This window comes from Schistocerca gregaria, chromosome 7 (assembly GCF_023897955.1).
Source record: "Schistocerca gregaria isolate iqSchGreg1 chromosome 7, iqSchGreg1.2, whole genome shotgun sequence".
NCBI classification, from domain to species: Eukaryota; Metazoa; Arthropoda; class Insecta; order Orthoptera; family Acrididae; genus Schistocerca; species Schistocerca gregaria.
In genome coordinates this window covers 103,922,638-104,066,816 of record NC_064926.1, presented here as the reverse complement: position 1 = coordinate 104,066,816, position 144,179 = coordinate 103,922,638, and the positions used below count along the sequence as shown (strand labels likewise).

Here is a 144,179-nt window from a genome sequence, read left to right as displayed (position 1 = left end):
AAGCATTCCTGGGAGTGCAGATTCATACTTTCGATGGAGATAAATTCGTTCACTTCAATCTTCACACCTTCACGATAACGTTGCAACAATGAAATTGCGTCGCCATTGAACACTACAGGCTCCACGCCGAATTCTGTCATAGAGACTAATGAGCCTGCGGCCCCCATATAGAAGCACTTTTGGGAGTGCAGTTTCATACTTCTGATGCAGAGAAATGCGATCACTTTAATTCTCACACCTTCATAATATCGTTGCAACAAAGAAATTGCGCCGCGATTGAACACTATAGGCTCCAGGCCGAATTCTCTCAGAGACACTAGAGAGCCTGCGGCCCCCAAATAGAAGCGGACCTGGGAGTGCAGTTTCATACTTTCGATGGTGATAAATCCGTTCACTTTAATCCTCACACCCTGACGATATCGTTGCAAAAAAGCAATTGCGTCGCGATTGAACACTACAGGCTCCACGCTGAATTCTCTCAGAGACACTAGTGAGCCTGCGGCCCCAAATAGAAGCAGTCCTGGGAGTGCAGTTTCATACTTTCGACGGAGATAAATCTGTTCACTTTAATCCTCACACCCTCACGATATCGTCGCAACAAAGCAATTCCGTCGCGAGTGAACACTACAGGCTACACGCCGAATTCTGTCAGAGAGACTAATGAGCCTGCGGCCCCCATATAGAAGTACTTTTGGGAGTGGAGTTTCATACTCCTGATGCAGAGGAATCCGATCACTTTAATTCCCACACCTTCATAATATCCTTGCAACTAAGAAAATGCGTCGCGATTGAGTACTACAGGCTCCAGGCCGAAATCTCTAGGGGACACTAGAGAGCCTACGGCCCCCAAAAAGAAGCAGTCCTGGGAGTGCAGTTTCATACTTTCGATGGACATATATCCGTTCACGTTAATCCTCAAACCCTTACGATAACGTTGCAACAAAGCAATTGCGTCGCTATTGAACAATACAGACTCCAGGCCGAATTCTCTCAGAGACACTAGTGAGCCTGCGGCCCCCAAAAAGAAGCAGTCCTGGGAGTGCAGTTTCATACTTTCGATGGAGATAAATCCGTTCACTTTAATCCTCACACCCTCAATATAACGTTGGAACAAAGAAAATACGTCGCCTTTTAACACTACAGGCTCCACGCCGAATTCTGTCAGAGAGACTAATGAGCCTGCGGCCCCCAAATAGAAGCAGTCCTGCGAGTGCAGTTTCATACTTTCGATGGAGATAAATCCGTTGACTTTAATCCTCACACCCTGACGATATCGTTGCAAAAAATGCAATTGCGTCGCGATTGAACACTACAGGCTCCACGCCGAATTCAGTCAGAGAGACTAATGAGCCTGCAGCCCCCATATAGAATCACTTTTGGGAGTGCAGTATCATACTTCTGATTCTGAGAAATGCGATCACTTTAATTCTCACACCTTCATAATATCGTTGCAACAAAGGAATTGGGTCGACATCGAACACAACAGGCTCCACGCGGAATTCTGTCAGAGAGACTATTGAGCCTGCGGCCCCCAAATAGAAGCAGTCTTGGGTGTACAGTTTAATACTTTCGATGGAGATAAATTCGTTCACTTTAATCCTCACACCCTCACGATAATGTTGCAACAAAGATATTGCGTCGCCATTGAACACTACAGTCTCCACGCCGAATTCTGTTAGAGAGACTAATGAGCCTGTGGCCTTCATATAGAACCAATGTAGAGAAATCCGATCACTTTAATTCTCACACCTTTATAATATCGTTGCAACAAGAAATTGCATCGCCATTGAACATTACAGGCTCCACGCGGAATTCTGTCAGAAAGACTAATGAGACTGCTGCCCCCATATAGAGGCAGCCTCACGATTGCAGTTTAATACTTTTGACGGAGATAAATCCGTTCACTTTAATCCTCACACCCTGACGATATCGATGCAAAATAGCAATTGCGTCACGATTGAACACTACAGGCTCCACGCCGAATTCTGTTAGAAAGACTAATGAACCTGCGGCCCCCATATAGAAGCACTTTTAGGAGTGCAGTTTCATACTTCTGATTCAGTGAAATGCAATCACTTTAATTCTCACACCTTCATAATATCGTTGCACCAAGGAAATTGTGTCGCGATTGAACACTACATGCTCCAGGCCGAATTCTCTCAGAGACACTAGTGAGCCTGTGGCCCCATATAGAAGAAGTCATGAAAGTGTAGTTTTATACCTCCAATACTGATAAATCCGTTCACTTTAAACTAATGAACCTGCGGCCCCCATATAGAAGCACTTTTAGGAGTGCAGTTTCATACTTCTGATTCAGTGAAATGCAATCACTTTAATTCTCACACCTTCATAATATCGTTGCAACAAGGAAATTGTGTCGCGATTGAACACTACATGCTCCAGGCCGAATTCTCTCAGAGACACTAGTGAGCCTGTGGCCCCATATAGAAGAATTCATGAAAGTGTAGTTTTATACCTCCAATACTGATAAATCCGTTCACTTTAAACCTCACACCCTCACAATAACGTTGCAACAAAGAAATTGCGCCGCCATTGAACAATACAGGCTCCACGCGGAATTCTGTCATAGAGACTATTGAGCCTGCGGCCTCCAAATAGAAGCAGTCCTCGGAGTGCAGTTTCATACTTTCAATGGAGATAAATTCGTTAACTTTAATCCTCACACCTTCACGATAACGTTGCAACAAAGAAATTGCTTCGCCATTGAACACTACATGCTCCACGCCGAATTCTGTCAGAGAGACTAATGAGCCTGCTGCCTTCATATTTGAAGCACTTATGGGAATGCAGTTTTATACTCCCGATGCAGAGAATTCCGATCACAATAATTCCCACACCTTCATAATATCGTTGCAACAAAGAAATTGCGTCGCGATTGAACACTACAGGCTCCAGGCCGAATTCTCTCAGAGACACTAGAGAGCCTGCGGCTCCCAAATAGAAGCAGTCCTGGGAGTGCAGTTTCATACTTTCGATGGAGAAAAATCCGTTCACTTTAATCCTCACACCCTGACGATCTCGTTGCAAAAAAGCAATTGCGTCGCGATTGAACACTACAGGCTCCACACCGAATTCTGTCAGAGAGACTAATGAGCCTGCGGCCCCCATATAGAAGCACTTTGGGAGTACATTTTCATACTTCTGATGCAGAGAAATGCGATCACTTTAATTTTCACACCTTCATAATATCGTTGCAACAAAGAAATTGCGTCGCGATTGAACACTACAGGCTACAGGCCGAATTCTCTCAGAGACACTAGTGAGCCTGCGGCCCCCAAATAGAAGCAGTCCTGGGAGTGCAGTTTCATACTTTCGATGGTGATAAATCCGTTCACTTTAATCCTCACACCCTGACGATCTCGTTGCAAAAAAGCAATTGCGTCGCGATTGAACACTACAGGTTCCACTCTGAATTCTCTCAGAGACACTAGTGAGATTGCGGCCCCAAATATAAGCAGTCCTGGGAGTGCAGTTTCATACTTTCGACGGAGATAAATCCGTTCACTTTAATCCTCACACCCTCACGATATCGTCGCAACAAAGCAATTCCGTCGGGAGTGAACACTACAGGTTCCACGCCGAATTCTGTCAGAGAGACTAATGTGCCTGCGGCCCCCATATACAAGCACTTTTGGGAGTGCAGTTTTATACTACCGATGCAGAGAAATCCGATCACTTTCATTCTTACACCTTTATAATATCGTTGCAACAAAGAAATTGCGTCGCGACTGAACACTACAGGCTCCATGCCGAATTCTCTCAGAGACACTAGTGAGCCTGCGGCCCCCAAATAGAAGCAGACCTGGGAGTGCAGTTTCATACTTTCGATGGTGATAAATCCGTTCACTTTAATCCTCACACCCTGACGATATCGTTGCAAAAAAGCAATTGCGTCGCGATTGAACACTACAGGCTCCACGCCGAATTCTGTCAGAGAGGCTAATGAGCCTGCGGCTTTCATATAGAAGTACTTTTGGGAGTGCAGTTTCATACTCCTGATGCAGAGGAATCCGATCACTTTAATTCTCACACATTCATAATATCGTTGCAACAAAGAAATTGCGTCATGATTGTACACTACATGCTACAGTCCGAATTCTCTCAGAGACACTAGTGAGCCTGCGGCTCCCAAATAGAAGCAGTCCTGGGAGTGCAGTTTCATACTTTCGATGGAGAAAAATCCGTTCACTTTAATCCTCACACCCTGACGATCTCGTTGCAAAAAAGCAATTGCGTCGCGATTAAACACTACAGGCTCCACGCCGAATTCTGTCAGAGAGACTAATGAGCCTGCGGCTCCAATATAGAAGCACTTTGGGAGTACAGTTTCATACTTCTGATGCAGAGAAATGCGATCACTTTAATTTTCACACCTTCATAATATCGTTGCAACAAAGAAATTGCGTCATGATTGTACACTACATGCTACAGTCCGAATTCTCTCAGAGACACTAGTGAGCCTGCGGCTCCCAAATAGAAGCAGTCCTGGGAGTGCAGTTTCATACTTTCGATGGACATATATCCGTTCACGTTAATCCTCAAACCCTTACGATAACGTTGCAACAAAGCAATTGCGTCGCTATTGAACAATACAGACTCCAGGCCGAATTCTCTCAGAGACACTAGTGAGCCTGCGGCCCCCAAATAGAAGCAGTCCTGAGAGTGCAGTTTCATACTTTCGATGGTGATAAATCCGTTCACTTTAATCCTCACACCCTGACGATATCGTTGCAAAAAAGCAATTGCGTCGCGATTGAACACTACAGGCTCCACGCTGAATTCTCTCAGAGACACAAGTGAGCCTGCGGCCCCAAATAGAAGCAGTCCTGGGAGTGCAGTTTCATACTTTCGACGGAGATAAATCCGTTCACTTTAATCCTCACACCCTCACGATATCGTCGCAACAAAGCAATTCCGTCGGGAGTGAACACTACAGGTTCCACGCCGAATTCTGTCAGAGAGACTAATGAGCCTGCGGCCCCCATATACAAGCACTTTTGGGAGTGCAGTTTTATACTACCGATGCAGAGAAATCCGATCACTTTCATTCTCACACCTTTATAATATCGTTGCAACAAAGAAATTGCGTCGCGATTGAACACTACAGCCTCCAGGCCGAATTCTCTCAGAGACACTAGTGAGCCTGCGGCCCCCAAATAGAAGCGGTCCTGGGAGTGCAGTTTCATACTTACGATGGAGAAAAATCCGTTCACTTTAATCCTCACACCCTGACGATCTCGTTGCAAAAAAGCAATTGCGTCGCGATTGAACACTACAGGCTCCACGCCGAATTCTGTCAGAGAGACTAATGAGCCTGCGGCCCCATATAGAAGCACTTTGGGAGTACAGTTTCATACTTCTGATGCAGAGAAATGCGATCACTTTAATTTTCACACGTTCATAATATCGTTGCAACAAAGAAATTGCGTCATGGTTGTACACTACATGCTACAGTCCGAATTCTCTCAGAGACACTAGTGAGCCTGCGGCTCCCAAATAGAAGCAGTCCTGGGAGTGCAGTTTCATACTTTCGATGGAGATAAATCCGTTCACTTTAATCCTCACACCCTCAATATAACGTTGCAACAAAGAAAATACGTCGCCATTGAACACTACAGGCTACATGTCGAATTCTGTCAGAGAGACTAATGAGCCTGCGGCCCCCATATATAAGCACTTTTGGGAGTGAGGTTTCATACTACCGATGCAGAGAAATGCGATCACTTTAATTCTCACACCTTCCTAATATCGTTGCAACAAAGGAATTGGGTCGCCATTGAACACTACAGGCTCCACGCGGAATTCTGTCAGAGAGACTATTGAGCCTGCGGCCCCCAAATAGAAGCAGTCCAGGGAGTGCAGTTCCATACTTTCGATGGAGATAATCCGTTCACTTTAATCCTCAAACCCTCACAATAACGTTGCAACAATGAAATTGCATCGCGATTGAACACTACGAGATCCAGGCCGAATACTCTCAGAGAGCCAAATGAGCCTGCGGCCCCCATTTAGAAGCACTTTTGGGAGTGCAGTTTCACACTCCCGATGCAGAGAAATCCGATCACTTTAATTCTCACACCTTTATAATTTCGTTGCAACAAAGAAATTGCGTCTCGATTGAACACTACAGGTTCCAGGCCGAATTCTCTCAGAAACACTAGTGAGCCTGCGGCCTCCAAATAGAAGCAGTCCTTGGAGTGCAGTTTCATACTTTCGAAGGAGATAAATCAGTTCACTTTAATCCTCACACCCTCAGTATAACGTTGCAACAAAGAAAATACGTCGCCTTTGAACACTACAGGCTCCACGCCGAATTCTGTCAGAGAGACTAATGAGCCTGCGGCCCCCAAATAGAAGCAGTCCTGCGAGTGCAGTTTTATACTTTCGATGGAGATAAATCCGTTCACTTTAATCCTCACACCCTCACGATAACGTTGCAACAAAGAAATTTCGTCGGCATTGAAAACTACATGCTCCACGCCGAATTCTGTCAGAGAGACTAATGAGCCTTCAGCCCCCATATAGAAGCACTTTTGGGAGTGCAGTTTCATACTCCCGATGCAGAGAAATCCGATCATTTTAATTCTCACACCTTTATAATATCGTTGCAACAAAGAAATTGCGTCGCGATTGAACACTACAGGCTCCAGGCCGAATTCTCTCAGAGACACTAGTGAGCCTGTGGCCCCATATAGAAGAAGTCATGAAAGTGTAGTTTTATACCTCCAATACTGATAAATCCGTTCACTTTAATCCTCACACCCTCATGATAACGTTGCAACTTAGAAATTGCGCCACCATTGAACACTACAGGCTCCACCCGGAATTCTGTCAGAGACACTAATGAGCCTGCGGCCCCCATATATAAGAACTTTTGGGAGTGCAGTTTCATACTCCCGATGCAGAGAAATCCGATCACTTTAATTCTCACACCTTTATAATTCGTTGCAACAAAGAAATTTCGTCGCGATTGAACACTACAGGCTCCAGGCCGAATTATCTCAGAGACACTAGTGAGCCTGCGCCCCCAAATAGAAGATGTCCTGGGAGTGCAGTTTCATACTTTCGATGGAGATAAATCCGTACACTTTAATCCTCACACCCTCACAATAACGTTGCAACAAAGAAATTGCATCGTGGCTGAACACGTCGTGCTCCACGCCGAATTCTCTCAGAGAGCCAAATGAGCCGATAACTTTAATTCTCACACCTTCATAATATCGTTGTAACAAAGATATTGCGTCGCGATTGAACACGACGAGCTCCACGCCGAACTCTCAGAGAGCCAAATGAGCCTGCGGCCCCATATAGAAGAAGTCCTGGAAGTGTAGTTTCATACCTCCAATGCAGATAAATCCGTTCACTTTCATCCTCACACCCTCACGTTAACATTGCTACAAAGAAATTGCGTCGCCATTGAACACTACCGGATCCACGCCGAATTCTGTCAGGGAGACTAATGAGCCTGCGGCCCCCCAAATAGGGGCACTTTGTGGAGTGCAGTTCATACTTCCGATGCAGAGAAATGCGATCACTTTAATTCGCACACCTTTATAATATCGTTGCAACAAAGAAATTGCGTCGCGATTGAACACTACAGGCTCCAGGCCGAATTCTCTCAGAGACAATAGTGAGCCTGCGGACCCCAAATAGAAGATGTCCTCGGAGTGCAGTTTCATACTTTCGATGGAGATAAAACCGTACACTTTAATCCTCACACCCTCACAATAACGCTGCAACAAAGAAATTGCATCGTGGCTGAACACGACGAGCTCCACTCCGAATTCTCTCAGAGAGCCAAATGAGCCGATTACTTTAATTCTCACACCTTCATAATATCGTTGTAACAAAGATATTGCGTCGCGATTGAACACGACGAGCTCCACGCCGAACTCTCAGAGAGCCAAATGAGCCTGCGGCCCCATATAGAAGAAGTCCTGGAAGTGTAGTTTCATACCTCCAATGCAGATAAATCCGTTCACTTTCATCCTCACACCCTCACGTTAACATTGCTACAAAGAAATTGCGTCGCCATTGAACACTACAGGATCCACGCCGAATTCTGTCAGGGAGACTAATGAGCCTGCGGCCCCCCAAATAGGGGCACTTTGTGGGGTGCAGTTCATACTTCCGATGCAGAGATATGCGATCACTTTAATTCGCACACCTTTAAAATATCGTTGCAACAAAGAAATTGCGTCGCGATTGAACACTACAGGTTCCAGGCCGAATTCTCTCAGAGACAATAGTGAGCCTGCGGCCCCCAAATAGAAGATGTCCTCGGAGTGAAGTTTCATACTTTCGATGGAGATAAATCCGTTCACTTTAATCCTCACACCCTCACGATAACGTTGCAACATAGAAATTGCGCCGCCATTGAACAATACAGGCTCCACGCGGAATTCTGTCAGAGAGACTATTGAGCCTGCGGCCTCCAAATAGAAGCAGTCCTCGGAGTGCAGTTTCATACTTTCAATGGAGATAAATTCGTTAACTTTAATCCTCACACCTTCACGATAACGTTGCAACAAAGAAATTGCTTCGCCATTGAACACTACATGCTCCACGCCGAATTCTGTCAGAGAGACTAATGAGCCTGCTGCCTTCATATTGAAGCACTTATGGGAATGCAGTTTTATACTCCCGATGCAGAGAATTCCGATCACAATAATTCCCACACCTTCATAATATCGTTGCAACAAAGAAATTGCGTCGCGATTGAACACTACAGGCTCCAGGCCGAATTCTCTCAGAGACACTAGAGAGCCTGCGGCTCCCAAATAGAAGCAGTCCTGGGAGTGCAGTTTCATACTTTCGATGGAGAAAAATCCGTTCACTTTAATCCTCACACCCTGACGATCTCGTTGCAAAAAAGCAATTGCGTCGCGATTGAACACTACAGGCTCCACACCGAATTCTGTCAGAGAGACTAATGAGCCTGCGGCCCCCATATAGAAGCACTTTGGGAGTACATTTTCATACTTCTGATGCAGAGAAATGCGATCACTTTAATTTTCACACCTTCATAATATCGTTGCAACAAAGAAATTGCGTCGCGATTGAACACTACAGGCTACAGGCCGAATTCTCTCAGAGACACTAGTGAGCCTGCGGCCCCCAAATAGAAGCAGTCCTGGGAGTGCAGTTTCATACTTTCGATGGTGATAAATCCGTTCACTTTAATCCTCACACCCTGACGATCTCGTTGCAAAAAAGCAATTGCGTCGCGATTGAACACTACAGGTTCCACTCTGAATTCTCTCAGAGACACTAGTGAGATTGCGGCCCCAAATATAAGCAGTCCTGGGAGTGCAGTTTCATACTTTCGACGGAGATAAATCCGTTCACTTTAATCCTCACACCCTCACGATATCATCGCAACAAAGCAATTCCGTCGGGAGTGAACACTACAGGTTCCACGCCGAATTCTGTCAGAGAGACTAATGTGCCTGCGGCCCCCATATACAAGCACTTTTGGGAGTGCAGTTTTATACTACCGATGCAGAGAAATCCGATCACTTTCATTCTTACACCTTTATAATATCGTTGCAACAAAGAAATTGCGTCGCGACTGAACACTACAGGCTCCATGCCGAATTCTCTCAGAGACACTAGTGAGCCTGCGGCCCCCAAATAGAAGCAGACCTGGGAGTGCAGTTTCATACTTTCGATGGTGATAAATCCGTTCACTTTAATCCTCACACCCTGACGATATCGTTGCAAAAAAGCAATTGCGTCGCGATTGAACACTACAGGCTCCACGCCGAATTCTGTCAGAGAGGCTAATGAGCCTGCGGCTTTCATATAGAAGTACTTTTGGGAGTGCAGTTTCATACTCCTGATGCAGAGGAATCCGATCACTTTAATTCTCACACATTCATAATATCGTTGCAACAAAGAAATTGCGTCATGATTGTACACTACATGCTACAGTCCGAATTCTCTCAGAGACACTAGTGAGCCTGCGGCTCCCAAATAGAAGCAGTCCTGGGAGTGCAGTTTCATACTTTCGATGGAGAAAAATCCGTTCACTTTAATCCTCACACCCTGACGATCTCGTTGCAAAAAAGCAATTGCGTCGCGATTAAACACTACAGGCTCCACGCCGAATTCTGTCAGAGAGACTAATGAGCCTGCGGCTCCAATATAGAAGCACTTTGGGAGTACAGTTTCATACTTCTGATGCAGAGAAATGCGATCACTTTAATTTTCACACCTTCATAATATCGTTGCAACAAAGAAATTGCGTCATGATTGTACACTACATGCTACAGTCCGAATTCTCTCAGAGACACTAGTGAGCCTGCGGCTCCCAAATAGAAGCAGTCCTGGGAGTGCAGTTTCATACTTTCGATGGACATATATCCGTTCACGTTAATCCTCAAACCCTTACGATAACGTTGCAACAAAGCAATTGCGTCGCTATTGAACAATACAGACTCCAGGCCGAATTCTCTCAGAGACACTAGTGAGCCTGCGGCCCCCAAATAGAAGCAGTCCTGAGAGTGCAGTTTCATACTTTCGATGGTGATAAATCCGTTCACTTTAATCCTCACACCCTGACGATATCGTTGCAAAAAAGCAATTGCGTCGCGATTGAACACTACAGGCTCCACGCTGAATTCTCTCAGAGACACAAGTGAGCCTGCGGCCCCAAATAGAAGCAGTCCTGGGAGTGCAGTTTCATACTTTCGACGGAGATAAATCCGTTCACTTTAATCCTCACACCCTCACGATATCGTCGCAACAAAGCAATTCCGTCGGGAGTGAACACTACAGGTTCCACGCCGAATTCTGTCAGAGAGACTAATGAGCCTGCGGCCCCCATATACAAGCACTTTTGGGAGTGCAGTTTTATACTACCGATGCAGAGAAATCCGATCACTTTCATTCTCACACCTTTATAATATCGTTGCAACAAAGAAATTGCGTCGCGATTGAACACTACAGCCTCCAGGCCGAATTCTCTCAGAGACACTAGTGAGCCTGCGGCCCCCAAATAGAAGCGGTCCTGGGAGTGCAGTTTCATACTTACGATGGAGAAAAATCCGTTCACTTTAATCCTCACACCCTGACGATCTCGTTGCAAAAAAGCAATTGCGTCGCGATTGAACACTACAGGCTCCACGCCGAATTCTGTCAGAGAGACTAATGAGCCTGCGGCCCCATATAGAAGCACTTTGGGAGTACAGTTTCATACTTCTGATGCAGAGAAATGCGATCACTTTAATTTTCACACGTTCATAATATCGTTGCAACAAAGAAATTGCGTCATGGTTGTACACTACATGCTACAGTCCGAATTCTCTCAGAGACACTAGTGAGCCTGCGGCTCCCAAATAGAAGCAGTCCTGGGAGTGCAGTTTCATACTTTCGATGGAGATAAATCCGTTCACTTTAATCCTCACACCCTCAATATAACGTTGCAACAAAGAAAATACGTCGCCATTGAACACTACAGGCTACATGTCGAATTCTGTCAGAGAGACTAATGAGCCTGCGGCCCCCATATATAAGCACTTTTGGGAGTGAGGTTTCATACTACCGATGCAGAGAAATGCGATCACTTTAATTCTCACACCTTCCTAATATCGTTGCAACAAAGGAATTGGGTCGCCATTGAACACTACAGGCTCCACGCGGAATTCTGTCAGAGAGACTATTGAGCCTGCGGCCCCCAAATAGAAGCAGTCCAGGGAGTGCAGTTCCATACTTTCGATGGAGATAATCCGTTCACTTTAATCCTCAAACCCTCACAATAACGTTGCAACAATGAAATTGCATCGCGATTGAACACTACGAGATCCAGGCCGAATACTCTCAGAGAGCCAAATGAGCCTGCGGCCCCCATTTAGAAGCACTTTTGGGAGTGCAGTTTCATACTCCCGATGCAGAGAAATCCGATCACTTTAATTCTCACACCTTTATAATTCGTTGCAACAAAGAAATTTCGTCGCGATTGAACACTACAGGCTCCAGGCCGAATTATCTCAGAGACACTAGTGAGCCTGCGGCCCCCAAATAGAAGATGTCCTGGGAGTGCAGTTTCATACTTTCGATGGAGATAAATCCGTACACTTTAATCCTCACACCCTCACAATAACATTGCAACAAAGAAATTGCATCGTGGCTGAACACGTCGTGCTCCACGCCGAATTCTCTCAGAGAGCCAAATGAGCCGATAACTTTAATTCTCACACCTTCATAATATCGTTGTAACAAAGATATTGCGTCGCGATTGAACACGACGAGCTCCACGCCGAACTCTCAGAGAGCCAAATGAGCCTGCGGCCCCATATAGAAGAAGTCCTGGAAGTGTAGTTTCATACCTCCAATGCAGATAAATCCGTTCACTTTCATCCTCACACCCTCACGTTAACATTGCTACAAAGAAATTGCGTCGCCATTGAACACTACAGGATCCACGCCGAATTCTGTCAGGGAGACTAATGAGCCTGCGGCCCCCCAAATAGGGGCACTTTGTGGAGTGCAGTTCATACTTCCGATGCAGAGAAATGCGATCACTTTAATTCGCACACCTTTATAATATCGTTGCAACAAAGAAATTGCGTCGCGATTGAACACTACAGGTTCCAGGCCGAATTCTCTCAGAGACAATAGTGAGCCTGCGGACCCCAAGTAGAAGATGTCCTCGGAGTGCAGTTTCATACTTTCGATGGAGATAAAACCGTACACTTTAATCCTCACACCCTCACAATAACGCTGCAACAAAGAAATTGCATCGTGGCTGAACACGACGAGCTCCACTCCGAATTCTCTCAGAGAGCCAAATGAGCCGATTACTTTAATTCTCACACCTTCATAATATCGTTGTAACAAAGATATTGCGTCGCGATTGAACACGACGAGCTCCACGCCGAACTCTCAGAGAGCCAAATGAGCCTGCGGCCCCATATAGAAGAAGTCCTGGAAGTGTAGTTTCATACCTCCAATGCAGATAAATCCGTTCACTTTCATCCTCACACCCTCACGTTAACATTGCTACAAAGAAATTGCGTCGCCATTGAACACTACAGGATCCACGCCGAATTCTGTCAGGGAGACTAATGAGCCTGCGGCCCCCCAAATAGGGGCACTTTGTGGGGTGCAGTTCATACTTCCGATGCAGAGATATGCGATCACTTTAATTCGCACACCTTTATAATATCGTTGCAACAAAGAAATTGCGTCGCGATTGAACACTACAGGTTCCAGGCCGAATTCTCTCAGAGACAATAGTGAGCCTGCGGCCCCCAAATAGAAGATGTCCTCGGAGTGAAGTTTCATACTTTCGATGGAGATAAATCCGTTCACTTTAATCCTCACACCCTCACGATAACGTTGCAACATAGAAATTGCGTCGGCATTGAAAACTACCTGCTCCACGCCGAATTCTGTCAGAGAGACTAATGAGCCTTCAGCCCCCATATAGAAGCACTTTTGGGAGTGCAGTTTCATACTCCCGATGCAGAGAAATCCGATCATTTTAATTCTCACACCTTTATAATATCGTTGCAACAAAGAAATTGCGTCGCGATTGAACACTACAGGCTCCAGGCCGAATTCTCTCAGAGACACTAGTGAGCCTGCGGCCCCCAAATAGAAGCTGACCTGGGAGTGCAGTTTCATACTTTCGATGGAGATAAATCCGTACACTTTAATCCTCACACCCTCACAATAACGCTGCAACAAAGAAATTGCATCGTGGATGAACACGACGAGCACCACGCCGAATTCTCTCAGAGAGCCAAATGAGCCGATAACTTTAATTCTCACACCTTCATAATATTGTTGTAACAAAGATATTGCGTCGCGATTGAACACGACGAGCTCCACGCCGAACTCTCAGAGAGCCAAATGAGCCTGCGGCCCCATATAGAAGAAGTCCTGGAAGTGTAGTTTCATACCTCCAATGCAGATAAATCCGTTCACTTTCATCCTCACACCCTCACGTTAACATTGCTACAAAGAAATTGCGTCGCCATTGAACACTACAGGATCCACGCCGAATTCTGTCAGGGAGACTAATGAGCCTGCGGCCCCCCAAATAGGGGCACTTTGTGGAGTGCAGTTCATACTTCCGATGCAGAGATATGCGATCACTTTAATTCGCACACCTTTATAATATCGTTGCAACAAAGAAATTGCGTCGCGATTGAACACTACAGGCTCCAGGCCGAATTCTCTCAGAGACACTAGTGAGCCTGCGGCCTCCAAATAGAAGCAGTCCTGGGAGTGCAGTTTCATACTTTCGATGCAGATAAATTCGTGCATTTTAATCTTCACACCCTCACGATAACGTTGCAACAAAGAAATTGCGTCGCCATTGAACACTACAGGCTCCACGCCGAATTCTGTCAGAGAGACTAACGAGCCTGCGGCCCCCATATACAAGCACTTTTGGCAGTGCAGTTTCATACTACCGATGCAAAGAAATCCGATCACTTTAATTCTCACACCTTTATAATATCCTTGCAACAAAGAAATTGCGTCGCGATTGAACACTACAGGTTCCAGGCCGAATTCTCTCAGAGACAATAGTGAGCCTGCGGCCCCCAAATAGAAGATGTCCTGGGAGTGCAGTTTCACACTTTCGATGGAGATAAATCCGTTTACTTTAATCCTCACACCCTCACGATATCGTTGTAACAAAGAAAGTGTGTCGCGATTGAACACTACAAGCTCCAAGCCGAATTCTGTCAAAGAGACTAATGAGCCTGCGGCCCCCATTTAGAAACACTTTTGCGAATGCAGTTTCATACTCCCGATGCAGAGAAATCCGGTCACTTTAATTCGCACACCTTTATAAAATCGTTGCAAGAAAGAAATTGCATCGCGATTGCACACTACATGCTCCAGGCCGAATTCTCTCAGAGAGCCTAATAAGCCTGCGGCCCCATATAGAAGAAGTCCTGGAAGTGTGGTTTCATACCTCCAATGCAGATAAATCAGTTCACTTTAATCCTCACACCCTCACGATAACGTTGCAACAAAGAAATTGGGTCGCCATTGAACACTACAGGCTCCACGCCGAATTCTGTCAGAGAGACAATTGAGCCTGCGGCCCCCATATAGGGGCACTTTGGGGAGTACAGTTTCATACTTCCGATGCAGAGATATCCGATCACTTTAATTCTCACACCTTCATAATATCGTTGCAGCAAATAAATTGCGTTGCTATTGAACAATACAGGCTCCATGCCGAATTCTCTCAGAGACACTAGTGAGCCTGCGGCCTCCAAATAGAAGCAGTCCTGGGAGTGCAGTTTCATACTTTCGATGCAGATAAATTCGTGCATTTTAATCCTCACACCCTCACGATAACGTTGCAACAAAGAAATTGCGTCGCCATTGAACACTACAAGCTCCACGCCGAATTCTGTCAGAGAGACTAATGAGCCTGCGGCCCCCATATAGAAGCACTTTTGGGAGTGCAGTTTCATACTCCCGATGCAGAGATATCCGATCACTTTAATTCTCACACCTTCATAATACCGTTGCAGCAAATAAATTGCGTCGCGATTGAACACTACAGGCTCCAGGCCGAATTCTCTTCTAAAGACTAACGTCCCTGCGACCCTCCTACGTAAAATCTCCTGGGAGTGCAGTTCCATGTTTTCGATGGAGATAAAAAATATCGCTTACTTTAACTCTCGAGCTCTTACATAGACGATGCAACACAGAAATTGTGTCGTGATTGAACACTACGGCTCCATGCCGAATTCTCTTCTAAAGAGTAACGTCCCTGCGGACCTCTTACGGAAAACCTCCTGGGAGTGCAATTTAATTTTTCCGATGCAGATAAATCCGTTTACTTTAATCCTGGCTCCCTCCCATAGACGATGCTACACAGAAATTGTGTCGCAATTAAACATTACAGGCTGCATGCCGATTTCTCTTCGAGATACTAACTTCCCTGTGGCCCCCGTACGGAAAATCTCCTGGGAGTGCAGTTTCATGTTTCCGATGGAGATCAAAAATATCGCTTACTTTAACTCTCGCGCCCTTACAAAGACGATGCAACACAGAAATTGTGTCGCGAGTGAACACTACGGTTCCATGCCGAATTCTCTTCAAAAAACTAACGTCCCTTCGGCCCTCTTACGGAACATCTCCTGGGAGTACAGTTTCATTTTTCCGATGCAGATAAATCCGTTTACTTTAGTCTTCGCTCCCTCCTATTGACGATGCAACACAGACATTGTGTCGCGATTGAACACTACAGGTTCCGTGCCGAATTCTCTCCGAGAGACTAACGTTGCAGCGGTCACCGAATGGAAGCTACCTGGGAGTCCAGTACTTTGTTTCCAATGTACTACAACGTAGTTTTTGTAACCCATGTACTCTCACACTGACGATGCTACACAGAAATTTCTTCGCGATTGAACACTACAGGCTCCATGCCGAATACTATCCGAGAGACTAACGTGTCTGCATTCTCATCTACATCGAAATCTACATTTATACCTCGCAAGCCACCCAATGGCGTGTTCCGGAGGGCACGTTTCGTTCCACTGTCTACCTCCCATTCCTGTTCCAATCGCGTATGGTTAGCGTGAAAAACGACTGCCGGATTGCCTCCGTGCGCGCTCGAATCTCTCTTATTTTACATTCGTGATCTCCTCGGAATAAGTAGGGGGAAGCAATATATTCGATATCTCATCTAGAAACGTATCCTCTCGAAACCTTTGCAGCAAGCTACGCCGCGATTCAGAATACCTCCCTTGTAGAGTCTGCCACTTGAGTTTGCTAATCATCTCCGTAACGCTATCACGCTTTCGAAATTACCCTGTGACGAAACGCGCCACTTTTCTTCGGATCTTCTCTGTCTCCTTTGCCAACCCGACCTGGTACGGATCCCACACTGATAAACAACACTCAAGTATTGGCCGAACGAGTGTTTTGCAAGCCACCTCCTTTGTTGATGGACTACATTTTCTAAGGACTCTCCCAATCAATCTCAACCCGGCACCCACCTGACCAACAATTAATTTTATATGATCATTCCACTTCGAAACGTTCCGTACGTACACTCCCAGATATTTTACCGAAGTAACTGCTACCATTGTTTGTTCCGCTGTCATATAATGATACAGTAATGGATCCTTCTATGTATTCGCAGTACATTACATTTGTCTACGTTAAGGGTCAGTTGCCACTCCCTACATCAAGTGCCTATCGGCTGAAGATCTTCCTGCATTTCGCTGCAATTTTCTAATACTGCAACTTCACTGTATACTACAGCATCATCCGCGAAAAGCCGCATGGAATTTCTGACAGTATCTACTAAATCATTTATATATACTGTGAGAAGCAATGGTCCCATAACGCTCCCCTATCGCACGTCAGAGGTTACTTTAACGTCTGTAGACGTCTCTCCATTGAGAACAACACGTTGCGTTCTGTTTGCTAAAAACTCTTCAATCCTGCCACACACCTGGTCTCATATTCCGTAGGCTCTTACTTTCTTTATCACGCGACAGTGCGGAACTGTATCGAACGTCTTCCGGGAGTCAAGGAAAATGGCATCTACCTGGGAGCCTGTGTCTAATATTTTCTGGGTCTCATGAACAAATAAAGTGAGTTGGGTCTCAGACGATCACTGTTTCCGGAATCCATGTCGATTCCTACAGAGTAGATTCTGGGTTTTAGAGATGACATTATACGCGAGCAAAAAGCATGTTCTAAAATTCTACAACAGATCGATGTCAGAGATATCGGCCTATAGTTTTGCACATCTGCTCGACGACCCTTCTTGAAAACTGGTACTACCTGTGCTCTTTTCCAATAATTTGGAACCTTCCGTTCCTCTAGAGACTTGCGGTACACGGCTGTTAGAAAGGGGGGGGGGGGGGGCAAGTTCTTTCGCGTACTCTGTGTAGAATCGAGCTGGTATCCCGTCAGGACCAGTGGACTTTCCTCTGTTGAGTGATTTCAGTTTCTTTTCTATTCGTTGGACACTTATTTCGGTGTCAGCTATTTTTTGTTTCGTGCGAGGATTTAGAGAAGGAACTGCAGTGCGGTCTTCCTCTGTGAAACAGCTTTGGAAAAACGTGTTTAGTATTTCAGCTTTACTCGTGTCATCATCTGTTTCAATGCCATCATCATCTCAGAGTGTATGGATACGCTGTTTCGATCCACTTACTGATTTAATGTAAGACCAGAACTCCCTAGGATTTTCTGTCAAGTCGGTACATAGAATTTTACTTTCGAATTCACTGAACGCTCAACGCATAGCCCTCCTTACACTAACTTTGACATCGTTTAGCTTCTGTTTGTCTGAGAGGATTTGGCTGCGTTTAAACTTGCAGTGAAGCTCTCTTTGCTTTCGCAGTAGTTTCCTAACTTTGTTGTTGAACCACGGTAGGTTTTTCCAGTCCCTCACAAAAAATTTTCAACCGTGTGTGAAATCTTATGGGACTTAACTGCTAAGGTCATTAGTCCCTAAGCTTACACACTACTTAACCTAAATTATCCTAAGGACAAATACACACACACTCCCATGCCCGAGGGAGGACTCGAACCTCCGCCGGGACCAGCCCCACAGTCCATGACTTGTCCCTCACAGTTTGACTCGGCACGTACCTCCATAAGCAACCTCTCCTGGAAGAGCATTTTCTTTTTGCCAATGGAGGTAAATCCGTTAACTTTAACCCTCGCACCCTCACAATGACGATGCAACACAGAAGTACCGGTACGATTGAACACTACAGGCTCCATGGCCTCTTCTCTCCAAGAGACTACCATGTATGCAGTCTCCATACGCAACCTCTTCTGGGAGTTCAGTTTCTTTTTTCCGCCGCAGATATATCCGTTTACTTTAACCCTCGCACCCCCACATTGACGATGCAAAACACAAGTTGCGTAGCGACTGAACACAAGAGGCTCCACGCCGACTTCTTTCCGATAGTCTATCATTGCTGCGGTCAGCTAATGGAACCTCTTCTGGGAGCCTAATAGTTTCATTCCGATTTACCACAACTCACATCCTGTGACACTCGACCGGTCACATTGACGATGCAACACAGAAATTGAGTTTTGATTGGACACTAATGGCACAATGACGACTTCTCTCCGAGAGAGTGACGTGTCTGCGGTCTCCATACGCAACCTCCCCTGGGAGTGCAGTTTACTATTTTTTCTGATTCACATAAATTCGTTTACTTTAACTCTTGCGCCCTCACATTGACGATGGAACACAGAAATTGCGTCGCGATTGAACACTACATGCTCCATGCCGAATTCTCTCCGAGAGATTAACGTGTCTTCGGTCTCCGTACGCAAACTCTCCTGGGAGTTCAGTATCTTCTTTCCGATTACAGATAAATCCGTTTACTTTATCCCTCGCACTCTCACATTGACGATACAACACTGAAATTGCGTCGCTACACTACAGGCACCATGCCGACTTCTCTCCGAGGGACTAACGTGTCTGCGTTGTCCGTACTCAACCTCTCCTGGGTGTGCAGGTTCTTATATTTCAACGCAGATAAATCCGTTTTCTGTAACCCTCGCTCCCTCGCATTGACGATGCAACACACAAATTACGTCGCGATTGAATACTATAGGCTCAATCCCGACTTCTCACCAAGCGACAAATGCGTCTATTGTCTCCATATGGAAATTCTCCTGCGAGTCATGGAGATTGTTTCCGGTGCACCACAGCCCGTTCACTGTAACACTCGCACCTTCACATTGACGATTGGACACATAATTTACGTCATTATTAAATACTAGTTTCCCATTCCGGATTCTCTCCAAGCGACTAACAAGGTTAGAGTCACCCTATCGAACGGCTCCAGGGGGACAAGTATCTAGTTTCTGAAGCACCAGTGCCAGTTTGATGTAACCCTCACATGACGATGCAACACACAAAATTCCATTGCGATTGAATACTACAGGCTCCATGGCGACTTCTCACGAAGCTACAAAGACGGGTAAGGCTATGATACGGAACCTCTAAGAGGTATCTAGTAACTTGTTTCCGATGCACCAAAACCAGTTTATTGTAACACTCGTATCCACACATTGACGATGGAACACATAATTTACGTCGTTATGTAATACTACGGCCTCCATGCCGACTTTTCTTCAAGCGAATAACGCAGTTATAGTCACCGTATGGAATGTCTCCTGGCGCTCAAGTATCTTGTTTCTGATGCACCAATGGCAGTTTGATGTCACCCTCGCACCCTCACATGACGATGCAACACACTATATTGCGTCGTGATTGAATTCTAAAGACTCCATGCCTACATCTGTCGAAGCTACAAACACGGATACGACAGAGGTACGGAACGTCTCACAGGAATCAAGTAGCTTGTTTCCGATGAACCACAACTAGTTTACTGAAACCCTCATATCAACACATTGACAATGGGACACATAATTAACGCCGAAATTAAATACTTCTGCCTCCATGGTGACTTTTCTCAAAGCGACTAACGCGGTTACAGTCACCTTATGGAACGTCACCTGGCAGTCAAGTATCTTGTTTCTGTTGCACAAAAGCCAGTTTGATATAATCCTCATACCCTCACATGATGAGGCAACACACAAAATTGCCTCGTGATTGAATTCTGCCGACTCCATTCCGAATTCCCTCTGAGCTATTACCACGGTTACCAATGTGGTATGGGACGTCTCACAGGAATCAAGTACCTTGTTTCCAATGCACCACAGCCAGTTTGCTGTAACACTCGCACCCTCACATGACGATGCAACACACCAAATTACGTCGTGATTGAATTCTGCAGACTACCTTGCGACATCTCTCAAAGCTACAAACAGAAGTACGGCTGTCATATCGAACTTCTCAGAGAATTCCAATAGTTTCTTTCCGATGCACCACAGCCAGTTTACTGTAATCTTCAAACCCTCACATTGACGATGGGACACATACTTTACGTCGCTATTAAAAACTGCTGGATCCATGCCGACATTTCTCCAAGCGACTAACGCGCTTTCAAACACAGTATGTAACGTCTTTGGGAGTCAAGTATCTAGTTTTTGATGCACCTATGTCAGTTTGATGTAACCCCTGCACCATCACATGGCGATGAAATACAGAAAATTGCGTCACGATTGAATAATAAATGCTCCATGATGGCTTCTCTCGAAGCTACAAACACGGGCACGGCCATGGAATGGAACGACTCAGAGGAATCAAGTATCTTGTTTACAATGCACCACAGCCAGTTTACTGTATCACTCGCACCCTCACACTGACGATGGGACTCATAATTTACGTTGTTATTAAATACTACTGGCTCCATCCTACTTTTCTCCAAGCGACTAACGCGGATACAGTCACCATATCCTGGGAGTCAAGTATCTTGTTTCTGATGCACTAATGCTAGTTTGATGAAACCCAAGGGTTAGAGTAAACTATCTGTGGTGCATCGAAAATAAGCTACCTGATTCCTCTGATACGTTCCATACCAGGGCTGTATCCCTGTTTGTAGCTTCGAGAGACGTCGGCATGGATCCTGTGGTATTCAATCACAACGGAATTTTGTGTGTTACATCGTCGTTTGAGGGTTACATAAACCTGGCATTGGTACCCTGATGAAGCAACAGACAGATTGCTTCGCCATTGAATATTACGAGGTGCATTCAAGTTCTAAGGCCTCCGATTTTTTTCTCCGGATTGGAAAGAGGTAGAAACATGCGCATTGTTTTAAAGTGAGGCCGCGTTCATTGTCAATACGTCCCAGAGATGGCAGCACCGTACGGCAGATGGAATTTTACCGCCAGCGGCGAGAATGAGAACTGTTTTAAATACTTAAAATGGCGGCGTTTTCCTTACTTGAACAGCGTGCAATCATTCGTTTTCTGAATTTGCGTGGTGTGAAACCAATTGAAATTCATCGACAGTTGAAGGAGACATGTGGTGATGAAGTTATGGATGTGTCGAAAGTGCGTTCTTGGGTGCGACAGTTTAATGAAGGCAGAAGATCGTGTGACAACAAACCGAAACAACCTCGGGCTCGCACAAGCCAGTCTGACGACATGATCGAGAAAGTGGTGAGATTTGTTTTGGGGGATCGCCGAATGACTGTTGAACAGATCGCCTCCAGAGTTGGCATTTCTGTGGATTCTCTGCACACAATCCTGCATGACGACCTGAAAATGGGAAAAGTGTCATCCAGGTGGGTGCCACGAATGCTGACGGACGACCACATGGCGGCCCATGTGGCATGTTGCCAAGCAATGTTGATGCGCAACGACAGCATGAATGGAACGATCTTTTCGTCAGTTGTGACCATGGATAAGACGTGGATGCCATTTTCCAATCCAGAAACAAAGCGCCAGTCAGCTCAATGGAAGCACACAGATTCACCGCCACCAAAAAAATTTTGGGTAACCGCCAGTGCTGAAAAAATGATGGTGTCCATGTTCTGGGACAGCGAGGGCGTAATCCATACCCATTGCGTTCCAAAGGGCACTTCGGTAACAGGTGCATCCTACGAAAATGTTTTGAAGAACAAATTCCTTCCTGCACTGCAACAAAAACGTCCGGGAAGGGTTGCGCGTGTGCTGTTTCACCAAGACAACGTACCCGCACATCGAGCTAACGTTACACAACAGTTTCTTCGTGAAGACAACTCTGAAGTAATTCCTCATGCTCCCCACTCACCTGACCTGGTTCCTAGTGACTTTTTCCAACAATGAAAGACACTCTCCGTGGCCGCACATTCACCAGCCGTGCTGCTATTGCCTCAGCGATTTTCCAGTGATCAAAACAGACTCCTAAAGAAGCCTTCGCCGCTGCCATGGAATCATGGCGTCAGCGTTGTGAAAAATGTGTACGTCTGCAGGGCGATTACGTCGAGAAGTAACGCCAGTTTCATCGATTTCGGGTGAGTAGTTAATTAGAAAAAAAAAATCGGAGGCCTTAGAACTTGAATGCGCCTCGTACAGGCAAGATACCGATTTCGCTCGATGCGATTAAGGCTGCTTCAGTCACCCTCACATAACGATGCAACACACAAAATTGACTTGACTCCCAGGAGACGTTTTCTTACGGTGACTGTAAATGCGGAATTCACTTGGAGGCTGTAGTAGTTCATCGAGACGATATTTGTGTATTGTATGGAGTATGTGGGTGTGCGTGGGTTAGAGTTAACTGGCAGTGGTGCATCGGATACAAACTACTTCACTCCCAGGTGACAATAGCCGCGATGTTCGCGACCCAATTTATGCGTTGCACCATCAATGTAAGGGTGCGAGGTTTACAGTAAACTGGCAGTGGTGAATCGGAAACAAGTTACTTGACGCCCAGGAGACGTTCCATAGAGTGATCGTAGTCAATTGGAGAGAAGTCGTCAAGAAGCGTGTAGTCTATAACCGAATCGAAATTTTTGTGTTGCATCGTCAATGTGAGGGTGCGAGGGCTAGAGTAAACGGGCATTGGTGCAACGTTAACAAGCTATTTGACTTCCAGGAGACGTTCCATACTGTGTCCGTAGCAGACTACAGTAAACGGGCATTGGTGCAATGGTAACAAGCTATTTGACTTCCAGGAGACGTTCCATACTGTGTCCGTAGCAACGTTTGTCACTTGGAAAACAAATTGGCATACAGCCTCTAACAGTCAATCGAGTGGTAATTTGTGTCTTTTATCGTGTATATGAGAGTGCGAGGGCAACATTTAAGTGGCAGTGGTGTATCAGAAACAAGCTACTTGACTCCCACTAGACGTTCCATACGGTGTCCATAAATGCATTAGACACTTGTTGAGAAGTCGGCAAGCAGTCACTAGTATTTAATAACGACATTAATTATGTGTCCCATCGTGAATGTGATGGTCCGTGACTAACGCTTCTTCGGTCACCATATGCGGTAAAGTAGCTTGATGTGATGCAACAACTCCAGTGTACTGTAACACTCGCACCCTCACATTATGCAACACACAAATTGCGTCGTGATTGTATACTACGGACTACATGTGGACTTCTCTCCATGCCACCAACGCATCTCTGTAGAACTTCTCGTGGATGTCAAGTACCTTTTTTAGACGCACGATTGCATTTATCTGTAACTCCCGCACCCTCACATTCACGATGCAATACAGAAATTGCGCCTCGATTGACTCCTACAAGCTCCATGCCGACTTTTCTCCAAGCGACTAACGTGGCTACTGCCTTCGTATCGAACTTCTCCTTTGAAGCAAATAGCTTGTTATCGATGCACCACTGCCAGTAACTGTACTCCTCTCACCTCACATTGACGATGCGACACATAAATTACGTCGTTATTAAATACTACTGCATAACCCTCGCACCCACATTCACGATACAACACATAAACTGCGTCCCGACTGTCTGCTACAATCTCCACGCTAGCTTATCTCCAAGTCAATTACGCGGCTATGTCACCATATGGAACTTATCCTGGGAGTAAGTACATTGTTTCCGATGCACCACTTCTCTCCAAGCGACTAACGCTGTTACGGATACCATGTGCTACGTCCCGTGGGAGTCAAGTAGCCTGTTTCCGTTTCATCACTGCCAGTTTACTGTAAACCTTGTATCCTCAAATTGACGATGCACCACACAATCCGCGTCGACATTCAATACTACATTCTCCATGAGCAGTTTTCTCCAAGTGAATATCGCGGCTACTGTCACCATATGGAAATTTCCTTCGAGCCAGGTAGATTGTTCCCGATGCAGCACTGCCTCTTTATTGTAACACCCGCAATCTCATATTCACGATGCGACACACAAATTGCGTCTCGATTGAGTGCTACAGGCTCCATGCCAATTTTCCTACTAGTGACTAATGCAGCTATGGTCACACAATGGAACGTTTCCTGGAAGTGAAAAAGCGTGCTTCCGATGTACAAATGCCAGTGTAGTGTACCCCCTCGCACACTCACATTGACGATGCAACATATAAATAGTGTCCCGATTGAAGACTACAGGCTCTATGCCAACTTCTCGCCAAGCGAATATCGCGACTACTGTCACCGTTTGGAACAACACCTGCAAGTTAAGTACCTTTTTCCCCTGCCAAACTGCCACTTTACTGTAACCCTGAATCACTCACTTGATGAAGCAGCACACAAATTTCGTCGCCATTGAATATGCAGGCACTATGCCAACGTCCCTCCAACCGAGTAAAGCAACTTTGGTCACCATATGGAACTTCTCCTGGGAGTCATGTAGCTTTTTTTTGTCTAATAATTTCAGTTTGTTCTAAATCTCACACTCTCACATTCATGATGCAACACACAAACTACTTCTCGATTGAATACTTCAGGCACCATACCGACTTCTCTCCAAGCGACTATGCGACTATGGTCACCTAATGGAACGTCTCTTGGGAGTCAAGTCCCTTGTTTCCTATGCAACCTGTCAGTTTACTGTAACCTTCGCACCCTCACATTCACGATGTAACACACAAATTGCGTACCGGTTGAAGACTACGGGCTCAGTGCCGAATTTTCTCCAAGTGACTAACGACTCTACGATCACTGTTTGGTACTTTTCCTGAGAGCATGTAGCTTGTTTCCGATGCACCACTGCCAGTTAACTGTAACCCTCCACCCACACATTGACGATGCAACACACAGATTGTGGTGCAATTCAATACTACATTCTCCATGCCAAGTTCTCTCCAAGCGAGTATCGCGGCTTCTGTCACTGTATAGAACTTCTCTGGGAGTCAAGCATCTTGTTTCTGATGCACCAATGCAAGTTTCATGTAACCCTTGCACCCTCACATGACGATGCAACACACAAAATTGCGTCGTGATTGAATAAAACAGACTCCATGTCGACTTCTCTCGAAGCTACATCCACAGGTACGGCCAAAGCATGGAACGTCTCTTAGCAGTTTCGATGCACCACTGTAACTTTACTGTAAACCTCCCACCCTCACATTGACGATGCAACACACAAATTGTGTACTGGTTGAAGACAACAGGCTCCATGCCGTCTTCTCACCTAGCGACTAATGCGGCTAGGGTCGTTACATTGAACTTCTCCTGGGAGTGAAGTACCTTGTTTCCCATGTACCACTGCCACTTTACTGCAAACCTAGCACACTCACATTGATGAATCAACTCACTAATTACATCGCGATTGAATACTTCAGGCACCATGCCGACTTCCCTCTAGCAACTGACGGGGCTTCAGTCGCCATATGGAACTTATCCTGGGAATCAAGTACAGAACTCCCTGTTTATTGTAACACGTGCGCCCTCACGTTGACGATGCGACACACAAATTGCGTAGCGATTGAATACAGCAGGCTCCATGCCGACTTCTCCAGAAATGATTTACACGTCTACGTCACTGTATGGAATGTCTCCTCGGAGTCAAGTAGGTTGTTTCCGACGCACCGCTGCTAGTTTACTGTAAACCTCGTAGCCTCAAATTGACGTAGCAGCCTACAAATTGCGTCGCGATTGAAAACTACAGACTCCATGCCGACTTCTCTCCAAGCGACTAACGCAATTACGATCACCGTGTGGAACTCCTCCTGGGAGACAAGTAGCTTGTTTCCGATGCGCCACTGCCAGTCTACTGTGACCCTCCCGACCTCACATTGACGATGCAACACACAAATTACGTCGCGATTTAATACTAGAGGTTATATGCTATCTTCTTTCCAAATGACTAATGTGGCTACAGTCACCGTATCGAACTTCTCCCTGGAGTCAACAAGCTTGCTTGCAATGTATCACTGCCAGTTTATGTCAACTTCCACATCCTCACACTAACAATCCAACACACAAATTGCGTCGCGAATGAATACTACTGGCTCCATGTCGACTTCTCTCCAAGAGACTAACGCGCCTACAGTCACCGTATGGAACTTCTCCAGGGAGTCAAGTAACTTGTTTCTGATGTACCACTGTCTGTTTGCTGTAACCCTCGTAGCCTCAGATGGACGATGCAACACACATATTGCGTCGTGACTGAATACTTCAGGCGTCATGCTGACATCTCTCCAAGCCACTAAAGCGGGTATGGTCAACGTATGGAACTTTTCCAAATTTTCTCCAAGTGAATAACCCAGCTACGGTCACTGTATGGAACGTCTCCAGAGAGTCAAGCAGCTTGTTTCCGATACACCACTTCCAGTTTCCTGTAACCCTCGCATCCTCACATTGACAATGCGACACACAAATTGCGTCGAGACTGAATACTACTGGCTCTATGCCGACTTCTCTCTAAACGACTAACGTGGCTACGATCTCTGTATGGAACGTCTCCTGGGAGTCAAGTACCTTGTTTCTGATGCACCACTGCCAGTTTGTCGTAACCCTCGTACCCTCAGATTGACGATGCAACCCACACGTAACTTCTCCTGGGACTCAACTATCTTGTTTCTGATTCACCGATGCCAGTTTACTGTAACCCTCACATTCACGATGCAACACACAAACTGCATCTCGATTGTCTAATACAGGCTCCATACCAACAATTCTCCAAGCGACTAATGCGGCTACCGCCTTCTTTATCGGACTTCTGCTGGGGTCTGATGTCTTCTTTCCGATGCACCACTGCCGGTTTACTGTAACCCTTGCACTCTCACATTGTTGATGCAACACACACATAGCGTCTCGAATGACACTACAGTTTCCATGCCGACTCTTCTCCAACGCGGCTACGGTCTTCGTACCGAACTCCTCCTGGGAGTTATATAGCCTGTTTCTGATACACCACTGCCAGTTACTGAAATCCTCGCACCCTCACATTGACGGTGCAACACACAAATTGCGTCCCTCTTCAAGACTACAGGCAACATGTCAACTTCTCTCCAATTGCGTCACGATTGAATACTACTGGCTCCATGCTGACTTCTCTCCAAGAGACTAACGCACCTACTGTCACCGTATGGAACTCCTCCTGGGAGACAAGTAGCTTGTTTCCGATGCACCACAGCCAGTTTACTGTAACCCTCGCACCCTCACATTTAGGATGCAACACAGAGATTATGTCGCGAATGAATACTACAGGCTTCATGGCGACGTCTCTCCAAGAGACTAACGCACCTACAGTCACCATATGGAATTCTCCAGGGAGTCAAGTAGCTTGACACTTATGCAATACTGCCAGTTTACTGGAACTCGCGTACCCTCACATTGACATTTCAACACACAAATTGCGTCGCAATTGAATACTAGAGGCTACATCCCGTCTTCTCCGTAACAGATAATGTGGCTACAATCGCCTTATCGAAGTTCTCCTGGGAGTAAAGTAGCTTGTTTCCGATGTACAACTTCCAGTTTAATGTAACCCTCGGACCCTCCCTTGACAATGCGATTCACAAATTGTGTCGCGACTGAATACTACTGGCTCCATGCCAACTTCTCTCCAGGAGACTATCTTGCCTACCGTCACCGTATGGAGCTTCCCCTGGGAGACAAGTAGCTTGGCCGGCCGGAATGGCCGTGCGGTTCTAGGCGCTACAGTCTGGAACCGCGTGCCCGCTACGGTCGCAGGTTCGAATCCTGCCTCGGGCATGGATGTGTGTGATGTCCTTAGGTCAGTTAGGTTTAATTAGTTCTAAGTTCTAGGCGACTGGTGACCTCAGAAGTCGCATAATGCTCAGAGCCATTTGAACCATTTGAACAAGTAGCTTGTTTCCGATGCACCACAGTCAGTTTACTGTAACCCTCGCACCAAAACATTTAGGATGCAACACACAAATTGCGTCGCAATTGAATACTACAGGTTCCATGGCGACTTCTCTCCAAGCGACTGATGCGACTACAGTCACCGTATGGAACTTCTCCTGGGATTCAAAAAGCTTGTTTCCGATCCACCACTGCCAGGTTACGGTAGTCCTCGCATCCTCCCATTGACGATGTGACACACAAATTGCGTCGTGGTTGAATAAACACACTCCAAGTTGACTTCCCTCCAAGCGACAGACACGGTCTGGTCACCGTATGGAACTTCTCCTGGAAGTCAACTAGCTTGTTTCTTATACACCATTGCCAGTTCACTATAACCCTCGCACCCTGATATTGACGATGCAACAAAATAATGACGTTGCAATTGATTACTACAGGCTCCATGCCAACTTCTCTGCAAGCGATTAATGGACGCGGGACTACAGTTGCATCCCGTCTTTTCGGAGCGTGTGCTTTAACGTCCTGTGCAGTCCAGTGGACAGGGCATGGCGGGCAGTGTGTGCTCATGTTGTTTGCGTGCCTCTTGCATTATTTTGCGAGAAGGTATGTGAGATGTGCTATGCGTTATTTGGACAGTTTACGAGTAGTCAGGGTGCCTGCTGAGCGTTTTACATGCGTTATTTTGATAATTTAGGAGTTATTTTTGTGTCTGAACTTGAGTGTACTGCATTATTTCGATGATCTACGAGTAGTTTACATGTCCGTATGCTGTGTGCATTATTATTTCGGTAATTTACGAGTTGTTTGCTTGTCTGTACATCAGTGTACTGTAATATTTACGAGTAGTTAACAGGTCTGCAGACTATGTATTGTGAACCCAAGCACGTCAGAGCGAGGGTTTTGTATCAGCGTAATAAATGAACTACTTGAAGTCCGTCCATAAATAAATTGTTCAAAAATAAATAAAGTATAGTCGTTCCTCTCTCCAGCAGCTTAGCTCTGGCTGAGTCTTTTTCTCGCCATTTTCCCCTCGTGATCACCTTGTTGGATTACGTCACAGGAGGGACGGCAGCACCCTCTGGTGGCATACTGTGTACTAGGTGAGTTGGGATCCAGACCCCATGGTAAACACAGTGGATGGAGGCACTCCCTTATAATTGTTTAAATAAAGATTGCCTGCAAAATAAAGACTTACGTCCATCCTATCCAGGAAAAGCCGAGTCCATTTCCCCTCCAGTTCCTAAGAAGAGGTGGCAGTCAGGTGACTTAAGTTAGTGGAGGTAGCCCAAGTGACCTACATTCAAGCCATTTTCTTAGGTTAGTAGAGGAAGATGTGGTGTGTTGCATTATCCTGATGGAATTTGAACTTCCCGCCATTTTCTGTGGTAGGGAAAGGGGGGGTTAGGTTAGTAGAGGTAGCCTTTGTGTGTTGCATTGTCCTGATGGAATTTGAACTTCCTGCCATTTTCTGGGGGAAGAGGGTTACGTTAGTGGGGGGTGCCAAATAACCTACCTTCCCGCCAAAATCAGATATCTTGGATGACAGTACTTGTGTCATCAGTTGACGTCATGGCCGCTATCTTGGATGCCGTCATCGCCACCGTCTTGGATACATCTGGCAAAAATGGAGAGTGAGCCACACCCCTGCAGCTCCTCTATTCCCAGGCTATTTATATTTTTATACAGACTGTTCGATATTTGTTACTGTGGTCTTCAGTCCTGAGACTGGTTTGATGCAGCTCTCCATTCTACTCTATCCTGTGCAAGCTTCTTCATCTCCCAGTACTCACTGCAACCTACATCCTTCTGAATCTGCTTAGTGTATTCATCTCTTGATCTCCCTCTACAATTTTTACCCTCCACGCTGAACCTCCAATGCTAAATTGGTGATCCCTCGATGCCTCAGAACATGTCTACTAACCAGTCCCTTCATCTTGTCAAGTTGAGCCACAAACTCCTCTTCTCCCCAATTCTATGCAATACCTCCTCATTAGTTATGTAATCTACCTATCTAATCTTCAGCATTCCTCTGTAGCACCACATTTCGAAATCTTCTATTCTCTTCTTGTCCAAACTATTTATCGTCCGTGTTTAACTTCCATACATGGCTACACTCCACACAAATACTATCAGAAATGACTTCCTGACACTTAAATCTATACTCGATGTTAACAAATTTCTCTTCTTCACAAATGCATTCCTTGCCATTGCCAGTCTACATTTTATATCCTCTCTAATTCGACCATCATCAGTAATTTTGCTTCCCAAATAGCAAAACTCCTTTACTACTTTGAGTGTCTCATTTCCTAATCTAATTCCCTCAGCATCGCCCGACTTAATTCGACTACATTCCATTACCCTCGTTTTGCTTTTGTTGATGTTCATCTTATATCCTCCTTTCAAGATACTGTCCATTCCGTTCAACTGCTCTTCCAAGTCCTTTGCTGTCTCTGATAGGATTACAATGTCATCGGCGAACCTCAAAGTTTTTATGTCTTCTCCATGGATTTTAATACCTACTCCAAATGTTTCTTTTGTTTCCTTTACTGCTTGCTCAATATACAGATTGAATAACATTGGGGAGAGGCTACAACCCTGTCTCACTCCCTTCCCAACCACTGCTTCACTTTCATGCCCCTCGACTCTTATAACTGCCATCTAGTTTCTGTACAAATTGTAAATAGCTTTACGCTCCCTGTGTTTTACCCCTGCCACGTTCAGAATTTGAAAGAGAGTATTCCAGTCAACACTGTCAAAAGCTTTCTCCAAGTTTACAAATGCTAGAAACGTAGGTTTACCTTTCCTTAATCTTACTTCTAAGATGCGACGTAAGGTCAGTATTGCCTCAAGTGTCCCAACATTTATACGGAATCCAAACTGATGTTCCCCGAGGTCGGCTTCTACCAGTTTTTCCATTCGTCTGTAAAGAATTCGCGTTAGTATTTTGCAGCTGAGACTTATTAAACTGATAGTTCGGTAATTTTCACATGTGTCAACACCTGCTTTTTTTGGGATTGGAATTATAATATTCTTCTTGAAGTCTGAGGGTATTTCGCCTGTCTCATACATCTTTCTAGCCAGATGGTAGAGTTTTGTCAGGACTGGCTCTCCCAAGGCCGTCAGTAGTTCTAATGTAATGTTTCCTACTCCCGAGGCCTTTTTTTCGACTCAGGTCTTTCAGTGCTCTGTGAAACTCTTCACGTAGTATCGTATCTCCGATTTAATCTTCATCTACATCCTCTTCCATTTCCATAATATTGTCCTCAAGTACATCGCCATTGTATAGACCCTCTATATACTCCTTCCACCTTTCTGCTTTCCCTTCTTTGGTTAGAACTGGGTTTCCACCTCAGCTCTTGATATTCATGTAAGTGGTTCTCTTTTCTCCAAAGGTCTCTTTAATTTTCCTGTAGGCAGTATCTATCTTACCCCTCGTGAGATAAGTCTCTACATCCTTACATTTGCCCTCTAGCCATACCTGCTTAGCCATTTTGCACTTCCTGTCGATCTCATTTTTGAGACGTTTGTATTCCTTTTTGCCTGCTTCACTTACTGTATTTTTGTATTTTTTCCTTTCATCAATTAAATTCAATATTTCTTCTGCTACCCAAGGATTTCTATTAGCCCTCGTCTATTTACCTACTTGATACTCTGCTGCCTTCACTACTTCATCCCTCACAGCTACCCATTCTTCTTCTACTGTATTTCTTTCCCCCACTCTTGTCAATTGTTCCCTTATGCTCTCCCTGAAACTCTGTACAACATCTGGTTTAGCCAGTTTATCCAGGTCCCATCTCCTTAAATTTCCACCTTTTTGTAGTTTCTTCAGTTTTAATCTACAGTTCATAACCAATAGATTGTGGTCAGAGTCCACATCTGCCCGTGGAAATGTCTTACAATTTAAAAACTGGTTCCTAAATCTCTGTCTTACCATTATATAATATATCTGATACCTTCTAGTATCTCCAGGATTCTTCCATGTATACAACCTTCTTTCATGATTCTTGAACCAAGTGTTAACTATGATTAAGTTATGCTCTGTGCAAAATTCTACCATGTGGCTTCCTCTTTCATTTCTTACCCCCAATCCATATTCACCTATTATGTTTCCTTCTCTCCCTTTTCCTACTCTCGAATTCCAGTCACCCATGACTATTAAATTTTCGTCTCCCTTTACACCTGAATAATTTCTTTTATCTCATCATACATTTCATCAATTTCTTCATCATCTGCAGAGCTAGTTGGCATATAAACTTGTACTACTGTAGTAGGCATGGGCTTCGTGTTTATCTTGGCCACAATAATGTGTTCACTATGCAGTTTGTAGTACCTTACCCGCACTCCTATTTTTTTATTCGTTATTCCCCCCAATCCTGCATTACCCCTATTTAATTTTGTATTTATAACCCTGTATGCACCTGACCAAAAGTCTTGTTCCTCCTGACACCGAACTTCACTAATTCCCACTATATCTAACTTTAAACTATCCATTTCCCTTTTTAAATTTTCTAACCTGCCTGCCCGATTAAGGGATCTGACATTCCGCATTCCGATCCGTAGAACGCCAGTTTTCTTTCTCCTGATAACGACGTCCTCTTGAGTAGTCCCCGCCCGGAGATCCGAATGGGGTACTATTTTACCTCCGGAATATTTTACCCAAGAGGACGCCATCATCATTTAACCATTCAGTAAAGCTGCATGCCCTCGGGAAAAATTACGGCTGTAGTTTCCCCTTGCTTTCAGCCGCTCGCAGTACCACAACAGCAATCCGTTTTGGTTAGCGTTACAGGGCCAGATCAATCATCCAGACTGTTGCCCCTGCAACTACTGGAAAGGCTGCTGTCCCTTTCCAGTTCAGATACCCCTCCGTTGAGGTTGCACCTACGGTACGGCCATCTGTATCGCTGAGGCACGCAAGCCGCCCCACCAACGGCAAGGTCCATGGTTCATGGTTCGATATAAACATCTTGAATTCCTTGAAACGATCAAAAAGTTCTATTTAATTCTCAAAAAATAAACATGAGGAAAAGCAAGTGCGTTGCCTACTCCTGAGGATTGATCGAGGGACGGAATACTTGAACAAGAATATGAAGAGCTATCTTATCAAACGTGGGATAGCACTCGAGAGAATGGCATCGTATACTCCTCAAGCGTATGGGTAGGCAGAACGCGGAAACAGAAACATTGTCGAGTCCGTGGGGTGTATGCTCATTGCGGCAAATTTTTCGCAAATTCAGTGGGCAGAAGCAGTCAACACCGCTGTTTACACACTGACTGGTATTAGGGAAGAAACGCAACGCCATACAGATTATGGACATGTAGAAAACCCCACATTTTACACATGAGAACTATCGTAACAGAAGTATTTGTCCATGTTCCTAAACTGCTCCGCAAAAATATAGAATCGAAGTCCATGAAAATGATCATGGCAGGATATCAGGGAGATTCTTGAAATTACAAGACTTTGTGGCGGTGCACCACATGATGTGATAAAAATGATATTGAATAACCTCGCAAATATACCAAAACTGACTTTGTAACAAACCATAAATATTACCTCAGAAAAATAACAAAGACACTGTATTCAATTTATATCATCTGCGAATGTAATTGCAAACTTTTTTTTTTTTTCAAAAAGAGCACTCGCTCTTCCCTTTTGTTTCTTCAAAGTGTAAGAAGCCATTTTGTGATGAGCCACAGAAATGTGTAAGTTTCATGTAATTTTTAGCCTAAATATAATAAAATATTGCTTAAAAGTATTGTAAAATTTTATATGTACCAGCTCCTATATTCATGACACGGAAAAATTAATGTCTTTATGCAAATTTTATAGGGGAACATTGGTGCAGAGGCCAGCGCCAATATTCTAAATGATCGTAATAAATATCTTATTATTCGTTAATTTTGACAAATAAAAATAAATGTTAATGCACGAGATTTCTCTTGATTAGCAGTTCATCCTCTGAAACAACAAAAGTAATCAATATTTATAATGTTGAATCAAACTTAAGTAAACTGATTTCAATATATATTTTCCCTCCTCAAGGAATTGAATCTCCTCAGCCAAGCATTTTCATGAAAGTAATAATTATTCACAGAAACATCAATTTGAGCAACCATTACTATTCTATACTGGTAATTTGTTTGCTGATGGTGTCTTTAAATATAAAAACACTACGTCAGGCAAACCAACTAAGAGAAGTACCATAACTGAGTCACTGACGTAAATAATTTTCCAGTTGTGAAGCAGGCACAATAACTAACTCTAACGTTTCTTAATATATAAAAACTTATAAATATAGAACCACCACGAAGGCGCCCAAACGTAAGGCACGAACCACCGATTTACATAAATATTCCAGTTGTAGAGGCACATAAAACACCACCACTATTGGAGCCTAAAGTGTGCAGCTCGAACCGCTTACATTTATATATATCGGAAGACATGTGCAAACAGATATATAGCTGTATTTAGTTTTTGGTTAAACTCAGAATCTTAAACTAAAACTTAGATGTAAATGAATATTTTGTGTATGTAGGAATTCCAGGTGGTACATATTTTACCGTTGTAAAAATAAACTGTTTCATGTGACACTTCTATCAATAATAATAATAATGGCGTGTGACTAAGGCCTTCCGTCGGGTACACCACTCGCCTGGTGCAAGTCTTTTGATTTGACGCCACTTCGGCGACTTACGCGTCGATGGGGATGAAATGATGATGATTAGGACAACACAACACCCAGTCCCTGAGCGGAAGACATCTCCGACCCAGCCGGTGACCAAACCCGAGCCCTTAGGATTGACAGTCCGTGGCGCTGACCACTCAGCTACCGGAGGTGGACGCCACTTCTATCAAAATCCTCCAAGCAACCAATCGATTTGTGTGAGAAGTGGCTGCAAGAACTGATCCTTGGGCTGCAGCTTTGGGGAAAATACAAAAATCAGAACAATAAACCAGAAAGTACAAAAGGTAAGAGTGCAGATACAAGTGACACTGGCTGGTGGATGATAAGACATAAATGAGCAGGGGACCAAACATTCTGCAACGAGAAAATTTTTAAATTGTCTACATATTTTAAGGAATTTACATTTCCATAATTTTGCAGTGAAGTCAAAACGATTCATTTATTAAAAGCAGCGAATGATAGTGTTCAATTTGAGCGCCTGACATAGATAGTTTAGTGCAGTTCGTATTTGATACGAATTTTTAGTGCTAGATTTAGTGTAAAGTAATTTAAAGTGTTTAGAAATGTAACTTCAGAGCATGATCACAAGATAATTTTGCAGTGTTTTGATAATTAACAGTTCAGTATAGGTAAGTTGCACTCGCAGAAACTTCTGTATAGGTGTACTAGCTGCATAGGTGTACTAGCTCAATTCCTGTACAGAGTCAAGTTTTGAGTCAATTTGAAGGAATTTTAGTTCATGATAGGCTTACATAACTAAAAGAAAGTTAATTTAAGTGGAATTTTCTAATTTTTGTGTGTGTTTTTCTTTCTAGTATATAGTTACAATTTCATTTAAGGAGTGTGTTATATTTCTCGCGTTTTTGTGTGTGTGTCTTGTGCATATTGTCATTGAATAATGAATAGGCAGGGGTAGGCCACACAGAGAGAAACGTACCGCGAGTGAGGCTATTTATGAGACGGAAATAGACGATAATGTCCACGAGCTCCAAATAACTGAGCCATTGGAGAAGACGTTCTCGCAGATTCCTCAAAACGCACCAGAACTGGGACCAACATTTCACGATCTTACTGAAAATACTGAGCAACCTCAAGTGAGCACAAATGTTCATGAGATAAGCCAGAAACGAAGACTGATGTCACAGCATCAGCTGAAGCAGTTCGTAGTCCAGTTTTCCTTGCGGTGTTGTTAGCACATTTAGGTATCCGGGACACAGAATGTGAGGAAAAAGACAGACAAGAGCGCATACAACGTGAACAACCACTTTTACTTTAGGTAAAAGACGTGTTACGGTCAGAACGTAACGAACGTGAGAAAAGAAAGAAAGAGCGTGATGTCCTTCTTGTTCAGAAATTAAACGACGTTTTAGAAGAATGCAGAAATTAGACGACGTTTGAGAAGAATGAGATAAGGCTATCATCTCACATCTTTTGCAAGAGATGGATGTGATAAAACAACAAGTTTCGGAAGCAGTAGAACAAAGTGAGGACTTTTCGGAAAACAATCACTGAACTTAACGATATAGTAAATATGCTACACAATACCCGTGCCGTGCTCGAAGGTCAAGTGAAAGTTATCAGCCGGATGGTTGATACACTCTCGCTTACTTCAGACCAACACATTCTATCTATCTATATCCGAATCCCGCTCAAGCTACTGCCGGGTCTGGGTGCTGACGAGTCCTCTCCATTTGGCTCGGTCCTCCCACCACTTTTCTTCCTCCACTTGCTGCCAGGTCACACCTCTCCTTTCAACAGATATTCTCACTCCCATTTTCCACCGTCTTCTTGGGCGCCCTCTGGGTCTTTTCCCATCCATCTTTAGTTCTTCCATAATTTTGGGGAGTCTCTGCCCATGCATCATCTTAACATGCCCATACCATCTTAATCTCTTTCTTTCAATTTCTTCTCTCATACTTTCTTGTTTGAGGTCCTTTCCAATCTCTACATTCCTTACTCTGTCCATTCTTGTTTTTCCCTTAACTGCTCTATTAAATTTCATTTCCCCTGCTTGCAGTCTGCTCCAACACATTAACGAGCGTAATTCTGAGGCGGAGAGACTCACTGACCAAAATACCTTGCAAGGAGGGGGGCGCAGAAAGCTATGTGTTTTCTCAGTTGTGCGCATGACGTCACGGTGGAAGCAGCTGTGCCAAACAGTACACAGTTCGAATTTTGTGTGATTGTTTTTCTTGTGTTGTTTTGTGTTTGAAGGAGTATTTTGATTGAGTTCTTTCTTCTGAGGTACTCAGTCAACAGCGGAAACATTCGTAATTCTGGAGTGTTAACGGTTTTTGCTGTAATTGATATTTGATTCGGAACTGAAATAGTTAGCGATAGTGGACAGCGGGATCAACTTTGTGTCCGACAGCTCTATAGTTTATGGTTCGTCCTGTGAAATTCTTATTGGAGAATCTATAAGTGTGTGAGAAAATTAATTTTTACAATGCCAGGCTGTGCTGTTACGGGCTGTTTTTCGCACAACCGGAGCACAAAGGGAACTGACGTAATGTATCACAGTTTCCCGCGTAATGAAACATTACAAAAACTATGGTTGTCGAAATGTTGTAGGAAAGACAGTGTAAATGTTGCGCACATTACTTAAGGGATTTACAGTTTGAATTGTTTAATTTGCCCCGAAAAAGAATGCTCAAGCCAGATGCAGTTCCTTCGTGTAATTTGCCGTGCAGTAGTGCGACTGTCAATGTGTCACCCGCAACAGAAGACAGAAACAAACGGTATAAGAAACGAGATCTACATAAGAGACCTCTGGAAAAGCTGTCACCAAATAAGAAACATCATAATAAGAGCACATGTACAAATGACAGTTTTTTTCAGACACAGACAAACTTACTTTGATGAATACTATAGCGGCTTTAGAAAGAAGGAATGCTGTTCTTACAAACAAGCGTCTGCAACTTCGAGCTCTTAAGTAAACTCATTTTAATGCGATTAAATGAATAGGTTCTGATTTATTTCAGCCGAGGTTTCGAATTTCAAGTGTGTGTCCGTGTGGTTGTGATCTGGTATTTTACCGATGTGTAAGGCATAAGCTGCGAAAGAATATAACTCTTCAGTTTTAACTGTAATATTTTAGCAGCAGAAAAGCAGTTTAGACATTTCAACTCTGGTATAAACAAACTTTGCAATTAATATACGCCGTCACAATAAATTTGTCTGCGAGAGTCAGCCGTGCCACACATTACGGGCATTGTTGGTGCCGCGTATTCAGGCGTATTACCAGCCCTTGCCCAAGTAAAACTTGGAATCGTTGATAAAACATAGACAGTTTCAGATATACAATGACGAGAAAAAGGTTGTCCATCCTGTCATCTTTATAAAAAGGTTTAAAATCGTTTTGCCTCTCTCATGGACAGAGAGAAAAAGATTCAGTTTGTCGCATGCTTTATAAGAGGAGATGCAACGCTGTGGCCACGAGAAACGGTCGATGATTGCGCGTCCTTTTCTGATTTTGAAACCAAATTTCTTGCAAGGTTCTGGTCTCGATCGGTAAAAGAAAGTTTAAGGAAACACGTCTCCAACCCCGAACTGTCCAACACCGCCAGGGTAATTTATGAAAGTATTTTTAGAAATATCTTAATAAGACGCTCTATTGGGATGAACCGATGTTGGCAAGAGATGTTTTGAGAATTCTTAAAGGAAATCTACCCACTGCCATTCAAGAAAAACTCGTGCATGTCCCAGACATGGACTTGGAACAATCTATGCCAACACTAGATTCTTCGGATTTAATCCAAGAAGATGCATGTCAAAACGAATATGGCAACGCGGGGAGCAATCGGAGCAACAATAAACCACGACACTCGAATAACAGCAGCCCAGGAAAGATCGAGTTCGCAAAGAATAATGACTTTTCAAATGGTGAAGCGTACAATAAACGCCAGGTGGGGCATAATCAGCAACCGAGTAACAGTAATTGGCATCCTAGCCATGTGGAAGGAAACCAATATTCACGATCTGCTTACTCACCGAATAAAAATGGCAGTGAACAATACAACCATAAAATGAGATTGTACACAGGCTCAGTCTTGCACTCAAAACGAGAGCGTGAATATTGTGCATAACACAGATGAGTCACGTAGAGTGGGAGACAGGCCGTCAAAACACCGGTCAACTGCTGTAGGCCCCTTCCAGTCCGTCGCCAGTGGGAGAGTGGTGGTGGGGGTTGCGGAATCTAAACGCGTGTATGCTGAGGTACAACGATGGCCAGCATTTAAAGGACGAACTGATAACTAAACCGCGTCACCGAAGTACGGAAGATGTGGAATTAATTCAGGCTGCCTTTCAGGCTAAAATTAACGATATTTTAATGAAAGTGATTCTGGACACTGGTGCCAGCATATCCGTGTTCCATTGTGTGGACAAGATCAGGAGGCTGTCGACTTTACCAGTAGTACACTGTAGCGTAGTAGGAGCCCTACGAGGAAAGGGGCAGTTAATGGTGCAGGTAGAGCTAACACTGGAAAAAGAAGCATCTACAAGCTCATTCCTGGTGGTTAGAAATCTCGCCGTACCCTGTATCCTGGGTTTAGATGCTCTCCATAGAATGAAGTCGACAATTGGCCTGACACAGGACCTCTGCATCTTAATATACCGTGATAAGAAGATCGAATGGTGTTAATCAGGACGCCTGATGCGTACACGCACTACTGGTGGTACGTTAGGCTAGGCGCAAATTGAGAAGAGTATAGCACGTGTGACGTGACACGACACTACAGCGCGACACGCACTTGCCGCACGAGTCGCACGGGTGCAGCTCATATTGCGACGCGCACACCGTACTTCGCAGGCGCCGACTGACGACGCTCTGCGCTGACAGAACCGAAGCGCGAGCAACCTGTTATCTTTCGCAAACGATTTTACAGAAACTATTGACTGAAAATATGTTATTTTTGCCTTACTTGTAGCGTTATATGTCATCTTCGTGGCGAAGTGCCCATCACCTCGCTAATGACCATTCTTATTGTGATGTACACATTTTAGTAAGACACTACGCAAAACTCAAAAAGTTTGCAACGAAAATTATGGGTTGCTATGATTTTGCGTTTGGTGCGTATTACACCATATGTTGCTGCGTATGAAAGTTAGCTAACATTCTGAATATTTGTTTAGACTTGGGAGGAGGTCTCTATCTGCCTCCGATCCCGAGAAAATGGATCCCATGTAGCGCGCTCACTTTCGATCTCACGTCCGCGAGAATGAAATACTCGCAACATCTCTCGTATCTCCTAAACCGCTCGAGACATCAAAACGAAAGTCTGGCGAATGATAGCACACAAGGAGGAGAGTGTTTTGTCAACTCTTAAACACACGGAACTTTCTTATCTATGGTGATGTATCAGTACTTATACTTCCCTTTCTATTTATTTCACTCCAGTGACTAATTTTTTAAGAGTTATCGACAGCTAGATAAACAAGAGCTTCCTAGTATGAAAATAAATATGACATTTCTTCTTTTATGTTACTGCAAACCGACACTATGATGTTTCTTGTAAGCTATTGAACTCTGTGATTGCCAATTACTTGTTTAATGAGGCTCCCATTTCGGAATTCTGTCTCAGTAACTGCTGTGAGATGAGTTTGGCAAATTACACTGTGACAAAGGAAGTACAATTAAACCAGTCACCAAGAGAAATGTGGCCGTTACTCACAAACGGTGATGCTTCTTCGAATGAGAAAAGGTTAACAACTCTCACAAAAATAGATTGCCAATTCTGTTGGAATTTTGATGGAATCCCCGTAACCCATTGTATTTTTAACACTGAGCGACTGGAAAAGAAACTTACCAAAGGATTTTATTCCTTCTTTTGAGCTGAGCAGTATTAAAATAATGACGAGCGTTCCTTTAGGCGGAATGATAGGCACATGCCAGATACTGGTTACTCACCTACGGCTTGCCAAGCTGATAATGTGTGATCGCGAATAAAATATTTGTTATTGATAAAAATAAACAATTGATCTGTCGCACAACACAATGGTCAGTGTATTGTCAGCAGCGGAGGATAATACGCGCGACAGGAATGCACAAACTAGCCATGTGTGCCTTGTGAGCCGGCCGGAGTGGCAGAGAGGTTCTAGGCGCTACAGTCTGAAAACGCGCGACCGCTACGGTCGCAGGCTAGAATCCTGCCTCGGGCATGGGTGTGTGTGATGTCCTTAGGTTAGATAGGTTTAAGTAGTTCTAAGTTCTAGGGGACTGATGAGCTAAGCGGTTAAGTCCCACAGTGGTCAGAGCCATTTGAACCATTTGTGCCTTGTGAGCAGGTGTTAGAAAAACATTATCATGAAAGTAGATCTGCCTTTGTCAGCAGTACGTTTCAACAAATTAAATATAACTGATCATAACATTCTTTTGGGATATTCCTACTTTCGTAATAATACCGACCATTTTCTTCATTTGTGTAGCCTGCTGTATAATTAGTTTATTAATGCTGATAATGTGCATACAACAATTGAAATGCTTTCTCTCATCACAGCGAACCAATTAAAACATTGTTATTTGTGACTGCTTTTCCGCTGTTTCCAGCTTGCAGTGGAAATGCGATGATCCCGGCGGAGGTTAGAGTCCTCCCTTAGGCATGGGTGTGTGTGTTTGCCCTTAGGATAATTTAGATTAGGTAGGGTGTAAGCTTAGGGACCGATGACCTTGGCAGTTAAGTCCCATAAGATTTCACACACATTTGAACATTATTTTGGAAATGTGATGTTCAAATGCATGTAGTACAGTGTGTCATATTACATTATTACATCCATATCAGAGTAATCACAGTGAGACTTCTATACTTCAGATCTTGGACGTTTTTTACCAGGAGCACAAAGGGATCACACCTGTGAAGATACCCCTTTCTATATTTCTGTAACAGACCGTATAGATACCTCAGCATACTAGGCAGTGAGAAGATAACCTTGTTTCACTTTCCTGCCTTGATTCTTAATCACATGATTTTATAATATTCCTTGCTTCCTTATTCACTACACTCTGTCCCTTATTGAGATCTGAAAACATCGCGGAGGCATATGATACAATTCCAGCGGCTCATTAGTCACTGAAGTACGCATTTTCCTTGACAGAAGAAAAACAAAACAAAACTATACAGATATAAATAACAGAAAAGTATAACGTAATAACGAAAAGTGAGGCAAAATTTATCGTATGGGCAATACTACCACTGCTCATAAGCACCGTTCCGATGTGAGCATGTGGCCGGGCGCGAGAAACTGTGCCTCAACCACAACGCTGCGCGACCTGGCGCAGGCGCTTGTCGCGTCCCAGTCGCGTCGCGTTGCAATTTGCGCGGTCCCATTTGAACCTGCGATATTGCAAAAATGCGCGCTGTGCTGCGTCGCGCCACACGCGCTATACGCGTCTCAATTTACGCCTAGCCTTATTGTAGTGCTCCCTGACAGTCCCACACTAATGGAGGTGAACAATCACTCAGTAGAGAGTGAAAATGATACGGAAGATGCCTGGGTGCTGGAGTCACTGAACATTAAGCAAAATATTGTCGAAAAGGCAGCCGAATCCTCATATTTCAATGACCAGCAACAAAGTGAACTGACGCTGTTGCTTAACCAATTTGCCTATGTATTTACCGAAAGACCCGGTATAACCACACAGTATGAGTACAATGTGCAAGTCTGAGCGCACAATACATTTTGCTGTGAGACATTTTCTATCCTCTGGTAGAAAAAATAGGCGGTAGGGAGGGAAATACTACCAATGACATTCCTGAAAACTGAGAACAAATCACTTAGCGGAAATTGTAAATATATTCGTACTTGAAAAGCAAGCATACTTCCAACAAATTTAGGTTATTTTCAATACGTATTTTTGTGATTTATGTATACTTTGTTCATTTTGGGGGGTACATTTTCTTGTCTTGTTTTGTGAGTAAGTATGTGTGTTCTTGCATGAGTTGAATTGAACGTGCACATCATGTATGTAGGCCTACATGAACTAACATATTATCAAATGCATCGGACGTACTTGTTCATAAAAGACCTACTAACACTGAGCACTGCCCGTGTGCCCGAAAATTTGCCCCATTAAAATTTTGATAATGCCCGTTCTCTGGACGCGATCGTTCGTACTTCTCATTTCAACGACAGTACAGCTTGATAGATTTGGCGCTAATAGCAGCTAGAAATACTTGTAGATGCACTTTCACATGCAAGGCAGCTGCAAGCACGCAATCTACATTAAGCGAATGGTGCTGTGGTGAACGATAATATTATGTACAAAATTTCCTGGACTGCGAATATCAGAGTGGCCAAATGGCCGACACTCCATACGTGAGAAGATTTGGCAAAGAACATGATAATTTTGTAATAGATAAAGCATATTACTAATCAAATTACTTGTCAGTAAAGCTGTCCAAAAATGTAATATCGATTGTATGTGTATTTTTGTACATACTTTTAACGAAAAGGATCAAAATGTGCTCAATGTGTCTTTAATGTGAAGTACTTTTCCAGACAGTCAGGTAGTGACGAGAGGAAAGAAGCTGCTCACACGGTACAAACTTTAAACAAAGTAAGAGTAAAACAGACTCTACGTGTTGTAGCTAGTCAAACATTGATAAACTTTACCAAAGTGCAGCAGTAATAAAGTAAACGTAAACACATAGCACAACTGTAATAAGTAAAGTGACAAATCATTGTTATAGTTTCACTGAACAGTGCTTAGCAAGAAACAGTGGTGTTTATTGCAAGACTATGAACCCATACACCCTGGTTAACACTGTGTGATTAAGACACAGCCAACCGCGAACCAAAATCACAAGTGAACTCTTTCAGGTGCACAAGTGTTAGCGGAACAGTGCGAAAGTGTCACGAGGGTAAACCTTGTATGAACGCCCACCTGAGTGACGTACAGGAAAATCATAGTGAACATGTGTGTTACGAATCACTAATTACATTAAAGTAAAAGAGTGATCTGAAAAAGCGAAAATCCCAAGTGAAGCACTGTTATTGTCTGTTCTCCACCAACATAGTACAGACACTTACAAATTAATACGCATGTGATTGTGGAGCGTATGGTTTCTCTTACACCCAGTGTATTTTGTAGTACTATTGGTTAGAAATCTGATTTGCGGTGGGTTAATTTTTCTTGTTGCATGAGTGGCGAGTGGGCGTGTAGCAGTTCTGGACCGCTCAGCTGACTGGTGTCAGGTAACTCTCATTTGTTCGCTGCCCCCGCTGACGTCATGCACTGGTCATCGAACCTGCTTTCTGTGAGCTGTATTCCCACTTCTGCCACTGCCCTGCGCTGAATACTCGCCAACACACTCGTCAACTACCGTCGGGACGATCGACGAATTTTCTTCAACTGTTGTTGTTGTTGTTGTTGTTGTGGTCTTCAGTCCTGAGACTGGTTTGATGCAGCTCTCCATGCTACTCTATCCTGTGCAAGCTTCTTTATCTCCCAGTACCTACTGCAGCCTACATCCTTCTGAATCTGCTTAGTGTATTCATCTCTTGGTCTCCCTCTTCGATTTTTACTCTCCACGCTGCCCCCCAATACTAAATTGGTGATCCCTCGATGTCTCAGAACATGTTCTACCAACCGATCCCTTCTTCTAGTCAAGTTGTGCCACAAGCTCCTCTTCTCCCCAATCCTATTCAGTACCTCCTCATTAGTTATGTGATCTACCCATCTAATCATCAGAATTCTTCTGAAGCACCACATTTCGAAAGCTTCTTCTTGTCTAAGCTATTTATCGTCCACATTTCACTTCCATTCATGGCTACACTCCACAGAAATACTTTCAGAAACGACTTCCTGACATTTAAATCTATACTCAATGTTATCAAATATTTCTTCTTCAGAAACGTTTTCCTTGCCATTGCCAGTCTACATTTTATATCCTCTCTACTTCGACCTTGGGAAAAATGGAAAAAAGAAAAAAAACATGCAACAGTAATGTGATGCTAACATTATTTTCTTGATACCGAACTACATGAACACTTTATGAAAGTAATTGAGAAAACATGGAACATTTTAATCATGAATGTAAAGTCAAATGAACTTCATTTGCTAAAACATCATAAATGCCATCTTTTTGAAAGAACAAAAATAGAATTAATGTAAATATATATTAGTGTTAGTAACCTATTTTCATTCAATTTTGTAATTATATTTCATTTTGTAAAAGAAAGACTCACTGTTTGCTGTAACTCTGATTAATTGTATAAATTATCAGTTTTGAGCTAAATTATTTCGTATAATATGGACAAGATACTTTTAAAAACTCACCAGCTAAAGAGAAAGTCTGTAAATAAACGTTTAATGCACACTTCTGGAACTGTCTATGGAGAAATTCTATATTATGATCGCAAAAATACGAAAACTTGTGAAAACTGTTTCATAACCTAATTTCGAAAGACGATTTGTATCAAGAAATATTGCTAAAAAGATTTATTTACGTTTTGAAACACGATTTAAATCATTTTACATATAAATAGTTGTTCTAAATCACTCAAGAAATATCCAGAATCAAATGTCAAGATATTTCTGGAAACATCGGTACAAATCTGGTGAAGGTTATCCAGAAGCTGGTAGAAAAATGTTATAAAATCTATTTGGAAATTATGCTTGTAAGAATTTATATGTACTGATCCTTTGACTTACTTTAATCTGTACTAAAATTCTGTAATGTCTAATTTAGTTTTAAGTCATGAATTGCTATCGTATTGTAAACAAAACATTGTTAAAGACTCTCATTGTTTGGAAAGATATTAATACACCTAGGAGTTGTCAGTTGCCAGTTCGGATATGCAGTGCGGTTAGCTCGGAGAGTCAGTTGTTGAGTCTGTGAAGTCTGTCAGTTCTGTTTGAAAATAAACGTCTGTAATGAAGAATTACTTGTTGTCGTCAATACGAACTCAAGACCTATGCACGAAGCAGACACCTCCTAATGCAACGTTTTAATTTGGTTGAGGAAGCTGGGATCGCTATAAGTGCAAACAAATTGAAGTGGAACGTTTTAATTTGGTGTTGAGGAGCTGAAATGTTATAATTTGGTGGAGGAGCTGGGATGTTATAATTTGGTGGAGGAAGCAGAGGATTTGACGACCACCCAGTGATTCTTCAAAATAAAATACGTCTCTTCTGGGATCACAAGAAGAAAATACGTCTGTTTTGGGACCACAAGAAGAGGATATACGACGGACCAGTCATTCTTCAGAAGTAAATACGTTGATTCTGGGGTCACAAGAAGAGGAGTGAATCAACCGAGCGAAACCATCCTGGAATTGAAGAAATTTCGCAAAACACGGACACCAACGACCGCCGACGGACACTAAGATAAGTACCTGCTTCCTAAAATAATGGAAAAAGACGCAGATTTCAGTATTGACAGCGGTGTAGCGAGTACACCTATTAGGGAAAGTGCTTCTGACAGTGTAGGAATGTTGGAAATGTTAAAACAAATGTTTGCAGAGTTATACTCGAAGTTGGATAACATAAACTCGAAGATGGATGATTCTCATGCCGAATTACGTCAACAAATTGAACAGACACAACAACAGATGGACAGGTCGATTTCGAAGGCTGTGTGTGATTTAAAATCAGAAATAGATTCAAATACAGAACAGATTGCTCACACTAAGCAGGTTCTCGAAGAATGGCGAATTACTTTTGAGTCAAACTAAAAAGAACTTAGTTGTCGTGTGGACACGGTTGAGAGCAAAATTTCTGTCCTTGAAACTGATTTAAGTAACGCAATTTCAAATAACCAGTCAAAACTTAAAAAAGTTGTTGATTTTGTAAATGAGGAAAATTCTCAATTGAGAAATGAATTTGACCAGACAAAACGATTTTTTGAAAGCGAAATTGAATCTTTCAAATCTGATTCTGACAAAAAGGTCACAGAAATTTGTAGTAGAGTAGGTAATGTCGAAAAAACTGTAGACAGAAAATTTGTGGAAATACAAGAAATTATGTTGCAAAAAGGTTTTAGTAATAGTTGTAATGGGGTATGGGGAAATTTTCCCATTAAAACTTATCCCGGTGACAAGAATATACACCCAAAAGACTTCATGCAATTCTGCAAGGAGCAGTTCACGTCCATAATTACAGATAGTGTTAAGATAAAATTTGTAAAGGAATTACTTGATGGTGAGGAGCTTTCGTGGGCCAATCAGAATTGTTCTGCGGAAATGTCCTTTGAAGATTTCGAAAAATGTTTTCTAACCAAATTTTGGTCTGAAACTGAGCAAGCTCGAATCAAAAGTGAATTCTTGAATGGTCCTAGTTACAGAGAATCTGATGGGTCAATGAAAGCCCATTGTGAGAAACAGTTGCAAAAATTAGTGCATCTGGATAAGCCATTTGATGAGCTAACTCAAATTGATGCACTAAAACGGAGACTTCCGAAAAGAGTACAATGGGGTTTAGTATATGGTCCAGACGAATCCATAGAACAATTCTTGAAATATGTGGACAAACTTGATAGAGCCTTTGAACAAAACAACAGATTTAACGACTTGTAGGTTCATCACACAGAGGGTGGGAACCAAACCGTGAAAATAATAACAATAATAGTGACCGAAGAAACTTTAACAACAACAGGGATAATTATAATAGCAATGACAGAAGAAATTTTGGTAGGAATGATCAGCACTTTAATTCAAACAGAGAATGGGAAAATCGAAACAGGTCCTGGGGTAATGACATGAGAGAAGGTAACCTGAGGCAGGGAAACGACAGACATAGGCCTTTAAACGAATAAATGCTCCACTGGGAGTATGTCAGTTTGGGGCAAGGAATTTTCAAAATCAGGCTAATTTCACCCGGAGCAGACAGCACTATAATCAGAGACCTAACCAGTATAGACAGTATGCTTATGATCGATCTGTAGATAGAGGTAATGAAAAAATTAAATTTGACAGGAAATTTTGGAATGTCATCAGAGAAAATACTAGAAACAACTGTAATAGGAACCAGGCTGCCTTTGATGAAGTAGGCTTAGAAGATGATATAATTGCAAATTTATATAATCAAGAAGAAGCACCTAATGCTGAAATAAAAGGTAAGGATAACTTTGATAATTTTGGATTGTACAAACTTATGTGTGGTGATGTTTTAGATGTAAGTTGTCATAATGATGTTCGTACTGAAGTTTCTGGAAAGTCTGATATTCATGTGGATGTGGTTGGTGAAGATGGTGTTGTGAGTAATGTTGGTGATACTAGTAGTGTTTGTAGTGTAAGCTCAGGCAATGATGATGATAATGTTGATGTTAAGGCTAATGGTGATTATGTACTAGAAGATTTTGATGGTGAATTGGATGGAATAGTTTATGTTGAAGTTAAGGAGGATGTTATAAGCAATAGTGTTGAGAATGGTTGTGCCAGGAACTCTAACTACATTCCACATGAGAATCAGATTGTGCCAGTTCAGCTTAGTAATACATCAGGAGACAGGGGGGTTGATTGTGCTGATGCATCTGAGATTATTTTGAAATCTGTTTGCGACAAATTTAAAGATTACAGTGATGACAATGATGTTAAGATCAAATTAAGGGAAATTTGTGAACCAGTTTCTGCTTTTAAGCTTAATGAAATCATCAAACGGGGTACTAGTCAGGATGTGTGTGAGGTAAATAGTAATCCAGACATTCCAGTAAATTCCAATAGACCTAGAAGTTGAAGAAAGTATTGCCTAATAAAGAAAACCTAAATATCGAACAGAGGTATGATGAGATAGCAGAAGATCTTTTGTATGAAGAACAGGAAGAAAGGGAAAACACCACTATTGGTAGTCCATACATAAAAATTAAAGCTGCAGGTTGGGAAGGGTATTGTTTGATTGACACAGGGAGTCCAATTAGTGCCATTTCAAGCAAATTAAGAGATATAATTAAGCATGATCCTGACTTTGTTGAATTACCAGTTGTTGGAATAAAAATTAGAGGCATTACCGGCAAACTGAGCAAAATTGTTAATAGACAGGTGTTGTTGTCCTTCAGTATAAATGATGTACAGTTTACTCAAGGATGTCTTGTAATAAGTGACCTAAATGAGAATGTACTGTTGGGTATGGACTGGATATTAAAAGCTAATGCAGCATTTGATTGGGAAAAGAGTTTGTTTACCTTTATTGATCCTAAGACGAGAGTATGTTCCAGTACTGACATGTCAGTTCAAAACTGTGCTGATAAGGGAATTGAAATTAGGGATGTTACATTTTCTAAAGACAGTGGTTATTGTGTAGATGAAATTACTGAGGATTATGATGATGGAGAATATGGGGATATAGTTCAAGAAAAATTACGGGAATCAGATAATTTGAACCAAGAACAGAAGGTAGAGTTAGAAAGATTATTGTGGAATTACTGTGATGTTTTTGATGATAGACCTGGCAGAGTAAAGAATTATCAATGTAAACTCAGATTAAAACCACAGAGCCATTCTTTATAAAACCTTATAGTGTACCCATTGCAAAGAGAAAAGATGTAGAAAAGGAACTTCAAAAGATGGAAGAGTGGGGCATAATTGAGAGAAGTAAGAGCCAATACAATAATCCTTTGGTAGTGGTTGCAAAACGTGATGGCAGTGTCAGGCTTGTACTAGATTCAAGACACCTAAATAAGTATCTGGAAAGAGAGACTGATCATCCCGAGAATATAGATGAATTACTTCATAAATTTGAAAGAATGAAATACATGACCAGTTTAGATCTCACATCAGGATTTCACCAAGTAAAACTAGAAAATGATTCCAGGAAGTATACTGCCTTTTTGTATGGGGGAAGATGTTACCAGTATTGTGTGGTACCATTTGGGCTGAATGTCTCAGTAGCCAAATTCATTAGAGCACTTGACTTTGTTTTGGGAAAAGATCTTTTATCAAAATTAACAGTGTATGTAGATGACATTTTGATCACTGGAGAAACTTGGGAAGAACATGTTAATACTTTGAGGGAGGTTTGCAATAGATTAAGGAAAGGGGGAATGTCACTTAAATTATCTAAATGTAAGTTTGGTATGAAAAAAATTGAAGTTTCTGGGGCACAGTATTTCTGAGGAAGGTATTTTGCCAGATCCTGAAAAACTCGAGGCAATTGCAAAATTCCCAATTCCAAAAACCAAGAAACAACTAAAGTCATTTTTTGGGATGTGCGGTTACTACAGAAAGTTCATTAGTACCCAAGCTCTAAATGCTCCAAGTCTTAACAGATTGCTGAAGAAAAACGCAATGTGGGTTTGGGATCAGGAATGTGAAGCTGCTTTTGAAGAAATAAAAACAGTTATGTAACAGTCAAATTTTGTACCGTCCTGAGTTAAGTTTACCTTTTTGCATTATGGCAGATAGTAGTGATCATGGCCTAGGTGCTCACCTTTTCCAAGAAGTAAATATAAATGGGAAAATAGAACACAGGTCTATTGCTTTTGCTAGTCGAACCTTGAAAAAACATGAGAGGCAATACACTGTTACCGAGAAAGAGCTTTTGGCCATTTACTGGGCATTTTCTAAATTCAGAAATTATTTATTGGGAAACCAGGTAGTTGTCTACACAGACCATAAGGCATTAATTTATAGTCAAGAATGTAGGTTGCATCATGGAAGGATTACCAGGTGGGCACTCTTGTTACAACAATTTAATTACTCAATAAAATATCTTAGAGGACCCGATAATGTAGTTCCTGATGCTTTATCTAGACTATCTGTGGGGGGGGGGGGGGGGGTGACTTTGAAGATGACAGTGGGGAATGTGAAAAAGAATTCAAAATTATGTATTTAAGAGGGGTGGACAATGAACAAGAAATCAGAGACATTTGTAATGACATCCGACGGAATCAGAACCACGATGAGAACTCTAAACTGGTCAAAAGTTATTTAGGGAAAAAGGGACATGAAAAAGTGGGAGATTATTACAAAATCTACAAGGGGATTCTATTCAAGAGAAATAGTGTAGATAGCGATGTATGGAAATTATGTTGGCCTGAACAGTACATCAATGTACTCATCAAGTACATTCATGAAAGTTTTGGTCATTGTGGGATTCAAAAGTGTTTCCAGAAAATCCAAGAAAATGTGTACTTTAACAACATAGCCAGGAGGGTTAGAAAAATTTTGACGGGTTGTGACAGGTGCCAAAGAGTAAAGTATCCAACCAAACTTGTCGAGGATTGATGCAAAACATCTTATCAAAAGAACAACACGAGTTAGTCGCTGTCGACTTATATGGACCATTACCGAAGACCAGAGAAGGCTATTGCTACATTTTTGTTATGGTTGATGTTTTTTCAAAATTCATTAAGTTATACCCTCTTCGCAAGGCAAACAGTAAGAGCATTATTTCAAAAATCAGAGGAGACTATTTTGGCAGGGTTGGAAAACCTCAGAAAATCTTATCAGACAATGGGACTCAATTTACTTCTGGAGTATGGAAAGCTTTTGTTGAAGATGAAAATATAAGTCACATTCTTATTTCAGCTTATCATCCGTCAGGAAACCCTTTGGAGAGATACATGAGGGAAATTGGGCGATTCTTTAGAACCTACTGCAATACTGATCATGCTAGTTGGATTGAATATGTTGAGAAATTCGAAGATGTTGTGAACAGCCTACAGCATTCCTCAACAGGGTTTTCGCCTTATGAAATACAGTATAATAGCAAACCACAACATCCAATTAGTGATTTCATTGAGTTTCCAGTCTGCAAACCATTAAGTACTCAAGAGAGAGAGGAAATAGTGAGAAAGACCATGAAATCTCAAGGTGATAAGAGGAAATGTAGACATGACAAAAGATTGAAGCCTACTCAATTTAAAATTGAAGACTTGGTCCTTGTTAAAACACAAGAGAAGTCTAAAGCCATCAGTGGTGAATTAAAAAAGTTTTTTGACATATACATTGGACCTTTCAAGATTCAGGACAATCCTCATCCGAATGCTTACCGTCTAGTCTACCCAAATTCTGGCAGACTGTTTGGCCTATGAAACGTGACCGAACTGAAATTGTATAAAAAAATGTAAAAAAGTATTTTAGATAATAGATGTTTATAGACTTTTATATGTAATCTTACCAGGATATTTTTGTATACTTTGTTATGTTGTATTTATCTGATTCCTCAGGGGAGCATACATTCTTTGAGTGCTAAGTGTTTGGCGAGCACTAGGTCCCCTAGCTATGCAATTGTCATATTTCATTTTCGTATTCTGGCATTGCATCTTACACTTATTCTGTGATCCTGTATAATCAATTTTCTCCATCTGTCAGTCTATCCTCTCTTAGCTTTAAGAAATTATTTAGAGTAAATTTTCTTGAGTAATTAGACTTTAGAGAATTCAAATTTCTGTGTCCTTAAAAACCGGTCCACCGACTATTAAATGCTTTTGCTAATGTTTAACTGGGTTTGACCACTGTATGCTGTATATTCATAGCGAACTGTGCTATTGCAGCCTGCAGTGTATATGGAATCCATACGGACTGTGAAGATGAGACTGAAATACAGTGTTTGGCATTGAGGTATACCGACCTTTAAGGAAGAAGATCACCGACCTTTAAGAAAGAAGATCACCGGTCTTCAAGAAAGAAGACACCAAAGATATGTGTAAAACTTTTCTGTTTTGTAATGTAAGGACATCAACCCTTCCGTGTTTCACGTGGAAGTGCTGATGGGAGGGGGGGGGGGGGGGTTGTGTAACATTACAGGACATATTGGGACATATTGAAGTATTCGATACTGTAGACTTTTAGGGGATGTCGATACAGATATGCAAAATGTAAAGGGAAACTTTGGTGATGTTTAAATATTGTACTGTGTCAATATTAGGACATTTTGCACAGAAAGAACAAAAATAGAATTAATGTAAATATATATTAGTGTTAGTAACCTATTTTCATTCAATTTTGTAATTATATTTCATTTTGTAAAAGAAAGACTCACTGTTTGCTGTAGCTCTGATTAATTGTATAAATTATCAGTTTTGAGCTAAATTATTTCGTATAATATGGACAAGATACTTTTAAAAACTCACCAGCTAAAGAGAAAGTCTGTAAATAAACGTTTAATGCACACTTCTGGAACTGTCTATGGAGAAATTCTATATTATGATCGCAAAAATACGAAAACTTGTGAAAACTGTTTCATAACCTAATTTCGAAAGACGATTTGTATCAAGAAATATTGCTAAAAAGATTTATTCACGTTTTGAAACACGATTTAAATCATTTTACATATAAATAGTTGTTCTAAATCACTCAAGAAATATCCAGAATCAAATGTCAAGATATTTCTGGAAACATCGGTACAAATCTGGTGAAGGTTATCCAGAAGCTGGTAGAAAAATGTTATAAAATCTATTTGGAAATTATGCTTGTAAGAATTTATATGTACTGATCCTTTGACTTACTTTAATCTGTACTAAAATTCTGTAATGTCTAATTTAGTTTTAAGTCGTGAATTGATATCGTATTGTAAACAAAACATTGTTAAAGACTCTCATTGTTTGGAAAGATATTAATACACCTAGGAGTTGTCAGTTGCCAGTTCGGATATGCAGTGCGGTTAGCTCGGAGAGTCAGTTGTTGAGTCTGTGAAGTCTGTCAGTTCTGTTTGAAAATAAACGTCTGTAATGAAGAATTACTTGTTGTCGTCAATACGAACTCAAGACCTATGCACGAAGCAGACACCTCCAAATGCAACGTTTTAATTTGGTTGAGGAAGCTGGGATCGCTATAAGAGCAAACAAATTGAAGTGGAACGTTTTAATTTGGTGTTGAGGAGCTGAAATGTTATAATTTGGTGGAGGAGCTGGGATGTTATACAGTGAATATGAAAAACATTCTGAAATAACTTGTACAATGAGCATCTGGAGCATGAACTACTGTTCTTTTGTGTTGATAAATCCTGTTTTATCATAATTGTTGTATATAAGTATGTTTAAATGTCTAAAGTTCGAATAAAATCATTAAATATCACATGAAAGTAAACAGTTCGAAGACTCCAGGTGGGGTTATTTTCGGCCTGTTTTTTCCCATACGGCCAGAACACAAATGGGGGAGTATATGACTTTTGTTACCAGGTCATAGGTTATTCCGAACTGTTCACCTTCATGTACAGACAGAGGGCAAACAGTAGGTTAAACACAAGCCCCGCCAAAAATAACTGTAAAGCTGAAAATACATTCCAAACAAATACTGTAGGTGTAAATTAAAGCTCTACTTGCTTAATACATTGAATAGTTTGGAACTACTTGTTTGAACCACAGTGACAAGTGTGACTGAAGACTGTAAAATTCATGTAAAGTGATCAGGTCTGGTAATGAGTGAGACCCAGCATTAGAAATATTTAGGTATACTCTCACTAGGGGCCCCAATTGGCGATGTACCACATAAAATGATAAAAATGATGTTGCATAACTTCGCAAATATGCCAAAACTGATGTTCTAATAAAACATAAATATTATCCCACAAAAATAATGAAGACTCTGTAATCAATTAACATCATCTGCAAATGTAACTGCAATCTGTTTTTTTGCAAAAAGATGGTTCGCTCTTCCCTTTTGTTTCTTCATAGTGTAAGGAGCCATTTTGTGACTAGGCATGGAAACATGTAAGTTTCATGTAATAATTAGCCCAAATATAATCAAACATTACTTAAAAGTGTTACACTATTTTATGTGTACCATATCCTATATTCATGAAGCGACAAAATTAATGTATTTATGCAAATTTTATAGGGGAACATTGATGCAGAGACCAGCTCCATTGCTCTAAATGATAACGGCCCAGAGTCGTAATAAATTTCTTAATATTCGCTAATTTTGACAAATAAAAATAAATATACATATATATTTCTCCATATTTCTGGATTTTCAGAAGGCTTTTGACAGTGTACCACACAAGCTGCCTGTAGTGAAATGGCTTGTTCATGGAATATCGTCTCAGTTATGTGACTGGATTTTTGACTTCCTGTCAGAGAGGTTACAGTTCATAGTAACTGATGGAAAGTCACCAAGTAAAACCGAAGTGATTTCTGGCATTCCCCAAGGTAGTGCTACAGGCCCATTGCTGCTCCTTATCTATATAAATGATTTGGGAGACAGGTTGTTTGCAGATGGCACTGTAAGGTCATCCACATGAGTGCTAAAACGAATTCGTTGAACTTCGGTTACACGATAAATTAGTCAAATTTAAAGGCCACAAATTTAAATAAATACCTAGGAATTACATTTACAAACAACCTAAATGGGAAGGAACACATAGAAAATGTATTGGGGAGGGCTAACCAAACACTGTGTTTTTTTGGCAGTTTAACACGACAGCCTCCCTCAGAACGCATATGAAATGTCTGATTCCACCTTTTTTTTAATATGCATCCAGATGGTTATTGGACAATTCAGTTCTTCCTAAGGCCTTGTACGTGTGTTTTAATATGTATCATTTTGTCCTATATGATAAAAAACTTGATATTCATTGTGAAGGCGTGTGGAATGTTCTGGAAGTAATTATCAGTGGATTGTTGTCATTTATAAAATTATGTGCATATACTAAATTAAGTAACTAATCAAGAAATTGTGGTAATAAGTCCTTAGCAATAAATAACTAGAAACTGCAGAGACGTTAGCATGAAAAATCAATACTTATAATTAACAAAATAGTAATATAAAAATCCAGTAACAGAAGACCTCACTATCTTGAGAAACAACTTAAAACTTATTACCAAGTGCTGTATTTCAATTTGTTATTTATTTTTATGCCTTCCTCTGCAATTAATATTCATTGTAATTACACTAATGGCCATTAAAATTGCTACACCAAGAAGAAATGCAGATGATAAATGGGTATTCATAGGACAAATATATTATAATAGAACTAACATGTGATTACATTTTCACGCAAGTTGGTTGCGTAGATCCTACCACGAGGTATCATAGCAAGGTTTCACCAGGCAATGCCGGTCAAGTGCTGTTGGTGTATGATAAATCGGCCATAATAACAGCCTTGATATGCTTGGGCATTGAGTCAAACAGAGCTTGGATGTAGTGTACAGGTACAGCTGCCCATGCAGCTTCAACATGATACCACAATTCTGCAAGAGTAGTGACTGGCATATTGTGACGAGCCAGTTGTTCGGCCACCATTGACCAGACGTTTTCAATTGGTGAGAGATCTGGAGAATGTGCTGGCCAGGGCAGCAGTTGAACATTTTCTGTATTCAGAAAGGCCCGCACAGGACTTGTAACATGCAGTCCTCCATTATCCTACTGAAATGTAAGGTTTCGCAGGGATCGAATGAAGGGTAGGCCCACGGCACATCTGGAATGTAGCGTCAACTGTTCAAAGTGCCGTCAATGCGAACAAGAGGTGACTGAGATGTGTAACCAATGGCACCCCATACCATCATGCTGGGTGATACGCCAGTATGGCGACGGCGAATACACGCTTCCAATGTGCGTTCACCACGATGTCGCCAAATACGGATGCGACTATCATGATGCTGTAAACAGAACCTGCATTCACCTGAAAAAAAAAATGACGTTTTGCCGTTCGTGCACCCAGGTTCGTCGTAGAGTAAACCATCTCAGCCGCTCCTGTCTATGATGCAGCGTCAAAGGTAACAGCAGCCATGGTCTCCGAACTGATAGTACATGCTGCTCCAAACGTCGTCGAACTGTTCGTGCAGATGGTTGTTGTCTTGCAAACGTCCCCTTCTGTTGACTCAGGGATCGAGGCGTGGCTGCACGATCCGTTACATCCATGTGGATAAGATGCCTGTCATCTCGAGTGCTAGTAATACGAGGCCTTTGGGATCCAGCACGGCGTTCCGTATTACCCTCTAGAACCCACCGATTCCATATTCTGCTAACAGTCATTGGATATCGACCAATGCGAGCAGCAATGTCGCGATACGATAAACTGCAATCGCGATACGCTACAATCCGACCTTTATCAAAGTCGGAAACGTGCTGTTATTCATTTCTCTTTCTTCCACGAGGTATCATAGCAACGTTTCACCAGGCAACGCCGGTCAAGTGCTGTTGGTGTATGATAAATCGGTTGGAAACTTTCCTCACGTCAGCTCGTTGTAGGTGTTGCCGCCGGCGCCAACCTTTTGTGAATGCTCTGAAAAGCTAATCATTTGCATATTGCATCATCTTCTTCCTGTCTGTTAAATTTCGCATCTGTAACACGTCGTCTTCGTGGTGTAGCAATTTAAATGGCCAGTAGTATACATTTCTGATTAACTCTCCAATTGTTTACATCTCACACTTTTCCAACTTCTAGAATTTGAGGCCTTATTTGTATATTTTATGTATGTAATCGGATAAAGCACGAGCTCTGTATTACCTTTAAATGTTAATAACCTAATCCAAATTGTGATTAATTATGTAACTAAATTAATACAAGAGACATTATTGTAGTTAAAGTTCAGAATGATTTTCTTACAGTAAACTTAAGATATTAGTATAAAGGATTGTCATTCAATATTGTGTTTTATACCTTATTCGGCTGTAACATCAGTTTCTTTACATTTTGTGAATTTTAATTGTAATATCAAAATTGTACAAAATTAATGACGCTTAATTTTGCAAGTGTTGTTGTTGTGGTCTCCAGTCTTGAGACTGGTTTGATGCAGCTCTCAATGCTACTCTATCCTATGCCAGCTCCTTCATCTCCCAGTACCTACTGCAACCTACATCCTTCTGATTATGCTTAGTGTATTCATCTCTTGGTCTCCCACTACGATTTTTACCATCCACACTGTCCTCCAATACTAAATTGGTGATTCCTTGATGCCTCAGAACATGTCCTACCAATCGATCCCTTCTTCTAGTCAAGTTCTGCCACAAACTCCTCTTCTCCCCAATCCTATTCAATACCTCCTCATTAGTTATGTGATCTACCCATCTAATCTTCAGCATTCTTTGGAAGCACCACATTTCCAAATCTTCTGTTCCTTCTTGTCCAAACTATTTATCGTCCATGTTTCACATCCATACATGGCTACACTAAATACAAATACTTTCAAAAATGACTTCCAGTCACTTAAATCTATACTCGATGTTAGCAAATTTCTCTTCTTCAGAAACGCTTTCCTTACCATTGCCAGTTTACATTTTACATGCTCTCTACTTCGACCATCATCAGTTATTTTGCTCCCCAAACAGCAAAACTCATTTCCTAATCTAATTCCCTCAGCATCACCTGACTTAATTCGACTACATTCCATTGTCCTCGCTTTGCTTTTGTTGAAGTTCATCTAATATTCTCCTTTCAAGATACTTTGGAAGCTATTGTTAAAATTCAATATAAAACAATGCTGCGACGATTCAGTTTTGAAGTTTCTTTTGTAAGTAAAAGAGATCAGTGAAGTCTCTCTGTGTTTTGTTTACATGACAAGTATGCAGTTCGGATGTCAACTAATATGAATAAATTTTGTGAAACATGAAAATTTCACATTTATTCATCAATGGACCAGGCAGAAGAAACTTAAGTAACATTCACATGAATAGTTACAATTGGTGGAGTTGAGCTGCAATCGATGTTTGAAATGTGGAAATGTGTTCATCAAGTGACTGTTTCAGGTGAATGTAAGACGAATGAAAAGCATAAATTGTCTTGAAAAATTTTGTGCTATGGACACACAGAACGAATGGATGGCCCTGCATGGAAATAGTTGGTGTGGATAAAAAGGACCAAATTCTCAGACAGCACTGTGAACCATCAGATGAGTAACAGTTTATTTTCTTAATTGGTGTTTTTGTGAAAGTGACAAACATTTGCCTGGGATGTTTTTGTTGTTGTTGTGGTCTTCAGTCCTGAGACTGGTTTGATGCAGCTCTCCATGCTACTCTATCCTGTGAAAGCTTCTTCATCTACCAGTACTTACTGCAACCTACATCCTTCTGAATCTGCTTACTGTATTCATCTCTTGGTCTCCCTCTACGATTTTTACCCTCCACACTGCCCTCCAATACTAAATTGGTGATCCCTTGATGCCTCAGAACATGTCCTACCAACTGATCCCTTCTTCTTGTCAAGTTGTACCACAAACTCCTCTTCTCCCCAATTCTATTCAATAACTCCTCATTAGTTATGTGATCTACCCATCTACCCCTCTAATCTTCAGCATTCTTCTGGAGCACCACATTTCAAAAGCTTCTATTCTCTTCTTGTCCAAACAATTTATCGTCTATGTTTCACTCCCATACAAGGCTACACTCCAAACAAATACTTTCAGAAACGACTTCCTGATACATAAATCTATACTCGATGTTAACAAATTTCTCTTCTTCAGAAACGATTTCCTTGCCATTTCCAGTCTACATTTTATATCCTCTCTACTTCGACCATCATCAGTTATTTTACTCCCTAAATAGCAAAACTTCTATACTACTTTAAGTGTCTCATTTCCTAATCTAATTCCCTCAGCATCACCCAATTTAATTTGACTGCATTCCATTATCTTAGTTTTGCTTTTGTTGATGTTCATCTTATATCCTCCTTTCAAGACACTGTCCATTGCGTTCAACTGCTCTTCCAAGTCCTTTGCTGTCTCCGACGGAATTACAATGTCATCGACGAACCTCAAAGTTTTTATTTCTTCTCCATGGATTTTAATACCTACTCCAAATTTTGCTTTTGTTTCCTTTAGTGCTTGCTCAATATACAGATTGAATAACATCGGGGAGAGGCTACAACCCTGTCTTACTCCCTTCCCAACCACTGCTTCCCTTTCATGTCCCTCGACTCTTATAACTGCCATCTGGCTTCTGTACAAATTGCAAACAGCCATTCGCTCCCGTATTTTACCCCTGCCACCTTTAGAATTTGAAAGAGAGTATTCCAGTCAACATTGTCAAAAGCTTTCTCTAAATATACAAATGCTAGAATTGTAGGTTTGCCCTTCCTTAATCTTACTTCTAAGATAAGGCGTAAGGTCAGTATTGCGTCACGTGTTCCAATATTTCTACGGAATCCACACTGATATTCCCCGAGGTCGGCTTCTACTAGTTTTTCCATTCGTCTGTAAAGAATTCGCGTTAGTATTTTGCAGCTGAGACTTATTAAACTGATAGTTCGGTAATTTTCACATCTGTCAACACCTGCATTCTTTGGGATTGGAATTATTATATTCTTCCTGAAGTCTGAGGGTATTTCGCCTGTCTCATACATCTTACCAAATGGTAGAGTTTTGTCAGGACTGGCTCTCCCAAGGCCGTCAGTAGTTCTAATGGAATGTTGTCTACTCCCGGGGCCTTTTCTTCGACTCAGGTCTTTCAGTGCTCTGTGAAACTCTTCACGTAGTATCGTATCTCCCATTTAATCTTCATCTACATCCTCTTCCATTTCCATAATATTTCTGCATTTTTATATTTTCTTCTTTCATCAATTAAATTCAATACTTCTTCTGCTACCCAAGGATTTCTATTAGCCCTCGTCTTTTTTCCTACTTGATCCTCTGCTGACTTCACTACTTCATCCCTCAAAGCTACCCATTCTTCTTCTACTGTATTTCTTTCCCCCATTCCTGTCAATTGTTCCCTTATGCTCTCCCTGAAACACTGTACAACCTCTGGTTCTTTCAGTCTATCCAGGTCCCATCTCCTTAATTCAGCACCTTTTTGTAGTTTCTTCAGTTTTAATCTATAGTTCATAACCAATAGATTGTGGTCAGAGTCCACATCTGCCCGTGGAAATGTCTTACAATTTAAAACTTGATTCCTAAATCTCTGTCTTACCATAATCTAATGCATCTGATTCCTTTTAGTATATCCAGGATTCTTCCATGTATACAACCTTCTTTTATGATTCTTGAACCAATTGTTAGCTATGATTAAGTGGTGCTCTGTGCAAAATTCTACCAAGTGGCTTCCTCTTTCATTTCTTAGCCCCAATCCATATTCACCTACTATGTTTCCTTCTCTCCCTCTTCCTACTGACGAATTCCAGTCACCCATGACTATTAAATTTTCGTCTCCCTTCACTACTTGAATAATTTCTTTTATCTCATCGTACATTTCATCAATTTCTTCATCATCTGCAGAGCTAGTTGCCATATAAACTTGTACTGCTGTAGTAGGTGTGGGCTTCGTATCTATCTTGGCCACAATAATGCATTAACTATGCTGTTTGTAGTAGCTTACCCGCATTCCAATTTTCCTATTCATTATTAAACCCACTCCTGCATTACCCCTATTTGATTTTGTGTTTATAACCCTGTAGTCACCTGACCAGAAGTCTTGTTCCTTCTGCCACTGAACTTCACTAATTTCCGCTATATCTAACTTTAACCTATCCATTTCTCTTTTTAAATTTTCTTACCTACCTGCCCGATTAAGGGATCTGACATTCCACGCTCCGATCTGTATAACGTCAGTTTTCTTTCTCCTGATGACGACGTCCTCTTGAGTAGTCCCTGCCCGGAGATCCAAATGGGGGACTATTCTACCTCCGGAATATTTTACTCAAGAAGACGCCATTCAGCATTTAATCATACAGTAAAGCTGCATGCCCTCGGGAAAAATTACGGCTGTAGTTTCCCCTTGCTTTCAGCCATTCACAGTACCAGCACAGCAAGGCCGTTTTGGTTAATCATCCAGACTGTTGCCCCTGCAACTACTGAAAAGGCTTCTGCACCTTTTCAGGAACCACACGTTTGTCTGGCCTCTCAACAGATACCCCTCCGTTGTGGTTGCACCTACGGTACGGCCATCTGTATCGCTGAGGCATGCAAGCCTCCCCACCAATGGCAAGGTCCATGGTTCATGGGGGGGGGATGTTTTTATATTTCGTAATTTACCATGGCCGATAACGACAAGGTAAACATGAGTGAGGATAACTTGTAAGCAGTGAACCACTTCAAAACACTTCAGACATAGGATCAAGCATCAGTGAACTATCGTCCGGTAGTAATCAAAATGTAGATCAAAGGTTTGGTTAGAGGGTTCCAGTGAAAATGTCGCCATGAGTGCTCCAATTGCACAGGGAAAAGTAGGTGGAGATGATTTGTTAATGTTATTAATGCAGCATATGAAAGAAGTGAAGGAACAGATGGGACAGATTAACCAAGAAGTGAAGGAACAGGTGGGACAGATTAGGCAAGATCCTAATAAGATAAGGGAAATCCAGGAGGGTTTGGCAGCACTAAAAATTACGGTTGCGACAGGGCTGGGTGAGCTCAATACTCATGTAGGAACATTAGAAGGAAGGTTAGAAATATTAGAAAGTAATTTCACACAGGAGTCGCCAAAAAATGAGGAGATATTCAAAAAACTATATAAGTATGTAGAAGTAGAAAATTCTAAACTTCAAGTAGAGGTTGTTCAGACTAGGAGATTCTTAGAAGAAAAACGTAGAAACTTACAAAAGGAACTCTGTGTTAAAATTTGCTGGCATTACCAATAAAATAAGTAATGTAGAACTGAAGTTTGGTGAAAAAATATATTTGTGCAAAAATATAGATTTAAGTAAGGAAGTTGTAGAATTACAAGAGGATGTAGCCCAAAGAAATTTTTGTAGCGATATTAATTGTGCATGGGGTGGCATACCTTTGAAATGCTTTCCAGGAAATTGCATCCTGTTGAGTTTTTACAGCATTGCCAGGATAAATTTAGTAATGACATAACAGTCAATGTTAACATTAAATTTGTTAAGCGATTTTTGGATGGAGAAGCAGTCTCATAAGCCAATCAGAGTGTTAATTCTACCATGTCATATGATGAATTTGAAAGAAAGTTGTTAAATAAGTTTTGGTCAGAATCTGAGCAAGCTAGGATTATAAGTGAGAGTCTGAATAGGCAAATGTATAAAGAAGGTGATGATAGGTTAAAGTGTTTTTGTGAAAACCAACTAAGGAAATTAGTATACTTAGACAGTCCTTTGATGAACTAATCCAAATAGATGCCTTAAAAAGGAGATTACCGAAAAGAGTACAGTCGGAGTTGATTTATGGACCAGACAACTCTGTAGATCAGTTCTTGAGGTGTGTAGATAAGTTGGATAGAGCCTTTGAGAGAAATGAGAGGTTAATTAATGGCAGATTTGGCAATCAACCATCTGGTGGGTGGAATAAGAGCAGGAATCAAGGCAGGAGTGACAATGAAAATCAGAATAATAATAGTGGTTACAATAGAAGTGATACTGGATCAATCGTATAAATAGGAATGGAAACAGAGTATATGACAACAGGGAGAGACCTTGGAAGAATAATAACAGACAACTGGATAATCACCAATCAAGACCAGGCAATTGAAACTGAAGGATGCCTCATTGGGAGCCTGTCAGTTTGGGGTGAGAAATAAGTACCGAAATCAGGCTAAACACCACCAGCCTAGAAACATCGAAAATAATTACATAAGACAGAGTAATCAAAGATATTGGAGTGGAAATGGCAGTACTAATTTAAGAAGAGCACATCAGATTAGCAAATTACAGTTTGACAGTATATTCTGGAAAAGTGTGAACGAAAGTGTTGAAGGGGAAAGTAATACCATCTGTAAGAATGTTGAAGAGATTCCGTTAGAGGAGGAAACTATCTCAAGTCTATATAATCAATGCGGCAAGAAGTTTGTGAAGAAAATGTTGGTTCTGATAATAATCCTGATGAGTTTGGATTAGGTAAATTAATGGAGGAAGAATCTATCACTGTTAAGCACTTAAGTGATATTACCTGTACTTGTGTTCTTGTCAACAATTTGGATGATCATTGTAAAGATGTTGCAGAAGTGCCTAGTATTGGAGATGATAGCATGTGTGATGGTGTTGATAGTGAAAGTGATATTAATAATTATGAAAGGGGGCGGGAATTAGATGGCATGGTGTGTAAGAAGGTTAAAGAAGATCTAATTAATGGTGATGAAGATGATGTCAGTAGTATTTGTGAAGAATATGATAACCAGATTGTACCAATGGAAACTGGGAAGGTATCATCAGGTAAAGAACATGTGGACAGACATTATGACTTAGATGTGATGCTAGGAACTTTATGGGATACTTACAAGGGTTACAGTGACAGCAACAGAGTAAAAGGGGTCATGAAGATTATTTGTAAAGAATTGCATTTCATCTGGGAAGATACAACCAATCAGCAGGCTTACACTGAGATGAGTTCTGGGAAAAGTAGACAGTGTGTAAAGGAGGGGCATGAGATCAAGCAACCATCTGATGTAGCTCTAAGTCAAATTCAGACAAGAGAAATTGTACAGCCAAGAATGGTGTAAATGAACAAAATTGGCATTAACAAGAAAGACAATGAAGAAGATGCAGTGAAAACAAGCATGCCAAATTAGTGGCCACCAAACTAAAAGAAGCTGGAAGTTTAGCTGAAGAAAAGACAGATCAATTAGGTAGTTTGTTGTGGGAATACAAAGATGTTTTTAGTGAGAAACCTGAAAAGGTGAAAAACTATTAATGTAGACTTAATCTAAAACCTCACAAACTATTTTTTATCAAACCACATGGAGTAAGTGTCAAACACCAAGAAAAATTAAGATGATGTAAAAGACCTCAGGAGGACAATCTTTGTGTCAAGTGCGTGGCGAGCACTAGGTCTCTGGGCTATGTAGCATTCTATTTTCTTTTACTCATCTATAAACCTGCAATGAAGTTATGTCTTACTGGAAATACTATCCATTATCTGTAGTATAAGTTTTCTGTATGTAATACGACTATTGAGTGAAGTTATTTGAGGAATAATTTGAAAATGTAACTGTGTATTAAATTTGACTTTCCTACAATAGTGATTGACCAAATATTGTAGTTATAGCCTGTAGAGCATGTATTTGATTTGTGGTTACTTCTTTGAGAATTACAGGCATAGTCATGATTTTATGAATTTTCCAATGAGATGAACAAATGGACAATGGTAAAGATGTACATGTGTTACTAAATGGACAAGTTGCACTGTGACAAAAGACTTTTGTGAAAAGTCTGTTATTACAAGATATTGTGATGGTGAGCAGTCTGTGAGTTTCTTTGATGTGATGAAGAGTTAAATGAGATCTGGGGAAGGGGTCAAATATACTGTATAGTGGAATATGCTGAAATATTAACTAATAAGAATGGATACATATATAATTCATTTTTGGTTCATCTGCATATAGCTAAGTCTTTACAGTTTAGAGATGCTTAATTTTGTGTGATTTTTGTTTGTAAATATGCTAATAGTATACTATAGAGTATACTATAGAGTAATATGTGAATGCTTTTGATATATTCATACCTGATGTGACCTTAATTGTAAGCTACACGAGTACCTTGTGTAATGAGTTCATCCATGTTCCTACCTAGGGAACTGTATCCAAGATCCTTACCTGACCTGGAAGTGAAAATTAAAAAACTGTGAAACTAATAGTGGACTGTGCTATTGCAGCGTAGAGACTGCCAGAAGAAGAGGGGTTGCAGACACAAGATCGACAGTGCAAAGGGACTGATGATTGTGAGCTGCCAATTCCTTAAGATGCAAAGTGTGGACCAGTGACTGGAGTGGCAGCTAAGAAAAGAAAACTTTTTTGATTTTTTGATTGAGTATATGTATTTAGCAGCCATTCATACAAGTAAGTCTTGTAAGAGTGGCTGGAGGGGGGGTGTATAACGGTGCAGCCTCCCCCAGGAATCATATAAAATGTCCGATACCAACTTTTTTTATATGCATATGGTTATCGGACAATTCAGTGCTTCCTAAGGCTTTTTATGTGTGTCTTCATATGTATCATTCTGTCCTATTTGATAAAAACTTGCTATTCATTGCAAAGGCATGTGGAATGTTCTGGAAGGAGAAGCGTTGTCATAATTATCAGTGGATTGTTGGTCAAAATGGCTCTGAGCAATATGAGACTTAACATCTGAGGTGATCAGTCCGCTAGATCTTAGAACTACTTAAACCTAACTAACCTAAGGACAGCACACACATCCATGCCGAAGGCAGGATTTGAACCTGAGACCATAGCAGTCGCACGGTTCTAACACTGTAGCGCCTAGAGCCGCTTGGCCATCCCGGCCGGCTGGATTGTTGTCATTGATAAAGTTACGTGCATATACTAAATTAAGTAACTAATCAAGAAATTAATATTCTTTGTAATTACATTTCTAATTAACTCTCTGATTGTTTACATCTCACAGTTTTACAATTTCCAGAATTTCAGGCCTTTAGTCAGATAAATCATTAGCTCTGTACTACCATTAAATGTTAGAAACCAAACCCAAACTTTAATTAATTATGTAACTAATGTAATACAACAGACATTATTGTAATTAAAGTTTAGAATGATTTTCTTATGGGAAACTAAAGATATTACTATCAAAGATTGCCATTCAATATTGTACTTTGTTTCTTACTTGGCTGTAACATCAGTTTCTTTACGTTTTGTGAATTTTAATTGTAATAACAAAATTGCACAAAATTAATAACGTTTTATTTTGGAAGCTATTGTTAAAATTCTATATAGAGCAATGCTGCGACGATTCAGTTTTGAAGTTACTTTTGTAAGTAAAAGAGATCAGTGAAGTCTGTCTATGTTTTGTTCACATGACAAGTGTGGAGTTCGGATGTCAATTAACGTGAATAAATTAAATGAAACTTGAAAATTTCACATTCATTCATCAATGGACCAGGCAGAAGAAACTTAAGTTAAATAACATGCATATGAATCGTTACAGCAGGACACTTAGAAAATGTAACAGTTCTACTAAGGAGACTGCCTACACTACGCTTGTATGTCCTCTTTTAGAATACTGCTATCCAGTGTGGGATCCTTACCAGATAGGACTGACGTATAAAGTTCAAAGAAGGGCAGCATGTTGTGTATTATCGCGAAATATGGGAGAGAGTGTCACTGAAACGATACAGGACTTGGGCTGGACATCATTTTAAAAAAAGGTGTTTTTCATTGCAATGGAATCTTCTCACGGAATTCCAATCACCAACTTTCTCCTCCAAATGTGAAAATATGTTGTTGACACCGACCTACATAAGGAACCACCACAACTTTTTGATCCGGACGTGAGCTTCAATGAGGGAACCCTGACCCTCCATAAATCCATTTCAAAGCAAGATGTGTCGATTTACGTCATTTATTTCCTATTCTGGACTCGAACTCTGATGAACCTGATGTCGAGCCATCAGCTGAACAGGAGAGAAAAGCACAGGTTCAGACGGATCGAGATAATCAACAATCACTCGAAGATCAACAGCAGTCTGACAGAATACGAGCCAGCCAGATATGATGCGAACTATACAAATTATTTTGAACCGCACACTTTTGAAGTGGCAGTCTCGTGTCCAGACAATAGAAAATGGAAACGAGCAATGGAAAATGAACTCGACGCGCATCAACTGAATGAAACTTGGATCATCGTGCCCAAAGGGACACAAACGACGATAGTTCAGAGTGTATTTTCAAAAGTCTAGTATCGAAAACTACAAATGGTTCCCTCTATAAAGCTCCACTTGTTGCTAGAGGATTCACTCAACATTCTGGATAGGACTACAACGAAACTTTCTATGCACTCTGCTCATGATTTCGGACAAAAAACATTTTCAAATGTTTCAGTTTGATGTAAAAATCGCCTATTGATATGCAAAACTGAACGAGGAAATTTGTACTGTAAGGTGTGATGCTGGATGAGAACAAATATGGATGCAAGCTTAAAAAGTCAATGCGCGATTTAAAGCAGGTGTCACGTTGTTGGAATAAACATTTTGTCAGTTCTTGATGAAGTCTGATTTCAAAGAGAGCGACGCAGGTAACTGTATTTTCTCTGGGAAATTTGGAAATGATCTGGTTTTCTCGGCTTTGTTTGTATACGATAGTCTGTTGATTGGAAAAAGCAAAGAATCCGTCAAAGTCATTGTAATTGAAATGGCAAAACCGTTTGTAACAGAACTTTCCGAAGTGAGAGTCTTTTGGGGAATGGAAATTGAGCGAAATAGAGAAGAAAAAATCTTGTTTGTGCACCAAACAGCTTATGCAAAGCGAACTTTGAAACGTTTTAGCATTGGAAAATTCTAATCGTGTACCTGTTCCGGCGGATCCAAATGTTAAATTGTACTGAGCGGATGAAAATGGGTGAGTTATAGCGAAATTTCCATTCAGAGAAGCAGTTGGTTCACTTTTATTTCTCGCAATTATTAGTTGACTAGATCTGGTTTTCACAGTCAATGAAGTGGGCAGTTACTTGAAAAATTATGATGAGAATCATTGTCAAGCTGTCATTTTCAGGTACTTAAAGGGCACAAAAGGCTTTGGCAACCTGTACAAAATGAGTGAAGACAATATGATTCTGTTCGGATATAGTAACGCAGATTACTTGGGAGGTATAAAAACAAAATGATCTACTTCCTAACTTGTTTTTCTGTTGTCAAATGTGCCGATGACATGGTGCTATCAGCATCAGTTTGGGGACTTTGAGCACACAGAAGCCGGATACGTGGCATACAGTAGGGCTGTAAAAGACGTGATGTGCCTGCTAAAGCTTCTGAGTCGTTTCAGAAATCATTGTGATGGAGCAATAAAAATCTATATAGATAACCAGACTCATAAAAAATCCGGAACATCACAAAATATCGAAAGACATTGAAATCAGATATCATTTCATAAGAGAGAAGTATGAAGAGGGAGTGATCACTATCCAGTATATTTCAAGTGAAAAACAATATGCGGACATTTGAACCAAACCACTGAACAAGCATGTGTTTGTGATGTTGCCTACAAGTTTGAACACAGAGCTAGTCAAAAATGGGTTCTAAGATGCTCAAACAGTGGGAGTGTTGAAATTTTATTTTCACATTTAAGATCTCCCCGCCAAAGACATTGATAGTGCCGAAGTTGCATTTCTGTAGCTATTCCAGAGCGTAGGCCCTTTTGTTTATTCTTTGTGTCTCCGCTTCTCTTTAAGTTACACTTTGTATTGTAAAGGCGACCACAAACGTAATTACACTATTGACAAACATGCTTGCGCAAGCGTGCTTGCATAAATTCCTTGCGCTTACACACTGTTCAAGCAAGTTTGTACAGTCACTAGTTTCTTTAACAGAAAATGTCGAGCTCACGCGACGATGCGCTGGCTTCGACAACCATTTTGTTTGTATAACGAAAAAGAGACAGAAGATAAAATGTGATATGTGCAGTGAAGAGAAGTTAAAGAAACGAAAACATTATTCTCGCATTAACTATTCGTGGTAGACACGCATTGGAAACTGTATCACAGTACTGTTGATTTTCTTCTCTCTTCTTCGGCTGGATCTACAGTACAGGACAGCCTTCGCACGGGATGTGATTTAACAGAACCAAATAAAAATGTTCGCACAACCGTCCCTATTCTTGGTACACACCCTAAACCCTTGCAAATTGCATGACCGAAATTCGACCAAGATACTTGTACAGTCGTAAAGCTTGTGAAAATATGTCGTACACACTCTCAAACATGCTTGGGCAAGAAGGCTTGCAGCTTTATGCTTGTCAAGCATACATTTACGTGTGGGGCCTCCTTAAGACGTTATAAATGTTTTGTATGTAATATTCCTTTTTCTGAAGTTGAATTCCATATACCTCACCAGAGATTTAGGACGCTACAGACTTATACGACGTTTGGATCCGACAGGCATTCGATTCAGTTCTGGAGTGCTGCCAAATGCCTAGTGAGCAAAATAGGAAATAACGGAATATAGGGCCACATTTGTGAATGGATTCGAGGCTTTCTGACAGATAGCGCTGAAAAATGTCGTTCCTACAATGGTTGTTGAAATAATGGTAATTTGAACACTTTTATTCTTTTTGCTTTTATTTTCACGACTTGCAACTATAGGACCTTCTCTCTTGACAAATCGTCATACAGAATTCATCTGCAAATTCAAAATAATTACAAAATAACGTAAAATCCAATTTGTAAAAATTACTTGTAAATAGCTCTCTTGACCTATCCAATATCATATGTACAGCTGTACAATACTATGATTGCCTGGATCAATAAAAATACAATACAAATTCCACATAACGAGAGTAACTATAGCTGTGTCGAAGACGCTGTTCGATACTTCGATTGTAGCATGGCCGAAGTAGAGGAGAGTAATAGAAATAAACAAATTAAGAAGCGAACTCGAAACCCGTCTGGTGAGTGGGATGCAGAAATCGAGTGAATGTTTCATACCGAAATATTGGGACCCGTATGAACATGCATGGAAATTGATATTCACAGTGCTTTACGTTCCGTCTCTGCCTACGATGTCTGACATAACGACAACCGTCAAGTTGTTGAGATGTAATGTGGCCTAGTAAACTTCTCTTCTCGATCAAGACTGAAATATAGATTCATTCAGTGCTTTCAGACGCCCTACCTACCTTCCCAAAGGCTCATACTGTATACGCTTCCTAGTGGTAGACATTTTAAGTCGGTCCAACTGCAGCACACATATAGCAGCTTTGCAGAGTTAAAGCAGAACGCCGTTTGCCAAGTAAACTGCTGTTGTCATGACACAATGTTTCGAAAGTGATATCAACGATATTCGGCAGGCTGATAGTCGATCATAGTTTTCCCACTAGATACTGCAGAGCAGCAACAACTGCCTACATTTCCTGTGGACTGTCATATGAAATACTCCTTTTAGATACTTTAATTCCTGATGTTGGCAGAAGCTAGTGTTACTAACTGTTATTACAGAGACAATTCATGCTGTTTTTCATTATATCACCCAGAAATTGGCTGTATCTGGCAGCGTTCTTGCACAGTGTATGAAGACAATTTTACATGCCCAGTGGCTTCAGTTTCATACATCTCTTTTATGATGCCCCATTCAAAGTATTAAACATGAATTTTCTTCTGCTGTTGTAAGAGTTAATTTAATGCCAAGATTTAAAACAGTTTGGCATACACATTAATGCTGGTCACATTTTACGTCAGCCCTGTGCCTCAAGGGTTCAGCTAAAAGTCTCTCAGTACAGATGTTAACTGCTAGTCACTTCTAGGTACCAGCTTTTTCTGCAGTTATACTCATAAAACTTGGTCAAGGTTTCAAAACAAGGTTCATGATACTGAAACTATTGGAGAATAATTGTGCTAGTATGCTGTTGTTGAGGAAACTCATTTATAAAATCATCCACAGGGATTTTGACAGGTTTTATATTTAGATGACTGTCACATGATGAGTCTTTCTATCTACATTTGTTTCCAGAATTTTTAGCATGAAGTAGGCTGTATGATACTACTGTGGCAAAATAAAGGACAGCAAATTAAACACAGGCATTAGCAGTTTTTAATGACATCACATGCAGAAGTTGTCACAAAATTAAATAGCTTCTTAATTTTTCTACCTTTTTTTTTGATCTCCTGAAAGGATTTCCTTGATCCACAACATTATTATATAATTGTAGTAAATGTATAGATACAATTGCCAATAACAATAAGAATATAATGCCGAACACTGGCATCATAAAGAAAGAAAAGTATATCAAATGTGCCACACTTGTTACAAAGAATAACACCAGCAGAGAGATGCTGCAGTGTACATTCAGCTAAGAGATGGAATTTACAGCAGATGTCGTAAATTGAGAATGTTCTGTGGAAGAGTGTAAATGGTGGAGACCTTGGTTCCACGTATAGGATTCGGAATGGAGTCCCTTGTTCTAAATGTTGTTTCAGTGGATTAGATCTGAATGTTAGAATGATTGCTCATTTGACCGTGATGGTGAAATGTTAGCAATAAAATATGACATATGTTTCATGAAAGAGAAGTACTGTATCACGGAATCATAAACAATAACTCTAAACATCATGTTTAGTGACAAATTAAAAAAAGAATGCTGGGACAGGATTTATAAAGTAAACAGTGTAGATTGATTATTTAAACACTTCTTAAACATGCAGCCAGAAAAAGTAAAACACACTAGAAATAAAGCAAAAAGAGTTTGAAATGCTATTAAACAAGAAACAAATAAAAATCCTTATCTGAAAGAAATAGAGTTTTGGGAAGACAGCTGTGCATAAATTATGACATATTAAAATCATTTATATGTTTGTTTATTCACCAGTTATCATATCACAGCCCGCATCTCGTGGTCGTGTGGTAGAGTTCTCGCTTCCCGCGCGTGGGTTCGATTCCCGGTGGGAATCTGCCTTGTGATGGCTGGGTGTTGTGTGTTGTCCTTAGGTTAGTTAGGTTTAAGTAGTTCTAAGTTCTAGGGGACTGATGACCATAGATGTTAAGTCCCATAGTGCTCAGAGCCATTTGAACCATTTTTTATCATATCACAATGATTAGTCATCATAATACAATGAAAATAAATAGCTCAGATATACATAGAGAGAAATATATTTTTACCAGGCTCGGACAGGTGGTCAGCTGTGGACATGTCTTTGATGACCAAATTCTGTTAGTACTGTCATACATACAAAAATTGCATCTACTAATAAACAATAAGATCTATGCATTAAATTTATGTTGGTAGACACAGCATGCATCATTAATAAACAGTTTCAAAAATAGAACCATTAAGAACATTACGAAAGTCATTGACACAATAAATATTGTTAATTCTTCTGGCTATGATGGTATTTCTAGTGGAGTATTAAAATCTTAAGCTGACTGTATAGGACAATCATCAAGATGTTTACTCATCATCAGTAAATGATTCAAAGCATATTTCCCAGTGAACTTATATATTCTGTAATACCCTCCAATTACAAAAGTGGAGACAAGTGAACTAACTCTCTTTATAGACCAATTTCAATCTTTGAAAAATGTTTCGAGAAAGTGACCTATAGTAGAATACAGACGTTTGTTAACTGGCTTTCAGTGTGGTAGGAATGTTATATAAGTAGATAATGGTTCACATGGCTCTAAGCACTATGGGACTTAACATCTGAGGTCACCAGTCTATATAAGTAGATAACCACATACCTTGCAGATTACTATTTACTGATCCTGACATTCTTACACTTGCTTGTCAGTACATTTACTCTGTAATGATATTTGTTGCTAATAATAGAAATCTTTTTCTGCTGACCTGGAATTTGTATCAAAATACAAGACATAAAAATAGTTTCATCTTTACTTTTGCTTCGCAGTCTAGAATTCTGAATGGAATTTGACTACTACGTCAATACTTTGCAGATCACTGTAAAGTGCACGGCAGAAAGCACCTCCCTTTGTAGCACATATTAGAATTTATTCCACTTATATATGGAGCAAGAGAAGGATGACTAAATGCCTCTGTGCATTCTGTAATTGGACTAATTTTGTCCTCATGGTCCATATTGAAGCAGTACAAAAGAAGCTATAGTATGTTTATAGATTCTTCACACTATATTGCATCCTACTACCTTTCCCTGGTAGTTGACATGTGGCTGTTCAGGTTTCTGCCTGTGCTGATTGTCTTTGTATGTATCTGCTGTTGTTCTGTCTAGTCCCAAACACTTGAGTGATATTCAGTGATGGAATACATGGACATTTGGTAAGCAATCTCCTTTGTAGACTGCATTTGCAATATGCAATCGATGAAACAATCTGCAACCTACTTTACCTGTGACTGAGCATGTGTGATCATTCTGTTTCATATTCCCACAGATTATTGCCTCCAGGTATTGCCTAGGAAAAGCAACAGCCCTTTTTTTAAAGTAAGGTCTTTTCAGCCTGTAGTAAGATATTTGTCTAAAAATGATGTACATTTTATAAACATATTAAGCGTCACTGTAACTGTGTCGTCGTTTCTATAGTTATGATAGAAAAAGCTATAGTTGAAAAGTTTTATACATATGTTTTCACATGTTAGCTTTCTCTTATATTTTGTTCCTAGTTTTGCATATTTTCCTTCCCTAGTATCTACTTCTCAATAATTTACAATATATTTCCATTCTCTCATATGCTAACAATTTTGGTACCTTATACACTTCTGTTTTCTGTTGATCTTTCCCCTATGTTTAACATGTGCCCTATTTTCTCCCACCTTATTTTCAAATCTCACACCAGTCAAGATTATACATTGGAGTAGTTTCAAACTCTTCTCTGACAGTTCAGATTGTGACTTTTTCTTGAATTGTGAGATTTTTTTAATTTAAAGGCAGAGTAATTTGCTTCATCATGTTTATCCAGTTATGATCCATGTCAAATGATCTCACCATCAACAGCACATTGAAGCCTAATCTTTCCTTTGCACCTTTATAAATATTGCCTTTTGCTGGAATTTCACTGTTTCTTTCCTTCTTGTCCTGTACTTTGAGATGGGAACCTAGACAACATAACTGTGCTATTTCTGAGTGTAATCCTCCAAATCTTTTCTCTCCCTTGATTCGAAACTCTGCATTTCATACATCTTTCTTATATGTTTACCTAAATTTCCTGCCATATGACAACTAATAGGAATTTGCTATCTATATTTGGTTTGTGCTGTGTTAGCAAACATATACAATAATTCAAGTGGAACACCACCCTGCTTATGTATTTTCTACAAAAATCACTTCATGTGCAGAAGTCCTTGTCCCTCTTGTAATTTGGTGGCAATTATCAGTATTATTTTTCCTGTATACTGTGTTAGCAAGCAAAATAATTTGGAAATGGTGTGCTAGAAGTATTTAAAAGGGAATTAAATTGTTTATTTGCTAAATCAGTTTGTTAAATTTTGGCTTAATAGTCCCTGCTTGTTTCTGAGCCATATTCTATAAATACTATTTAACAATGTCATGTAACTGAACAATGTTTCAAGCAGCTGGAAACCCATGGAAATTTGTAAGAAGACAAACTTTTAAATATATCAAACAACCTAATGAATGCTAGTTAGTTGCTGTTCATTGTCTTGCTGATCCAGAATGGTATTGCCATGGTGTTAGGCAGTGAATTAGTTGCATTTTGCGACTGGACCCTGCAAGGGTGTGAATCCTCTGTCATTCATGCCAGGAAAAGCTGCAATTCACAAGGGATAAATTTGAAATAGAATTGTTAAGATATAAATTATACATCTAAATCTACATACATACTCTGCTAGGCACAGTACAGTGCATGGGAAAGGTTCCTTGAACCATTACTGGTCATTTCCTTTCATGTTCCTCTTGCAAATAGAATGAGGGAAAACCCTCTGCCTCCGTAAAAGTCGAAATTTCACTTCCTTATTTCTCTTCTCTTATGCGAAATGTACTTTGGCAGCAGTAGAATCGTTCTGCAATAGGCCTCAAATTCCAGTTCTCAAAATTTACTGAATAGTTCCTCACGAAAGGAACATCATCTTCCCACTAGGGATTTCCATTTTGAGTTTACAAAGCATCTCCATAATAGGTATATGCTGATCGAAAGTACCAGTTAGAAATCTATCAGCATGCCTCTGAATAACTTCAATGTCATCCTTTAATCTCACCTGGTTGGGGATCCCAAACATCACAACAGTACTCAAGAATGGGTTGCACTAGTGTTCCTTATAACATCTCCTCTATACAAGGGCGTGCTGAAAGATAATGCCTCCCAGTTTTTAATATGAAAAATGTAAAAGCTTTCTAAGTAAAACAAATGTTATTAACATTCTACTTCTTTATTTTTCATTTATAAATACTTATTTCTGAATATATTCACCCTGGTAACAAATGCATTTCTCCCACCAAGAGGCCAGTCCAGTGATCACTGTAGAATGTTTGAGTTTGTTGATGCAGCCACCACCTCTGACTTTGCTTGCACCACTTCATCACTGTCAAAATGAAGTACTCAAATGTGTTCCTTAACTTTCGGAAACAGATGAAAATTGGATGGGCCCAAGCCAGGACACTATGGAGGATGATCAATGACAGTGAACGCAAAACATTGGATTGTTGAAGATGTCACAGCGCTCATGCATGGTCTAGCATTGTCATGCTGAAGGAGAGGCTGCTCCAGATGTGGAAAAACTCTTCAGATTTGGAACTTGACTGGAGCATGCTGTTTCTCAAGTACTGACATACTTACGTTACACACAACCATGGTACACACAACAGTTCGGAGTCCTCTTTCGAGCTGCAAATATGTAGAAATGAAGAATAAAGATGTAGAGTGTTAATAACATTCGTTTTTATTTAAAAAGCTGTAAGTGTTTGCACATTAAAAATCTGAGGTATCACTTTTCAGTACGACCTCATAGGTGGGCTACACTTTTCCAAAATTCTCCCAATAAAATAAAATCAGCCATTCACCTTCCTTACTACCAACCGGAGTGCATATTCCATTTCATGCTGCTTTGCAGTGTTACACCTAGATATTTAACTGATGTGACTGTGTCAAACAACACACTAGTAATACTGTATTCAAATGTTACACGATTATTTTCCCTACTCATCTGTATTAATTTACATTTAGAGTAAACTGGCATTCATCACACCAACTAGAAATTCTTTCTGAAGTTAACCCATATCCCCTTTCAGTCACTCAATGATGATGCCTTCCTGTACATTACAGCATCATCAGCAAACAGCTGTAAATTGTTGCTCATGATTCTGTCAGTCCTTGACCAGCATCCAGAGATAGTGGTCATGTGTGTGAGCTGCATTTGCATGAAAGGGTGTGCATACATTGTCTAATTGAGAGGAACCCCTTTTGGCCCTAAGCTTGCTTGTTAACAGCTTTTTTTGCTTTGCCTATATGTGACTGAGTATATCCTTTTTACGGTGAGTAGCAGCCTATACTCTTCATAATGTTGGCACTATTCCATCCTGAATTTTCCATTGTTAGATAATTTATGTATATAGAGAATAAGACCTGACCTATCATACTTCCCAGGGGATACCTAACAATACCCTTGTTCCTGATGACCACTCACTGTCGAGGACAACATACTGTGTTCTGTTCCTTAAGAAGCCTTTGAGCTAATCACATACCTGGGAACCAAACTTGTTCACTTAGACCTTTGTCAACAGTTTGCAGTGGGGCACCGTGTCAGACACTTTTAGAAAATCTGGAAATATGAAATCTGCCTATTGCCCTTCACCTATGGCTTGCAGGACGTCATACGAGAAAAGGATTTGCAATCATGTACTAATAGAAAGTATTGTACATTGTTGTTGTTTACTGTGTCAATGCCTTGCCTTCTTTCTTTTTACTTACTTCTTCATCTGTATTTGTGTTTTACTCTTTATTTGCCAGATTTCAAATTTCTATATCATTTTCCTTATTTGTTTTATTTTGTTTTTTGCACAGCACCACAATTTATTCTGTCTTAATAATATCCAACCTACTACTACTACTACTACTACTCCTATTTTTGTTGTTGTTGTTGTCTCTCTCTCACTTTTTACTGGTTTACTCTGTTGTTCAATGCTTTCCCCAGTTATCAAGAGTACATGTTTTTTTATGTTATTTTCATTCTGATATTTGCCGCAATTCTCTCTTTGTTATTACAATTTCTAGCCATCTTTGTCATTATTTCACCACTTACTGTTTCTGTACAGTCTTAGTTTCTCACCTTCTTGTGTTACTAAAGTGCTAAATACATTATCTTCAGTACTTTCCCATCTCTGTCTTTGAACTCACTAAACACTGATGATGATTTTATATGCTTTTGGCACTGCTTGTATGTCAACTTCATACCAAGTGACAACCTTGAAGGTGACAAAATTTATTTTCATGTTTTCAGAGTGGCAACGAGAAAAGAGGAAAAGATTGAGAGTAGCAGGAAAGTCGTACATAAATAGCAAAGGTGATGTTGTTCAGGAGAGAAAAATTGGAGAGGACTGCAAATGTCGTCGTAAATGTTACAAAATTGTAACAGAAGATGTCAGAAACAAGCTGTTTGATGGATATTATTCACTGAAGAGCCATGATGAGCAGAATGCCTACTTGTTTGGCCTGATACGTAAATACGATATTGCAAGAAAAAGATGCAAGGACAGTGATCGAAGAACATGCAGTTATCGTTACTTTGTCAGGCACCGAGGGAAGGAAGTGCAGGTCTGCAGGCTAGCATTTGCACACATTCATGGTATTTCTGCACATAAGATTAGGATACTGTGCCAGAAACAGGACCAGAATGTTATGTATCCTCGTGATGGGCGAGGAAAGCATGACAACCGACCCACGAAAATATCAGATCAGACACGGAATCAGATAAAAGAGCACATTTACTCAATAATTAAATCAGATAGGGTAAGTAACATATTACCTCATTACATAGTGTGTTTCTTAATTGTACATATACACATATACTCCAATAGCCACCAAGCGGTGTGTGGCAGAGGGCGTCACATTGCATTAATGCAGCAAATCTCAATCTGTGGCGTGCCCTGCAAGGGAGGAACATGAGCTTATCAAAAAGTAAAAAAAGAAATATTAATTCAAAAACTGATCAATTTACTGAAAGAAAAGCAATACAGAGTACATTCTGACATATGAAAAAAACTAAAATTTACATTTACACTGATATAACGCACTTAGAAGTAGAACTATTATCAGTATTGCACAATGCATTTAATAATTAATTTTTCAGAAGTAAATTAAAAACAAATTTTGGTATTATTAGTGACTCCCTTGGAACTGGTATACAGAGCAGAGTTTTTTGAAGCAGGATTTAATATTAAAAACAATTGTTCTATTTATTTTTGTATGTTTAGCTGATATTTGTGTTTTGTTGTAAAGGCAGCCAACAAAAAAAATCTGGCTTTTTGTAAAGGTAGGATGTTGAAAATGGTACCAGAATATGATATGCTCTGGTTTTCATTGCAAAAACTCATCAATCCATCCTGCCAAAAATTCTAAGAGTGATTTATTATTAAACTGTCTTCCAATATTGCCACTCCTTCAAGTCTGTGAAGACTTCTTCTCTGGCTGTTGAGAGACCTTCAGGAGTATTTTTGTGTGCTATCTGTAAGACAGAAAGCAATATTGGCCCACTGATTCTGGTTTTCTCAATGCAGCAATAAATTTACTTATTCTTGGCAATTTCTAAGGCTTGTAACTGTGGAGCTTCAGCGTCAAAATACTGAAAAAATTAGAGAGACGCAGTACAGAGATGCATCACATCCACACCACAACAGATGTTTAAAGTGGTCTCTGTGGGATGCAGATTGATGATGCCAGTTCTGGTAAAGACTGCGTCATTGGTAAAGAGGGCTGATGACAGAAATCCCAGAATTGTGATAGTCTGGTGCAGAAACCACTGACAAAATCCTTCCTATAGAGGGAAATCTGCTGCTGATTATCCTTGCAATCATTACAGGTGACAGGGATAGTAGTGGTTCTCACACAGGATACACATAATCGTACTTTGACTTACATCATGTTGGCGGGCCATTTAGCTGAATCTTGTACTAGGGTTCATCTCATCCTGCAGAACCCAATCCTCCAAATCTAGTGTTGGATTGCAGATGCTGAAAGGTTGGGTCATGCTGGATTAATGAGCTGCCTTGAATGCATGTGTCACTCAGGAGTACATCTGTTTCAAAAAATTGATGCAAATATATAAGCCATGGAACCAACTTCACAAGATGTGCTGAAAATTTTCAGTTTGGATTGGGTAGATTCTTATTTGTTGCTGATTCTGTTTCTTTGTGGTCTATAATCCTATATAAAGATAACTTGTTGTTTTAACATTGTTAACAAAAATCTAAAAAATTACTTGACCAATTTACTTCAAATTTTTACATAATTTTCTAATAAACTTTCGGATGGACATAGACTATTAGACTATATATTTCTTTAGTATATATAATATACAGAGGGGAAACTGTATTAGCAAAAGTTTTTGACCGGCTTACTTCATATTTTTACATGATACTCTAATAAACGGTCAGACAGGCATAGGCTACATATATTTTCAGTATATAAATATACAGATGATTTTGTGATTATGTTACAGAGATGAGGGAGAAAGGTAAATACATCGATTTGATGTAAGGGATCCTGCTCCAGGGAAATAAGAGAAAATCGTTCTGATACCTCTGACAGTTCACCACTTCTACTGGAAGCTCTCTGGTTTTCATATTTTGGGAGAAGATGGTAGGGGCCCAAAACAAGAAAATACATCCAGTAAACATGTGCTCTAAAAAGAACATACCTTAAGAGCTGTGAGCACTTGTTCAGTAGATAAGATGTGTTTCACAATAGCAATAATGAAAAATTGCGTGTAGCTCTTAAGATATGCACTTTAGAGACCGTATGTACAAGACTTTTTTTTTCTTGTTTTAGTCAACTCTACCACTTCTCAAATTATGGAAAGCAAAGATCATGCATTAGATGATGGCCACTGTCAAAGCCATGAGAAAAATTTTTACTTATGACTTTTGACTCTGTTGTCCCTGCACCAGGGTCCATCTCCTCAAATTCATACATTTACTCTTTTCACTCAGCCATGTAAGTTTGTAACATTAGCATAGGGTCACCTTAAGTATATAATACATAAAGGGGAAACATTTACAAAATACTCTAATAAACATTCAGACAGACATAAGATATTTAATGAAGGCTTTCATGACCAGATGACGGTGCTGCAGGTGAACCTTTCCCGATATAAGGTCGTGGTCCATGGAACACTTCTATTCCTAACGTTTCAGCCAGTATTGCACTCGACATCTTCACAGGTGTTGCTCCTCCATTGAGGCTTGCCAACTGATGGGTTAGATGTCTTAGACTGACACATATACTGTAGAAATAGAGCCACAGCCAGAATGCATGTGTGTAAGCAGAGATGATCCTCGCCAAAGATAAAACTTAACAGTCAATTTTCGTCTCATCAAAGATTAAAAACTGTTTAGCAGTTCTGCAGAGCTACTGTCCATATGTTGTTAAGCTTCATGGTCCCTTCTGTCCTTTTAAAATTATCCCTATGTTTCTGTACTTCAGTGGATTCGCTATGTAGCTGTTGTTAATAGCTTGTCATTGTAGGTAAAATTTTTGTTTCATAAAACTTCACTTCATGACTTCTTGACTGAAGAGCATGCTCTGCTACAGCTGATTTGTCCATTTTTCCTGGTCAGCAAAGACTTTTGTGTTCCTTAGGCAGTGTTTTCACATGTAGTTTAGTTGTCCCAATATAAAATTTACCACACATACATGGAATTTTATATATGCCACATGCTGACAGAGGAGGGCATTTATCCGTCACAGGTCAAAGTGTGTGGTCTATTTTCTTTGTTGGTCTAAAACATGGTCTAATGTCATGTTTCAGTAAAACCTTTTCAATATTACCTGTTGCTTTCTTAATAAAAGGAAGAGAAACAGTATTTTTACATCATTATTTTTCATGCTTATCCTTTGATCTTTCATTATTTGGGCGTAGATTTCCGTTAACTTCTTTCCCTGAGTAGCCACTTTTCTGGAAAGTTTGCTTTAGACTTTTAATTTGGCATCAAGGCATACTCCTGTAGGCAGTATCTATCTTACCCCTAGTGCAAGCCTTTTTGGCTCTGTCAACAAGACTTTTAATAACACCTCTCTTGTATTGTATATGGTGATTAGAGTTCTGATGTAAATATCTGTGCGTGTGCACTACTTTTCCAAAACCTCATGTTCTAAACTGTCATCAGTCTGTCTCATAACTAAAAAATCCATGAAAGATATTTTTGTTGTCATTTTCTATTTCCATTGTGAACTGGTTTTTTGGATTTATATTATTTAGAAAACCATAAAATTCGGCCGCAGCTTTCTACCTCATGGCCAGACTACAGATGTGTCGTCCACAAACCAATACTAGTGAGATGTTCTTTATTTACTTGTTTCTAAAGCTGACTGTTCAAACTTCTCCAAATAGAAATTAGGTGTTGTAGGACCTAATGGGTTACCCATTGCTACACCATATACTTGTTTGTAAAAGTTATCATCCTCACTGGAACTGACTGTAAGTAAAGTGGTTCCTGAAAAGAGAAGACAAATTTCCTGGAAAAATATCTGTTATGAAAGTCATAACTTTGTTTACTGAGATCCTAGTGAGTGAAGGCATTATGTCTTAACTTACAAGAATGTCTTCAAGAGCCAGAATTAGTCTTTCAAGTTTTTCTATAAAAGACATCCATGGGCATTACTTTTCGAAAAACCATTGTTGTTGTTGTCTTCAGTCCTGAGACTGGTTTGATGCAGCTCTCCATGCTACTCTATCCTGTGCAAGCTGCTTCATCTCCCAGTACCTACTGCAACCTACATCCTTCTGAATCTGCTTAGTGTACTCATCTCTCGGTCTCCCTCTACGATTTTTACCCTCCACGCTGCCCTCCAATGCTAAATTTGTGATCCCTTGATGCCTCAAAACATGTCCTACCAACCGATCCCTTCTTCTAGTCAAGTTGTGCCACAAACTTCTCTTCTCCCCAATCCTATTCAATACCTCCTCATTAGTTACGTGATCTATCCACCTTATCTTCAGTATTCTTCTGTAGCACCACATTTCGAAAGCTTCTATTCTCTTCTTGTCCAAACTAGTTATCGTCCATGTTTCACTTCCATACATGGCTACACCCCAAACAAATACTTTCAGAAACGACTTCCTGATACATAGATCTATATTCGATGTTAACAAATTTCTCTTCTTCAGAAACGCTTTCCTTGCCATTGCCAGTCTACATTTTATATCCTCTCTACTTCGACCATCATCAGTTATTTTACTTCCTAAATAGCAAAACTCCTTTACTACTTTAAGTGTCTCATTTCCTAATCTAATTCCCTCAGCATCACCCGATTTAATTTGACTACATTCCATTATCCTCGTTTTGCTTTTGTTAATGTTCATCTTATATCCTCCTTTCAAGACACTGTCCATTCCGTTCAACTGCTCTTCCAAGTCCTTTGCCGTCTCTGACAGAATTACAATGTCATCGGCGAACCTCAAAGTTTTTACTTCGTCTCCATGAATTTTAATACCTACTCCAAATTTTTCTTTTGTTTCCTTTACTGCTTGCTCAATATACAGATTGAATAACATCGGGGAGAGGCTACAACCCTGTCTCACTCCTTTCACAACCACTGCTTCCCTTTCATGCCCCTCGACTCTTATTACTGCCATCTGGTTTCTGTACAAATTATAAATAGCCTTTCGCTCCCTGTATTTTACCCCTGCCACCTTTAGAATTTGAAAAAGAGTATTCCAGTCAACATTGTCAAAAGCTTTCTCTAAGTCTACAAATGCTAGAAACGTAGGTTTGCCTTTTCTTAATCTTTCTTCTAAAATAAGTCGTAAGGTCAGTATTGCCTCACGTGTTCCAACATTTCGACGGAATCCAAACTGATCCTCCCCGAGGTCTGCATCTACCAGTTTTTCCATTCGTCTGTAAAGAATTCGCGTTAGTATTTTGCAGCCGTGGCTTATTAAACTGATAGTTCGGTAATTTCCACATCTGTCAGCACCTGCTTTCTTTGGGATTGGAATTATTATATTCTTCTTGAAGTCTGAGGGTATTTCGCCTGTCTCATACATCTTGCTCACCAGCTGGTAGAGTTTTGTCATGACTGGCTCTCCCAAGGCCGTCAGTAGTTCTAATGGAATGTTGTCTACTCCGGGGGCCTTGTTTCGACTCAGGTCTTTCAGTGCTCTGTCAAACTCTTCACGCAGTATCGTATCTCCCATTTCGTCTTCATCTACATCCTCTTCTATTTCCATAATATTGTCCTCAAGTACATCGCCCTTGTATAAACCTTCTATATACTCCTTCCACCTTTCTACCTTCCCTTCTTTGCTTAGAACTGGGCTGCCATCTGAGCTCTTGATATTCATACACGTGGTTCTCTTCTCTCCAAAGGTCTCTTTAATTTTCCTGTAGGCAGTATCTATCTTACCCCTAGTGAGATAAGCTTCTACATCCTTACATTTGTCCTCTAGCCATCCCTGTTTAGCCATTTTGCACTTCCTGTCGATCTCATTTTTGAGACGTTTGTATTCCTTTTTGCCTGCTTCATTTACTGCATTTTTATATTTTCTCCTTTCATCAATTAAATTCAATATTTCTTCTGTTACCCAAGGATTTCTAGCAGCCCTCGTCTTTGTGCCTACTTTATCCTCTGCTGCCTTCACTACTACATCCCTCAGAGCTACCCATTCTTCTTCTACTGTATTTCTTTCCCCTATTCCTGTCAATTGTTCCCTTATGCTCTCTCTGAAACTCTGTACAACCTCTGGTTCTTTCAGTTTATCCAGGTCCCATCTCCTTAATTTCCCACATTTTTGCAGTTTCTTCAGTTTTAATCTACAGGTCATAACCAATAGATTGTGGTCAGAGTCCACATCTGCCCCTGGAAATGTCTTACAGCTTAAAACCTGGTTCCTAAATCTCTGTCTTACCATTATATAATCTATCTGATACCTTTTAGTATCTCCAGGGTTCTTCCACGTATACAACCTTCTTTCATGATTCTTAAACCAAGTGTTAGCTATGATTAAGTTGTGCTCTGTGCAAAATTCTACTAGGCGGCTTCCTCTTTCATTTCTTAGCCCCAATCCATATTCACCTACTATGTTTCCTTCTCTCCCTTTTCCTACACTCGAATTCCAGTCACCCATTACTATTAAATTTTCGTCTCCCTTCACTATCTGAATAATTTCTTTTATTTCATCGTACATTTCTTCAATTTCTTCATCATCTGCAGAGCTAGTTGGCATATAAACTTGTACTACTGTAGTAGGTGTGGGCTTCGTATCTATCTTGGCCACAATAATGCGTTCACTATGCTGTTTGTAGTAGCTTACCCGCATTCCTATTTTCCTATTCATTATTAAACCTACTCCTGCATTACCCCTATTTGATTTTGTGTTTATAACCCTGTATTCACCTGACCAGAAGTCTTGTTCCTCCTGCCACCGAACTTCACTAATTCCCACTATATCTAACTTTAACCTATCCATTTCCCTTTTTAAATTTTCTAACCTACCTGCCCGATTAAGGGATCTGACATTCCACGCTCCGATCCGTAGAACGCCAGTTTTCTTTCTCCTGATAACGACATCCTCCTGAGTAGTCCCCGCCCGGAGATCCGAATGGGGGACTATTTTACCTCCGGAATATTTTACCCAAGAGGATGCCATCATCATTTAATCATACAGTAAAGCTGCATGTCCTCGGGAAAAATTACGGCTGTAGTTTCCCCTTGCTTTCAGCCGTTCGCAGTACCAGCACAGCAAGGCCGTTTTGGTTAATGTTGCAAGGCCAGATCAGTCAATCATCCAGACTGTTGCCCCTGCAACTACTGAAAAGGCTGCTGCCCTTCTTCAGGAACCACACGTTTGTCTGGCCTCTCAACAGATACCCCTCCGTTATGGTTGCACCTATGGTACGGCCATCTGTATCGCTGAGGCACGCAAGCCTCCCCACCAACGGCAAGGTCCATGGTTCATGGGGGGAGGCGAAAAACCATATGAGTCAGTTTCTCCAATTCTCCCACGTATGAAATAGCAAGATATCTGGCAAATCATTTACAGCCATATATTGGGAGAAATCCACTACCCCATTTCTCATACAACTACTAAATTTATCCTAACTGGCAATTACTTCTCTTTTAAGGGAAGGTATACAGACAAATCAGCGGCACAGCCATTAATCCCCACAGGGGGCTCGCCACTCTTTGGCGGGTTCATGCTTGTCTACTGTGGGGCCCCGACCTTCACAGAATCTTTTTCCTTCTATGCTGCATGTCTGTCGTCTTTCTATTCTTTTTCCCCTCCCTTGGGGAACATGTCTAGGGTATATCGGGAATGTTCTGCATTGTCTGTCACTGACAGAAGAACAGTCTCACCAGTGTTTTTCGTTCCCTTTTCCTTTCTTTGTTTCCCTTCTCCTCTCATACCTCCACTTTGGTATTTGAGGTTCCTCTTTTTCTTCTTCCTCCCTGTGTGCTCCTGATAGCTGGCCCAGGTATCTGAAGTGTAACAGGTGACTGTGTAACATGTAATTCCCAGCCCCAGGTCGACAGGTAGGGTTCATGCATACCCCCCTGGTACAGGACAGGCCCAGGGAAGGGTGATTGCTTGAGCTGCTACCTTTTCAAATAGCCAATTGATCCCTCTGTCAGGTGTTCGGAGGGTGTGACCTGAGGTGTGAACAATCACCTAACAAGGGTGCACCCCTTATGAAGGGACCCCCCTGTTGGAAGGGGCATGCCATTGGGGACGCTGGCAATCATGGGGGAATTTTCTCACAGTGAGCCAATCATCTTCACAAACAGCATCTACGAAATGTAAACAGAATGAGGCTAATGATTCAAAGAGCCTTCCAGCTGCACCACGGTTCCTAGTGGTCTAACGTACTGAAGGTGGTCAGTCCTTTGCCAGTAAATCCGTTTATTATTGAGAAAGGTGTAGATGCAATTCACAGCCCTGGGAAAACCTACTCCCGTTAATGGAATGGCACTTTGCTTTTGGAGACTACTTCTGATTCTCAAGCACAACTGCTTGCTGCCTTGCTTCTCCATGACTACCCTGTTTTTGTCGAGGCCCATAGAACCCATTCTTCCCATGGTGTTATTTACACTAGGCTGCTCAACAGTCTGACCGAGGCCAAAATCCGGTCTTACATCTCTGATCAGGGTGTCATTGCCACCCATCAGGTGATGAAAAAGGTAGATTCCTCCATTGTGCCTACTCACACTCTTTTTCTCACCTTTGCTAGAGTGGTGCTTCCATCAAAGATCAAAGCTGACTATGCAATTATCACAGTCCAATCGTACATTCCAAACCCAATTCTCTGCTACCAGTGTCACCATTTCAGCCACACTAGATCATCTTGTTGACCCCAGCCAAATGTGTAACTTGTGGTGGGGATGCGCACAAGGGTATTTTTCTGCCTCCTGCTCCCTGATGTATGAACTACAATGGCAGCCATGCCGCCTCCTCTCGGGATTGCCCTGTGTATCTTGATGAGCGTGCTGTCCAGGAGATCTGGGTAAAGGAAAAAGTGCCTTGCCCAGTCGCTTGCAAGTTATTGGCTAATCACAGCCCTACGTTCTCTCGTCTGGCATCTATAGTTCTGTTCTTGTTACCCCTCGTTCCATGAAGGATATGGGCACGCAGACATGCGGCATCAAATTCAGGTCTGAGGTTGTGAAATCGCCCAGTGTCAAGGTAGCATTGCCATCCCCCCCCCCCCCCCCCCCCCCCCATCCAGCTGCACAACATGCTGTTAAACTCTCGCCTCAAGAGGTGAAGCCAACAGCTACACAACTGGTAGGCTGGAAAGGACAGAAAGAGTACTCCCGTAAAGACTTCCTACATCCTTCCAGCCAAATAACACCTGAGTCTTCATCTGCTAACTGGAAAGGCTTGAAGAAATCCACCAAAGGCAAATGGTCTTCTCCTTCGCCAACTCAAAGATCCTCTTTGACGGTGTTGCCATGTGATACCTTAGCCCTGTCAGCCTCCGTGTCGCTGGTGCTCACCAAAAACCATTTTTCTGTGTTGGACTCCACAGACTGACAGCACAAGCATGCTGATGCTTCTGTGAACCTCATGGAGCAGGATCCTCCTGCTTCTGTGCTCTGTAGCAGCGAGTCTTCGCAAGCTGTCACTCGGCAGCTGCCGAGATGACACCCTTCATCTCTTCCTCATCATGGCTCTCCTCCAATGGAACGTTCACAGCCTTCGGTCCCACAGAGAGGATTTACAGTTGCTTTTAGCAACACAGCATCCCCATGTACTCTGTCTTCAGGATACAGAATTGCGTTCTCACGACCACTTTGAGCGTTCATATTTCTTCTCGGTTCATTTTGACCTTCCCCTAAGGTTGGCACTCCATCTCATGGGGGTGTCATGCAGCTCATACAGGATGACCTTCATAGTCAACGCATTTCCCTGACTACCTGTCTTCAAGCTGTTGCAGTTCACCTTTTCCTTCCCCACCTGACTCTTTCTCTCTGTACCATTTATGTCCCTCTGCCATTCAATGTCACCATCGCAGACTACCTTCAACTTATTGGGCAACTGCCTCCCCCATTTCTGCTACTCGGTGACTTTAATTCTCCCTTTGGGGAGCACCCACATTCCTTTCTGATTCCTCACATACCTATTCACAATTGGACCTCTCCTGCACTGCCCAACCTGCCCACCATCTTGAATGCTCCATTCTTTCTGACGCCTACTCAAGCGACCATTTTCTGTGAGCTATCCGTTTGCTGACTGCTACCCCACCTGTGTGCACACCTAAATGGCAGCTTACTAAGGCTGACTGGTAGCTTTACTCCTCCCTGGCGACTTTCAAAGAACAGGATTTCCCCAGTTGTGATGAACAGGTGGAATACCTCACAAATGTTTTCCTTACTGCTGCAGAAAGTTCCATTTCTCGCACTTCCTCAGTCCCTTGGACTGAGGCATGCTGTGCTGCAATTTTCACATAGAGATGTGCTCTCCGCATTTTAACCATCGTCTTACGGTGGCATACTGCATTAATTATAAACAGATGTGTGCAAATTGTCATCACATTCTTTGGGACAGCAAAAAAGCCAGCTGGATTTCATTTACTAGTTCTTCCACCCCTTCCTTTGTTGTGTGGGCCAACTTCTGATGGCTCTCTGGGACCAAGATCCATTCACCAGTTTCTGGGCTGACAATAGCAGACGATGTTATCATGGACCCTATTTCTGTCTCCAACACCTTGGACTGCCATTTTGTGGAAATTTCGAGCTCTTTCCATATCACCCTGCCTTCCTCCATCGGAAACGAGTGGAGGCAGCTCGGGCGATACCCTTCTCTTCTCAGAATCAGGTGTGCTAAAATTCTACCTTTACTATGAGGGAGCTAGATCATGCTCTAAGATCATCCTGATCCTCTGCCCCAGGGCCAGACGTTGTCCACTTTCAGATGTTGTAGCACCTTTCTCTTGTGGGCAAGCACTTTCTGCTTAACATGTACAATCACATTGGGCAGAGGACACATTTTCCGGTTATTGGTGAAAAACCACTGTCATACCCATACCTAAGCCAGAAAAGAACAAAAACCTTCCTTCTAGCTACTGCCCCATCTCTCTCACCAGCTGCATTTGCAAGGTAATGGAATGTATGATTCATACCCGGCTGGTATCGTGGCTCGAGTGTCGCAGTTTACTAACAGTGTGTATTTCGAGTGCGCCGTTCTGCAGTTTCCCATCTCATTACTTTGTCCACCCATGTCATGAATGGTTTTCTATGGAAATCCCAGACTGTGAATGTGTTTTTTGGTTCGTAGAAGACCTATGACATCTGCTGGAATACTGGTATCCTCTGTACTGTTTACACATGGGACTTCTGTAGCCGCCTGCCCTGTTTCCTTCAGGAATTTTTAAAAGACCGAGTTTTCAAGGTGCGTGTGGGTTCTACTTTGTCAGACACTTTTATCCAGGAAAATGGTGTGCCTTAGGGTTCCATCCTGAGTGTAGTCCTCTTTGCTATTGCCATTAACCCTATAAAATGGCCTGTCTCCCACCAGGTGTCTCCAGCTCCCTTTTTGTTGATGATTTTGCCATCTATCGCAGTTCTCCATGGGCCTGTCTCACCGAGCAGTTTGAGACAGGTGTTGTCAGCGGTGTCTTGATTTTACTCCAGGAACATCGACAATGGCTTTCATTTTTCCACTAACAGAACAGTCTCTATGAATTTCTGGCGGCGCAAATGGTTTCTCCCGCCATCTTTACATCTTGGGCCTGTTGTTCTTCTGTTTGTTGATACTACAAAATTCCTGGGGCTCATGCTTGATAGGAAACACTCTTGGTCCTCCCATGTGTCTTACCAGGCAGCCCACAGTATGCAGTCCCTTAGTGTCCTACATGTCTTCAATGGTACTTCCTGGGGTGCCAATCGAACCACCCTCCTCATTTGTACTGATCCCTTGTCCATTTGAAACTCGACTATGGGTGCTTTGTTTATGCATCTGCACGTCCATCCCTCCTATGACGCCTCAACACTATCCACCATCGTGGCATCCATTTGGCCACTGGTGCTTTTTACACTAGACCGGTTGAGAGTCGGTATGCTGAAGCTACTGAACTGCCACTGTCCTACCCTGGACTGGAACAACTGAACAAGTTATCAAACCTGTGTGGAGACCAGGTGTAAGACCTGCTCAGTCCACTCACCCATCATTTCCTATTCCAGTCCTGACACAGGTTTAACCTACCGCGTCAAAGGCTATGTCATAAACCAGTTCTACTGCGATCATCGCACAGCTTTTTATAATAGTATGACCACAAACTAACTGTTCACCAGGATGAATAGCCACTTCTACGCTGGCCAAGAGCAAAGTGGACCACTCTGTGGCACAACATGCAGCTGAACATAACATGTTTGATTTCGAAGACTATTTCACAACTCAAGCCATCTGGATCCTCCTCTCCACGACCAGTTTTTCTGAACTGCACAGATGGGAGTTCTCCTCCTATCAGCTGTTTCGTACCCCTCTTCCAAATTCATACTCGCTCCCCCTCATTGTGCAACGTACCCAAAGGTCCTTTTTCCCTTCTCTTCTTCTTTCCTTTTCTGCTCCCTGCCCCCTCCCTCCCACACAGTGTCCCAAAGCTGTACCTGGCAGCCTTATCCTGCCCCAATCTAGTCCTCGTGTGCTCTGCCAGTCAGTGCTGTTCTCTTTTCCCACCTGTACTCTGCTATCCCTTCCCTTTCTCTGCACCATTCCTACCGCATTGCTGCTTTCGTTGTGTTACAGTTGCTTTATGATCCAAGCGGCTGGAGGTAGTGGTCATGTGTGCATGTTGTGTTCTTGCTTTTGTGAATGTGTGTTTCTTTTTCTGAAGAAGGCTTTGGCCAAAAGCAAATGTTTAACAGTCTTTTAATTGCACTTGTCTGCAACTCAATGTGTCATCTTTACGGTGAGTAGCAATCTATCCTTTTCATAATATTGAAGGACTTGGATAGTTAAGTACATCTAACATTCTTTTTGTGTGTATCTGGTGTGCTGTATGTGGTGAGCAGTAATTGATTCTTTCCATATGTTATGGTGAGTAGCTATCTTCACTTTGCATATATTGAAAATATAATGTATTTTACTGTAAGACACAAACAACAACATGGCGACAATGAACCAAAGGTCTGTCAGTTTCTGACAAAAAGCGTGAAAACAGTATGAGAGCAAGTGCCAGCTGCATTGTGTTTATAAAGAGGAGGGCTCAGGTAGATGACACGTCAGATGCCATGCCGTGTGCACAAGTCGTGTGACCCACCACAGGTGGCCTCTGGTGGTGGCTGGCCTACGAAGATGTTATTGGTGGAATATTTGAAGTGTAGCTTGACAGCAGGCTGTGCCCCAGCGCATATCAAAATATCACATACAGAGCTATAGGACCGCCATCCTTGTAGAAAGGATGCTCTACCAGTGTGGGAATTGGAGCAACTGTCGAAACATCCATGGCCTCTGCAGCGGCCAACTCGGACCATGACAGCAGTGGTGAAAGGATGTTCTGGGACAGAACCGGTGAACAACGGTGTAATTGGCACAGCCGAATGGTAAAGGTGCCAACAGCTCGGTCACGGACACCGTTGTCGAAGGTCCCAAAGGCACTGGCCCAGCTGGCAGTGGAGTCGCTGCTTGCAATGAAGCATTGTGGGAAGGCCCAGCATCAGACCGCAGGGGCTAGATCCCAGAGTAGAGGCAGGAGACAGTGACATCTGCAAGAGGGTGGTTCTGCCCCACAGCTGGGATACCGCACGAGGCTAAAACAGGCACTGAGGGAGGAGGGGGACGAGCCACCGGCAGACCAGCGGCCCTTGCTATGGTGCAAGGATGCAGCTGGTCATGGTGGACCACCATGAACCCATCACTGGTGTGCATCATACAGAGGTGGCAGCCTTAGTGCCTGTGGACCGTAGCTGGAATCCCCTGCTGTCAGCAGCCAAACCCCCGAGCCAAGACCACAGAGCCAGGAGCGTACTGTGACAAGGGCCTCACTGACCGGCATTGAGGGGTGGCATGGGCAGATGCAGGAAGGTGCGTGGATGGCGACTGTGGGGCAATTCAGCCAGATTGCTATCCCCCACTTGTGTAAACCTATTCGACCTCACCAAGCATTAGAGTCACATGGTGAATGCCTTGATGGGCACATAAACTGTGAAGAGGCGACACTAAACAACCAGTAAGAAATCAGTGTGGACATATTCCCATGGCTGCAGCAATGCAGGTCGCAGAGAGTGTGTCACCTGCGACACTGCCTTTTGGGTAGTGCTGCTCCAGGATCTAGCCCCTGGTGACTGCTGCCAGGCCTTCCCACATTGCTTCTCTGCCTCTGGTAACTCCACCACCAGCTGGACCAGTGCCTTTAGCACCTTAACAAGATGTACAATGTCCCCATTGATACTGGGGCCAAAACACATGCTGATTGGTATGTGAGACCCCCAATGTCCTTGATGTAGTATCTGAAGCGCATCTCGCTGTAGGACAGCTGGGATCACAACCTTAGGTGACAACCGATCCATAGCTAAGAGAACAATACCATAAAATACCAAAAGCAGGTGATTGAGGACAAAATAGTTACAAAAAGAACCAGAAGCCCTGCCCAGAGGCCTGTCTGGCAACCATGCTGAATGAGGTGAGCAACTTGACACAAAACTGGATAAGCAGCAGTAGCAGCCGTGATCCAGGAACACATAATAGGAAACCCTTCAACTTAAGTTGCTCCTCAACATCTGACTGAAAGCAGAGGAGTTCATCCTAATCAGAAATAGGATTTGGCCTCATCAAAAGCCAGGACCGTGCATCGGTGTTGGCACGTTGCGCGGTACGCTGGAAATTATTTCATAGTCGAATTGAGACAGAAACGAGGCCCAACACTAGAGGCGATGTGCTGTTTTGTTGGGCAATGAAGCAGAAGAAGTAAACAACAATATCAAGGGCTTCTGATCAGTAATAAGGTGAAAATTAGACCCATACAAGAACACATGAAACTTTTTTGAAGTATAGATGATAGCGAGTGCTTCCTTTTCAACTTGGAAGTGGTGCTGGACTTGAACATTTTAGACGCATAGGCTATTGGCCATTTAGAAGCATCATGTGTGAGAATTGCTCCAGGTCCATACTGAGAGGCATCAGTAGACAAAACCAGATGGTGACCATGAGGGAAAGTATCCAAAAAAAGGAGCAGATTTCAAAAGCATGAATGTGTGCTTACAGGCAGGAATCCACTGAGAAGGTGCCTTCTTGTAGAGCAACAAATGGAAGGGGGTAGGTCACACATGGAATAAATTTTTGATAGTAAGCAATTTTTCTTAAAAATGCTTGGAGTTCATTGACACTTGTAGGGCGAGCAGAGCTGTGAAAAGCTGTGAATTCGGTAAGGCACGTCTGCACCCACGTCCATTTGTAGTCTGAGCACTTCCTTCATCACTCACACGTTGATGAACAATTTATGATTTGTAAGCACTGGAGATGCACAATTAACATACATGTCCATGGTTGCAGGAGGGGTCTAGGAATGGCACAGACACTATATGTCCTTTTTTTGCTACAGTTGTTGCAAGTCGCCCAGCACTTATGGGATGTGGCACTGTTATGTTGCTTGAAACAATATAGGGAATATGGGAGAACAGAGTGCTGCTGTTGCTGTAGTGGTTGTTGCTGTTGGGAACATGGCTGTCCAGTGCAGTGCAGAGGCCACGTTTGTATGGCTGCCACGTCACCCTCCTTTTCAGAACTAACTTCAAAAAGAGGAACCACTGTGGTGATATCACACAAACTCTCAATCTGATCCCAAACAACTTGAGATACCTTGAAAGACTGAGCAATATGTAAGACTTCAGCCATAGATGGAGGCTCACACTGTACTTCACATTGTCAAGAGTCAACCAGATGATGACGTCATGGATCATAGAATCAGAATAGGAATATTGATGAGCATCGGTAACAAACTGATATTTGTGATTAAGGCCGTGGAGTTCAGATGCCCAAGGCTGCTTGGACTGGTGGGGCTCGTTATGACAACAATAAAACTCTACCGATGCTGCAACGAGGTTCATGTGTTTATGGTGATAATTTGGCACTAACTTACACATTTGGTTGAACAAAAGCAATATAAATTCCTGGAATGAGGCTAACGGGCACAACAACTGATAGATGTGAGGAGAAATTCCAGAAAGGAACACGCTTGCAAGAGTGGCCCCAAAAGCGAGGGAGTGATGTTAAAGTTACTTATTATAAGCCTCCCAATCATCGGCTGCATTGTCATTAGGGGGAGAGGGCAGCAGGTATGCCGATGACATTGAATCTCCGCTTGGTCAGTGTGGATGACAAGTCTGTGGTAGCAACCGTACTAGCTTTCTGCTGCTCAATGAGTGATTGGGGCACTGTTGTATCATACTGTAAGACACAAATAACAGCATAGCCACAATGAATCATAGTTTATTCATCTTCCACATACAAGTGAACCATAGTTAAGTATGTAAAGACCAATGTAGAAACAACCAAGGTACTGATGTAGGCAGTTGCTGATTATAGGCATGAGCATAATATGAGAGGGAGTGCCTACTGCATTGTGCTTATAGAGGGCTGGGGAGTGGGGGGGGGGGGGGGGTGTAGTAGGTTTCACAACAGAGACGTGCTGTATCCACAAGTCATGTGGCACACTGCAGGCAGCTTCTGGTGGCCAACCTGTGCATATGCTTTTGGCAGAGTATTTGAAATGTTGAGCCTGGTACCACAGCATGTATCCAAGTATTAAGCACAGGGTTATAACATATAATATAATTGTAAAAATATCATGAAAAGGATAATTTCTACTCATCATATAATGGAGATGCAGAGTCGCAGGTAGGCACAACAAAAAGATTGTAAGAAAGTGAACTTTCAGCCAAAAAGACTATCAGAAAGTGAGCTTTCAGCCAACAAGTTGGGCTTAGCTTCTAGAGACTGTAGCCATGTGTGTGAGTTGCATTTGCGTGAGTGCGTGTATTTATGTTGTCTGTTTTTGACAAAGACCTGGTTGGCTGAAAGCTCACTTTCTGACCGTGTTTTTGTTGTGCCTATCTGCAACTCAGCATCTCCACTATATGGTGAGTAGCATATATCTTTTTCATAATATTGTTACACTCCATCCTGGATTTTCTGTTGTTTGATATAATATAACGGAATGGATAAAAAATGTACTCACCAAATGGTGGCATGAGAAAAGTATAAAAGAGTAAATGAAATATGCAAGCTTTCAGACCCAGTGGCTCCTCCTGCGCGCAGAAGGATTGAAGTGGTAAGAAAAGGAAGGAAGCTAAAGCATTAGTGAGATTTAGGAAATTAGGAGAGTTACAGAAAAGTTGCCCTGAACACCAGGTTAGGGGTACTTACGAGGCGGGATAAGAAGGGAAGATTTGTAATAAGAATTACTTGTAAATGTACGTATTTCTGCAAATTTAAAACATTCACTGAGAAAGCCAATTATGTGGAAAATATGCTGAAAGACAAAGATTCTAGTCGGCTTATAACATGAGACACTGCTTTCAGGAATTATATTATTACCTGCATAAAATTATGTTGCTACTGTAGTAGATGTTATAATACACACATCAAAAAAAGTTTTGCATCACCTGAGAGATCCAGAACCTGTACAGAAAACTGGAATAGATATCAACATAGACATTATTTACACCCTTTTTATTGCTCATGAAAACCGCTTATTGCATGTTGTACCACCATACAATGAGACCTTCATAGGTGGTGGTACAGATTGCTGTACACACCGGTACCTCTAATACCCAGTAGTACGTCCTCTTGCATTGATGCATGCCTGTATTCATCATGACATAATATTCACAAGTTCATCTGGGCACTGTTGGTCCATATTGTCCCACTCCTCAACGGTGATTCGACGTAGATCCCTCATAGTGATTGGTTGGTCATGTCGTCCATAAACAGCCCTTTTCAGTCTATCAGTAGGGTTCATGTCTGGAGAACGTGCTGGCCACTAGTCGAGTGATGTCATTATCCTGAAGGAAGTCATTCACAAGATGTGCACGATGGGGGTGCAAATTGTCGTCCATGAAGACGAATCCCTTGCCAATATGCTGTCGATATGGTTGCACTATCGACCAGAGGATGGCATTCAGGTATCATTCAGTCATTACGGCACCTTCCATGACCACCAACACCTTACATCGGCCCCACATAATGCCAACCCAAGACAGCAGGGAACCTCCATTTTGCTACATTCGCCGGACAGTGTGTCTAAGGCATTCAACCTGACCGGGTTGCCTCCAAACGCACCTCCGATGATTGTCTGGTTGAAGGCACGTGCAATACATCGGTGAAAAGAACGTGATGCCAATCTTGAGCGGTCCATTTAGCATGCTGTTGGGCCCCTCTGTACTGTGCTCCATGGTGTCATGGTTGCAAAGATGGATCTCACCATGGAGATCACGAGTGAAGTTGCGCATCATGCACCCTATTGAATACAGTTTGAGTTGTAACACAACGTCCTGTGACTGCATGAAAAGCTTTATTTAACATGGTGGTGTTGCTGTCAGTGTTCCTCCAAGCCATAATCCATAGGTATCAGTCATCCATTGCAGCAGTAGCCTTTGGGCGGCCTGAGCTAGGCATGTTATTGACAGTTCCTGTCTCTCTGTATGTGCGCCATGTCCAAACAACATCGTTTTGGTTCACTCCGATACTCTTGGACACTTCCCTTGTTGAGAGCCTTTCCTGGCACCCAGTAACAATGCGGACACGATCGGACCATGTTATTGACTGTCTAGGCTTGGTTGAACTACAGACAACACGAGTCATGTACCTCCTTCCTGATGGAATGACTGGAACTGATTGACTTTCGGACCCCCTCTGTCTAATAGGCACTGCTCATGCGTGGTTGTTTACATCTGTGGGTGAGCTTAGTGACATCTCTGAACAGTCAAAGGGTCTGTGGCTGTGATAACAATATCCACAGTCAACATCTATCTTCAGGAGTTCTGGGAACTGATGCAAAACTTTTTCTGGTGTGTATACCTTTTATTTCATCATTTTGTACTGTTGTTGTTGTTGTTGTTGTTGTTGTTGTTGTCTTCAGTCCTGAGACTGGTTTGATGCAGCTCTCCATGCTACTCTATCCTGTGCAAGCTTCTTCATCTCCTAGTGCCTACTGCAACCTACATCCTTCTGAATCTGCTTAGTGTATTCATCTCTGGGTCTCCCTCTACGATTTTTACCCTCCGCGCTGCCCTCCAATATTAAATTGGTGATCCTTTGATGCCTCAGAACATGTCCTACCAACCGATCCCTTCTTCTGGTCAAGTTGCGCCACAAACTTCTCTTCTCCCCAATCCTATTCAATACTTCCTCATTAGTTATGTCATCTACCCATCTAATCTTCAGCATTCTTCTGTAGTACCACATTTCGAAAGCTTCTATTCTCTTCTTGTCCAAACTATTTATTGTCCACGTTTCACTTCCATACATGGCTACACTCCATACAAATACTTTCAGAAATGACTTCCTGACACTTAAATCTATACTCGATGTTAACAAATTTCTCTTCTTCAGAAACGCTTTCCTTGCCATTGCCAGTCTACATTTTATATCTTCTCTACTTCGACCATCATCAGTTATTTTGCTCCCCAAATAACAAAACTTCTTTACTACTTTAAGTGTCTCATTTCCTAATCTAATTCCCTCAGCATCACCCTACTTAAATCGACTACATTCCATTATCCTCGCTTTGCTTTTGTTGATGTTCATCTTATATCCTCCTTTCAAGACAATGTTCATTCTATTCAACTGCTCTTCCAAGTCCTTTTGCTGTCTCTGACAGAATTACAATGTCATCGGCAAACCTCAAAGTTTTTATTTCTTCTCCATGGATTTTAATACCTACTCCAAATTTTGCTTTTGTTTCCTTTAGTGCTTGCTCAATATACAGATTGAATAACATTGGAGAGAGGCTACAACCCTGTCTTACTCCCTTCCCAACCACTGCTTCCCTTTCATGTCCCTCGACTCTTATAACTGCCATCTGGCTTCTGTACAAATTGCAAACAGCCATTCGCTCCCTGTATTTTACCCTTGCCACCTTTAGAATTTGAAAGAGAGTATTCCAGTCAACATTGTCAAAAGCTTTCTCTAAGTGTACAAATGCTAGAAACGTAGGTTTGCCATTCCTTAATCTTTCTTCTAAGATAAGGCTTAAGGTCAGTATTGCCTCACGTGTTCCAGTATTTCTATGGAATCCAAACTGATATTCCCCGAGGTCGGCTTCTACTAGTTTTTCCATTCGTCTGTAAAGAATTAGTGTTAGTATTTTGCAGCTGTGACTTATTAAACTGATTGTTCGGTAATTTTCACATCTGTCAACACCTGCATTCTTTGGGATTGGAATTATTATATTCTTCTTGAAGTCTGAGGATAGTTCGCCTGTTTCATACATCTTGCTCACCAGATGGTAGAGTTTTGTCAGGACTGGCTCTCCCAAGGCCGTCAGTAGTTCCAATGGAATGTTGTCTACTCAGGGGGCCTTGTTTCGACTCAGGTCTTTCAGTGCTCTGTGAAACTCTTCACGCAGTATCGTATCTCCCATTTCATCTTCACCTACATCCTCTTCCATTTCCATAATATTGTCCTCAAGTACATCACCCTTCTATAGACCCTCTATATACTCCTTCCAGCTTTCTGCTTTCCCTTCTTTGCTTAGAACTGAGTTTCCATCTGAGCTCTTGATATTCATACAAGTGGTTCTCTTTTCTCCAAAGGTCTCTCTAATTTTCTTGTAGGCAGTATCTATCTTACCCCTAGTGAGATAAGCCGCTACATCCTTACTTTTGTCCTCTAGCCATCCCTGCTTAGCCATTTTGCACTTCCATTTGACCTCATTTTTCAGACATTTGTATTCCTTTTTGCCTGCTTCATTTACTGCATTTTTATATTTTCTCCTTTCATCAATTAAATTCAATATTTCTTCTGTTACCCAAGAATTTCTACTAGCCCTCGTCTTTTTACCTACTTGATACTCTGCTGCCTTCACTACTTCATCCCTCAAAACTACCCATTCTTCTTCTATTGTATTTCTTTCCCCCATTTCTGTCAATTGTTCCCTTATGCTCTCCCTGAAACTCTGTACAACCTCTGGTTCTTTCAGTTTATCCAGGTCCCATCTCCTTAAATTCCCACCTTTTTGCAGTTTCTTCAGTTTTAATCTACAGTTCATAACCAATAGATCATGGTCAGAGTCCACATCTGCCCCTGGAAATGTCTTACAATTTAAAACCTGGTTCCTAAATCTCTGTCTTACCATTATATAATCTATCTGATACCTTTTAGTATCTACAGGGTTCTTCCATGCATACAACCTTCTTTCATGATTCTTAAACCAAGTGTTAGCTATGATTAAGTGGTGCTCTGTGCAAAATTCTACCAGGCAGCTTCCTCTTTCATTTCTTAGCCCCAATTCATATTCCCTACTACGTTTCCTTCTCTGCCTTTTCCTACACTCGAATTCCAGTCACCCATGACTATTAAATTTTCGTCTCCCTTCACTATCTGAATAATTTTTTTTATTTGATCATACATTTCTTCAGTTTCTTCGTCATCTGCAGAGCTAGTTGGCATATAAACTTGTACTACTGTAGTAGGTGTGGGCTTCGTATCTATCTTGGCCATAATAATGCGTTTACTTTGCTGTTTGTAGTAGCTTACCCACATTCCTATTTTCCTATTCATTATTAAACCTACTCCTGCATCACCCCTATTTGATTTTGTGTTTATGACCCTGTAGTATTTTGTACTATATGGGCAATTTAAATTATAAAGAGGTACACAGTATAGTACACAATAATAAATAATTACAGATATGTAGTTTATATATAGCATTTATTTGTGCTTCTTCCCATTCCATTCACATGTGGAATGTGGGAGGAATGGTGGCTTAAGTATCTCCACTTGCAGTAAGATCTTCCCACTTTGCTAAACCTCCTGAGGTGTCTCAGTTTAGTCAGTGAGTCCGTAGAATGTGGTATATGAAGCATCCAATATAACTGGCCTTGCTTTTCCGTTGAGATTTGCTGAGATTAAAACAACCATCCTTGGATTATCTTAGTGAGTAATCGCATAGAATTTTCTCCTATTTGTTTTGCAGCAGAGCTCTCATAGTTGATGTTCCTCTCAGAAGCAGTCTCAGCACCATCGGATTCTCTGGAAAGTGCAATTCCATACCCTGTAATTCTAGGTTGTGGTGCGAGAAGCTATAATACTTGAACTAATGCTCGCGGATGCCCACATATTATGTTTCTTTATGAAAACACTGTAATCCAATAATAACGATACAACATAATGCTTATTAACTCTTAAACTAATAATATCTTGAGAGCATGGTCTTACAGCAGGACTAGTTCAAAAGGCATCTTGTTGGCGACTGGCAAGTATGTCACACAGTCTAGATCCCATACTTAGAATCGTGAAATATCATAGGTGTTCATACTACTTCTTTATCTTGAAAATTGTTCATCTGTTTATTAAAATGACTGCTGTCTTGTGTTGTAATATGGTTGTAAGAAAGTGCTTATGACTAGTAGGCTTCTCCTAATACCTGTAGTGGAAAAAGTGACTTATAGTAGTGAATATTTATTAAAGAAAATTATTTTTTTTCACATCACATTGCCAGTGGTTTCTCTATGTATCTAATATTCTCGCAGCTATCTACAGTGTCTCACCCCACTGTCTACTGGCAGTGCCAGGTGATCCAGCAGCTACTTCAGCCAGTGTGGGAACTGATATCTTACACCTTGCTGCAAGTTCTGCAATACTGCTTGAGCTCATTGAATGCTATCAATAACTGTGGACGTGATATAAAATGCAAATCTGGGAAACAAAGAAGGAAAATGTGGTTTGAAAATAAGAGGTGCATTACAATTCTCTGTAATTAGTGTGGTCTTGTCCTTGCAGTCTCTATGGGGGCATTTTGTAGGGGATTGCAGAATATCTCTAGATTCTCTACTTAATACTGATTCTTGAAACTTGCCCAATTCAGTTTTTTTGTGTCTCCCATAACTCTTTCCCAAGGGTCAGGAAAACCTGTGATCATGTGTGCTGCCCATCTTTGTAGGCATTGAACATTCACATTAGCACAACTCCCATGCACTAAAGTAATATTCTGTGATGAGTTGCAGGAGTGTTTTGCATTCACTTTCCTTTGTTGACTGATGGCATTTCCCTGGTATTCTGCCAGTGAACCGAAGTATGCCTCTTGTTTTATCCATGACTGAGCTTATGTGATCATATCCTACAAATTCCTTATACTCTGGTATTTGTATGAGTTGACCAATTCCAACTCTGAATCATCGACACTGTAGCTATAGGATTTACTATGTTTTTTTTGTTGTTGTTTTTTTTTTCGTTTTGTTAAGTGCACATTTCTGCATTTCTAAATATTTAAAACTTACCAAATGGGAAAGCGCTGGTAGATAGGCACAGTAAAAAAAACATACAAACACACACACACAAAATTTCGAGCTTTCGCAACCCACGGTTGCTTCGTCAGGAAAGAGGGAAGGAGAGGGAAAGATGAAAGGATGTGGGTTTTAAGGGAGAGGGTAAGGAGTCATTCCAATCCCGGGAGCAGAAAGACTTACCTTAGGGGGTAAAAAGGACAGGTATACACTCGCACACACACACATATATATCCATCCACACATATACAGACACAAGCAGCCATATGATATATCCATCCACACATATACAGATACAAGCAGACATATGATTTATGTCTGTGTGTGTGTGTGTGTGTGTGTGTGTGTGTGTGTGTGTGTGTGTGTGTGGGTTCGCGCGCGAGTGTATACCTGTCCTTTTTACCTCCCTAAGGTAAGTCTTTCCGCTCCCAGGATTGGAATGACTCCTTACCCTCTCCATTAAAACCCACATCCTTTCATCTTTCCCTCTCCTTCCCTCTTTCCTGACGAAGCAACCATGGGTTGCGAAAGCTCGAAATTTTGTGTGTGTGTTTGTATGTTTTTTTTTACTGTGCCTATCTACCAGCGCTTTCCCATTTGGTAAGTCATGGAATCTTTGTTTTTAATATATTTTTCCCATGTGGAATGTTTCTTTCTATTTTATTTAAATATTTAAAACGCTACTTTAAAATCTTATCCAGATCTGACTGAATACTTGTGCACCTTTTTTCAGAGAGTACCTCATAGATTATCGTATCAGCTGCAAAAATTCTGAGATTACTATTAATGTTATTTGCCAAGCCATTAATATGCAACATGTACAACAACAGTGCCAACTCATTTGCTTGTGGCACGCCTGAAGTCAGTTCTACATCTGTCGATGACTCTCCAGATGAGATAACATGCTATGTTCTCCCTACCAAGAAATCCTCAATCCTGTCACAAATTTCGCTTAATATCCCATGTGACATAACTTTTGTTAATAAGCATAGATGTAGTACCAAGTCAAATGTTTTTCAGAACTTAAGAAATCAGTGATTACCCGACTGCATTTATCCATGGTTTTCAAGATGTTTTGTGGGATTGATTTTTACAGCGTTGTGATTAAGATTAAGGTTTATATTATTACTAGTCTCTGTGTTGTTACCAAATGACCAAATGGCTTCACTTTTTTAGTTGCTTACTCAATAATGCCAGATTGTATGTAAACTGGTGGGCCCTATACATACAGGGTGTTTCAAAAATAACCGGTATATTTGAAACGGCAATACAAACTAAACGAGCAGCGATAGAAATACACCGTTTGTTGCAATATGCTTGGGACAACAGTACATTTTCTGGCAGACAAACTTTCGAAATTACAGTAGTTACAATTGTCAGCAACAGATGGCGCTGCGGTCTGGGAAACTCTATAGTACAATATTTTCCACATATCCACCATGCATAGCAATAATATGGCGTAGTCTCTGAATGAAATTACCCAAAACCTTTGGCAGCATGTCTGGCGGAATGGCTTCACATGCAGATGAGATTTACTGCTTCAGCTGTTCAATTGTTTCTGGATTCTGGCGGTACACCTGGTCTTTCAAGTGTCCCCACTGAAAGAAGTCAAAGGGGTTCATGTCTGGCGAATAGGGAGGCCAATCCACGCCGCCTCCTGTATGTTTCAGATAGCCCAAAGCAATCACACGATCATTGAAATATTCATTCAGGAAATTAAAGACGTCGGCCGTGTAATGTGGCCGGGCACCATCTTGCATAAACCACGAGGTGTTCGCAGTGTCGTCTAAGGCAGTTTATACCGCCACAAATTCACGAAGAATGTCCAGATAGCGTGATGCAGTAATCGTTTCGGATCTGAAAAATGGGCCAATGATTCCTTTGGAAGAAATGGCGGCCCAGACCAGTACTTTTTGAGGATGCAGGGACGATGGGACTGCAACATGGGGGGGCTTTTCGGTTCCCCATATGCGCCAGTTCTGTTTATTGACGAAGCCATCCAGGTAAAAATAAGCTTCGTCAGTAAACCAAATGCTGCCCACATGCATATCGCCGTCATCAATCCTGTGCACTATATCGTTAGCGAATGTCTCTCGTGCAGCAATGGTAGCGGCGCAGAGGGGTTGCCGCGTTTGAATTTTGTATGGATAGAGGTGTAAACTCTGGCGCATGAGATGATACGTGGACGTTGGCGTCATTTGGACCGCAGCTGCAACACAGCGAACGGAAACCCGAGGCCGCTGTTGGATCACCTGCTGCACTAGCTGCGCGTTGCCCTCTGTGGTTGCCGTACGCGGTCGCCCTACCTTTCCAGCACGTTCATCCATCACGTTCCCAGTCCGTTGAAATTTTTCAAACAGATCCCTTATTGTATCGCTTTTCGGTCCTTTGGTTACATTAAACCTCCGTTGAAAACTTCGTCTTGTTGCAACAACACTGTGTTCTAGGCGGTGGAATTCCAACACGAGAAAAATCCTCTGTTCTAAGGAATAAACCATGTTGTCCACAGCACACTTGCACGTTGTGAATAGCACACACTTACAGCAGATAGACGACGTACAGAATGGCGCACCCACAGACTGCGTTGTCTTCTATATCTTTCACAGCACTTGCAGCACCATCAATTGTTGAAGATTGTAACTACTGTAATTCCGAAAGTTTGTCCGCTTGAAAATGTACTGTTGTCCCAAGCACATTGCAACAAACGGTGTATTTGTATTGCTGCTCGTTTAGTTTTTATTGCCGTTTCAAATATACCAGTCATTTTTGAAACACCCTGTAGTTATTACTGAATGATGAAACCATTTTAAACATCCATAATTGGCCATCAAATTCTTTATATAAGGTGACCTTTATGTCATCAAGTAGTCCATTATGTGACTGGTCAGTATTGGCCTGTGACCATTTTCAAATGCCTCTAATAACAATGCCTGCAAAAATAAGTAAGTAAACCACTCAGTTAGCATCCTTACACTTTGCTTATTATAATTATTGTTACATTACTTACAGCTGTATCGGTGACACGTATGTCATATTTTAAATGGTTTTATCATTTCAAAATTATTAAGACTGTTTTGAGGTGGACTAACTGAAATGGTAACTGAACTCTATAACTTGAATGTTCCATGTGATTTAAGTAGTTTTCGTTCATTTGTGAAATCCCTATTAATATCCATGGCTCATCCATTCTGTGCTGCTGTTTGCAATTTATTGTCGTTGGTTGTAGCCAGTTGATTGATAGTATGAGGCAGTCAATGCAAATGACCCAATCTAATCATTTTTTTATTTTTTTTTTTTTCCCCTTTCAGATATGTCACAATTTCCAAGGTAGTGTTTAGGATGGGCCCAAATTGACATTTATAATCTTGGTTGTCACAAATATTTAGCAGCTTCTCCATAATGTATCACTGTTTGTGATTGGGGGTTCGAAATAGCACAGCTTAAATTGCTGCAACAATGACAGTTATGACCTTAGTTGTCACAGATATTTGACTGTTTCGCTTGTAATATATCACTATTTCCATATTTGTGATTTGGTTTTGATCTAACAACACACCTTAAATAGCTGTTAGTGAAATGAGTAAGCAAATAAATTCATAAGCTTGGTGTCATAAATATTCAGCAGTTGTGTAATGTATTTCAATTTCCAAGGTTGTGGTTAGGGCGGTACCTTAAATTACGGCACGTGAAACAGAATTACCAGCTAACTTCACCTATACGAATCCCTGCTGCCTGTTCTTTTGTACATGTCCAACAGAACAATCATCACATGGAATCCGCAGCTGTGATATGTATTATGTAAATTGAAGGTGGAGGGGGTGGGGGGGGGGGGGGGGGAGAGAAAGGAAAGGAAAGAGAAGGAACTGATGATATTAGCTGCATTGGAACTTTATATGGAATTGACAGCGATGAGTGGAAATGTGTGCTGGACCTGGACCCAAACAAGGGATCTCGTGCTTACGAGGCAGCTGCTTATTCCTACCTAACACAACCTAACAATCACTGTCTATGTCCTCCATGCTCACTAATTTTTAGATGCCTGCCAGAGTTCGAATATATTGTGCATCTGTAGTGATGGTTGTGGATTCATTACCCATCAAGGCGAATCAGTTATATGAATGTGTGGTGTCTGTTCTTTTTGTACATGTCTGAAAGAACAGACATCATGCAGAATCACCCCATCCTTGCTGAAGTGGGCTAGTGCTCCATGTGTAATAACCACACACCATTCATAGATTGTTAAACCCTTCTTTCAAAGCAAACTTCCTCTTCCCCCTCCTATTGTTAAACCCTTCTTTCATATTAGCTTCCTTTTTCTCCTCCTCCCTCCCCCTTTTTTTCTGAAGACACAAGTAAATTTAATTTGCTGCTTAAATTTGATGACAAATTCTAAAAGTAGTGCTCAGATGAAACTAATCACTAAACAGGGATTTATATAAGTTGTGAACAAATGAATATTTACTACTTGCTCAGTCTTACAGAAATACTTCATGAGCTTAACTTTTTATTTGTTGTAAAATTTTAGTAGTTGCAGTAACCGATGTTCATGCTTTTTTGTGATAAAGGAGATTATCCATCAGATACAAAAAATATGTGTACCAACTAACTGTGTCTGTACCAGATAACATCTCTCAGCAATTATTTTGGTTGCTACTTCATATAATAGCACAGGTTGATCATTGATAACTTCTTGTATTTCTGAGTTTAGCACCAATATCAGAATGGATAACTAATATAAAAATCGAATAACAAATGTTGGTTTCAGGTCCGGGAATTTTTTAAGGAAGAAAAACATAGTGGACCAGATGTAAACATTACGAAAATGTGGAAGGACTATCTACTGAAGTATGATCCAAATTACTGTGACAGTGCATCAGACAATGAAAAAGTAACAGCACCAATGAACCATAGTGGTAACAGTTTGGTATCTGATAACTTACAGATGCCAGTGTTTACTAGCAGTCTTGGACCAGAAATGACTCAACAGCAACATTTACCTTACTCAAATACTATCAATCTTTCACACTATCATGTGCCATCTATGAGCAGTAATCTGGAACTCTTTGGTAAGATGCAGAGTTACTTCTTTCTCTAACTCTTTCTACATTCTTTCAGCAAAATGTCCTGTTTATGATGAAGCTAATAGATGATAGACTTTTGTAAGTACCAAAGTTACACTAGTGTGACCACTTTATCAGCAGATTCAGATTTTTTTGAGGGATGGTGGAGGGGGAGGGGGGGATATCATAAAGTAGACTCCACTTGTCAACTGAGTAGGTGGAGTATTTGCAATTACAGCCAGTCTACATCATATAGTAGAAGACACCACTCGCTAATTGTATTAAGTAAACGGAGTATTAGCCATTGCAGAACTGAGATGTGCATGTAAGTAATAGAAATTTTGATTAATAATATTTTACTTTAATACATTTTGATTAGGAGTCATTCTGCAACAGTTGAAATTTAATATGAGTGATTTACAAAAATAATTGAGATATACAGCAGGTATTTAGTTTTGAACAACTGGAGTCTTTTGCCAAATGTAAGTTTTATTTATTTATTTTTATTTTATTTGAGATACATATTTCATAGATACAGTGTGGCGTGATTATTCATGGATTTGGAACAAGTCAAAGCAGATACAATATAGATATCATACAATACATTACATACTGGTATATTACACATGGTAGATGAATAATTCAAAACTGGCACAATACAATAATATAATCAAGATAATAAACAATACAATACAAAAATAGAATAGTGATAAAAAAACAATACAGATAACAATGAAAAAGGAAATAATCTGAATTACTACTCGAAGCATTTATCTCTGTTGAAGAATTCATCTAAAGAGTAGAAACATTTTTCCAGTAGGAATTCCTTTAGCTTTTTTTTAAAATAGCATTTTCTTTTCTTTTAGACACTTTATATTACTCGGGAGTGCGTTAAAGATTTTTGTACTTGTGTACTTTACCCCTTTTTGTACCAGAGAGAGATTTTTCCGTTCACAGTGCATATCATCTTTCTGTCTTGTGTTATAATGATTGTATGCCTCATTTGTTTCATATTCAGAGGAATTGACAAGAGTGAAAGCCATGAGTGAGAGGAGATATTGCGAAGTAGTGGTTAATATACCTAACTGTTTAAAAATATTTTGACATGAGATTGTTGGAGGGACACTACATATAATTCGGACTACTTTTTACTGGCTTACAAAAATTTTTTTTTGAAAGTGGTGAGTTACCCCAAAAGATTATTCCATAGCACATCACTGAATGAAAGTAACCAAAATATGCAAACTTTGACATGTTGATGTCTCCAATTTTGGAGATTATTCGGATGGCAAATGTTGCTGAGCTAAGCTTTTTTAGTGTTTGCTGTATGTGGAATTCCCAGTTGAGCCGGTTATGGATGTGAACACCTAGGAACTTTGTGCACTGAATGCTCTCGTGTGCAATGTTAATCTCTTCTTGGCTTATGTAACTGGATTGTAACTGCATGTAATTTGTTTTACTGAGGCTTATTGCTAGAGAATATGCCGTGAACCAGGTCAGAGCATTTGCAAGTGCTTGGTTGGCATTTAACTCTATGTCAGTGGAGATTTCGCTGGCTGTCACTATACATGTGTCAACTGCAAACATCGTGATATTGCTAGAACTATTTGAGGACAGGAATAGGTCATTAATAGATATAATAAATAGGAGGGGACCAAGGACTGACCCTTGTGGAACTCTACAATGTACTGTTGACCAATCAGACTCTACCTCTCCTACTTCTAGATTGTTAACACCTAATACTACTTTTTGTTGTCTGTCTTCTAGATATGATCTGAGCCAGTTACCCATTTGTCCACGGATTCCATATTGGGCTGCTTTTCCTAAAAGTATTGTGTGATCAAAAGCCTTAGTCAGGTCACAGAATATGCCAACGGGTAATTTTTTCTTGTCAAGGCATTCTAAAACGTTATAAAAAAGTGCGTAAATTGGTTTGGTTGTAGATACACCTGATCTGAAACCAAATTGTTACTTACCAATTAATGCAAATTTTTCAAGGTGATTGGCAATCCTGACGTATATTAATTTTTCAAAGTCTTTAGAAAATGCTGTTACAAGAGAGGTAAGATGATAGTTGGAAACATCTGTGGGATCACCTTTTTTGTAGAGGGGCTTCACAGTAACATACTTCATTATGTCAGGGAAGATACCTTGATTTAGAGAGGAATTGAATATATAAGCTAGAACTTTAAAGAGTTGATTACAGCTGGCTTTTAGCAGTTTGCTGGAAATATTGTCTACACCCGATGAATTTTTACTTTTTAGAGTCACTATGGTTTTTCTTACTTCTTGCACGGCTATGGGGGCCATACCTATCATGTCTACAGAGTTAGGGAAAAGTTCTTTCTGAGTTTTTATTGCCTTTTATGAAGAGCCTTTGCATGCTGTTGTCTCAGCAACAGTTAAAAAGTGCTCATTAAAGATTTTAGCTACAATATCTTGATTTTGAACTAGCTCACCTTCATTGTCAAGAGCAATATTTTAGGTCTTGTTGGAGTGATTTACACCAGTCTCATTTCGTATCACTTCCCATATAGTTTTGATTTTATTAGTGGAGTTATTAATTTTTGAGCACATATACATACTTATTGATTTCTGAATGACTTTGTTCAATATTTTACAGTATTTTTATAGTTATTTAAAAGGTTAGGGTCATCTGATTTTTTGGAGGCAATGTACAACTCTCTCTTTCGTTTGCAAGAAATCCTAATTCCATTGGTAATCCAAGGCTTGTTGGTGGATTGTTTAGTACGGGTTTTATATATTCTTTTTGGGAAGGAACTTTCAAATATTAGAGCCACTTCATTACTGAAAAGGTTGTATTTGGAATTGGCATTTTCTAAATTATATCCTGGACACCATTTTACGATTTGGAGATGTGATTTAAAGATCTCAATAGTTTCATCAGTAGATTTCCTAATAATTTTCCAGTTGATACCACTATTAATCTCACAAATACTTGAATTGTTAAAGGTGAGTCTTTGTCCATCATGGTCAGAGAGACCATTCAGGACTTGCCTGACAGCTATATCATCAATCTTAGTTATGTCAATAAATACATTATCAGTTAATGATTTTGTTCATGAAGTTATTCTGGTGGGAAAATTTACAACAGAAACAAGATTATATGAGGACACCAAGTTCTCAAGATCTACTCTGTCTCTGGAGTTCGTTAGGAAATTTGCATTGAAGTCTCCAACAGCTATGACATCTCTACTGAGTTTAAATATGTGTATTAAGAGTGCAGCTAACTGTAAAAAAAAAAAGCTAAAGTTACCTGAAGGTGCCCTGTATAAAGCTACTACTGCTATATAAGAATTATTTAAAGCCAGCTCTATGGCACACGCTTCAAAGTCTTGATCTATACAAAAATTCAGTGCATTAATCACACTACATGTGATGCTGTTTCTGACATAGATCGCTACTCCACCTTTTTCTATAAATTTCCTACAGTAAGATGTTGCTAAGCAGTAATTATCTATAGCAAGTTTTTCAATATCTGACATAACATGGGCACAATCTATACCTTGTGGCTCCTGGATATTAATTAAGAGTTCATTAATTTTGTTGCACAGGCTACATATGTTTTGATGGTAAATAGTTGGATTTTGATTTCCAGAACCACTTACACATTTATCCCTAAAAAAGAAATATCAGTTGACAGAGTGGGTTTGGTATTTTTCACTATCCATTTATTCAAGTTGGTCTGTTTCCGCATTACACGTACTGGGAGACTGGGAAGAATCAGCTCTACGGGTGTTTTCAGCAGCCATTTGTCCAATGTCGACTGTCTTCTTGTGTTGTGGAGCACCCATTCTTCGAATGTGTGTGTTTTGAGTATACATTATTCCTAGCATTTACGATGATTTTACAAATAATAAGTTTAAAAGTTGATGGCTTTATACAATTTATTTTAAGTAATTTGTGGCATTTTTCATAGTTGAGCTTTGTACATCTTCACAAAGTAATTGCAACACTCCATAAATTCTCTTTACACATGCTTAAATAGCAAATCTGAATTACTTGTGTGACTTTTATAAGGTTGTTGAGCCATGAGTAAAAAAGATCTCAAACTTTCCCACAATTTCTGCTCGTAGTAAAATGGTTGATCCATTTAGGACATCTTTTATAAATTCTCTTCATATTAGTGTACACTGGAAAAAAATTCTGTTACTCATAAATCTGCTGTGTGAAATTTTGAAAATACAGTTAGGTTCCATTTATCCATATTAATACAGGTCAAAGACATCACGGATCACCAAGAAATACAGAAAATGAAAGTGTACATATTTTTACTGGAAGCTTCCATGTGCTGTATTTACACAACATGTTTCATGTCACATTTGAAAGACCACTTCATTACTTTCATGTTACTGAAAACTGACAACTTATTTAAAAAATCACACTTGAAACATTCTTTTTGTATCATTTGATCTAGCTGACTTTTGGGAAATAACTGTCCATTTTTCTGTTTCTTATCCACCTTTTTTTGATGACAGCCTTCATTTTCTAGTTTCAAAATATCAGTATAGTCAAACGAATTTTGTCCCTGCATGTTGTAATAACAGATCAGCATATCACAGCACCTCGGTGTGTATGATAAAACATGACTCACATGCATAATAGTGTATTCCAAATTAAAATATTCATTCCAGTTATAACAGAAAACTTTAGGCTTCATTTTCTTATTTTGTCAAAAATTGTTGATAATCTGCAGAATGGATAATCCAGACCAAGGTAATCAGGAGTTCACTGTATTTTCAAGTTAACTGTACATCAGGATCACTAAATGCTAATTCCAAAATAGGTCACTCATGCAAAACTTTCAAAGTGCTAAAAATTTTACAGAATCACTCAGTTAGAAAAATTCTAATAACAAAGCACAAATATCAGAACAGTGACAATGAACATATGAGGGATGCTAGTTAACTTTTCCTTCATTGCAAACTGTTCTCATCTGTGTTCAGTCCAGTGACCAACACCTCACTTGTTATTCATTTTTGCTAGAAAATGTTCCATTCAGGAGATGCAAAATAAGGAGAAATTAGAAGTCGTGCTCAATAAATCGAACAGCGTGGCAGGCCATAAATGGAGAAATCCAGGATGGAATAACAACAAGACTGCTAATCACCATGTAGAGGCTACATTGAGTCACAGACAGGTGAAAAAAAAAAAAAAACTGCTATATATTTGAACTTTTGGCCAAAGGCCTTCTTTCACAGTAGAAAAAACACACACACATTCATTCACACACAAACACAACTTTCACAGACATGACCTCTGTCTCTGGCCACTGGGGCAGACTGTGGGTGGTCAGGGGAAGGAGGAGGCTGGAGTGGTGAGGAGGCAGGGTAGGATTGGGAGAGAGTGTAGTACTGCTCGTGGAAGGGGGTAGGGATGCTTGGGCGGGGGCGAGGGGCGGGGGGGCTCATGGAATCCACCCAAATGGCCTTACCATTAAATTACTCATTTCACCTTGCAATACTTTGTTAGACAGTGACCTCTGTCTGTTCAAATTGTGCTAGTCTGTATCTTTCACCGCCCTCATCCTGCAAAACCATGTAAATCAGGCCCAAATGTTGCAATAGTTTCTCTCCATCCATGAACTTCTCCTGCTCTGCAATCCCAAATTCCTGCAGCTTCTCTCTCACATTGAAACTCTTGCCTTTCTGGAAGTAGAGCAGCACGCTCAAAGCCACCTAAAGAAATTCTCCAACCTGTTCACCTCATAACTCCCACCTTTGTCTACCGCAGTCCACCACCTGTATAGTATTCTCCAAACATCCTCCACATCCCCTCATAGCCAGCAAATTCTGCCTCACAGACCTACTACATTTACCACGTCCTCAAAAACTCACTCCCGCCACCATACAGAATCCAGGACCTAAACAGACCCGAAGCACAGCAATGAACCTTTCCTCCAAAAGCCTAAGCCCCACAGAAGTGCCAGTCCTTTCCAGAGGCTTTATTGTTTGGTCCACTTGCAAACACAATCATGCTGGGCTAGTTAAAAATCTTCTCATCTCCCAGTGCTTTTTCACTACTAACCCTACCAGTCAGACTCATCCCAAAACAAATGTTGAACCCTACCTGACTCAGTTCACTCCTCCATCCAATAGTGCTCCAAATGACTGACTGTTAACATTCCAGAATTTCTTAACCTCAAACCTTACATACTATTATGCCCCAAATCCCTAAAAATGGAAACCAACCTTAAGTCTGCAGAAAGAAGTGCAGTCCACCACGTTTTGAACTGCATGGATTACCTGGTGGAAGGACTGTGGCAGCTGTCATTCATTCAGCTACAAATCCTGTCACAGTGACCTCAATCCAGAAATCCTACAGGATCTCCAGCCTCTCTGAGGCCCATCCCAGAATCTCTCCCTCCCTCCCCCCCCCCCCCCCCCAAACCCTACCACTGCTACCACTCCCTGCACTCCTGCCTTCTACATGCTTCCTGAACAGTACCACCCAGGACACTCACTTATAACACCAAGTACTTCCTTCTCTATTGATGCCACCTCCATCCACTCTGATATCCCAAATGTCCATGTTCTTGCCACTATTTAATACTACCTTTGAAGGCAGCACCTACAAAAAAAATCCACTGTATAGCAATGGGCATCCGCATGGCACCATCCTATGCCAGCCTCTACATGTACCATCTAAAGGAATCCTTCCTAACTACCCAGAACCCCAAACTCCTCACCTGCTTCAGATTCACTGATGACATCTTCATGATCTGGACCGAGAGTGAAGACACCCTGTCTACATTCCTCCAGACCCTCGACACCTACTCTCCCAATTACTTCATCTGGTTCTCCTTGGTGCAACAGGTTACCTTTCTCAGTGGCGACCTTCAGTTCAAAGATGGCTACATCAGTACCTCCATCTGTATCAAACGTACCAACAACAAGCACTTTGACAGCCGCCACCTATTCCATACCAAGAATTCCCTTCCGTGCAGTGTAGACACCTATGACTGTTACATCTGTAATGACAAGCAGTCCCTCTCCAAATATACAAAGTTTCTCACTGAGGCCTTCACAGACTGAAATTACCCTCCCAACCTTGTACAGAATCAGATCTCCTGTGACTTGTCTCTCCAGCCACCTACCAACCAGCCACAAAGGAGCACTCCTCTCATTACTCAGTATCACCCAGTATTGGAGCTACTGAATCACACTCTACAGCAAGGTTTCAACTACCTTCCCTTGTGCCCTGAAATGAGGAATATCCTACTCAATATCCTTCCTACCCTTCCCAGAGTGGCCTCTGCCCACTAATCTGTGCAGTATGCTTGTCCATCCTGACTCCAGCCCTGCTGCCAACCCCTTGCCCCATAGCTCATATCCCTGCAAAAGACCTACATGCAAGACCTTTTCTATACATCCTTCCATCACCACATATGCCAGTCCAGTCTCAGGCATTATCTATCCTAATAAGGCAGGGCTACCAGTGAAAGCAGTCAGTGATCCGCACACGAAACTCCGATATCACTGTGCTGCTTTCTGTGTGGGCATGATAACAAAAAAGCTGTGTGTCTGCATGAATAGCTACTGACTAACTGTACCCAAGAAACAAGTGGACCACCCAGTCATTGTACATGCTGCCCAAAACCCCATGCTTCACTTCAGTAATTGTCTTGCAGCTTGCGCCATCGAGATCTTCCCTATCACCACACAGCTTATCTAAATTGCGCAGGTAGGAACTCTCCCTGCAATGTATACATGTTCTTGTAACCCCCCTGGGATCAAACTTTGCTAATTCCTGTCCTTCATGCCGCCTATCCCCTTACTAGCTCCCACCCAAGCACTACACGGCCTTTTGTTCCACCAACACACCCACTAGTCATCGTTCCCCTCCTCTACTTCTCTCCTTTCCCGCTCCTCATCCTCCCCCACCCCCCTCCCTCAAAACCCCTGACTGTACCTAGCAGCCCTATTCTGTACTCATCTCATCCTATACACTACCACAAGCAGCACTACACCTTCTCCCACCCCCAATGCTACCTTGTTAGCCTGCCCACTCCCAGTTGCAGTCTGGCCTCAGTGGCCAGAGGCAGTAGTCATGTGTGTTAGAAATAGTGCTTTTGAGTGTTAGCAGTGTATCCTTTTCATAATACTACACCCCACAAAAAAAAAAATGATCTAACCTTCACACAGCTCTCAGATATTACTGACTGGCACTAATTGCATGTGAAAGGTACCAAATTTGCAATATTCATCGTAACTTATTGTACACGAATTTTTCTGAATCTAAATTATTAACTGTTAAATTATTAACTGTTGTGTATTTGTCAATATATAATTCGACTACCACATTTGGTTATGCCTACAAAAATAACAAGTGAGCCATTATTGTTGCTTTGTTCTTACTACCACCGTTCTTCTTAATTGAAATATTTTATTCAATCTACATGCTCACAAACAAGAAATATAGTAGTAATTCTGCTGTGTAATGTATTCTACCTGACTTTCAGTCCAAAATCCAATTTTATTTAAGTTCTAGCTGTACACCCATTATCTGCAACAGAAGCTAAAGAAGGGCGTGGTGTTTTTTTTCCCCCCTAGGTAGAGCAGGCTGTCCAAATTGTTATCCATTCCAGAGCTAGAACTATTTCAGCCAAATACCAGGTTGCTGGAAGTGGGGCAAACTCGATTTCAATAGGAAATATTTGGAAGGGCTTTCCAGTTCAAACATTTACCTTACAACCAAGGAGAATGCAGTCATAACTGGTGGAAGGGAACCATTTCTAATTTAATTCTGGGACAGTATACCACAGACAAAAAAGATAAAAGCCTAGCATATGGGTACACAAAGTGAAATCAATTAACTGCTTCTCATGTGCAGTGTTCCTATATGGAGAAATGCTGCTGAAGGAGTCTGCCTGTGCATACCACTGCTTTTTTGTGGGAATTGGGTGCTGAAGTTCTGTTGGCTAGTGTATCATGAATAGACAGTGGGAAAAGGTACATGTGCACCACATCACAAAAAAGTAAAGCACCCAGAAATGGAGGAGGAAAGAAAATGAAACTTCACATTTTAGATGGTATGTGACGATATTTCAGTGATTGCAAAATCAACTCACATTTAAAACAAACTAGGCAGTATGAGCCCTCTTATCTCTTGAGATGTTCAGACATTGTTACAATTAAGTCTGAGATTATAAATCTGAAACTGGTAAATTTACCACCCTTCTGTACCATGTGCCTTCATTCCACTGATTTCCTTTCTGACTCAGTTGGCCTTGTGCTAGAAATTGCACAGAAGTACTGTCTTCCAAATCCTACAAACACCTCATAAAATATGTGTCTGCTGTACGATAAATTACATTACATTCATTAGGTACATTGGATCTGAAAGATCATTAACAGACTAGTTCAAACCTTGCCTGTACATCTTGTGATGTAATTGCCGATTGTCATGAATGTCCTTATTCTATGCAACACTGCATAACTCCAAGGTGGGGGTAGTCTGCAAGAAGAAATCACCAAACCAGAAAGTGCTTCAAAGTATGAGCCACTGTCAGCATCACTCCATGGTAGAAATCCATCCCCCCTTAGTTACCTGCGTAAACAGAAATGATCTCCAGGATGCAATATGTATGTCCATTCTTACAAAATAAACTAATAGAACACGTTTTCACTGAGGCTTCATGAAATATAGTGCACACAATCCCTGTTTCTCCCTGAGCATTTAGTTAAATTAGTTGGCTTCCAATACATTGCAATGTAGATCCCAGTGCCATTACAGAGTTTTGGTGGCCTCAGAATTTACATCACAACCTGCGCTATCTGTTCTATGGCAGACCCAGTGCACTCATAGAACTAGAAAACTCCAAAGGGTAATGTAACACATTGGTAACAACCAGTCAATTTTGAGGTAAAAATGGATTTATCCTGCAACCATTCCAAATGCTTAATTTAGGAAATGTCTAAATTAAATTGTCACACTCAGGTCATAGCCTGTAGTCAGTAAAACACACCATTTCCTGCCATTTTCACTGGATGATCACCATGTCCCAGTTTGAACAAAAACTGTGAAATCTCACTTGCTGACATCTCTCATCTCTCAAGAAACCCCTTGAGTGCAAGGTCGCAAAAGGGCAATGATGTTTACGGCATTTGATGCCCTGGATATCGTCTACCATTGAACTAAAATATTGGTTGCTAATGGCAACATGTGGTAGGACTGGAGATTCCAATGTTGAGCACAGCATGAGGCTACATAGCATAGTTGAACTGCTTATTTGACAAGCAACTCACAACAGTGCTAGTGGTGTTGATATAAAACATAGAAATGGCAACAATAAACAAAGCAAACATTACATTATATCTACAACAGCAGTTGTTGAAGTTGGTGTTTTGTCAGAAAGGAACCCAAGGAACTTCACAGCATGAAAAAGAAGTGACAGACGAAATGTTATATTAAGTGAAAGTGAAACAGGTGGCGAGCCATGTTGTTCATCATTCTTGTCAGACAGGCAGCTGCAAATCCTGTACCCAGTGAAACATAGTAGAGGGTAGTTACTGTCCGAGGAGTGGGTAATGAACATAATTACATACATGAAATATCTGCAGTGGAGTAAACAATTATGAACAGATTTCAAAGAAGTCTGCACTAATATGGCCTTGTAGTGTATAAGAAAAACTACAGATGTTCAGCAAAGGACAAGGCACACTTGTTCCAAAATCTGGTATTTGGCATTTCAAGAACACTTGATGCAATTTACAGGATACACATGACAGTGATGTACTATGTTATGCATACCAAATTATATGTGACATAGATTACAGTGATTTCAAGGGAAGCTGTTGGTGGTTGCACAACTTTAAACAATTCTACATGGCCCGGAAGGCGTAATATAATGCAACTTCAAGCAAAGTGTTGACTTGACGTTGCACAGCAAACTGCGGGATGGGCCCAAAAATTTGTAGGTAAGATAAGCAAACTTATCCCATTGTTCAGTAAGGAATTTGCTTTCAACTCTGACCAATGGGATTTGAAAAGAAAATGCACATGAAAGGAAGGCTGGAAATTAGAGGTACCAAGATCAATTAACACCAACACTTTATTAATACTTTCATGTACAGTAATGCAGACTGTTAATTTGAGTGGTAGATTGGCTGGAAAGTTATTTATTGTGCTGCAAAAAATTGGAGGTGCTCTACTGCCTATGATTCTTCCTTGTTTATGTGATCTTGTTAGGGCAGTGGGGAATATTCACATCACAGCAAGTAAGTGTGGGAAAATGGGCATAAGAAAACGACAACTATGGTATGAGCACTGCTTTTAGCCAATAACTGGTCAAAATAACTTGCTTTTGCTTGATTTATGGTCTGCGTATAAAAATCATACTCCGTTTTTGCAAACTATCCCCCCCGAAAAGTATGTGACATCGCAATTCATACTACCTAGAACCACTGGACAAATTTAGCCTCTGGATTTTTTTTCTTTTGTTTTCTGTGCATATAAAACATATTATTGCATTATCTGCAACTATGCATTACAGGATAGTTAGTTTCATGATAAGCTCCAAGCCAGACTGTTTCTCATTCAGTGGCATGCCACCACATTCCAACAGTTCTCATCACCCCATTGCACCAATACGATTCTATATGTATTTCTTAAGAGTGGATACCCAGCTGAACTTTCTGCATGGTTTCTAACTGCCAAGGAGTTTGCCTTTGATCTTGATGGTGTGAACCTTTGTGATCACTGTGTCATGCCATTTTACATTTGATGTTCCTGGTGCAAGTTAGTGGTTTGTGTTGAACATTTCTTGAATACTGACTTCGTCGATTATGTAAAGTGTAATACAGTGGAACCTCACACAGCAAGCATAATTTGTTCCAGAATCTTATTCATAGTGTGAAACACTTGTTAAGTGAAACAATTTATCCCACATAAATTAATATAAAATATGATAATGCATTCCATGCAGAAAAAGAACTAAAAGTTTTACCTTATTCGCCGTGCGGGATTAGCCGAGCGGTCTAAGGCGCTGCAGTCATGGACTGTGTGGCTGGTCCCGGCGGAGGTTCGAGTCCTCCCTTGGGCATAGGTGTGTAAGCTGAGGGACTGATGACCTTAGCAGTTAAGTCCCATAAGATTTCACACACATTTGAACATTTTTTTTATCTTATTCCTGCCACTTTTTCAAAGAAAATTACACATACAGTATTATGTACTTTAGTATTCACAATACATAACGAATTCTTTTTTACTTGGAAGCTATCTATAGTTATTTGTTTCTGCCAATGCTTCATCGCTTGGCAAAAATGTGACAGAGCATTATCGTCAAATAAATTTACAGCATGCATAGCCGTTGCTTTCTTGGGGTAATGATTTTCACTGTATGATGCAACTGATCCTTATGCTTTCTGCATTTCTCTTATTGCACTAGAAGACTGCTGCTTTGCTGTTACCTCCACCACCTCCTCTGAAGAACTACTTTCCACAGCTTGCTGCTGTGAAACACACTGCAACTCCATAAGCTCTATGGTGGCCATTTCTTGGCTGTGATCTTCCACAAGCTCATTGATATCATTGTTATCCACTTATAATCCAATGTTCTTGGTGAAAGACACAATCTCGTTGACTATAGGTTCCACAGGTACTGACTCAAAAGCCACATGGTCACACTTGACAATGCACTCCAGCCAAAGCTTCTTCCAAGCAGGAGAGAGTGTTCTCTTGGTAACCCCTTTCCACGCCTTTTTGATCATCTTCACACAGGCAACAATGTTGAGGCGATATTTCCAAAATTTTCTGAGAGTGAGATTGGTAGCTTCAGTCAACTCAAAGCAGTGCTCTAAGGGTGCTTTAGTGTAAAACTTCTTAAAATTAGAAATAAACTGCTGGTTCATACGCTGAAGGAATGAAGTGGTGTTGGGATGCAGAAATTGGATCTTGATAAATTGAAATTCTTCAAATGGGTTGTCTTGTAGGCCTGGAGAATGGGCAGGAGCATTGTCCATAACAAGCTAGACATGGAGAGGCAGATTCATCTCAAGCAAATGTTTTTTCACTGAAGGACCAAACACTTCATCGAACCAATCACAAAAAAGATCACACATCACCCAAGCCTTGTTGCTGAACCTCCACATCACATTTAACCTGTTTATGTGGGCTTCCCTCAAAAACTGTGAGTATCTCGAAGTTGCTGATGAAGTTCTCTGCTGCCTTTGTACTGGAGGTGGCTGCTTCGTCATGGGTACTTGTTTGTCTCTTAAACTTCTCGAACCACCTACTGTTTCCCTTAAACACTTCTTCAGCCACTGGTGATCCTGGCATCTTCTTAACGAAGTTGGCGAAACTCATTCTCGCTTTCTCACAAATTATGTTCTCTTTAATAGTGTCACCTTGCCATTGCTTTTCATTTATCCGTATAAGGAGCCACCTTTCAACATTGTCCAGAATACAAAACTGTTGTTGAGATACCCTTTCACTCCCTTTGAAGCATCTATCTGCTTAGCCTTGTCCCTGTTCTTGAGGATAGTGCAAATAGTTGATATAGACTGACTGTATGTGAGTGCCAAATCAAAATGCTCACACCGTGTTCATCTTTTTCAATGATTTTCATTTCATTTCTAAGGTCATTTTGTTTCTCTTGTTGTTATCTTCTTGCAGCTTTATCTTCGGGGATATTTCTATCAAGGTTATTAAAATCTGCACAAAAAAAAAAAAAAATAAAAAAAAATAAAAAAATGTGTGAACACAAGTTTAGAAAAGTCTGTGATCACACGCTGCATGAAGATGGTAACAAAAAGAGTGCTAAACCCAGAGTGCAGTACGTACTAAAGACATTATTCATATGTTGCTCCTGACAGTGAAAAGTGTTCATATTGTTGAACGTTTCCCCAGCCACATGCAAATAGCTGGTAAGGTCACATTAAATAGTTGTCACTCATTATGCGAAACATTGCTCATTAAGTGAATCGTTTTTCTTTACAATTTGTTCTGTAATGTTAATTATGCATTATGGGAGGTGCTCATTAAGTGAGGGCCCACTATGCTGTGTCATCCAAACAAGACAAAGCCAGGGCAAAAGTACCACAGGTGCAAAGATGTGAGCTGGTGCCAGTGCAATAGAGACTCACCACTTGCATGAGGTCCACCATTGCCACAGGTGGCACTGAGGATGAAGATATAGACTTTGCCTCAGCCAGTTGGCGGCCAAGTGCAATCCGCGCATGATCAGGTGACAATGGACAGAAGCCTACTCAGAAAATAAAAGAGCAGCACTCGCCTACTTGGTTATAGATCGTTGTCCAGGGCTGACTTAGACAGGGAAAGTCGTTTAGTGAACAGACAGTTGTAAATTGCATTTTCTGTGTACTGTGAAATTTACCTATGATTCATTGCACTTAGCTATTGAGGGCCTTTCTTGTGTTATATTACATGCAGTGTTGCAGACTTAATCATTCAACAAGTCACAAACATAAATAAACCTTTTTAACTCATTTGTTTGACTTAATTATTAATTTGTTGGAGTGTTGTAGAACCTTCATTCTCATACCCTGGTGCATAGCTGTGTAATAGTGGCAGGAAGAAATTGTCTTAGCATAACAAGGTACCTATTGTAGAGTGACCTATTTGATGCCCACCAGTCTGTATTCTGAAAATGATGACCTCCCTCAAAGAAGATTGTGTATCACAATTTCATAATTTTTCAAAATGTAAAAGTAATTGTTGTTTTCCTTTGATAAAAAAAAAATGGAAATGAGCGTACAGCATTGTTGGCCAGAAGGCCCCATCTGGGGATATTTATACGTATTTAGCATAAAATTCCCTGTATTGAAAAGCAAGGTACCTACACATATGCAACAAGTCCTTCATTTTCCTTACCAATAGAGGAAGAAGCTCATCATACAACAAAGGAATGTAGGATTGATGAAGCCTTGAAAGAAGTGCAGCTTATTTTGTAGTGTTGTGAAATATAGAAGAGAGTGTCCCAGATGTGATACCAAGTTGTGGTGGCAGTCATTAAAACAAAGACATTTTGCATTGGAGTGAAATATTTTCACAAAATTTCAATCCTCATTGTTCTTCTCCAAGTACAAAAATATTTTGTTGACATGCATCTACATAGGGAGAAATGATTATTGTAATAAAATAAGAAAAATCAGAGCTCGCACACAAAAATTGAAGTGTTTGTTTTTCCCAACATGCTGAATGTGAAAGTGGTTCAATGAACACCCTGCCAGGCACTTAAATGTTTTGAATTGCAGTGTAGCCATGTAGATGCCGATTCAGGAAACCTCATAAAAGGTATAGGGATGTTAACTTGAGGTTGATTGTCTCTTTTGTTTTTAGCAAAGAATGACATATTCAAGGGTGAATGACATTATGACTAAGATACATTGAATTTGGATCATCTGCAATGATATTCAGCCATGTACCAAGTAATTTTCAAGTGTGGGACACACTTCCTAATTTCTTCAAGAACACTGAAAGCAGCAAAGTCATTCTGGCTTGTTTAGTTTATAATGAAAGATGTACTTAAACAAGCTTCCAATATTAAATACTTCCATTCTATACTGTTGTAAAATATCCTACCAAAACAAGTTAGTTGTACAAAAGTGTCATTGTACTGTTGCTGTTTTGCCCAAACCAAAAAATTATTCTCATGTACAATTTTTACATTATAATGTTAAGCAACATTCTTGTATGTACCACAGTTGATGTAGTTTCTTCGGGCACGTCTTTGGCGGCTGTGGAAATATAAGATTTTCCACTGTTCCTCATACCTTTCTTGACATTCTGCTTCCAGTTTGATCAATCTGTTTTCCTTTCTGTGCTTTTACTTAATGAAACAATATCCACAGTTTTCAGTGAAATACAGTGTTCTTCCAGGATGGGCAACTTTACAGCTACAAATGACCCAACTTGTAAACAGAAAAGATGTGCATTGCTAAGATAGAATGTCTCATGTGATGTACCACTTTTTTACAATGTAAACTCAATATTTCCAAAAATGTGGTATGCAGCCTTCTTTGAGGGAGGGCTTCAAATATCAGCACGGTGAAATCCAAATCACACTTTTTGCACAAAAACATGAAAACCATGGAACAAAGCAATCAATCAGATGCAATATTTATTGATTTCTGAAAAATATTTGGCTCAGTATCACACGAACGAACTATCAAAGCAAGACGCATGACCTATCCTCACAGCTTTACTTCTGCTAGTAGTCTTCTCCTCCCTTCCAGACTTCACTGAAGTTCTTCTATGGGACTACAACTAGCCTTTCTTCTAGGAGTGCTAGTCTGCAAGATGTGCAGTAGAACTTCTGTGAAGTTTGGAAAGTAGGAAGGGGACGTAACTGGCAGAAGTAAAACTGTGAGGGTGGGCATACACCTGCATCTGCATCTACATCTACATTTGTACTGTACAAATAAGTGGGAATGGCATGACAGAGAATATGTCTGATTGTATCAGTTATTAGGGGCTCTTTATGTTTCATTCACATACGGATCATAGGAAGAATGACTGCTTAAATGCCTCTGTGTGTTCTGTAATTAATCTAATCACCACAAGCAGCAGCATGATCACAAATTTTTGTGTTATCAGACTACCAGTTTCAGTATATAATGACCATCTTCAAATCTGTTTTATAAAGACATGTCCTAATATACCGAACCATAGTGGCATCGTCAAATGCTGATTTTGTGTTTAGCTTTTGATGATGCCACTATGGCTCCAGTATATTAGCACATGTTTTTATAAAACAGATCTAAAGATGGTCATTATAGACTGGAACCAGTAGTCTGATGACATAAGAATTTGTGACCATAAATGTGAAGTAAAGGGAACTTACAATCTAATCATGTCCTTTTTATTCACATGGGAGTAATATGTAAGGGGTTGTAGTATATTTTCAGCATATTCCTGGAATCCTGAATTAAAGCTGACCCTTGAAACTTTACAAGTAGGGTGCTGCAGGATAGTTTGTGTCCAGCATCACATCTGTCAGTTCAATTTTTACACTATTTCTGCGACACTGTACCAAGAGTTGAATAATTCTGTGACCATTTGTGGTGCCCTTCTCTGTATACGTTCAATATCCCCTGATGGTCCAATTTGATACAGGTCCCATACACTTGAACAGTATTCTAAGACGGGTCACACAAGCGATTTGTAAGTGATCTCTTTGTGCACTGATTGTGTTTCCCTTGGATTCTACCAAGAAACTGAAGCCGGTCACCTGCTTTACCTACAACTGAGCCTATGTTGATAGCTTTCACATTGCTACAAAGTGAGACACCAAGATATTTAACAATATTGTGAAAAAGATAGTTGCTACTCACCATACAGTGGAGATGCTGAGTTGCAGATAGGCACAACAAAAAGACTGTCACAAAATAAGCTTTTGGCCTACAATTCCTTTGTCAAAAATAGGCAACAAACACACAAACTTACACAGATGTGACTCACACATATGGCCGCAGTTTTTGGCAGCTGAAGCCAGACAAAGAACAGCAGTGCATGATGGGAGAGGCAACCAGGTGAAGGTAAGGAAGACACGGGGGTGGGGGAGGGGGAGGGATAGCTGGGTAAGAGTAGTGGAAGGTAAAGTTTTGCTGGAGGGGACAGGGGGAGGGGAGGGCATGCAGGAATGAGGTGGAGAGGGAGTGTAGGGCAGCTAGATGCAGTTGGGAAGTTTTTTAGACAGTGGGCGGGCAGGGGGGGGGGGGGGGGGGAGAGAGGGTGTGGGGTGCGGTAGCAGAAAAGGAGAGAAGTAAAAAGATTGGTGCATTGATGGAACAGAGGACTCTGTAGTACGGGATTGAGAATAGGTCCATCAAAGGCAGGGCTACCTGTTGAATCAGTTATGTGATCTACAAGCCAAGCTTTGCAGCTAACTTGTTGATCACATGTGCTGCATTCTACGTGGACACGACAACCTGGACCACCCTGCTGCTGAGCACGCCATCCAGCACAAAGTTCTTCATTTCAGTAACTGCTTCACAGCCTTTGCCATCTGAATACCTTCCCACCAACACCAGCTTTTCTGAATTTTGCACGTGGGAACTCTCCCTGCGATATATCCTATTTTCCTGCTGTGTCACCTGAACAAGATACAGCCGAGAAAAAAGCAAAAAGCACCACAGGCACAAAGATGTGAGCTGGCGCTAGTGCCATAGAGATTTCCCATTTCTGCAAGTTCCATAGATGGTGCTGAGGATGAAGATATCGACTTGGTCTTGGCCGATTGCCAGCCAAATACAATCCGCCAATGGCCAGATGACAACAGATAGAAATCTACTCAGAAGATAGTACAGAAGCTCCCACCCTCTTGGTTATAGGAGACAGTTGTTGTAAATTGCATTTGCTATGCAGTGTGAAGTTTACATACAATTATTTGCACTTAGCCACTGAGGGCCTTTTTTGTGTTATATTACAAGCAGTGTTGCAGACCTCATTATTCAACACGTCACAAAGAGAAGTAAACCTTTTTAACTCATTTGTGTGACTTTGTTACTAATTTGTTGGGGTCTTGTAGAGCCTTCGTTCTCCTATCCTGTTACCTGAGGCTGGGACATACCTGTGTAATAGTGGCAGGGAGTAATTGTCTTAGCAGTGTACTGCATCAGAAGCCATTTCACGAACTCACAGACTCGTCCTACCGTAACAATAGCGGTAACTAGACCTCCACAGCAGTAGCGAAGAGGCCTTCACAAAACTGGCGATGAGGGTTTACTAAAGTTCCCAACCCTCCTGGCCTCAACTTTCATTAGGTTGCCCATCTAGCACCTTTCCTGTTCCTATTCCAGCATTACACAGCCCTGTATTCTACCAACACACCCAGTCTGTTTACTTCTCACATTTTCCGCTACCTCTCTCCTCTGTCCTCCGTCTAGCCTCCCGGACATTCTCCCAAGAGCACTTTACTGTCCCCCACCTTTACCCTGCTATCCCTCTCTGTCCCCTACCCAGACCTAGCCTTTTCTTTATCCCCAACCTGTTGCCTCTCCCATCATGTGCTGCTGTTTGTAATCTGGATTCAGCTGCCAGAGACTGTGGTCATATGTTTCCAACTGTGTCTCATGGATACTGTAGCCATAGGACATTTTGTGAAGTGCACACTTTTACATCTACATTGTGCAGCTTGTCAGACTGTCATATGAGAAAAGTATGAACCAGGTTTCACATGATCGATGTTTTCGGAATCCGTGCTGGTTGGCACAGAGGTCATTGTGCTCAAAGATACCTCTGTTGCACCACGGCCTGACTTAGCGTAGCAGAAGAGGCCCATGACCGATTTAGCAGAAACCCCAGTGGCAGGGGCCAGTAAGGCATTCTTGCGCAAGAAGCCATATGCAGGTTTCTGACTCCACAGAAATTGCCAGCCGGATCACCTGAAAGATGAAATTGCCGCACCATCACACCACAGCCTGGGCTGTAATATCGGTGACACAGTGGAAAGACTGGAAATCATATAGCCATACCTCTGTGGCTCAAACGGCCATGCTTCACACCTCCAACCTGTTGTGAGTTGGGGGAGAGTATGCAATGTCATTTCAAAAATGGTGACCAGCTGAGCTTGTATAAATACTACACATTTTAGACGTGTAGTATCAGTCTCCACCTGCAACCTACTACAAGAGGATGTCTGTACCAGTTTTTGTCCTGAAATGGGTCCTCTAGCTGTGCTGCTGGTCGCTGTCTTCAGTAGCTGCAGGAGTCCCTACTGCACCTGTGTCTTGATGCTGCTAAAAGTCGAACTGGTGCCTGCAACCAGGAGGCCGTCTGCTGGCTGACTTCCACCAGCTGCGGATCCCTGGTTCTTGCCCAAGCCTGCCTGGCTGCCTTTTGTAGCAAGCTGTACTGTTGCTGATTCGTCTAGTGTGAGTACACTTCACCACTATCAGCCAATGTCACTCCTGTTTGCAATGGAGGTCTTCATTTCTGCTCTGCATGTTCGAGTGTCTCCCACATGGAGGTACATGTCTGCCCAGCTAGTGCGACTGACATTGCATGTTCTGCCATAATGGTGCACCGACCAACTGCCTGGGAGCTGATGTGGCACTTTGCTACCAGAGTGCTGACCACGTAACCTAGCATTTGCCTCCAATTGCTGAACAAGGCAATGCAGCACACATTCGGGGACTGGACTCCACTTACCAATCTAAGCACATTTCAGTGACTGAGGCCAGCCTGCATCTTTGGACTATAACTGTTGTGCCTTTCACTCAGAATAAATGTAATGGTGTAATACTTGCTTTTTGTGATGTCAGGCATCCATTTGGTTGCTACCCACTGTCGTACTGCAACTACACCCAGGTTGGAGAGGTAAATGCCATCCTGAACTCTAGAGGAACGTCTCTGCCACCCACCGCAGAAGTCATTCACCCAATATCTACACCTCGTAATGTATGAGCTCAAAGTACATTTTAAGATTCTACAACAAGTGGATGTCAAGAATAATGGAAGGTAGTTTTGATGATCACTTCTCCGAGCCTTCTCATTGACAAGTGTGCTAGTACTTTCTTCCAACTACTGGGCATGGTTTTTTGTTTTACGTATCTGCAGTAGGTTTTAGTTAAAAAGAGGTGCTAACTCAACTGCAAATTCAGTACAGAATCTGATAAGGATTCCATCGAGTTTATGCTTTTGCTTTACTACCCAACATTTTCAGTCCCTAACTCGTTCATGAGCACATGGACTTTTAAGTTTGGTGCCAGGCTTTACCTGTGACAAGAATTTCTTTGAGTTTTGTGAGAGATCTTTCAATAATACTCTGCTATGGTATTCACTGGAGGCTTCCCACATTGCATTATTGACAGCCAAATGCATTTCGTTCTGCATATGTCTGCCTATAGCCTTATGCTTTCTTTTAGACCTAATATTCAATGGTCACTGCTTCTCAAGAAGTTTCTCTAAGTGAATGTATAGCATAGAAAACATAAATGCTCCAGTTGTTTTAGTTGCTGGGGTATTTTGGTAATTATTGCTGCTACAACTGTCTAATGGTTACTGATACCGACTTCTATGTGGACATCCTCAGAAAGGTCTACATCTATTCGTTGCTATTATATCCAATATACTTTCATCATGAGTGGGCCTCGAGCAACCAGTTCTAGTTAGTTCTCAGAGAAAGTATTTCATAATGTCTCACTCGCTACTCACAAAATAGTGTTTTTCCCAACTGACTGTTGGCTGGTTAAATTTTACTCCAATGATGACAGTATGATTAAGGCAATAACATTACTATTGAACTTAATTTTTCCCTATAGTTTTACGTTACATAAAGAGGTAAGTCAGGTGGTCAGCAGAAGGATCCAGTAATAATTTTATGCCCATGCTTGATATGACAAGGAGATATCCCCAGCAGTGGGATCAGCTTCTTGAAACAATCTATATGGTGATGTAGGTTAAAATCCAAGGAATCACACCATGCAATCATGCACCCCAGTGGACTGTTGTTTGCGAGTAATCAGCAGGGGGAGGGGGGGGGGGGGGGGACGAATTTTGTGTTATGCTGTATAGCCATAAAAATGATAACAACTAGCAGACTGGACATGCAAAAGTCTGTCAGTTCAAGTCTCATCAGGTATGTTTTTCTCATTTTTAAATCTTTATCAGTATGACAGTGATCATTATTTTTAACAATTCATTGGTTTACATGTAATTTATTGAAATGGCTTTGACCATTATTTTTGTTCAGTTAATTGGATTACAGGCAATTTTCTTTTTAATTTGTATTCCTTTGTCATATCATTTTAAACAACGTTTCAATTTCTTCAAATTGCTCTTATTTTATCTCCCTATCATTCTTTTTCCACCTGAAATCTTTTACATGTGAATCTAATAATTTTTATTTATCTATCATAATGTTTAAACATCTGAAAATCCCAATCTGTTAGATGAAATAATCCAATTTATTTGACCATATAATGGGGTCAAGAATGTATTTTTCATTACAAGATGTATATCTTTTTGGATGGCAATCATCAGCACTATGGACAAAATAATATGGATAATAATTTAAACGAAAGTAGGGATATAAGTAAAACAAAATTCAAGCAAAATGAGAAATAGAAATTATGAGTGCAATAACAAGGATGAAAAATCAGATGACAAACTAGAAGCAGTTAAATTAAAATTAATACATAAAAGTAATCAAATTCACATTAATGTGGATTCCAGGTGGGAAAAGGCTGATAGGAAGAAAAATAAGAGCAAATGATGTATTTCATATGATGATTAATGTGATGTGACAAAAGAATGGAAAAAATTAAACAAACCAATGAATTGTTAAAAATATAATCACAGTCATTTCGGTAAAGATTTAAAAATTTAAAAAAATTCAGTGTAGTTGACAAGATTCGAACTGACAACATAATGCATGTGAGGTTATTGTCTTAACCATTATGCTACACAACCACTCTGTAAATTGTTACCAGTTTTAAATGCAAAATTAAACACAAAATTCCAACCTCTTTTTTTTTAAGCAATTACCATTGGCCTACCCTTTTTGTATATGCTTCAATTTGCCCTAATATCTCACTGTTATCAATTTTTTTGCTTTTACCCAGCATTCCGTTCCTAATATAGTGTGACCTCGACAATTTTTTGGGAGCATTACAAACTCTGACACTGTGAATACTTGTACCTATTGGGGTGGGGGGAGTGGGGGTGGTGGCAACAGCATTTCTTTCAATCCCTTATTGACACTTTTCGATCCCTTACAGCTGTAATTCTATGGACTGGATGGAGAGTGTCTTAATGTAAAACTCACTTGCCTGCACTCTACACATAGGCAGTTTATCTTATGTGTAGTACACACCTGATCTATTTAGGGAACCTTCAGGTTTGAGCCCCTTGATGCAACTCCAGGATGTTTCAGTATAGCTTGTCACAGAACCTTTCAAATCTGCGGTTGTGGCAGTTTCTAAACTTGAGGTCAGTAAACAATTACACTGAGTCCCCATACTATTATACCACAAATCATATTATGGATTTCATCAACAGTTGATGAGAAGTTAATTAAATTGGCTGCAGTCTCTTCCAGGAATTCAGTCACAGGGTTCATTTGTACTGGCACTGTGTTCCATGTTCCAAGCAATAAGTCAAAACATGTCTCCACATAATTACATTTGTTGTGTAAACACAGTCACAATATCAACAGTGATCTGCATGTTATTGTATGGTTGCTAGATCAATTTTGGCAGGATTTCACAAAAATACTGGTATTGTCAGTCACAGTGACATACCTCCCACATCATTTTCCAGTGACACCGGTGTTGTCTTTTAAAAATCTATATATAAATATGTCTCTCTCCACCAGTCCAGCGGATGTGAGGTCAAAAACATAGTATAAATTCATACTTCATTATAGAATTAAGCCATCTGATGGCTAGCACTATTTAAATTTATGTTAGTTTTTATATAAAAGAGTTCCTCTTTTATATATATAATTAATCACACTGTACAATAATGTGATGGCAACAATATTAGAGTCACCTGTTCCTACCACAATTTATTCTCCCATCTTAGTGAAATAAAATTAATATGATGTTAGCAAAATTTAAAACAAGTTAAAATGTCTGTGCCAATTCCAGAGCTAGTCATAGATTTTCCAGATCCATAATACACCCCCCTCCCAACCATGGACCTTGCCATTGGTGGTGAGGCTTGCATGCCTCAGCAATACAGATAGCCGTAATGCAGGTGCAATCACAATGAAGAGGTATCTGTTGAGAGGCCAGACAAACGTGTACCTCCTGAAGAGAGGCAGCAGGCAGCAGCCTTTTCAGTAGTTGCAAGGGTAACAGTATGGATAATTGACTGACCTGGCCTTGTAACGTAAACCAAAATGGCTTTGTTGTGCTGGTACTGTGAATGGCTAAAAGTGAGGGGAAACTGCAGCTGTAATTTCTCCCGAGGGCATGCAACTCTCCAGGTGGGGACTACTCAGTAGGATGTCTTTATCAGGAGAATTAAAACTGGCGTTCTATGAATCGAAGCATGGAATGTCAGACCCTTAATCAGACAAGTTGGTTAGAAAATTTAAAGAGGGAAATGGATAGGTTAATGTTAGATATAATGGGAATTAGTGAAGTTCGGTAGCAGGATTTATGGTCAGGTGAATACTGAGTTATAAACACAAAATCAAATAGGGGTAATGCAGGAGTAGGTTTCATAATCAATAAAAAATAGGAATACAGATAAGCTACAATGGACAGGATAGTGAATGCATTTCTGTAACCAAGACGAATACGAAACCCACACCCACTATAGTAGTACAAGTTTATAGGTCTACTAGCTCTGCAAATGAGGAGATTGAGGAAAAGTATGATGAGATAAAAGAAATTATTCAGATATTTAAGGGAGATGAAAATTTAATAGTCATGAGGGACTGGAATTTGATAGTAGGGAAAGGAAGAGAAGGAAATGTAGTTGGTGAATATTGATAGGGGGAAAGGAATGAAAGAGGAAGCCACCTGATAGAAGTTTGCACAGACATTAATTTAATCATAGCTAACACTTGGTTTAAGAATCATGAAAGAAGGTTGGAGACACTGGAAGGTTTCAGACTGATTTTACTGGGTGAAGCAAAATTTGAGCACTCAGGCTTCGCAGCACGACTCTTACCAGCAGTAAAAAAATGTCTGTCCAAAATTATGTCCAGCGAGTACATCCGTCAGAAAAAGGACGTCAAAAAGTGGCAGACTGGCAACACTGTAACCACAGGTAAGGTAACTACCTCTGTCAGCACATATTAGTCTTGCTGTACAATAGAGTTTTGGGTTATTTGCAGGAGGTCAATGCTTCAGTCCTGGGTTGAGGCATATGCTTTTTACCTGGTAAATTATTTGTACCCTCCTCCTGTGGTCCCATAAATTAGCACCAACTATTATTCTTGCCTCATTCAGCTCCATTACATTTTGTTAGGGTCTTACTTTACCAGTAGGACAAGCAACGTGTTTTGCGAATTGTGTCCAAACTCTGTTACTGTTTGTATGTGTTATCACCATGGTCCCACTAATTTGAACATTGAGTGTGGTAACCACACGCTGTTTAGTATGTATCTAAATGCATTATTATTATTATTATTATTATTATTATTTTTCTATTGATGGGATTATGGAAACATCACATCAGTTACCATTAGGGAAACAGTGTAATTCAAAACCAAACATTTCACAATTAGCTTTGTCAGAATGAATCACGCAGAAAAATATCTGTCAGAGGGGTAAGGGACATTAGGTGAAACAGTGCACAGGACTGATGGCGTGCTTATATTGTATGCGCTGTCCACCAGACAGGAACTATTTGCAAATGGAGTAACGCATCCGTGACAGACTCCAATGTACATGCATACACGTAACAAATTTTCTCATTCTAAACCTCTAAACCAGTGTCCCAGATGTATGGCATACACAAAAGATGAATATGTGGATATGCTTCTAGTCCTTGATACACCTGATAAATGGGCTGGTGTTGCTGCTTGTGAATATGCTGAGAGATATCCTTGTCGACACCATCCAGATAAAAATGTGTTTCATCATCTGGAGCTGCATCTTCGGGAGTCAGGTTCTCTCTTTCCACCATCATGTGACAGAAGTCGTCAATGGACTCGCCATACTCCAGCTACTAAGGAAGCTATTCTGGAGGTTATACACCAAGAACCTCAGTGAAGTACACATAGCGTAGCGAGGCAGCTGTGTCTCTCACAACACAAGGTTGTTAACGTGCTGCACGAGCATGGGGTGCACCCCTATCATTATGCTTTCACGGAACACCTGCGTACTGCAGATCGCTATCAGCAGATGCAATTCTGTGAATCGTTCCATCAACAACAGGAAGCCAACAATGACTTCGTGAACAGCGTACTATGGTTGGATGAAGACGCATTCACTCATGAGGGTGTCTTCAATATGCACAATGCCCACCATTGGTGTGAGGTTAACCCGCACGTCATCCACGAAAATGGATTGCATCAACATCTGGGCTGGAATATTGGGCGACTGGTGTTAGTTTGTTGTTTAACCGGTTGACTGTACAAAGGTATCATGCATTCCTCTAAAACAGTCTGCCTGATGCACTGGAAGACGTTCCACTATATGTTTGGGGAAGGATAGGGTTCCAACATGATGGTGCACCTCCACACTCTGGAATTAATGTGCAACAGCATTTGGACAGAACATTTCCAGAGAAATGGCTTGGACGTGGAGATCCTGTTGTATGGCCACTGCATCTACCTGACCTAAATGCCCTGGATTTCTTCCTGTGGGGACACCAGAAGGAGCACATGTACTCTATGCTGCCATTGAATATGGAAGAATTGGTAGCACATGTTCATGGTGCTCTTGTTACTGTGGACGCAGCTTTGCTCGAAGAGTCCAGAGCTGTATGATCCGGCGGGTTGTGCAATGTTTTGACATGAAGGGAGGTCACTTTGAGCATCTGTTGTTCTGAGGACAATGTATGCTGTTGTGAAGATCATGCGGTCATTATTATTGTCACTGATTGCCAATGTGTGACATCTGAGTGCTCATATTACATGCAGACTCCTAACTAAGGCACGAGCATATGGGATTGACTCCCAAGTATGTGAGTGGCTCAAAGACCTCTTAAGTAATAGAACCCAGTACATTGTCCTCGATGGTGAATGTTCGTCGGAGGTGAGGGTATCATCTGGAGTGCCCCGGGAAGTGTGGCAGGTCTGCCTGTTGTTTTCTGTCTACATAAATGATCTTTTGGATAGGGTGGATAGCAATGTGCGGCTGTTTGCTGATGATGCTGTGGAGTACGAAAAGGTGTCTTTGTTGAGTGACTGTAGGAGGATACAAGATGACTTGGACAAGATTTGTGATTGGTGTAAAGAATGGCAGCTAACTCTAAATATTGATAAATGTAAATGAATAGCAAAAAGAACCCTGTAATGCTTGAATACTCCATTAGTAGGGTAGTGCTTGACACAGTAACGTTGATTAAATATTTGGGCGTAACATTGCAGAGCAATATGAAGTGGGACAAGCATGTAATGGCAGTTGTGGGGAAGGCGGATAGTCGTCTTCGGTTCATTGGTAGAATTTTGGGAAGATGTGGTTCATCTGTAAAGGAGACCACTTATAAAACACTAATACAACCTATTCTTGAGTACTGCTCGAGCGTTTGGGATCCCTATCAGGTCGGATTGATGGAGGACACAGAAGCAATTCAGAGGTGGGCTGCTAGATTTGTTACTGGTAGGTTTGATCATCACGCAAGTGTTATGGAAATGCTTCAGGAACTCGGGTGGGAGTCTCTAGAGGAAAGGAAGCGTTCTTTTTGTGAATCGCTACTGAAGAAATTTAGAGAACCAGCATTTGAGGCTGACTGCAGTACAATTTTACTGCTGCCAACTTACATTCAACTTACATTTCACGGAAGGACCACAAAGATAAGAGAAGAGAGATTAGGACTCGTACAGAGGCATATAGGCAGTCGTTTTTCCCTCGTTCTGTTTGGGAGTAGAACAGGGAGAGAAGTTGCTAGTTGTGGTACAAGATACCCTCTGCCACGCACCTTATGGTGGATTGCGGAGTATGTATGTGGGTGTAGTATAAAAGACAAGTAGAAGTGTCATTGTACTGTACATCTTTAACATATTGAAATTGATATTATTTTGTAGTTATTCTGTCCTATGACTGGTCATTTGTTTCAACTGTCTGATATTTGTCTAAACACATATTTGTTATGTTCAGCATTACAAAATGTTGTAAATTTAGGATACATGTGATGTAAGAAACAGTGTATATTACAGTATGAAATGTCACAAAAAAATATATGCGCCCCAATCCAGGTTTGAACTCTTGACCTCCTGCATGCTAACTCAAAACTGTATCCACTGCACCAACTGTACAGCATGACTAATATGTGGTGACAGAGGTAGTTACCATACATTTGGTTACAGTGTTGCCAGATTGCCACTCTTTAACGTCCTTTTTCTACCGGATGTACTCACTGGCCGAAATTTTGTGAGAGACTTTTTTTTTTTATAACTGGCATGGGAGGAGTTGTGCTGCGAAGCCCAAGTGCATGAATTTCGCTTCACCCTGTATAATGGCAAGACAGAGATTTTGGAACTAAGTTTCAAATTGTAAGACATTTCCAGGGGCAGATGTGGACTATGACCACCATTTATTGTTTAAAAAGAGGGCTAGCAGAAATCCTTGGGTAACACGAGAGATATTGAATTTAATCAATGAAAGACGAAAATATAAAAAGTCAATAAATGAAGCAGGCGAAAGGTAATACAAACATCTAAAAATTGAGATTGACAGGAAGTGCAAAATGGCTATGCAGGAATGTCTAGAGGACATATGTAAGGATGAAGAAGCATATATCAATAGGGGTTACAGGAAAGTTAGAGAGACCTTTGGAGAAAAGAGAACCACCTGTATGAATATCAAGAGCTCAGATGAAAACCAGTCCTAAGCAAAGAGGGGAAAGCAGAAAGAAGGAAGGAGTATATAAATGGTGTACACTTGGTCTACTTGAGGGCAAGATAATGTAAATGGAAGAGGGCATAGATGAAGATGAGTAGGGAGATATGATGCTGCGTGAAGAATTTGACAAAGCACTAAAAGGCTTAAATCAAAATAAGGTCCCAGGAGTAGACAACATTCTGTTGGAGCTACTGATAGCATTGGGAGAGCCAGCCATGACAAAACTCTTCCATCTGGTAAGCAAGGTGTAAGAGACAGGCGAAATACCATCATACTTCAAGAAGAATATAATAGTTCCAATTCCAAAGAAAGTAAGTGCTGACAGGTGTAAAAATTACAGAACTGTCAGTTTAATAAGTCATAGTTGAAAAATACTAACACGAATCCTTTACAGAAGAATGGTAAAACTGGTACAAGGCGATCTCAGGGAAGATCAGTTTGGATTCCAGAGAAATGTAGGAACACATGTGGCAATACTGATCGTAAGACTTCTCATGGAAGCTAGTTAAGGAAAGGCAAACCTACGTTTATAGCATCTGTATGCTGAGAAAAAGCTATTGACAGTGTTGACTGGAATACTTTCTTTCAAATTCTAAAGGTGGTAGGGTAAAATACAGGGAGCAAAAGGCTATTTACAATTTGTACAGAAACCAGATGGCAGTTACAAGAGTCGGAGGGATGAAAGGGAAGCAGTCGTTGAGAAGGGAGTGAGACAGGATTGTAGCCTAACCCCGATCTTACTCAATCAGAATATTGAGCAAGCATTAAAGGAAACAAAAGAAAAATATGGACTAAGCAAAAAATTCAAGGGAGAAGAAATAAAAACTTTGAGGTTTGTCAGTGGCATTGTAATTATGTCTGAACAGTAAGGGACATGGAAGAGCACTTGAACATAATAGACAGCATCTTGAAAGGAGGATATAAGATGAACTTCAAGAAAAGCAAAATGAGGATAATGGAATTTAGTTTTATTAAATCAGGTGATGCTGAGGGAATCAGAGGAGGAAATGAGACTCTTAAAGTAGTAAATGAGTTTTGCTATTTGGGAAGCAAAATAACTGATGATGGTCAGAATAGGGAGAATATAAAATGTAGACTGGCAATGGTAAGAAATTTTTTTTTTAAGAAGAGCAATTTGTTAACCTCAGCTATAGATTTACGTGTCAGGAAGTCCTTTTTGATGAAAGTAATTGTGTGGAGTGTAGCCACGTATGGAAGTGAAATATGGACGATAAACAGTTTAGACAAGAAGAGAACAGAAGCTTTTGAAACGTGGTGCTACAGAAGAATGCTGAAGATTGGATGGGTAGATCACATAACAAATGAGAAGCTGCTATTAGAATTGGAGAGAAGAGAAATTTGTGGTACAACCTGATTAGAAGATGGGATCAGTTGGTAGGGCACATTCTGAAGCGTCAAGGGGTCATCAGTTCAGTACTGGAGGGAAGCATGGGGTATGAAAGTCATAGAGGGAGACAAAGAGATGAATACAGTAAACGGTTTCAGAAGGATGTAAGTAGCAGTAGTTACTCAGAGAAGAAGAGGCTTGCACAAAATTGAGTAGCATGGAGAGTTGCATCAAACCAGTCTTTGGGCTGGAAACAATAATAATAATAATAATAATAATAATAATAATGCCCAACAAAGAGATAGAGGGGCTGGCCAGTATTACCTCAGGTCAGTACAGCCGATAGAAACACAAAAAAAAAAGAAAATTTAAGTTCCTAGCTTTCGGAATAAATGTTCCTTCATCAGGGAGGAGAGAGGGGAAAGAAAGGGAAGAAGGGAAAGTGGATTTAGTTACTCACAACCCAGGTTATGAAGCAACAGGGAAAGGAAAACAGGGAAGGTAGCAAGGATGGAGGCATGGTTGTCAGAGGGAAGCCAAAGATATTCTACTGTAGGTACTGTGCCAGCTTATCAGTCTTCTCCTCTTTCCCTTTCCTCTTTAGCCATTCGTGCATCTTTTCATCCTACATTTTTATACTATACACCTCTTTACTTCTGTATGCATCCTCTTTGGTTTGAAGCTGGCACCGTACCTACAGTAGAATATCTTTGGCTTTCCTCTGACAACCATTCCTCCATCCTTGCTACCTTACCTGTTTTCCTTTCCCTATTGCCTCATAACCTGGGTTGTGAGTAACTAAATCCACTTTCCCTTCTTCCCTTTCTTTCCCCTCTCTTCTCCCTGATGAAGGAACATTTATTCCGAAAGCTAGGAACTTAAATTTTCGGTTGTTTTTTGTGTTTCTATCGGCTTTACTGAGCTGAGGTAAGTGCTGGCCAGCCCCTCTCTCTCTTTGTTAGTAATTGTTTCACATCTTTTATGAGATTTTCCATTAATTAGTAATAATAATGCCCCAAAGTTACAGAAGATTTAATATTGTGAAATTAATATTAATTCACCCAAAGCATCTGGGTTATAATTGTAGGTGTAAAACATCATCTTGTGATGTCTAGTACCAGTTGAATGAACATTACTTTCGAAAACAATCATTTAATTGAATTTCAGTATTGTATCATAAATTCTCTCATTGATACCGGACAATTTTTGGGTTTAGTCATTAGCAAAATATGGGGTAGCGAATTTAACTTGTTTCAACATTAGAAATGTAGACTTCTTACATCAAACCTAAAATACAATTTCTGAAATCAAGCCATCAGCTGTGAAATGTATTTAAAAAAATAGAAGAAGAAGAGTTTATGTAATATCAGTTTAAGTTAGGCTGGAAGAGTCTTGCTGGTGGTCATGATCGAGTTTTGCTTCAATAATCAATACTCAACTACAATATATCACCTGGATCAATCCTTATGCTCAACTCAGAACCAGGGGGCCATGGGTAGTTCTTTGGATAGCTCAGTCTGTAAAGGACTTGTCTGCAAAAGGCAAATGTCACAGGTTTGTGTCCTGGTCTGTCACACTATTAGCACTAATGCCACATTTTCTGTTGACGATATAGTTACTTATACACCTATTGTAGTTAATAAATTTGAGTAAATGTTGTTGAAATATCTATGTCTGGAAAAGGGTAGATCATTAGTAAACTAATATATGAAGTAGTGACTTCAAAAAGTCCGATGTTCCACTGACGTTAGTACATGGAAACTGATTTGCTGGCAGTAACATAGGAGAGTAAGAATGTTTCTCCCTGGAAAAATGAGACTAGAAAGGTGTCTAGAAATGACAGCTTAATTTTATAGGGCGATTTAGTTGGCAGAGAAAACCTAGAAAGTTTAAAGAAATGCAAGCAGGAAACAAGAGAACAGGAAAAGGACAGACCTATCCTAAGAAAAGATATTGTTCTGCCGTCCACTCACTCTTCCCCTTCTGAACCCAGTTAGCTGCCTATGTCTGTCACTGCATACTTCTTCTAACCCTTGTAATAGGAAACATTGTAAACAGAGAAAGCTTTACTTTCATTACACTAGTTTATATACCACTGCTTATAATTGAAATGCTATAGCTATGTTGCCAGGTGCAACAGCTGTACTATGTTTTCATGGTTTTGTTACTTCTTGTTGCATATTGTGTACAATTTGAGTTGGTAACTGTGGTTTTTTTTTTTTTTTTTTGTACAGGGAATGATGGAACCCAGTATGAAGATCAGGAAAGGCTAAACTCTCATAGCAAACAAGATACCCGACCACCTCCAATTATAAAACATTGGTTGTATAGCAAAGTCTTCCATGAGGAATTTAAATTACATGACTTTGTTTCATTAAAAAAGAAACTATGTTCCTTCAAAGATAGTGATAAGTCTCAAATGAGCCAGCAAGCAAACAAATCAGAGCGCAAACAGAAGACACCTAAGAAAATCAGTCGAGACAAAGATTCTGTTGGTGACGTAACAGGTGGACAAAACATAGTGAATGTCTCTGATGGTCATAATGGAGTGATTGAAAGTTCTGGGCATCTTCAGATGCCACCAGTAAATTCTAGTTCTTCACCTGACATGTATATTTTGCCAGTGAATTTGCAAGATCTTCCTCCTCTGAATCAGCCAAGTGAAATGTTGCATCAGCACCATCAACACCACACTATGCAGCTTAACCTCCACACTTATTCCACACCCCAGGCCAGTGTTATAAACCCCCTCGTCCACAATCAGCCTCCGTGTACAGCAATGATGGGATCCGTAGGCCTAAGTCAGAACTCTTGTGGAGCATATGCCCCTGCTGCTGCATTTTACTAGTGTGTTATTCTTCCCATATAATACTTAATAATAATTATTTATAAAGGCATTATATGTGAAAGACTTCTTACAACCCATAAGTTAATTTGTGAAGCAATTTTATGTAAAATTTTGAGTCACTGTAATTTTTTAGTGCATCATCTATTCAGATTTATCAAACATTGTGTTATGTTTATTGTGTAGAGAAGAAAAATAAATATTATCTGTCTTTTGCATCAGAATGTTTATTTTGCTTCAACAGTATAAGGAAAAGATAGATTGCTACTCATCATAAAGATGCCACATTGAGTTGCAGGCAGGTACAACGAAAAGACACTAATGTGTAAGCTTTTGGCCACTGTCAGACACACACACACACACACACACCATTTGCGGAAGTTTGGAGCAGAGTGCCGGTCTGAGGTGCCAGAAATGACGGTCATGTGCTTGAGGTGCAATTGTGTGTGTGTGTGTGTGTGTGTGTGTGTGTGTGTGTGTGTGTGTGTGTGGTGTGGTGTGTTTGTTTCCTTTTCCGATGAAGGTTCTGTGAAGGTTCTGGCCAAAAGCTAATGTGTAAATGTCTTTTCATTGTGCCTGTCTGCCATTCAACATACCGTCTTTAAGGTGAGTAGCCTGGAGTTTCCATTGTTTTATTTCTTTCCAGTCAGATATGCTTCCACCTACTGATATGGGGCATCATCAGTAAATTTTTATGAATAGTAAACATGAAAACCACTGAGAGTACTACCCAACAAAATTATTTGCACTGGGCCTTCCTTGGCCACTATTGGAACACACTGTGACCTTACAGTAAACAAGTACACTGGTGATTATGGAAAATGCTTCACAGTGTCAATGCTTTCAGGTCAGCTGTGCACATACTATTAAGTGGTTCAGCATGTCCTCAGGAAATATCATGATAAAAACTCACAATACACTGACCGAAGTGCCCTCACCCTTCCAAGTGCCATAGTATAGTGGTCAACTAATATCTAATATGAATATCTAGAATGTGTGTGGTGGGGAATGAAACAAACATTCTGTTGCAAAAGACTGATAATATTTATCTTAACTTGTTGATAAACATAACTGAAGTAGCAACTGAGGAAGAGTGGCTGCAAATATTTTAAAAAAATATTGTTTTTGTGTAATCTACAAAGGTATGAAATTGATATCATTTAATTCACATGCATATTCCCCAGTTTTCAGAAGATAATTCATATTGTTTTGAACATATTTCCTTCTGTTTTTGTTTGTTTGTTTTTAAATTAGTTACAGTTCATTTAGGACACAAAACTTCATAATTTTATCTGTCTCTGGTCATTATTATTTCTTGTCCATCATACAAAGTGTAAAAAACTATGTATACAAAATTGTTGAGTGTTTAGAGGAGATAAAAAACACTTATGTGTCAAAAACATCATGTGTACTCTGGTATTGGGTGCTGCAGAGGTTGAATGCCCACTGGAGCAGATGGATCTCAGCAGTCGATATCGGGCACCACGGCAAGTGCGCCTCTGATGCTCTAGTTTGATGCCTACGAATCAATCTCTGCTATAGTAGAACTGTTGGATAAGTGCCTACGTGTCATCTGGATACTTTGTTTGGTTTCATCTTGGGTTGATCTCTCCACAGCTCTTGATCTTGTTGTCATTACTGTGGCAACTGATTTGCGTAGCACCTCACTGTTATAACATTGTTCGTCCTTGTCATGTCTATAGTCTGTCACATTTTGTGCTCTGTACCGTTGATTTGGGTTACTCTTCCTCAGGCGGCTCTCCCTCCTGGCAGCTCCCTCTGTTTCTGCATTCACCAAGGTTTGAATTGATATCCAGCTACTACTGGCAGAGCATGTACCGTTTCCCCACCAAGCCTCCATGAAGGTTTTGACACTAGCGATATTCAGAGATAGTGTTCAGACTTAAATGTGAGGAATATTGTTTTAGAGATATTGCTGAAAACGTCATCCATTTGTGTTATGGCACAAGCTGCATCTGTGTCCTAACGATTGTCTGAACTAAACCACCAGATGTTTCACGAATAAAAGTTGTAGCTTCAGCCAAACAGGCAACCAACCCTTCTGGAGTCGTTATCTGTATCTCTTACACCAAATGCTTCGTCTCACCCAACAAAAAGAAATCTGTAAGAGTGATACCAGGAGAACATGATGCACATGTTTTGTAAAATCACTCCTTTTGGAGATTATTTACTTTTCCTTAAGATCCTTCCACTGAATCTCAGCCTGGCATGGGCTTTTTGTACAGTCAGTTTTATGTGGAAGTCGCATTTTAGGTCACTCTGAATGGTTACTCCAAAGTATTGTACAATTGTTACTGTGTCCAGTGATTTGTCACCAGCAGTATAATCTCTCCACCTATGTGCGCAATACATAACATTTAATTACATTCAGGGTAATGACAACTTAACCTGTAATAGCAATAAAATGTTACTGTGTTGCAAATCAGATTCCAGTGTCAATGTGCTGCATGTGAAGCAGTCAAAACAACTGTGAATGTTGGCCTAAGGGAAGTCCAGTGTCAAACGTGTGACACTTGTGTCATATAACAGATGTGCTTCTTTTCATCTCCTCTAAACGTTCACGCAAAAACTCTGCACAATTACGTGAAATAATATTTGCAAATCAGACATCTGCATGTCTTCGATCAGCAGTTAAAGACATTAGAATTTTATAGGCCCATTTTACGCATTTGGTATGCCACAGTTTTTATGGCTTGTATTGAGCTATTCTAAAGTTTGTACATTCGACTCTCAAGCTTTGCTGTGAATTAACACCTGGATGTATCTAAATGTGAGTCACATGAAATTTATATCAATTACCTTCTGCTTCTAACAGTGGGACTAAAAATGTTTATTGTTTAATTATATGTAAGATATTTTGATAAGAAGAAATTTCATACTTGATTTTTGTGTTATAAAGGTGCTGTGTGTGCTGATCTGAATACAGCATACCTTTTCAATTCTTGACACATTCTACAAGTTATAAAATTGTGTCATAATCACTAAAATGGATTTTATGACCTTTGCTGTGTAACATCTCAACAAAATTGAGACCTCAAATGAAGCCATGTTAGATGCTCACATTAAATGTTGCATGTTTGCAACAGTGTTCATTAATTCACCATGATGCCAAATAATGTCAGTGTGCTACACTTATCACTGTAGTAAGTGTACTTGTAAATATATAATTGACATTTGGATAAATGCACAGAGCTTATACTGTACATTATTGATATAATATGGTATATAAAGGTTACACCATGAAACAGTGTAACAATGAAAGGTAGATTCCAATGTATGAGGCGCCCTAGGAAAGCACACATTTCACTTCATGTCAGTTTTTGGCTAACTCTATTACTGAAAATGAAACTAGAATGACTCAGGCATGATACAGTTGCTGGTCAGGCAGTGTGTATGTAAGGCTTGAAACAGACTTATGCTGATTACATACTATCTGTGTAGCCACTTTGAGCAGTTGCACAAGTCAGTTTCATATAATGTAAGTGAATTAAATCAGTTCTATATGATGTTTTTACTGTTTAACCACAATTTAATTTGTATTGCAGGGTTGTCTGTGGGCATTTCCATTCATGCACCCTTTTATTGTGTTGAATCTTAGAGAATGCATTAGCCAACATATATCAAGAAATATCTATATTTTACATCCCATATAGAGCCATAACACTCCCCCCCCTCCCCCCCCACCCCCTATGAACCATGGACCTTGCCACTGGTGGGGAGGTTTACTTGTTTCAGTAACACAGTTAGCTGTACCATAGGTACAACCACCATGGAGGGATATCTGTTGAGGGACCAGACAAATGTGTGGTTCTTGTAGAGGCAAAGCAGCCTTGTAACAGCATCGGAAATGTTGTGCTGGTACTGCGAATGGCTGAAAGCAGGAGAAATTTCAATTGCAATTTTTTCCAAGAGCATGCATATCTTCTTTTTGATTAAATGACAATAGCATTGTCTTAAATATTACGGAGGTAAAACAGCCCCCCATTCAGATCTCTGGGCAGGAGCTGCTACTTACGAGGATGTCGTCATGAGGAGAAACAAAACTGGCGTTCCATGGATTGGAGTGTGGAATGGTAGATATCTTAATTGAGCAGGTAGGTCAGAAAAATTGAAAAAGGAAAGGAAAGGGATGGGTTAAATTTAGATAAGAGGGAATTAGTGAAGTTTGGTGCCAAGAGGAGCAGCACTACATACAGAGTTATAAATACAAAATCAAATTGAGGTAATTCAGGAGTATGTTTAATAATGAATAAGAACATAAGAGTGCAAGTAAGCTATTATGAACAGCACAGTGAATGCATTATTTTAGCCAAGATGGAGACGGAGCCTGCAACCATCACAGTATTACCAGTTTATATGCCATCTAGATCTGCACATGATGAAGAGGTAAGAAGAAGAAGATGAAGTGCTGACAAAAGTAAAGCTGTGAGGACAGGTCATGATTTGTGTTTGGGTAGCATGGTGGGTGGAGCACCTGCCCACGAAAGGCAAAGGTCCAAAGTTCGAGTCTCAGTCCGGCACACAGTTTTGATTTGCCAGGAAGTTTAAAATTAGTTCTTTTTGCAGATAATGTTAGTATTGTAACCAGTCCAAACACACACACACACACACACACACACACACACACACACACACACACACACACACAAAATAGTAAATAATGTTCTTAAAAGTGTTATTGAATGGGTTTCTGTGAATGGTTTCACTCAATTTCAAAACGACACAACATACTTATTCTGCACATCTAGAGTTATTTCACCAATGATACAATATAAGGAAAACAGAAAAGGAAGAAAGAAAAAATGTATGAAAGAACCCATGAACCACTAGGAAAATCTTATGCAGATGACGGTGATGAAGTCCTCCCCGAATAAATAAGAAAAGCTATAAACGAGATGCAGAATGGTAAAGCAGGGGGTCATGGTGGTCTGAAATTGACAT

The 144,179-nt window shown here is 40.8% G+C and overlaps 1 protein-coding gene across 1 annotated transcript; it reads left to right on the top strand.

Moving 5' to 3' along the window:
* Positions 1–70,278: 70,278 nt before the first annotated feature.
* On the top strand, positions 70,279–142,434 carry LOC126282263 (uncharacterized). The gene is made up of 4 exons (XM_049981873.1): positions 70,279–70,392; positions 77,860–78,368; positions 106,282–106,582; positions 138,607–142,434. Exons 1-4 carry the CDS (start codon positions 70,329–70,331, stop codon positions 139,218–139,220), a joined length of 1,488 nt encoding a protein of 495 aa, XP_049837830.1. The 5' UTR covers positions 70,279–70,328; the 3' UTR covers positions 139,221–142,434.
* Positions 142,435–144,179: the final 1,745 nt, after the last annotated feature.

Excerpts from the sequence above, each read along its gene's own strand:
- LOC126282263 (XM_049981873.1), top strand. The coding sequence starts at position 70,329 with ATGGCCGAAGTAGAGGAGAGTAATAGAAATAAACAAATTAAGAAGCGA. Across the intron at positions 78,369-106,281 it reads CAATAATTAAATCAGATAGG|GTCCGGGAATTTTTTAAGGA; the intron begins GTAAGTAACATA and ends TGTTGGTTTCAG. Across the intron at positions 106,583-138,606 it reads CAGTAATCTGGAACTCTTTG|GGAATGATGGAACCCAGTAT; the intron begins GTAAGATGCAGA and ends TTTTTTGTACAG.